The sequence below is a fragment of the Diabrotica undecimpunctata genome, chromosome 7 (genome assembly GCF_040954645.1).
Source record: "Diabrotica undecimpunctata isolate CICGRU chromosome 7, icDiaUnde3, whole genome shotgun sequence".
In the NCBI taxonomy this organism is placed as follows: Eukaryota; Metazoa; Arthropoda; class Insecta; order Coleoptera; family Chrysomelidae; genus Diabrotica; species Diabrotica undecimpunctata.
The window spans coordinates 59,948,373-60,092,551 of record NC_092809.1 but is presented as its reverse complement, the minus strand read 5'-3'; the positions used below and the strand labels follow the sequence as shown (position 1 = coordinate 60,092,551).

At 31.9% G+C, this 144,179-nt stretch overlaps 3 protein-coding genes, 1 long non-coding RNA gene and 1 pseudogene across 5 annotated transcripts in view; 2 read left to right on the top strand and 3 right to left on the bottom strand.

The window, feature by feature from the left end:
* PAN3 (Poly(A) specific ribonuclease subunit PAN3) overlaps window positions 1-54,965 on the top strand; it is a 57,625-nt gene extending 2,660 nt beyond the window's left edge. Inside the window, exons 4-8 of the mRNA XM_072537403.1 lie at window positions 31,231-31,537; window positions 31,630-32,031; window positions 35,482-35,723; window positions 40,355-40,574; window positions 45,314-54,965. Coding sequence (XP_072393504.1) covers window positions 31,231-31,537; window positions 31,630-32,031; window positions 35,482-35,723; window positions 40,355-40,574; window positions 45,314-45,572 — 1,430 coding nt within the window. The 3' untranslated portion in view covers window positions 45,573-54,965. The remainder of the gene's footprint in view (window positions 1-31,230; window positions 31,538-31,629; window positions 32,032-35,481; window positions 35,724-40,354; window positions 40,575-45,313) is intronic.
* Window positions 54,966-57,634: 2,669 nt separating this feature from the next.
* Window positions 57,635-59,545, bottom strand: LOC140446777 (uncharacterized). Its single transcript, XR_011951497.1, has 5 exons — window positions 59,458-59,545; window positions 59,196-59,416; window positions 58,814-59,139; window positions 58,572-58,727; window positions 57,635-58,514 (listed from the first exon to the last, which is right to left on the bottom strand). It is a non-coding gene; the product is annotated as an uncharacterized lncRNA (long non-coding RNA).
* A 16,420-nt stretch (window positions 59,546-75,965) lies between these two features.
* RpL7 (ribosomal protein L7) lies at window positions 75,966-78,398 on the bottom strand. Its single transcript, XM_072537399.1, has 4 exons — window positions 78,241-78,398; window positions 77,745-78,032; window positions 77,063-77,408; window positions 75,966-76,112 (listed from the first exon to the last, which is right to left on the bottom strand). Exons 1-4 carry the CDS (start codon window positions 78,249-78,251, stop codon window positions 76,002-76,004), a joined length of 756 nt encoding a protein of 251 aa, XP_072393500.1. The 5' UTR covers window positions 78,252-78,398; the 3' UTR covers window positions 75,966-76,001.
* A 1,081-nt stretch (window positions 78,399-79,479) lies between these two features.
* LOC140445398 (uncharacterized) lies at window positions 79,480-143,835 on the top strand. Of its 2 annotated transcripts, none has more exons than XM_072537398.1 (13): window positions 79,480-79,552; window positions 79,691-79,932; window positions 84,862-85,197; window positions 89,312-89,549; window positions 89,812-90,420; window positions 97,215-97,396; window positions 111,336-111,569; window positions 116,568-117,243; window positions 122,277-122,515; window positions 129,912-130,370; window positions 132,212-132,436; window positions 133,100-133,489; window positions 143,679-143,835. In XM_072537398.1, the coding sequence occupies exons 1-13, from the start codon at window positions 79,546-79,548 to the stop codon at window positions 143,832-143,834; spliced, it is 3,993 nt and encodes a 1,330-aa protein (XP_072393499.1). In that variant the 5' UTR covers window positions 79,480-79,545; the 3' UTR covers window position 143,835. The 2 variants fall into 2 exon arrangements, with proteins under 2 accessions (XP_072393499.1, XP_072393498.1); XM_072537397.1 differs by having other exon boundaries at window positions 79,493-79,643.
* Window positions 99,106-103,742, bottom strand: LOC140446114 (uncharacterized; annotated as a pseudogene).
* Window positions 143,836-144,179: the final 344 nt, after the last annotated feature.

The following is a 144,179-nucleotide window of genomic DNA, read 5'->3' as shown; positions in this document are numbered from 1 at the left end:
GAAACATTTTCTTATTGCACGTATTAAAACGGAGCCACCAAAGAGAGTCGTTGTAGTCCGTTGAAGTTTAAAAAACCACGTGCATTTTCCAAAAAGTGTTACTTTTCTTTGAATGGTCAAGACATACAGGTATGTGAGAAATTTCTTTGTAAGACACTTTGTATATCAGAGTCGTTAATACAAGATGTTATAAGAAAAACTGATATTCTAGGCTGTTATGCAGATACGGATAAAAGAGGCAAGCAGTAAAACCCGAAAAATCGTGAAGTCTTTTCCAACCATGGGCCCACATTATATTCACCAAAGTTCAAAGCATAGATATTTGGACAAAAATTTAAGTATAAGAAAAATGTACCAACTTTTTATAAATGACTATGTGCAGAAGAAACTAGAAGGTGTTAGCGAAATTACATACCGAAGAATATTTTCTAACAACTATAATTTAAGCTTTTTTGTTGCTAAAAAAGATCAATGTTTAGTTTGTAATAAATATGATAGGGCTAATCCAACTGACAAATCGGATTTAGAAGACAGTTACAGAGAACATCAGAAAAGAAAAGAAGTATGTAATCTTAAAAAACAAAATGATAAGAAAAGATCTAATGAACAACGGGATTTTGTTTTTGTTACTTTCGATCTACAGGCCGTACTACAGATTACAAGTGGATTGACTGGAAAACTATATTATTCTCGAAAATTATGTGTCTACAATTTGTGTGTATATGAAGCCGCATTACCAAATGCAGCTTACTGTTTTGACTGGTCAGAAATTAACGGTAGACAAGGAAGTTCTGAAATAGAAAGCATTATACTCCACTACTTATCAAAATGTGTTCCAGAATATGTAAGTGAAATAAGTTTATTTTCTGATGCCTGCAGAGGACAGAATCCGTTTAAATATTATTGAACACAAATTTTTAGATTCTGGACGTTCCTATATGGAAGTTGACTCTATGCAGAGTAGTAACGAAACCGCTAAAAAACACAGATCTATCTATGGGATGCCAGATCACTTGTCTGTTTTTCAAAATGCAAGAGGAAATAGAAATATCAAGGTTGACGATAAAAAAGTATGTATAGAACCATACAAATGTAAAGAATTTAAATACTACGACTTTTATGATTTAAAAAATGTGTCACACACTTTAATTAAAAACCGGACAAAAGACCAAAACGGCGAAAAAATAATGTGGTTGAAGATAAAAAGAATGAGATTCGTGAGAGGAGAGACAAACAGAATCTATTTTAATTATGACATGTCAACAAGCTTCAATTATTTCCTTACTGATACTGCACGGTAGTCAACAAGAAAAAAGCACGCCAAGTTATCAACTAATTCAAGCAATCTTGAAGAACTTAAGCGACTTTATGATGCACATTTGAAAATTAGCATAGCAAAAAAGAGAGATTTGGTACAGCTATAAGCTAGTAAGGGAGTGATACCGGAGGAATATCACGGGTGGTATCGTAATTTGAAAACGGGAAATGATATAACAAACATCTTGCCAGAGCCTGCTTTCAGTGACGAATCGGACGAGGAAGCCTCATAATAATAATATTGTTATTATTATATTCGAAATAAATTTGATTTTTTCTATAAAACTGCCTGTCATTCATATATACAATAACTATATCTACACACAGCTGTTAATAAAATTTTCAGGGAAAACCAGTTAAATGTCATAAATATCGACTAATACCTTAAAACATTGCTATTACCTAGTAAAAGCCTCATATCTCGATCACAAAACTGGACAATATTATACTTGGTTTATTATATTTATGTTAAATATGTTATTTGAAGAGTAATTGATTTATCTAGATTTACAGGTAAAACCAGTTAAGTGATAGCATTTCCAACTTAAATTTAGGATTAGTCAGATAGGTGTCTCAACTTTTTCAAACTAATGATAGAATATCATTTCAGATATATGCATCTTTCACTAGAATACCTAATGTCAAAAACAAGCTGACTGCTTAATTCACAATATAAAACTAAACTTTAAAAACGTTTTTTCTCGATTTCGGTATTCCGACATTTACCTGGTTTTCGCAGTATACCGACGATATATTTCTTATTTGTTCTGATATTTTCTCCCATTTAATTTATATTCCTTATATTCTAACTTACAATGGCCTTTAAAGTTTCACCTATTGTCATTCTGCCTTTTATCCTGCAAAGTTTTGTTTTGTAGATTTGGAAAATACAAATACTTAGTATCTTTGTAACATCAGACGATTTAATAAAATGTAGTACCTTAAAAATGCAGCAAAGATTCATGAATATATATTCACAAAATAAGGTTCCGTGGACCTCATTTTGTTTTTTTGTTTTTTACTTTATTAATGAAGGCGAATCTTCCGAATTTGGTGCTTGTATTACAATTCCTTAGACTTAGTATGTATACTTTTTTTACTTAAATGTATACATCTTTTAGCTGATTATGTATAGTGTGATTGATCTTGTTGCCGAATCTTATATAACTTAGTGTAGAATTCTTCTACTGACTTCAAAAGTCATATTTGATGTGATTTCTGCCTTTCAGTTTCCCAGTTTAGTTATTTTGTATTTTCATTTTCTTCTCAATACCTTCAGACTTGTATTATTGTTGATAGTTTTATATATTTCTTCGGTTTTAAAATTTTTAATGTCTTCTCATAGCTTTTCACACTGTCTTGTTATTTATGCACTTATTTTCCATCTTTATGTGGGCCAATTTTTTTTCACTATCTTTAATAGCTTTTCTTCATTGAGTTAATATATGTTTTTTTTAATATATTCTTATATTTGTACTAATATATTATTGATATTCCTAAATATTACTGGGATTTGCAAAAATTTGTTCATATTCTTTTTTTTTTTGTCAAATGATATATTTGTGACATACATAAATGTTTGGTTTTTTTTATCACTGATTCAATTAGTCAATCTCATTTTTTGTGTTTCCTTCTGGTCTTATCCAAGCTTATAACTAACTGTTCTGCATTCATCTCCATCTATTTCCCCATTACTCTATAGTACCTACACCAGGTACTTAAAACTTACTTTTCACAATCTGTTCACCATTTGAAGGTATGATTTTATTTGTAGTGGAACTCTCATGTTTAAATAAACATGCCAAATTTTCTGTTTTTGTTCCTAAATGATAACAGTGTAAAAATGCATGAACTATGTATTAGAATATATTTTTTATAATGTTCTGAAAGTCTTTTCTTGTGGCATGTTTAAGTAAAATACTATGTTTTTATGGGAATAAGCCAAAATTAGTTGTAATGACAATTACATTTTACCTAAAAAATTTCATGTTTTGTTTTCCACTCTGGAAATCGTTCTCAAAAAAGATTATTGAAAACAATAGTATTTTCTGCCTCTGTCTATAAACTAATAGAAATAAACTGATATAATAGAGTATTAACAGACTGAGCTGTTGGATCAAACCAATGACATTCATTGACCCACAAAGAAGGCCTTACAGGCCTTCCTCTCTGTGGATTCGATGCAGTTCCATGATATCAGGCATGTATTTTTGAAAATTATGTATCTGTTGGTCTCAAATTTGTCATAGCCTACATTTATGTCCTAAAGGAACTATACACCAAATATCAAGACTCTTTCCTCTCTATCGGGAGTTATCTGTAAATTTGGTAACCTTTAATGTATTGACCACACATTCGATAGGGTTTTAGCTAGATATATATATATATATATATATATATATATATATATATATATATATATATATATATATATATATATATATATATATATATATGTTGACCTTTGACTTGTGGAAACATAAAGAAACCATTAGGATTAAAGTCAGGACTGTATGCTGCAATCTGATCAGAAAGATCAATGAGCAGTTCTGTTCCGTCCTAAATTAATACTAATAAAGCTTAATACTATAGTTACATTTAATAATGTTTCTACAGGATATTTTTTACTTACATTAATTAAATCATTTATTTCAGAATCCCGTCAAGAGCAGTTTTTCATATTTTCGGCAAATGGAGAAAAACTGTTTATCTCACAAAACTGAAAATTGGTTCTTTAATTTTTTATGAATAATACCTAATACCTTTGTAAAACAATTTCCAATTAAATAAAAAAAATTAATAATTTTTTTCACTTGACGGGTTTCTGAAATAAAACTGGAAAAAAATATTTTCGAGGAAATTTCTTTTAATTTTAGAAGAGGACGTGCTTTTAAATAAAATAAATAATTTAATGAACTTATTATGATCAAGAAACAATAATATAAATGGAATACATTACATAGTTGAAGTAACATAGTTGAAGAAAAAGAAAGGTTTAATCAACATATTCCCAGTCAACCTTACACTCTGCTTCTGTTGGGGGCCACTATATGATGTTATTATAGAAATTCTCATATCCAAATGTGTATTTTGTTAACTTTTTTATGTCGTTAATTTTTTTAATGTTAATAGGAACTTTTCCAAACGGATGTGCAAATTCTTTAAATTAATCACAACTTTTCCTGGACTAGTGTTTTTATAACAAAATTCCTTATAGGTAGAAACTTTAAACGGTATTATTTGTTCCTTTGAAAAACCCCTCCCACATCTTTCATCAGAGTTCACAGTCTTCTTGGAATATTGGGTCCACCAAGCACTAAAAGAAAATATCATATCACTTTTTACCTTGTGGACAGTAAAGCGACCAGGTTTACTAGCTTTGAGGATCATTTCAGCATACTGATCTGGTGTGTACCTATACTCTATCAGCACGTCGCACAACACGTTTTATATTCCCAAAGTCACGGTCGCATGGTAAATACGAGTCTCCCGTGACCGGAAAATAATGGGTTACAGTCTCAAACAAATTCATAAGAAACCTCACAACACATTGATTTTTATTCTGGCCAGATGGGCCGTCACTAAAGAGTACAAGATGTTTCACTCCATTTGAAAAAACTTCTATTTGTAGATAATGCAAGAGCATAGAACAAACCTTATCAGCAGACTTAGTCGCTTCGCCTTTATGATATATATACATTTTGGCTTTATTTGTCTTCATATCATGAATGCAAAATATTTTATATTTAACCAAATCTGGCGCAGATAAAAAACTTCTTGAACAAGTATATGTGGTAATGGTAAGTTCTGCATATAACCAATACACAGAACTACCGTATCATTGTCCTTATTTTGGGCCATTTCTTTTTGCTTTAAATAAAACGTTTTGGCTCTGCGTTGGTGTACGATTTGTTCAGCGGCTACACTACGCTTTGCATTGTCACATAAATCTGGATCTATAAGATTTGATTTAAAGTTTTCACATTGGCTACATACGTCTACTTGTGGTCGTGCAAAGGATAAGTTAAAATTTTCCTTAAAATATTTGTAAAAAAATACTATACTTCACTTTTTCCCTTAATTCAGGGTATGCAGTTTGAAACATTTCGTACATTTTTGAAATATTTAGTGATGCATCTAAATATTCTTTTTTTCTTTGAACCATAATGAGTTTCTCTGACTTCAAATCGAGAGATGTGTTCATGTGTAGCTAGACAAGTATTACCATCAATCGCATTACCACTAGGCTTTTGCCTCATATCAACGGGTGTTGTGTTTTTGGCTAATAGGTTGGTTAACCTTGCAACACGATCACGAGATGCACCGTGAATTTGTATAAAAACATTTTTGCAAATTGGTGTAATAACACCATTTATTTTTATGTTATATACAAAAGACTTATTTTTTATTCGTGGGGTTGGAGTTTTATCTAGGCCTAAGCAAGGTCTATTCTCTTGATTTGAATTTTTGTTCAATCTACGCTTTATTTCAGTAGCTTCTATTAAGGTCTGTAAATATAAAGCTTGCTCGTTCTTGTTATTAATAGAATAAAAAGCTTTCCAGATCTGATTTTTAATCTCAATATCAATAGATAAATAACATTTCCGTGGACATTTGCATATTAGGTTATCGGGAACAGATTTAGATGGAACAACATAACCTTTATAGTTTGTGTATTCCTCACCTCTTAAGTCCGCTTTACATTTACGAGTACTCGGATCCGAGTTACTCTACTCGGAGTGCAACTCGGAAGTATAAACGTCTACTCGGAGCCTCTTGTCACTCGGATCCTCTTGTCACTCGGATCCGAGCTCGGATTGAAGTTGAACGCAAACCGAGTAGCAGTACGAGTTCCTGTCAGTTCCTGTACGAGTGAGCGTTAAAGTGGTGGAAATTCCAAATTAAAAATGGCGGAACTAAGATTTTCTGCAGATCAAATGGATCAATTTATCGATCTTTACCGTTCTTTGTCTATGGAATGTGAAACTGAAAGAGTATCAGGACATTATCAAAAGAAATAAGGCGTACGAGACTATTGCGGATATCATGACCATTACCACAGACCAAGTCAAGAAAAAGATCAACAACATAAGATCCACGTACTTACAAGAAAAGAAAAAAGTGGTATTTTTACAATATTATGGTATTGTTTAGCCACACAAGTGCCACTGCCAACAAAAAAATATTTACAAAGTGAATAAGGTGCATAATTCAGACGAATTATTATTTATATTTTGAAAACTGATACTTTTTCATGTTAATTTACTATTTTAGTTGGTAATGAGCCACAAAATTGACTTATATTGCACATTATAATAAATAGACAGGTAGACTGCATACTATAGTATCACCAGGAAAGGTATCTTCATTTTTTTTCCCTTTTAAATAATGATATATTTCCAGAATACTGTTAGTGCCTGCCAAGTATTCTGTTAAATGCAGACATTCCATTCCTAACTTCTCGTGTACGTCTTCATAATAGATTTCAGCAACTTCTTTGCAACTGTGTCTCATCTATTCGAAATTTGGAGATTTCAAGCCACAGCGTTGACTAATGTTCCTATATGAACTTAATTGCAATAATCGCTGTTTTAGATTAACACCCAGGATATCACTTATGGTTATGGGATAAAGGTTTTTATATTTCACATATATTTTCTCCGTGCCTATATAACCGATTCGGTTAACATTTAGTAATCAAGTAAAGACTAGGGGACCCCAATCGAGTCTCTGGGTACATGTACAGTGGAAAAGAAATGGTCGATTATATAAAACTTTACATATTTACAAAAAATACTTTACTTTCTCTTTCTTTCAAACTTATAACAAATAAACTTATTGTCGAAGATGACACTCTTGTTAAGTATTCAATGACTTATAGCTATCCCCAGTGGCAAGAAATCTCAAAGATACTGTAAGTTTTAACTCAGAACTTACACTACTTCGTAAGTCAGAATTTTGTTTATCGATGTATGGACGAACCTTAAATTAAAATAATTTTAAACATAAATACCTATTTTAAAGTCCTAAAACTTACCTTCTGTTGTAACATCATAAATACGTCGTATTCCATACGCATAAAAATTTTAAATTCCTTTCCATCTTGCGTTAGCAAAGTTGTGAGCAAACCTTCTTCAATCCCAAATATGTGACGCTCTTGTAAATGTTGTTTCACCCAAATGCTTCTCTTTTTCTTAATTTTTTTGTCTTTATTTTTCTCCTTTAAAATGTTTAATAACACTAATGCAACAGCAGCTCGTTTCTTTCTTGATAGCGCTATTTTTAAATTCTCTTTGAAACTACTCTGATCGCTCGGATTTAATGTAAACGATCGCAGTTCTACTCGTAACTCAAATCCGAGCTACTCGGATCCGAGTACTTGTAAATGTAAAGCGGACTTTACTCTTGATTTTCGTATTACATTACGTTTATATTTCACTTCATTAATAATACCACGTTTTCTTTTTACTTCAGGTTCATCGTCAGAACTTTCACTATGCATTTTTGTTAAGAAACAATTTTTTTATGTAACACAAAATATAAAGTAAGAATGCAAAACACCAACTCTAACCTCAAACTAAAAAACTAAATGTGCTGTAAAACAATTGATTGTTGCTGTCTGTTTAAATAAAAATAAACTCAATCTTGCTAGCTGTGGAAATAGATTTCTACAAATCAGTGCTATCAAAGTAGGAAACTGAAATTTACTGCAGTTAAGTGAGGTCGCTTGACAGGTTTCTGCACTAAACTCAATATTGTTATTGACATATGAACCACTTAGAGTCATACCGTTTGACGGGTTTCTGCAACAAAATATGTATTTATACTTGAAGAATCATAATCTGTATTACACTCATTTTTGATAAAAATGTCAATTGACGAGTTTCTGAAATAAATGATTCAATCATTTACACAAGCACTTGTGTACACTAAGCCGCACTATCCTCTGCTTTTTAACTAATCACTACAATAACTTGAAGGACTTCACCCTCTTCAGTTTTCTTACTAACTCTGTATTTTCAAGGAGTTCGAGGTGCAGAGCCTCGATATTCACATGTTGATGCAATCTTTGCTCACGATTGTTGGCACAATTCCTTATCTCTTCAACAGTCTCCATCTTCAAGTCTCGGTGAATGTAGCTGTTTTTAACATACCAAGATGCATCGACACTGTCCTTTAATATTTTGTTCTACAAGCGTTGTATCTTTAAAATATTATTCTAGTGGCACAACCCCAGAGCTGAGCACCTTATGACCATACTGGTCTGAGTATTTGTTTATAGATAAAAAGTTTATGTAGAGCTTTGAGTTTCTTCCAAGCAACCAGTACAAGATTTTGTATTTCAGTTTAAGTTGCTCTCGTTTTTTTCTTTATATCTACCTTCCAACAAAGTCTCGCATCAAGATGCATACCCAGCTAGGTACTTCGCAGTATCTGCAACAGGGATCTGGGTGTCATTTATTTCAATTGGCACATATTGTTTTTTCTTATTAGTGAAATTCTCATGCACTGATTTGGTTCCATTCAATTTTATCCTCCATTTTTTGGTCCAATAATCGATCTTGTTCACTGAAGATTGTAGATTTGTTGCAGCTTCTTCATGAAGCCATGTTTCCTACTGCCAGAACAGCTTTGTCATTCGCAAATGTTGCAATTGTTCCATGTTCGAGTTCAGGTGTATAGTGTAGTGTAGTGTATAACAAATAGAGAACTGTGCCGAGTACACTTCCCTGCTGCACTATTGCCTTGATTTTCTTTAACTCTGTGTAGGTTTCCTTTCTCCTGCTTTATTCTGAAGTGTCTTTCAGTTAACTACGACTCTAAAAATTGTGAATACTGCCTCTGTAGTGCTCAATTCAATTTATGGATAAGGCCTTCGTGTCATACCTTATCGAAGGCTTGGATCACATCCAGGAAGATAGCTGAGCAGATTTGTTTTCCCTCTAGCGCCTTTTCAATCATGTTAGTGATTCTATAGCCAAACTGATGTGGTGGGATTAATCTCCTTTCTTCGATGATGATCTTTAGTATTTTCATTAGGATCTTTTCATATCATTTTGAAAGTACAGGTAACAATGAAATAGGCCTGTGGGATGAAACCTCATTTGGCGGCTTTCCTGGTTTTTCAATCATTATGACTTCTGCCACTTTCCACATTTTGGGAACATACTTTAGTCTAAATGATGCAATAAATAGGTATGCAAGCTTAGTGATGGTTTTCTTTGGTAATTGTTTTAATATTTCGCCTGTTCGCCTGATCAAACTCTGGAGCTTTCTCTTTTATCTTTCTCAATTTCTTTCGTATTCTCTCTTTCTCTCTGCAATCCTGACCCCCGTAGGGAATGTAGTGGTCATCGTGATGTCGTGTACTGATGTCTTTCGTATTAGTGGGTTTAATTTCCAAGAGATTTGATTCAAAGCTATTCACGTTAACCAAGTCATTTCCTTTGTTTGGTTGAAACGTGTTTTCAGGATGTTGTGCAAAGCGGCTGGCTTTGAGCATTGGGTCGAGCACAGCTTCCATCAGCGTTTCTGATTGGTGGGTTATGTAGTATAGGTCTTTTGAGCCGTTTGGTAGCGTTCCAGAGAGAATATTCACTACTTTTTTTAGCTGTTAACTCGCTAAGATATGTTCCAATCGATTCATTCTTGATGCGTTGTATTTCTGGCTTGAGATGTTGCTACGTATTTTTTAAACTTGCCTTGTGCTTGGGAGATCTGGTTTGTTGCCATTTGCGACGTTATTTTCTTTTTTCAGAAATCAGAGTACTGATTTCTTTCGGATATTTTTTCCTTCTGTCCTAACAGGGATGATTGAAGTTCTGTTCCATGTTGCTTGCGGAACCTGGTAAGCAATTCAACTTCTGCATCTAATTAATTTTTAGTTTTCAAATGGACAGAAAGATTAACTAACTCTTCTAGTTAATTTCTGAAAAGTTCTACCAATCTTTCCTTGCATTTACCAGTCTAGGGGGTCTCTTTCCATATTATTTAATCACTACATGTGAGGAGAATTGGGGAATGTTCCGAATTCATATTTCAGGCCTCTTCAATGCTCAAGAACTTTGTTTTTAATAGTCTAAACAGTGTACTTGTTTGTGTACTAGTGGGAGCTTGCTGGGTTTTTCCGGATAGATAATGATTTGACGATTTTGTTTTATTTTCGCATTTCTACGATATAGTTATACGATCGTTCAATAGTGATCACATTAGTCAAAATCGACATAAAGCAGGTAATTTCTTAGAAAGATAATATTGCATGTCTTTTGCTGGTTTTGCTTCGTCTTTGAACACTTTGCTTTCGTTTTTTTTTGTAATTTTGTTTCCGAGTTGTATCCATAAATAAAACTTTTATCACCACTACAATGCGCTATACTAAATTTGCCGCCGGGTGCCGCTCATTTCTTTCAGTGGTGAGACCATATTTTCTGTCTTTGTTGACTTGCTCTCCTTTCTTGATTTGCACATATTGCGGTTAAAGTGAAATTGGGCCGTCTGTATATCCTTACGACACGAATTTCATGCGACACGACACGAATTTATTTTTGATCGTCAGCTAAATTGAGTGAATTCCAACGCGAAGATAATTTTGTTTGATACCTTACGTTGTCTAAGTAACTTAATTACTTAACTTAAAACTTTGGTAACTTAAGTAAGTGTTCATATCCTACGTAATCATGTTATTTTCTTTTTCATTCCATTTGTTGCATGTTTCCGCTTATATGCACCAATGAATATTGACCAAATTTATTACCGTTGTGTAAACGGTTTTTGGAAGCATGACTTTCTTATCGCAAGCTACGGACGGTGCGGTGGATGGCATTGAGGTATGAAAAAAATAAAACCGACACTAACGACTGTAACGACACATCGCGAGACTACACACTTTGCGCGACCATACACTACATAGAGTAGTAAACTCAGTGCTATGCGTTTTTATTAATAAATCGAATCGAATTTACTCAAATATCGAATCAAATATCGAATCGATTATCGAATCAAATATCGAATCGAATCGAATTAAATCGGTTATCGAATCAAATATTTTATCGAATCGATTATCGAATCTAATTGAATGGATTATCGAATCGAATCAAATATAGAATCAAATATCGACGCGAATCGATTATTAAATCGAATTGAAATCGAATCGTAGTGAATCGATTATTTAATCAAATCGAATCGATTATCGAATTATATTGAATCAAATCGAATTGATTATCGATGGTCGAATTGGAATCGAATTGATTAACGATTATCGAATCGAAATCGAATTGATTATCAGATTGGGAACTCTGATGTAGGAAACACATTTTCTGTTTCAGTTGCTCCTGTATTTTCGATTGTGCTTTCGCCTTATCGCCAAATCCTGAACGAGCAAAGAGTTCTGTAAACATTCTTCATATTATTAAAAATTAAATTACACATGCAGTAAAATATTTTTGAAAAACATTTTTTGCAGGTGCCACAATAGGCGGCGAGGTGCCAAACACTTAAAAATGGAATGTTACTTTGGTGCGAAATTTATATGCGGAATGTTAAATATTCGTAGACCAAAAAAGATGACTTTTTATTAAAATCAGTTAAAAGGAGACTGATTTTAAAATATTTGTAATGTATGTATGATTAAAGAAAACTAAAACAATGCAATAGGAAATAAAACAAAATATATTTAAATATATTATAAAAAATTTTAAATGTTTAAAATGTAATATTTATGCGAAATTCGATGTCCTTCGCCATGTTTAGTTGCATTTGTTCGATATCTTTAGGTGATCGCCCAAATGCTAATCTTTTTGATCCTCTAGTAACTCGCTAACTCCTAACTTTCTTCGGCTGATTGAAATTGATTGCACTCTTATATTGGTCTTGTATCCAAATCGCCTTGCCGAGGAACCTCCTGCCGTTTAAAAAACTTTCCCAAGTCCTTTTTGTATTAATATGGAATAATCTTTTGTGCAATAATTTTAACGTTGATGAATCAGTTCGAAATTTAACATTTTTATCTTGTAGCGTATTAATAAAATCGGCAAAAGAAAATTCTTGTTCAGCTGTTTCCTTTTTGTTTAAAATAATATATTCTCTAACACATTTTAAGGCTTTTCTTTCCGTGTCATCATCTGTAATACATATTATAGGATAACCCATTCCACCGAAGGCATTTGGTATCTACCCTTTGTACAGTTGGTATGTTGCAGCATAACTTTCAATTGTTTGACCTTATGTAATAATAACTGCCAAGGGCACTGCTCCTATTCTACAAGGGGTTAGCATAAACGAGACCGAATGGTTTAATCCATCGCAAAAAGCTGTGGTATTTGTAAAAATAACATATTTTTCAAATGGAAGATTGTGTGCTCGTTGCATAATAGGTGTTACAACAATGACTGCAACCGGGTTTTCATTATTTTTTATCAAAATTTAACTCTTTACCTCCAGAACTCCAGTTCCATCGCGAGGTCCCAAATTTTCAATTCTCCATATATTATTTCAATGCTGCACTGTACGATATTTTGGATTAAATTCTGAATTTTCTATAAGTTTACTGTCAAAGCCAATTTATTAACAATTTGACTCGTAATAACTAAAGACTCTTTAATTCCCATTCCATTATCAAAATAAGAAAAATATTTTTCTTTTGTATCAGCGGATAAACGAAAGTATGAAAGGCTTTCAGTTGATTCCAAGTTATGATTATGTTCTTCTATTAATTATTCGTCTATTTCGTTTTAGGGATATCGCTGTGCATTTGTCTGAGAGAAATAATCTGTACTTATCTGTGTATACTTTTTTAAGGAATATATTATAACCTTTCGAGACTGGCTGAATGACGAAAGTCAATGCCACAAAAAAAAAAAGTTATGATTATGCTCTCCAATTATACTTATAATACCTGGCAAACCGTCCTTAAATAAATTTGTTCTGATTATTTCCCATTATGTATAGAATACAGTATATATCTCTGTAAATAACAACTGTATACAAAAAAAAATTATATAAAAATTATTTAACAGTTGTTTTTATTACAAAAAATAAATGACTAACGAAAAACAATTGAATTTTTTTATAGCAATATGTAACCTTTCATTAGGTACTAAACATGGCGAAACACATTGAATTTCATATAAATATTACATTTTAAACATTTAAAATTTTTTATAATTTAATATATTTTGTTTTATTTCTTATTGCATTGTTTTAGTTTTCTTTAATCATACATTACAAATATTTTAAAATCAGTCTCCTTTTAATTGATTTTAATAAAAAATCTATCTAAACATTCCGCATAAAATATGAATTTCGCACCAAAGTAACATTATATATACGTGTTTGGCACCTCGCCGCCTATTGGTTGAAACAAGGCCGCGTGCCGCAAAGGACCAATAGAAAAATTCCAAGTGCTAAATACATATACGGAATGTTTAGATAGATTTAGCTATTTATATTTTTATGATATGTATGGTGTCTTAAACAAAGAAAAAATGTAATGTGGTCAAAAGCTTTGTTTATATCGAAAAATATGAAAATTACTTAGTGGTATATATCTCTTCTAAAGCCATTTTGGACGGAGGTCAATAGCTGGATGAAGTTAAAAGTTAATTGCTACAGTCAATCATGAATGGCTCTATTTCTTAATTATCGATTAATCTATATTTTTATCCAATTTAAAATTCTATTTCTGAAACGTTAAATAGTTTTTTATTTTTGTATTTATCGTATTATTTCCATATACATGTATTTGTAGCACCCTGTACACCTTTGAATTCAGAAAAACTAGCACACTTAAATATATTTTGATAATAAACGACCAATAATTTAGTTAAACTCTTTATAAGCATAATTATATACTTAGTTAAAAATAAAATACGCAATTACAAATATTTAAATATCTACTTTAAATACAATTTTGCTGGCATATTATTATTAATATTATTAATTTAGATAACAACAAAATGCAATGACCCGTATTAATATATTTGTCACAGTTTATAAACACCTCCAAAAAGTAAATATATATTATTGCAAAACGAAAACATTAATTGCAAAACTTATACTATAACAAGGACACTTGTTCAGTACGCCACGAGGAATTTTAATTGGAAATTAACCGCAATTTTAGTTTAAGATAGTTTATTTTGACTTTGATTTCCATTTGAGAAATCGTTCTCAAAATACCAAAAAAATTGGTGGCCAAAAAAGTTAATTTTTGAATTAAATTAATTTACAAGATGTGTGTAATTTATTTAATACAAAATATATTTTCCTGTTGTCATAAAACAGAAAAAAAAAATGTTTATTTATCAAAAAAATTGCTTTTCGCTTAAATAAAATGTTCAAATTGCCATCCACCTGTCTGCTGGCAGTAACTGAACCGACAACGGTAATCTTCTTGAACATTGTGGATCATTGTTGGAGTGGTATTGCGCATTTCTAATCTAATTCTATTTGTTAAATCTTGTAAATCGATCAGCAATCTACTATCAATCAAAAAAACCAAATTGACCACGTTGCTTAGTTTGGGAGATTCATCGGGTGTGGTTATGAATATATATATATATATATATATATATATATATATATATATATATATATATATATATATATATATGTTCGGATAAATTTCCGTGGTCAGATAAATGAAAATTACTGAGTTCTCGAGAAGAACCGCGTTGAGAATTTAAAGCTCGACTCTTCGGCACCCATTTTGGAGCCATTTTGAAGAAGGATATGGGTCCGTTCGAGTTCGGGGTCTCAATCTGCCTACTCCCCTCACTCGTGACGTACCAGTATCTTGTTCTGTATAAATACAAGAACCGTCAAACGGCACTGAGGTCTCAATCTGCCTACTCCTCAGTGTCGAGTGACAACCGGTCTTAGGTCTCACCCTGTGAGGCTGCTTTTATACCATCCGTATGCGCTACGTGGTCTGACCTGACGTGGCCTGAGCGGTGTGGGTTGGGGTGGGGGGTCGCTTAAGCAACGGTCGCCATGTTGTCGGCAGTCGTTTAGCGTCATCGCGCGTGTTTAAACTATTAGGCCGTTTTTCGATCTCGATGACTTCACGAATGATTCTCGATTTTAAGGAGCGGATGGGAGCGATGGTTTTTGCTTTTTCGAAATCTATTTTGTATCCTGTCTGAATATGGTGTTGGGCTAGGGCTGAAGTGGTATCGGAATGTTGGACTGATAGAGAATGTTCGTAAATACGGTTATGGATTCGTCGGTTTATCTGTCCTGCGTATGTACGTGGGCAACTGAAACAAGGTATCTCGTAGACACCATGGTCTTCATTGGGGATTTGGTCTTTTACGGATCTGACGAGATTGGACAATTTGGAGTGAGTAGTGAAAATGGTTTTGATATTTAGATTGATAAGAGTTCTACTGATCTTGTCAGTGACACCTTTAATGAAAGGTAGAAAGATTTTGGGTTGATCCGGCGGCAAGGTTTCTTTTTTGGATGGAATGGTGTTTAGAAGTTTTTGAATGCTTCTATTGATTTGGGTTTTGTGGTAGCCGTTTTGTAAGAGTGTTTGTCTTATTGAATTGATTTCGGATGACCTGTGATTATTGTCGCTAAGTCTTATGGAACGGGAAATAAGAGTGTTGATGACTGAACTATATACATACATATATATATATATATATATATATATATATATATATATATATATATATATATATATATATATATATTGTGACAATTGGGGTTTATAGAAAATAATTTATAAGTTATATACTACATAATATTAGATATAAAAAAGTATTTGATTATTTTAAGAAGTTATATATTAGAGAATTTAATAAAAATATATTTATGTGAGGACATTTTTAATAAATTAGCATATAATGTTAAAGAAAACCGTTGTAAGAAATTACAACCAATGTTTGAAGGTCCATATACAATTGAAAATCAGAATGGACTAAATAGTTATGTTAATAGATGCAGAGAACAGACTAAGAGGCATATTTCATATCAACGACATTTTTCAATATCATGAAGAGATTGAATAATGATTTCTATACCTTTAACACAAATATAATAACACTAATAACTTACTGATATATCCATTTTATTCAATAGACTTGATTTGTTAAATGGTAGATGGTAGATTTCATTATTTTGAATCAATTTGACATCATACTTGTTGAATTTTGTATATATGGAAATTAATTTGTACCCTAAAAATCATAATTTGGGGTTAGACACAAAATTGATACTATAATTGCTATAAAAATGTCTTTCTAATATAATAAAGTGAAAAACAAAAACTTACCAATTTATATTGATGAAAGTTATTTTGAATGGAAATAATTCCTAGATTTTGTCTATAAACAAACAGAACACCATATCGATTATATTTTTAATTAAGGTTATATTTTATTCTCTGATATCGCATCCATTGCCCCATTTGACATGACAGTTTGACCATAGAATAGAATAGCCGAACTGTGCTCCGTTGTTCTCTGCTTTGATATAGACAGCGAACAGGGATGTATTTAACACATTTTAAATAAAAAAAAAAATTGATTTATTAAATTTAATAAGGTATGAGAAAATTAATATTTAAAAAAATAATAAGTAAATTATTTATTTTAAATATTATTTTGGGGTATTGTGACAATTGGGGTTTATAGAAAATAATTTATATACTTATATACTAATTATATACTAATTTAGTTATATACTACATAATATTAGATATAAAAAAGTATTTGATTATTTTAAGAAGTTATATATTAGAGAATTTAATAAAAATATATTTATGTGAGGGCATTTTTAATAAATTAGCATATAATAAGTGTAAAAAGTTGTATTTTAATGTTGTAAATATAGTTAAGTGAGCCATGTGCCTAGGCAACCAACCATACAGTAAGTAATTGACAGATAGAAATTAAGAATTATAGGGAATATAAAGTGGGGTTATAATAATATATTGTTTGAATTGTGTATTTTATTAAATTAGAGTGTTAGTTACTAATTTGAATGTTTATTCTGATCTGAAAAGCCTAAATGTCAACAAAATTATCAATGGAACATTAACGAATTCTCCAGAGTGCAGAGTGTGACCATTGTTTACGGTCGAACATTCTGGAATAATGATTATGGCGGTGGATCGAACAGATATTTTTTTCGAGAACATCTATATAGAAGTTAATAGAACGAATGGAACATGATCTCTTACCAGATGGTTCTGGAATATCCAAAAGGATATAAATACCCGTGATTTGGATTCAAGATGGCAGTTTTTAGTCAGAAGTCAGGCCAGTTTATTATGAAAGTTAGTAGAAGACAGACACAATTAATTAGTGAAGTCAATTGTTCACAGTTTTAGTAAGTCAGTCAAGCAGTTTAATAAGAAATATGAAAGTTAGTTGGAGATAGTCCAATTGTTTAATATAGTGAGTTAAATGAAGATTAAAAATTATGCATACATTTAATGCACATTTATAATTATACACAAATAATTATTGAAGATTATAAAAGTATATTAGAAGAATATTGGATGGACATTGGAAGGAATTAAAATTATATTATGATTGGAGATTAGTATAAATCAACTTATAATAATTGGATATTGGTATATTGAAAAGAAGAATAAATATAAATGGTGTTTGCTGGTTTGCTTGGTGGTATATAAATGCTGGTGAAGAAAACTATATCTTAAATTGGTAGAAGCTGATAATTGGAAAAAGTAATTTCACAAAAACAAGGATAACCGAAGTACGAAGACATTCAGTGGTGATTAGAATATATATAGTGGAAAACAGTTCATTTAGGCATTCAGTGAAAGAAAGGTACAAAATTTTGTTAATATAATTTAGTTAGTGTCATAACAATTTCAATTTTGAAGATAGTTTGTTTAAATTTTACATTGTCTATAGAATTTAATTAGTTTTATAAGAATATCAATATAAAGATAGTTTATTTTAAATTTACATTGGCTAGGTTAGATATATATGTGTGTTTAATAATAGTTATAATAAAGATAATTTAAAAAAGTACTTACAAACTAATTCTTTGAGAACCGCGATAAAAACCCTATATTATTAAAATACTCATTGCTCATCATTCAAACAAAAAACACATCATAACAATTTGGCACCCAACGCGGTGGCTCTCTATTTAAAAGAATTAGTTTGGGAAGATAAGTGCTCTCATATAATTAAATTAATTATCAGTAGAAAGAAAAAATTATAGATTTTATTTTTAATTATATTTGAACAAGTAAAGTCTCAAAATGTCTCAAGGAAAGAAAGGTACAAGAAGCAAAAAGAATGAAGAAGATGTGGAAGTAGAAACACAACCTATACAAGAGGAGAGTTTAGTTCAAGTTCCACAAGATACTGCAGAAATGAATCCAGAAAGAGAGGAAAATGTCAATATGGCAGCTTTGATGTCATTAATGATGCAGATGAACAAGACGATGGAAGAGAATTCAAAAGAAATCAAAGAAGACATGAAAAAAATGGAACAGAAAATGGAAGAGAATTCAAAAGAAATCAAAGAAGACATAAAAAAATTGGAAGAGAATTCAAAAGAAGTCAAAGAAGACATGAAAAAAATGGAACAGAAATTGGAAGAGAATTATAGAAAATTAGAAAAGAAAATAGAAGATAATAATAATAAAATTGTAAAACAAATGGATAAAAAACTTGAAGCTGCAGAGAAAAAAGTAGCAAATGAAATAAAAAGTATACGGAATGACTACAAGAAAAGGATAGACAATGAGAGGACAGAAGTAAAGAGGATTATTCAAGATAATAAGATAGATATAGAACAGAAAATAGAGTTACAGAAATTTAACTTAGAAGTAAAAATTAACGAAGACAGGAGAAACACAGAAGAAAAATTAGACGATATACAACAAAATATCCAAATAAATTGTAATCAAATAAGAAATGTGGAACAGAGAATAGATGATATTTCACAAATGAGAGACATAGGGAGACCTTACTTAAATTTAACAAATGAGACTGGGATTAAATTCTCTGGTAATATAAAAAATTTGCATCCTAGAGTATACATAAATAGTTTAAAACATAAATTAAGATTTGTGAATAATATTAATGATATTAAAGATTATATTAGAATGACATTAAATGACAATGCAGCAACTTGGTTTGCTAGTATTGAGAATGATTTAGATAATTTTCAAACATTTGAAAATAAATTTTTAAATTATTATTATTGGGGTGAATTAGAGCAAGCCAAATTTAGAGAAATTCTATATTTTGGAAAGTATAATCAAAATTTAAAATCAAATATGGTAGATTATGCATTGAAATTGATAACAGTTGCAAAATATTTAGAACCACCACTTAGAGAGGATGAAACAGTCTTAAATGTATCTAGACATTTTGATGCTGATGTTGTCCAAACAGTAACTGTACAAAATATTCAAACAATAGATAGTTTTATTAATTTTATTCAAAGAATACAAAGAGGCAATATGACAAGTAATAATAACAACAGAAAAAACAATAATAACTTTCAATATAATAAAAATGATAATCAACAATATAGACAATCATATAACAATAATACTAGGTATGGTAATAATTTACAAAATTTTAATAATAATAACAGTAATCAAATTAGACAAAATTGTAATAACAATACTAATTATAATAGACAACATTTTAATAACAGTACTAATAATAATAGACAAGATTTTAACAATAGAAGAAATACAGAGCGACCTAACTATAACAGACAGGTAAATTGTGTTCGAAGGAATAGAAGCTGCGAAGACAGGGAACGAAATAGTACAAGGCAAGAAAATGTGAGTAGAAGTCATAGTAGGGAAAGACATAGGACATCAGATCCAAGTGGTCAGATACAATCTGACAATTCTAATAATCAAAATTTTGTGCAGTAAACTTTCTGAATTACAAGTTAGGCCATTGCTATTATGAAAAACCTTCTGAATTTATTTCTTTAGATGAAGAGAAAATTATTGAATCTATTAATTTAATTTATATAAATGCTTTGGCCAAAAATAAAATGATTAAGATTATGATAGATACTGGTTCAGAAAGTACTTTAGTCTCGGAGAATTTTATTTTTAATACATTAAAATTATCAGATATAATAAAGATTCCAAAAATTAAAATTGTTGGTGCAAATAATAAGAAGTTGGGTGAAATTGATAAACTAGCCAATTTTAAAATTAATATTCTTAATAAAGAAATTAATATGCAAGGATTTATTGTCAAGGATTTATATGTTGATATATTAATGGGAAATGATGAATTGGAAAAGAAGAAAGTAAAGATAGATTTTGAAAAAAAAATGGTAACTTTGGAAGGGCAAATAATTAAATTTATGCAGAAAGATGAGGTGGAAGAAGGAATAAGAGTTGATAGGATATTATTAAAAGAAAATAATGATGTTTATGAAGAAGAAATGTATTTTGATGATAGGGAAATGTCCCAAAAGAATGTAAAGAATAATTGTAGTGAATATTTAAGGAATGGAAATTTTAAGCAGATGGATGCCTACGAGGCGGAGTGCGTAAAATTGGAAGCAAGGAATAATGAGTACATAATGAAGAATAATTTTATTTGTAAAGAAGAAGATATGATAAAAGTTTTAAATTGCCCTGAAGAATATAAATCAATAGTCATTTCCATATTGCAGCAACACAAGGGACTTGTCAATAAAGAAAATAGAATTGCACAAAATTATATCCATAGTATAAAAGTTAAAGAAGAAAAAGATTTTAAAACAAAATCATACCCAATACCATATAAATACAGAGAAGAAGTAAACAAAACAATTAATAATATGTTAGAAGATGGGATCATTGAGAAGGCAGACACACGTTTTATTAACCCCATAGTAGTAGTACGAAAAAGATCAGGTGAAATCAGGTTATGTTTGGATGCAAGGAATATTAACAAGATTACTGAAAAGCAATTTGAAGCACCAATGAGTATAGATGGAATATTAGGAAGAATTACAGGAATGTCATTTTTCACTAAAATCGATTTACAACATAGTTTCTGGTTAATACCTCTAGAAAGAAAAAGTAGACAGTATACAGGATTTCAGATAGATGGAGTAGTATATCAATTCAAAGTAGTACCATTTGGACTTCAATCATCTTGCAGTGCTCTATGTAGATGTCTTCATGATATTTTGGATCAATATGAACATTTTGTAATTCACTACATTGATGATATATTAATTTTTTCTAAAACGGCTGAAGATCATGAGAAACACCTAAAAATTATAATAAATAGATTAGACAAAGTTGGACTAAAAATAAATCAAGAAAAATGTACATTTTTTCAAAAAGAAGTCATATATCTAGGTTATAAACTTAACACTAAGGGAATCGAAATGGATCCAGAACGGACACAAGTCATTCAGGAATATAAAACACCACACAATTTAAGAACTTTAAGAGGATTTATTGGAATAATTAATTATTATAAAAGGATGATACCAGATCTAAGTATAAAAGAAATTCCATTACTTGAACTACTGAGAAAAGGTGTAAAATGGAGATGGGATCAGAGAAGAGAACTAGCATTCCAAGAAATTAAAAACATTTTTCTGTCAAATTTGAAAATATACTATCCTGACCACACAGCCATTCATATTAAGAACAGATGCATCAATAGAGAGATTATCAGGGGTATTATTACAAATACATGATGGGGTTGAATACCCAATACAATTCATTTCAAGAATTACAAAGCCACATGAAAAGGGTTACTCAGTTTCAGAATTAGAACTAGCAAGTATAATACACTGTGTCACAAAATTAAGATTTTATTTGTTGGGTAATGAATTTACAATAGAAACAGATCACCAAGCTTTAACATCTATATTAAATAACAAATATGGAAACAGTAGAATACATCGGTGGAGTCTAATACTTAGTGAATACTGCTTTGAAATCAAATACATTTCTGGAAAATCCAATATAGTGGCAGATGCTCTATCAAGGTTAGAAAATACATCACAAAAAGGGCAGCGAACAATAAAAATTGGATTAAATCAATTAGTAGAAAGTACTGGATTATATTCTAAAGAAGAAATTATAAGAGATCAGATCAATTTGAGTGAAAAACAAAAAGTCCTTAGGAAAGATGGAGTATATTATAAAATAATAAATGGCATAGAAGTATATGTAATAACTAGAACTTTAGCAAAGAAAATATTGAAAAATTTACATAACAATTATATGCATATTGGTTCAAGAAAGCTATGGATGCTATTTAGGGACAATTATTTTGCAAAGAATGACATAAGTATAGCAAAAGAAATTACTACCCAATGCCCAATATGTCAACTAAACAAAGAAAAGAATTTCAAAAACCAGAACACATATAAATCTAATGTTGTATATGAAAAACTAAATACAGTTTCCATGGATTTTATTTCAAATTTAGTTCTCAGTCCAACAGGGAAAAAGCATATACTAGTGATAGTTGATTTATATACAAAATTTATTAAACTATATCCCTGCTCTAGAACAAATGTTAAAACATTAAAATTATATATTAATCAATTTTTCGAAGAAATAGGACCATTTAGAAATTGCATAATAGATAATGCTACATATTTTAACAACCAAAAATTTCGGACATTTTGTGAGAAAAAGGGAATCAACATTCATTTTACAAGTATCAGACATCCTCAGGCAAATCCTGCAGAAAGATATATTAAAGAAGTTATAAAATATTTAAGGATACTGTGCCAAAATCAACACGAAACTTGGCAGCAACATATACCACAAGTAGAGTATTTTTTAAATAATACACATAATTTGAATACAGAGGAAGTACCAGAATATTTAATGTTTGGCCATATAGGAAACAGAAAGTGGATTAGTGAATATAATCAGGATATGTTATAACAAGTAATGCAGAAAGTGAATAACCGAATTAAGAGGAAAGCTGAAAAATATATCAGAAGACAAAATCGAAATATAAAAAAACCAATCACATTTCAAAAACTAGTAAAAACTACTAAAACTAGGAGACCTAGTGTTAATTCGTTCACTTAGAAAAAGTAATGTTAAAGAAAACCGTTGTAAGAAATTACAACCAATGTTTGAAGGTCCATATACAATTGAAAATCAGAATGGACTAAATAGTTATGTGTTAATAGATGCAGAGAACAGACTAAGAGGCATATTTCATATCAACGACATTTTTCAATATCATGAAGAGATTGAATAATGATTTCTATACCTTTAACACAAATATAATAACACTAATAACTTACTGATATATCCATTTTATTCAATAGACTTGATTTGTTAAATGGTAGATGGTAGATTTCATTATTTTGAATCAATTTGACATCATACTTGTTGAATTTTGTATATATGGAAATTAATTTGTACCCTAAAAATCATAATTTGGGGTTAGACACAAAATTGATACTATAATTGCTATAAAAATGTCTTTCTAATATAATAAAGTGAAAAACAAAAACTTACCAATTTATATTGATGAAAGTTATTTTGAATGGAAATAATTCCTAGATTTTGTCTATAAACAAACAGAACACCATATCGATTATATTTTTAATTAAGGTTATATTTTATTCTCTGATATCGCATCCATTGCCCCATTTGACATGACAGTTTGACCATAGAATAGAATAGCCGAACTGTGCTCCGTTGTTCTCTGCTTTGATATAGACAGCGAACAGGGATGTATTTAACACATTTTAAATAAAAAAAAAAAAATTGATTTATTAAATTTAATAAGGTATGAGAAAATTAATATTTAAAAAAATAATAAGTAAATTATTTATTTTAAATATTATTTTGGGGTATTGTGACAATTGGGGTTTATAGAAAATAATTTATATACTTATATACTAATTATATACTAATTTAGTTATATACTACATAATATTAGATATAAAAAAGTATTTGATTATTTTAAGAAGTTATATATTAGAGAATTTAATAAAAATATATTTATGTGAGGGCATTTTTAATAAATTAGCATATAATAAGTGTAAAAAGTTGTATTTTAATGTTGTAAATATAGTTAAGTGAGCCATGTGCCTAGGCAACCAACCATACAGTAAGTAATTGACAGATAGAAATTAAGAATTATAGGGAATATAAAGTGGGGTTATAATAATATATTGTTTGAATTGTGTATTTTATTAAATTAGAGTGTTAGTTACTAATTTGAATGTTTATTCTGATCTGAAAAGCCTAAATGTCAACAAAATTATCAATGGAACATTAACGAATTCTCCAGAGTGCAGAGTGTGACCATTGTTTACGGTCGAACATTCTGGAATAATGATTATGGCGGTGGATCGAACAGATATTTTTTTCGAGAACATCTATATAGAAGTTAATAGAACGAATGGAACATGATCTCTTACCAGATGGTTCTGGAATATCCAAAAGGATATAAATACCCGTGATTTGGATTCAAGATGGCAGTTTTTAGTCAGAAGTCAGGCCAGTTTATTATGAAAGTTAGTAGAAGACAGACACAATTAATTAGTGAAGTCAATTGTTCACAGTTTTAGTAAGTCAGTCAAGCAGTTTAATAAGAAATATGAAAGTTAGTTGGAGATAGTCCAATTGTTTAATATAGTGAGTTAAATGAAGATTAAAAATTATGCATACATTTAATGCACATTTATAATTATACACAAATAATTATTGAAGATTATAAAAGTATATTAGAAGAATATTGGATGGACATTGGAAGGAATTAAAATTATATTATGATTGGAGATTAGTATAAATCAACTTATAATAATTGGATATTGGTATATTGAAAAGAAGAACAAATATAAATGGTGTTTGCTGGTTTGCTTGGTGGTATATAAATGCTGGTGAAGAAAACTATATCTTAAATTGGTAGAAGCTGATAATTGGAAAAAGTAATTTCACAAAAACAAGGATAACCGAAGTACGAAGACATTCAGTGGTGATTAGAATATATAGTGGAAAACAGTTCATTTAGGCATTCAGTGAAAGAAAGGTATAAAATTTTGTTAATATAATTTAGTTAGTGTCATAACAATTTCAATTTTGAAGATAGTTTGTTTAAATTTTACATTGTCTATAGAATTTAATTAGTTTTATAAGAATATCAATATAAAGATAGTTTATTTTAAATTTACATTGGCTAGGTTAGATATATATGTGTGTTTAATAATAGTTATAATAAAGATAATTTAAAAAAGTACTTACAAACTAATTCTTTGAGAACCGCGATAAAAACCCTATATTATTAAAATACTCATTGCTCATCATTCAAACAAAAAACACATCATAACAATATATATATATATATATATATATATATATATATATATATATATATACATTTGGATGGGTTGGAGTCAATAAAAAGGGGCTATTAGGGGTAACTATTCTTTATACTCAAGCTTTCAATTGTGTTTTCAATTATTTTCAGTCAAAAAAATACAAAATATTTTATAAAGTGGAACTAATAATTGCAAAAAATAGTAACTCACAAAATAAATTTAGGTTAGTTAATAAAATTATGCTTCTATACACATATTTAAAAAAACACTATTTTAAAAAATTAATTTGTCTAATAAATATAATTTTGCAAAAATTATTTAAACAGAAAACAATTGAATTTTGATAAATTATAAATAAATTACAATAGCAACCAAAAAAATTACAAATAACCCTTAATGTCATGAATGCCAACTTACAGTTTGTATTTTAATTTATTTTTGACACCAAAATTAAAATTTTGTTAAATATTCTTTTTTATTTAATAATAACAAAGAAGATTTATTTATTATTCACAGATACCTGAAAAAATGTAACAAATATATGGAAAATTAAATTTAAAATGTGATATTTTACTGGTTTTATAAATGAATTATAGAGAAATAATATAATTATAGATTTTGCTTAGATTTTGAATTTCTGATCTTTTGTTTAAATATTATCACTCCTGCTAATACAAACCATGTTTTAAAAAGTCCTTTTGAATTTATTACCTTCATTACATTCAGTTTGTGTAATGAAGGTAATAATCTTCTCATAAATAGTACTGTTGAGAACGCATCTCCTTACTCCATTTTTTATTTTTATTATTTCTGTTCTTTCTCTTCCGGTGTCTATTATTGCTTGGGAATCTCGCATTTTTATTTTTATCATTCTTATAATTATATTTGGTATATTACTCCCTTGTAAGTCTTGGATCATTTTTCTTCTGTGTAGTTTGTCAAGCGCCCGTTTAAAGTCTAGAAAAAGTATGTGTTTCTTCGTCGTACTCGTATGTTTTCTGTATCACTTGTTTTAGCATATGTATAGCGTCTATCGCGGATTACCTTTTTCTAAAACCGTACTGGTAATCCTCTATGCTTTGTTCTGTATATATTGTTTGTCTCTAATTATACCAGTTAATTATACGTTATATTCAGTAACTTAATTGCTCTGTAGTTTTTGCACATTCTATGGTCTCCTTGTTTTGGGATTGTCACTATAATTCCCCTCTTCCATTCTTCGGGCAATATTTCTTTGCTCCATATATTCTGTATTAGTTCATAAATATATAGTGCCTGCACATATTCCGTCTTCTCCCCTGCACTTGAGACTCCAACTACCCATTACTCCTCTTTTCCCTATTTCTCTCAAGTTACTGAAAAACTAATTAAACTGTACAAACATCATAATGTGCCTGTTAAAATTGCAGTTAAGAATTCCAAGACGGTCAGAAATTTGTTTTCTAAAACTAAAACACCCTTGTCCCTTTTGGAACAAGTCAATGTCATCTATCACATACCTTGTGCTGAGTGTGACTCGTGTTACATCGGTCAGACAGGGAGATCACTGAGAGGGCGTCTTACGACACACCGCAGTGATATCAACTTATCCAAGCATACTTGTGCTCTTGCTCAGCATACTATTAACACAAATCATAAAGTAGACTTTAATGAAGTTAAGATTCTTGGCAATGAACGCAATCTCGTGAAAAGGCAGTTTTTTGAAATGTGTTCGATACTTAAACACCCTAACGCTCTGAATAAGAGTTAATGGGTTTTTTTCACTATAGAATGAAGAAAGATTAAGAATATTCGAAAGGAAAATCCTCAGAAGAATTATGGGTCCAATAAGAATGGAAAACGGAGAAATGAGAGGAAGATTGAAGGAAATTGACTTACTGATTAAGAAGGTCAACAGATGGAAGCCAGAAACTGAAATACCAAGAAGAAAACGTAGAAAGAGATGGGAGGACCAAGTCATGAGAGATATCGAAGTCGTGAAAGTGAGAAACTGGAGGGACATATCGCTACCTTAATTAGCAGACCTTGTAACTTCAAAATAGTAAATTTTATAGGAGACAATAAAAACAGTAAAATTTTATTTATATTAGCAGTCATATTTTTGGTTTGAAATATATCAAATATATATTTGTATCCTTTACTCAGATAGCCAATTGTAATTTTTTTTATTCTATAGTTTTTTACGGAGTTAAGAGTTTTGCACACACACTATATCGGAGATACGTGATTTTACAACATTTATTTGTTACAATGCAAAAAAGAGTGATCCAGAAAATAAGTCTTTTTTAAAGTTTATTAATACAAAAATATATTTTTAACCCAACAAATTTTAATTAAAGTTATAATACTACTTGTAAATAAAAAACAAATTTTACAAACTACAGTAAAGTTTAACACAAACAAGGTGTTTAATCGTGAGGAATTGCAGCATAAAAGGGATGGAAATCTGGTTCCAAAGTGGATGTTAAGAATTGTAAATCAAGATAGTTCCTATATTTAATCGATAATCTTTTGGTGTAAAGACTTGGAAGATTGTGAAGTGTTGTTGGATTAATTAATTTGTCTTTTCTTTGGGGTATATTTTCCCATTCATCAGAAAAATTCAATTTGAATTGAATTGTTTGATTAGGTAAATACTTCAATGCACGTAAATCGACAACTCGGGGAGATCCACTAAGTTTGCCTGGCCTAATGCTATTATAAAATAAATGACTATCAAAATTTTTGAGATATTTGTAATCCAAATACTTCACTGTATATGGAGAAGGGAATTTCCTGGCATCTTTACAGATTGTTATATAATCTGCTGGTACACGAACTGTTGTATTTTTTAACTTCCGTTCAAGGAGTGCATTGAGTCGGCCTCCATTTGTGTGTGACCGACTTTTAAGAATTTTTGTTCAATTATTACATTGTTCGTAGATACAATATGAAGAAGCGCATTGGCTAGTGTACTGCAACGGTTCTGGTACGAACAGCCGTCGCTGTACAAAACAATTTTTTCCTTTTCCTCAGGTAAGGGCAGGTTTGATAAAACAAAATCTGAAATTATTGTTCAAATCTCATTGGAAGTCAAACCGCCCTCTGTCTCATTCCAGGTGAAACAGAATCCTTCCTTGGTGTTTATGTTATAAATTGTAAAATTGTGGACAGACAACTTCATTTTATAGTAGAGAGTAGATACTGAAGATTTAGGGCAAAGTAATAATGATTGTAAATCCATTGTGAATGTTACACAAGTTGAGTCTGCTTTATCTACATCTTTTTGTATCCTTGCTTCATATTTCTTAAGAAGAAGATATGCGTTTCATACTCGTCCTAGCTACAAAATATCGCAAGCATCTCTTTTGGATTGATAAATAGAAAGATTTTGATCATCAAAAATCTGTAAAAACCTACATTGTGACAACGGAGTTACATTTTGTTCTTTGCACCCATTATTTTTATAAAACGTGTACACACTTCTTTTTGATTGCCAGCCAGGCTCAAGATATAACTTCGATGTCCTCTTGCGGTAATAATGCGATTCAACTTTGGGTAACCCAACCAAAAATGTTTCAAGTGATTCCACTTCTTTGGGTTTTCTAGGTTTTTTTAAAGACAGAGTTCTCATCATCATTGAGTGTAATTTTATGATCATCTGTTGGATCATCTGGATTTCTACCTTTTGTTGCTGTTTGCCAGTTTAGAGCAGTCCGTTCACCGATAGCTAAGTTATTCAGGAACATGTTCTTGCACACACGAACTGCAGAACCATTCTGTTTAAGAAAATATTTGCAAGAGTTTTTTCTTTTACTCTCTCTCTGATTTTCGGACTCGAGCCCGAACAATGTTAGATTTCTGAGTCAAAAACCTCAGCAATAGCATTTTCTCTGGCCAATCCATTTTCCAAAACTCTTCAAAATTTTCTTTTCTATCATCTTCTGTGAGTCTTAGACACTGGATTACACAATTTTCTTTTCTGCTACATTTGCATCTTTGTTCCATTACTCTAGCAGCTTTTTTATATTATATACATACAGTCCATTTTTTGTTTTTCTTTTACCGCAATATTCCTTTCCTAATTTTTTGGCTGTTATATTTTTCCTAATGTTCCAAGTTTGCTGATTCACTTGGTGTCGTTTCCTGCGTTTGCTTTTACTTGATATTTTATTCGAATTCTGATCAAAGTCATTGTCAATTTTATGTTCACGTTTATTGGGCCTATACTCTTCATTGTTATCTGATTGCTCATCGCTAATAATATTATTAACAATATCATTATTATTAATAATATCAATACAAGGTTCACTTTGATTAGGTGTATTATATTCGTAATTCTCCAACTGCTCTACTATTTTGTTGCCAATATTTAGAGTTGGGTCTTCCAATTTATGTATGGTTTTATCCATTGCATATAAAAAAATTGTTTGTTTGAAGTGATTCGGGAACTGTTATATTTTCAAGATTCAACATTAAACTTATATCGTCTGAGGGCAAGGTGAATAAAAAACCATCATTGGGGTCAACAAACATCTCGCTTTCTTCTTCTTCCGGGGTACATTAATTATTATTGGTGCTAATGCGCCAATGTTTATGCACTTTGGGATATTAACAGTACACTCTACATCAGTAGAATCAACATTTTCTTGATCCGAACGACCTGTTATTCTTTCTGTAAGCTGTTCACTATTATTTTTTGGCTGAGTTTTAGGACTGCTTTGTTGTAGTGCCATATTTAGCAGTCTTTGACCTCTCAATCTTCTGAAAAAATACAAACTAAATTTAGTGCAATTGAGTTTGGGAAACCTCAACTGTACCTCCGAAATAAACTGTAGACATATGACTTTATGTAGGCTCCTTCGTATCTACAAATTTATTTATCCGCAATATTTCACTTAATTGAAATTATTTTACAAAATTTTGTGCAGTACGCCTACCTAGAATTAGTGCAAAACTCTTAACTCCAGTTACCTAACGAGCTGACATAACCTATAAAATTTTAGCAAATCTCGTATCTCCATGCTTTTATTAAATCATTATTATAAACTACTTTTGCATGGTACAGGTTAAGCTTAAAAATTCAATTGTTTTGTACTTACTTTTACATATTTAAAGTTCAAAAGGGCACTTAAATAACATCAAAATACAACAACAATAAAAGAACGATCAGCCTAGATGCTTCTCATAGAATAACAACATGGCAACTGGGAGTTAGAAGTTGTGCCAACATGAAAACGACAGACTGGAGTTAAGAGGTACCCTAATTCTTTAATATAACACAGAATAATTTTTTCTGTGGAGATTTGTCAGTCTGTAGAGAATTGATTTTCATTTGAGCTTGCTATTAAAAAGTGGTTGTCACCAAAATAGGAAGTTAAGAGGTTTGCTAATTAGGGTATTGATATGCACAGATCGAAATGAGTGGAAGAAAATTGCAACGAAAGCCAAATCAATAACAAACTTTGACAACACACAATACAAGAATGCGCAGTGATTCACCGCTATCAGCGAATCAAAGAGCTCTAAGTAAGAGCGTCAAACATTCGATCAGGAACGAAAAAAAAAAATCTCGTTGCGCTGTTTAATCTATCCTATCATTTTTCGTATAACAGTTTTTAAATTATTGCCATATAAATAACCTAAAAATATTTATTTCAGTAACTGTAGGTGGCTCCTTACCAACTGAATACAACGTCTACACGGGTAAAAAAGATCCATCTTTTTTTTTGTCCGAAGATCTCCGAAGCGATATTCTAAATAGAAATGTATTAACTTTGTTACAACCTGACCCACAGCAATATCCAGATCTTCCGCAAGAGGTAGATAGCTACCACGAGCTGTTTCCTTTAGAACCCATATCAAATACTTTGCATAAGGCTCATTTGGGCTATCAGGCGACCATGTACAAAGCAACTCACATCAAAACTGGTATGCACTACTGTTTAAGAAGAATCCATGGATTTAGGTATTGATTAATTTTTACTTAAGTATTTCTAGTTATTCTTTTCAAAGTATCTTTATAAAAAAAGTGTTGCAATTATAATATTTATGTTTTAGGTTATCTAACACTAAATGTATGGCATATGTCGAGCTGTGGAGAAAACTCACCCATTCCAATATAGTTCAGTTGAAAGAAGTATTTACCACGAAAGCTTTCGGTGATAACTCCATGATATTCGTGTACGACTATCATCCCGGTTCAGAAACACTACTGAACAAACATTTTTCACCGGACCAACCAGGTTATTGTGATCCGTTCTTAAATGATAGCTCTACACCGAGACCATATAGTTATCAGAAAAATAACCTGCTGCGGCACACTCAAAATAATAAACTTCCTGAACCATTGATTTGGAATTACATTATTCAGCTTACATCAGCTTTAAGAATCATTCACTCTTCAGCACTTGCGTGCAGAAGTTTAGATCCAACGAAGATTATTATTAATTCCCGAAATAGGTAAGTTTATTTTTTTGCTATTTATCATTTATTTGATCATACATTGAAGATAAGGTACATATTAAACAGAACTAGCAAGCTTTAAAATATATAATAAAAAACATAAAAAAATCTAGATTCGGAGAAAAATTTAATAAAATATAGGAGGTGGGAAATCATGGAGATTTATTCATGATATAAGATCAGACCAAAGAGAAAAGTACCATTAACCTTCCTAATATTATTGTTCAAATGATATAAAAGCGGTAATATTTTAAGATGTTATAATTTTGAAGGTTGGAAAAGATAATGCGAAGGCATGGGAGTACCGGTACGGAACGAATACCTATCTACGTTAAGCTTTGCAGACGATCAAGTAGTGATTGCACAAGACCAAGACGACCTCAGCTACATGATGAAGAAACTACAAGAAGAATATACCAAGGCTGGCCTAGATATTAACCTCGCGAAAACAGAGTACCTATCTACAAGTGAAGAAGACATAGAAGATCTACAGATTGATGACAACGTAACAATCAAAGGAAAGGATAAATGCAAATACTTGGGGTTTATAATCACGAAAAAGGCAACGACAGAGGAAGAAATTACTCAAAGATTAGGACAAACAAGAACAGCAATCCGACAACTTAACTCAGTATGCTGGGATAGACACCTAAATATTAAGACAAAAACACAGATTTATAAAACATTAGTGCGAAGTATTATGACATATTGGGCTGAAAATTGGATCATAAACAAGAAAAACAGCAATAAGATAGTAGCAACAGAGATGGAATGCCTGCGAAGATGCTGCAGACTAACAAGAATGGATAGGAGAAGTAATGACGAAATAAAGCAAAGAACATCAATAGAAACAGACATACTAACATACATAGAACAAAAAAGACTAAAGTGGTATGGACATATAAGAAGAACTAGTGACAGCAGATGGTTAAAGAGAATAACTGAATGGAGCCCCATAGGAAGGAGGAAAAGAGGACGACCCCGAGAAAATCCTGGAAGAACGAAGTAGACGACGCCATGAGTAAGAGAGGCCTAAACGATGGAGAATGGGACAACAGAGAGAGATGCAAACGGTTGAGCGAGGGAAGTCAGTGAATACTGTAGAATCCCTGAATATAACTGTTACTTACTTGAAGATGGCCTGGCGTGTGTTGGATTCAGGGTGGAAGGGTCCATCCGCATGCAGTCCTCCCAGAGGAGTTGTTCTCACAGATGCACACATAGCTCGGTAGGTTCTCTCCAGACCGGTGCATCACATGAATAGTCGGTCTTTTCTCTCTCTCTCCCGCTCTATCTCTCTTTCTCTCTCACACACCTTTGCTGCAGATTTCTCTCTAGTATTTCCTTCGTTCTGACGATTTGAGTTACTGCCTTCCGTATTGCCTATTCAGTTTTTCCGCTCATTGCTACCTGCAATATTATATTTGGGCTTACGCTTCCTATGTAATTTGTTTCTGTCGTCATTTAAAATTCTGCATTCGGAATATACAGTGCTCGGCCGTATCAGACACTCCATGCTCGTCTGTCCATTGGTTCTGCCACTCCGTTAGGCTGCTATTCCTAGCTACTATTTTCTTCCTCTTCCTCGCTTTCCTTCACCATCAGGCGGATGGGTAACACCCCTGCGATCACTTGTATCGCCACCGTTGATGTTGTTCTGTATGCACGTGCTACCCTTAGCAGTGCTTATCTTTGGGCTTTTTGTAGCACTCTCCTATATTTATTGATGTTAAGCACTTGTTGCCATACCGGTTTCGCATAGAGTGGACCACTTCCATTAAAATTCTCCTTTTGGCAGTCCCTGGTCCTCCCACATTGGGGGTAATCCTTGTCAATTCCTTTCTGCCATATGTTTTATTTTCTTGTATCCCTCTTCTAAGCTTCGGGCTCTTTATCCCTTGGATTTCCTTGAGTCTTCTACTGTCAAAATAGTTTGATCTGCCCCCTCTCTTGGTTTTGTTACGTTTCCACTAATTTCAAACAAAATGTACCAATGTGGTGAGTGAATATTTTTCCAAGACGTCCCACTCTGCCTGCCACCTTTCTATTTATCGGTATAGTTGCCATTGTAACGTCGATAACGTTCCTCCCCCCAGTTCAGACATTTGTCTACAAGTCCTTTCTTTGCACTTGTCCCTGGTATGCCGAAGTGTAGAAACGAATAGCAGCGTATTGGTTGATATCTGGGTGCCATTACCTTACAGTTGACCAGTCTTAGCAGCACCTTTCTCTGCCGCACCAGTGTGTCAGCCGCTGTTCTACCAGCTTTTACTACTACCGTATCTCCCCCAAACCGTCCCTCTTTACTATTCCAGATTTCAACTGATCATCCTCTCTGAATTTTGTCCCTGGGTCCTCAGCTGCAGACGTAGGTTTCATTGTGCTGTCCTTCTCATCTTTTTGATGTCGACCCCGCTGTTTTTTACGCCCACTTTCTGTTTGGCCTCTTTTATCATGGCCGCGTACAATTTCTTGTCCCCTTTGATGTTAATATTTCCTCTTTCTGTCCTTCTGAAATTTGGAATTACCGGTGTTATTTCCACTTCAGTACCCTGCAGGCTTTCTTCATTCTTTCTTAGTTCCACCCAAGCCGTGCTTTCTCCTACTAGACAGTAGATATGTTGCTCCCTCTTTGCCTTGTTCCTTACCTCCCTTATGGCCTCTACTAAATCCATGGCACTTTTCAAGCTGTTTGAGCCTCTTTGCTCGATCGTGATCGTATAAGCGGCATTTATAGTTTTTGGGCCACTTTCTCCCTCATTTCAGAGATTAACCGATTTAGGACATAGTTTGTTTGATCCCTGCCTTGTTCTCTGACTAGATGTTCCAGTCCTGTGTGACTTTGTACCTATTCCGCGATGTGGTTATCTGCTAGTTTACTTTTCTCTCTTTTATCCAGTGTTAATCTCCTCTCCATTCTTTTTTTCCTCCTCTCCATATCCATTTTTATATATTCTATTTCTGCTTGTACACTCTGTCGCTTTTCTCAACTCTATATTATTCGTTTTTTCTTTGTAGTTTTCCATGTTCGTCTGAAGAACAAAAGTCCAGCTGGACAGTGCTTCCTTATCCAGCTAAGGCATTTATCACCCCGGAATTTCTTATCGAGCTGTACTTCTCTTAATTTGCCACGGTTTTCACCGGTAGCAGTGACAGCAACGCTCGTATACCGCCTGGTGTTCCTCAGTGTAGCTGCTTACCCTACACTGTGAGAAGGTGAAAAGGATAAGGATTTTGTCAGTCAAAAATTGTCATGCCAGTGAAACTGACGCCATTTACTGGCATCATGTAAATCATACTTAAAGATTTGTTAGTTTGCATTTTACATCCGGTGTTTATTATTTTGGTAGCAGTTTTCCCAATCAGAGAACAAATAGTTCAACACATCTTATGTGTTGAGATTGGAATAAAGATACGCACAAACGTTATTAACTAGAAACTTTTTAGGTTAAGATTAAGTTGTTTAGGAGTAATGGATGTAGTGCTTCAAGAAACAAATTCAACCATCAACCACATAGCACTAGTTCAACATTATCAGCAGGAAGACTTAACTGCTTTAGGAAAATTGGTTCTAGCTCTGGCTTGCAAATCGACCATGGCTGTGCAAAGAGAAAACATATCTACAGCTTTAGATATTGTCAGTCGTTCCTACACCACTGATCTCCGCAATCTGATTATGTATTTATTAGGTAAGTAATTTCCTAAGGAAAAACAATTAACAAATATATTCATTTTAGAGTAATGATCTTGTTAGATTAGGGCAGAATAAGTAGATAATAGATAAAAGTCCTGTCCGAGAATAATGAGAGGTAACAAAAGGAAGGAACTTAGTCCTTAAAAAAATATATCAAATGGAAATATAAAAAGCATGGACCTTCTATTATTTCATAAAATGTCAGTTTCTATTTCATTATCTTCAAAGAATATTATTTTTTTCTTCTCCACTCTATTTGGAATACATTTCCCTCATTTTCATTGTTATTTAGATTATTCCATACAATACAACTGGCAACAGGAGAGAAAGTAATATCATTATGATTTAAAATACACTCATATAAGTAAAAATGATTATTTTTCGCCCAGAAGATTATCTTACTTAAAACTACTAACACAAAATTTAATATAATTATCACGAGAAACAAGTGAAATTTTAAACAATGTTTACATTTTTTTGTCCCCTTATTTGTGTCGACCTAGCTGACAACACGTGCATTAAACTGTAAAAATATGCTTCACTTATTGTCCTTCAGTTCTACAGGGGCGGCTCGTGATAGTACAAGATGGTGATGCACACTACACTTGAGGAATATTATTACTATGGTTAGCTGCTTCACTTGTAGGTCGATTTTGTGACGTCATTACGTGAAACCGTCGACGGACTGGGTATTTATTTTAATGCTTGTAAGCGATATTAAATAACAATTTTATTGGCAAAAGAATAGCAGCAAAAGCTCGGATACTATTTTACGTGGTAGGCTGATATATAGAGAGAGACAAATTGTTTCCTGGCTTCTAAGTTTGTGACAGGTTCATACTCATAATAGCTGTTTTTTAGCTGAAAATAATTACTAATACCACATATCAAGACGGTATGAATAAGATGTTTCGCCCTTCCTTCGTCTCATCAGCGTTGTACAGTCATATTAAGCAAAATTTAAATTACATACTAAATGACAACTGATTCTGTTAATATTAATCAGTTGCAAAATGAAATTATTGTACGCAAACAATATACCTAAAAACGCGTAATAAGTTCATTTTAGAACCAGTCTTATACTGTAAATGTATTGAATATAGAGAAATACAAACAAGCAAGTAAGCAAATTACTATTATAATAAAAGGTAAAAGAAATAATAAATTAGACTTACTCACAATCAATTTAATTTAACTATCCAGACGACCGGTTTCGCTCTCTACAATATGCAAAGCATCTTCAGGTCTCGATACAAAGTTAAATAAATGCTGAAATAATAAACCCATATTAGGGTGTTGTCTAATAAAGATAAACAAAGATAGATGATATAAATTACAGTAATTATGCCAATATTACATGTCTGTGGTTTTTCAAAATGAATAAAATGTTTAGGCAGACAAGGTAAGATCCACAAATTGGTAAAATAGTCTATTAAATTGTAATAAATTAATAAATGATCAAATAAATAAAACTTTACTTACATGCCGGTGCTCTATTAATTGATGGTTGAAAGAACATGGTTCAAACTATCCTGTATTGTTGAATGGAGAACTTAAGTATGCTATTGTAATTGTTTGACAGTAAACGGGGAAGTTCTTGAGGAGACAGATTTTATCCAATGAAGTAGAGATAGGTGTAATGTGATTATTTGTTAGATGAAAGTAATGTTCCATACCATTGAGTTATTTAAAAGTTATTTATATTTATTCTAGAGATATATTTATGAAATGTGTGTTATTTATTGAGATTTTATTTTATGAAGGTGACAGTTGTAAGACAATGAATGAGATTAGATGTACAAATTGTGTGGGTGTGCATTTCTTTCAACTTGTAATTATCAAATTTCTTTGATAAAGTTCTATTGTTATATATGGCAAATGATTGTAAAGTCAAGTATTTAAAATTAAAAATTAAGGACAATTTAAGACACACAGAAAACACTTTGTGTTGATACACAGAAAACTTAAACTCTTAAATTGTCCCTAATTTTTAATTTTGAATACTTGACTTTATAATCATTTGCCATTATAAGAGAGTTGAAAGCAAGTTGAAAGAATTGCACACCCACACAATTTGTACATCTAATCTCATTCATTGTCTTACAACTGTCAACTTCATAAAATAAAATCTCAATAAATTCACAAATTTCATAAATATATCTCTAGAATAAATATAAATAACTTTTAAATAACTCAATGGTATGGAACATTACTTTCATCTAACAAACAATCACATTACACCTATCTCATTGGATAAAATCTGTCTCCCCAAGAACTTCCCCGCTTACTGTCAAACAATTACAATAGCATACTTAAGTTCTCCATTCAACAATACAGGATAGTTTGAACCATGTTCTTTCAACCAATTTAATAGACTATTTTACCAATTTGTGGGTCTTACCTTGTCTGCTTAAACATTTTATTCATTTTGAAAAACCACAGACATGTAATATTGGCATAATTACTTTAATTTATATCATCTATCTTTGTTTATCTTTATTAGACAACACCCTAATATGGGTTTATTATTTCAGCATTTATTTAACTTTGTATCGAGACCTGAAGATGCTTTGCATATTGTAGAAAGCGAAACCAGTCGTCTGGATAGTTAAATTAAATTGATTGTGAGTAAGTCTAATTTATTATTTCTTTTACCTTTTGAAATGGACTCGCACAAGCAACACATTCATACTATTATAATATTGATTTTTATGTTAAATAAACTAAGGGTTAGACTTTGTTTTTTGGTTTTTTATTTTATGTTTTTTTTTCTTTATAAAAAGCGTGTTTAAAAGAAAATAAATTATTATGAAGGAAATCATGATTTCTGATTTCTAAAAATTAAAGTTATTTTAGTCAAAAACTTCATAAAATATTAATTCTAAAAAGAAAACTAAGAGTTCCAAAATTTGAAGTTTTTTATAAATTAAAGAAATTCTGTGAGACTTCTCTTCTGCAAGCGTTCTCATCCTGTGATTTTACAAATGATTTTTCAATTAAGATTTTTGCCATATTACTCAATCAAATGCAAATCTTAAAAACTTCTGGCATACAAAGTTTAAAATCATTATCGTGAAAAAAGTCAACATTTCATAAGGGCTTGCGCAATTTTCTATTATATCATTCCCGTACAGAACTGATAATTCAGATTTTAGTTGATTTATATCAAAAATATTATACTGAAATTCCTTTGCAAAAATCGGAAATTTTGAAATATTTAACAGATCAAAGAATTTAAAAAACAATTGCCTTAATTCTTGCGACGTTTCGAGTGTAACGTAGCGGTATCCAGTTTTTCATAAATTGTATCAAAATAAGTACTGTTATTCCTAAATTCACGTATTTTACTTAGGGTATTTTGCACTAAATTTCTGGTCTTAACAATGTCCGTTTGTCTATTTTGTAGAATAGAAAAAACAGTATCAGTTTGATGAAAAATCAATGAAAATATTTCTAAAAAAAATATGTTCTGGGGATTTTCTAAAAAAGCTTTTAAACCTACTGCTTCTCTCATTGTTTTTTCATCAAAAATGATAAAATGAACGATCTCAAGTAATTTATCCTTATTATTATCAACTGTTAGAACTTCGCGTGAAATAAAATTCCAGCGAGTTGCTACATTAGAAGGTATACGATTTCGTCCAATTTGTTCTAACATTTGGGGACGCTTTGTAGATTTAGAAAAATACGAAGAAAACCGGATAATGGGAGAAACAACTTTAACCTGTTGAATTGAGCTGCACGCGTTACTTAAAAGTAAATCAAATACATGTGCATAGCCATAAATGAACATTGCTTGTAGCGCTATAGATTTAATTTTTGTCTGTAGACCATTCACTTCTCCCGACATCACAGAAGCCCCATCGTATGTTTGAGCCACTACCTAATTTACAATGCAAATTAAACTTTATGAATTTTGTAAATAAAAACTCAAATAAATCTTGGGCAGAACGCCCGGAACTTACATCGAAAAATCCCATGAATTGTTCGACTGCTTTATCGTTTATTACGTTGGGGGCATTATAACCAAGCATGCCTCAAAAGGATAGTTGAATCCTAGTTTCGAGAGGTTTTTTGAGGTTGAATTTTATCACTTCCTGCCCATCTGTGACAGATCTATCTTGTTCCTTTTACGAAACGGTAATATGCTGGACAAGGAAGCGCGAGGCATGCCTTAACTATAATAATTTGAGAGAATGAGATGAAGAGTATCCGGTCGGTAGATTATGAAGAACGCTTAATTACAAAGATAAGGCGTCAGGGCGGTACCATATTTTTATTTTTGTGTCACAAAAATAAAGTTATTTAGCAAAATTCAAAAATTTAATAAAGAATTGATGATGCAATAACGAAATAATGTAAATAATCGATTGATATACTGGTCACCTGCCTCATAGAACCAGCTGTCACTGTTCTACATTTAGTTTATTATTACTATATCTATGATTCTTACAATGGTTACCGTTTTTGGCGTGAATGTCTAGGCCGACAATTGATGCAGTGCAATTTATGTGCTAATTAAAAGTCATGAATCTTAGAGGGGAGAAAAAGTTGAAATATCGACAAATTTCGTACAGAACACAACTAATTTTATACTTTCTAATAGTTTTTTAAACAATATTTTAGGTACACAACAAAGAAGAAGCGTTACTGATCTTATGCCCATGATTGGTGCTAGATTTTACAATCAATTGGATACATTACACAACCACATCGAGACACTCGATCACGAACTGTCGAAAGAAGTACAAAACGGCCGCCTTTTTAGAATTATGACCAAATTGGCTACTATTAACGAACGACCAGATTTCAATTTGGAAAGTACATGGGCAGAAACTGGAGATAGGTAACTATTCACACTAATAAAAGTGATTCAACTAAAACTTTCTAACGTGTTTATGTGTTTTTTAACATTATTCTACATAATATTTGTTGAATTTGTTCAGATATAAATATACTGATGGCAAAAAATGCAAAAAATTTATTTAGATCAAAAGTATTTCTTTGTAAGTCTTACTAAAAATATTTATGACCTAGCTATATTATCTTTAACTAAGTTTTTTTCTTTTTTTTTTTTCGCGAAAACTCAAAAGATAAGAAAGTTTATTGTGTATTACTGTGTATTTAACTTTAGTTTATTTGTAATTTTTAGTCACTTTGGATTGCTTTTGGTCTATCCAAAAAATTTAAAATGACAAGAGTTCGCGGTCGTCGGCAATTTCGTCATTTAAGCAACTTCGAAAACGGAGGCATTGTAGGCTTGAAAGATGCCAATGTTGGTTTACGAGAAATTTCACGAAGAATTGAAGCTAATCTATCAACGGTGTTAAGAATTTGGAGGAGGTGATACACATGAGAATTATCGGCGTCTGGACGTCCTAGATTATTGCAAAGCCGTGATTTCCTCCATCTTCGACTTCTTGCTCTCAGAAATAGATGGGACAGTATATATAAGTAAGAGATGATTTAGTTACAGCTACTGAGAGCTTACCCTCCGCTTTTGGTGTTATCTTTGACACCACAGCATAAGACTCGACGCCTAGAATGGTGCTGAGCTTGGCAAAACTGGAATGGCCAATGGAATTTGGTCTGCTTCGGTGATGAATCTGAGTTTTGTTTATGGTAAGGGGTGCTATATGTTTGGGAAGCAGATCAGTTCTTGTTAACGAAACTCTGACAGCTTGACGATATATTGGTGAAGTACTGCAACCGGTTTAACATCCCTATCTACAAGCCATTCTAAATGCGGTCTTTCAACAGGATAACGCAAGACATATTGCCCGTGAAACTGTAGAGTTCATACAAGAATCTGGTATAGAGACTTTGTAGTGGCCATAATGATCAGCTGATTTGTCACCCATCGAAAATCCTCCAATCATAGAGTAACTGAGTGTATAGAAAATTAAGCAGGAGCTACTCATTCTTAATTTTTTGATGAAAATTTATGTTCTAAAAACCAAGTTTATAATGTCATCAAATAATAAGAATATTATCCTTCCATACATAAATAAATATTTAAAAAAATATTTGTCCTATGTGTTGCATTTTTTTAGCCATCAGTATTATAAATGTAATAACCAAGCAAATAATGTTTAAAATATATATATATATATATATATATATATATATATATATATATATATATATATATATATATATATATATATATATATATATATATATATATATACATGTATTACAGTGTATTCAATTAGGTCGGCATCATATGGAAAACTTTTTTATTATTAATTTTACGGAAAAAAGTTATTCTTTATAAAAAGTTGTACATGGTCTAAAACCTAAGATGCAACCAAAGAATATAGTCCATCTAATTTACTTACCGTTGCACGTCATTATCATTGACATAGATCTAAGTTGACATAGTTGCCAAAGTAATAATATCCTGAATCCATTTTAAATCAAATAGGTCACATAATTATTATTATACTCTTTACAACGACTATTTAAATTCTTATGTGACATTTTTTAAATAAAACACACTAATTTTGTTCTAAAAAGAACAGATTTTATTAAATCGGTAAAAATATAAAACAAGAGGTATTCACTTTAGAATTCAAAATAATAAAGTACAAAAAGTGTCAACACCGCAACTGTCAAATAAGTGTTACCAATTTATGCCAAAATATCACCTTCGTTCGATTACAATTACAGTGTGTTCCGAACAAATGTTTTTCATAAAAACGCTTTATAATGCATTTATACAAATTAAATGAAATATATTATTGTGTATTTCTTTAAGTTAATATTAATAGAAATCTTTAAATATTATTTCTACGCGTATATAATAAAATATGTCTAGTGGCTGTAATGCCTGTGTACTCGGCAAAGTGATTCTAAAAAAGAACACACCTACCGCCTAAATATTTCGTGTTGGTATCATGTGACGTCACGGGCTATGACGCGGATGACGTGCAACGGTAAGTAAATTAGATGAAGTATAGACGCATATAGAAGGACGATTCAAATGGGCGATTTGGTTACAGTTATTATATTTCAAAACACTCCTTATGAGGGCGACTGCATAAAAACCATCATGAAAGATATAGTTAGGGGAAAGTGGAAGAGGAGTACGCACGGAGCTATTTATTTAACTTATGCATCCACGCTTAATCAAATTTCGTTGCCATTGATTTGCAAACTGTCTTTTTTTGTTTTTTCACAATAAAATCTTTATTTTTAATATATTAAATTGTTAAATTTTTAATTTTAAAACTTTATTTTTTTATTACATTTAAATAAAATTTTATAACTTGAATTAAAAATAGATTTGTTCCAACACTACGAAATACTGTCACGTAACGTTTTATTATACTGTTTTTCTTCCTAAAAATTTACGAAACATTTTTAAAAAATTTCAAAATATATTCAATCAAAAATTTCATTTTCTCAGGACCTCATTTAAGGCATGCCATTTTTTAACAGTTTGTTGTTTGTACTGCCCCAGGTCAGAAGGTAGGCATTCGTATCATAGTCAATGATTAATTGCAGTTCATTTTTCATGCTATCTCTCACTAGCTGTTCCAACTCCCTTGATGGTTGTTCGGGATCATCATATAGAAGGTATGCTGATCTGAGAACTATCTCCTTCATAACTCCTCCCTCTATGACCTTTATCTTTACTCTCGTTCAGTCTGTGGAACACATATCACAACCAGTCTACTGTGTTAAGGTCTTGATTTTGCCTCTTTAGATGCGCCCTGATGGTTTCTTCATGAAAGCTTTTTCTCGGGGTGGGGACCATGGGGCGCTTGTGCATATTATTTGGATCAATTATATTTAAGTTGGCCCTCAATAGTCTTTACCACTTCAGTCGTCCATTTTTTTGTATACTCGTTAACACAGTTTACCCACAAGGTCCCATCGCGAAACGTTTTATGGACTGCAGGAGTTCATTTTGACCTCCGATAGGAGCCTCATCGAGTGCTTGCTCCAGTTTGTTAATGATCAGATTTGCTTGACCCCGATCTAGTTGAGTATCAGGATGGTGTCTGTGTGCTACTATCATTATGAATACTTTTGTCACGGTACTTTATGACCTAGTTTGCTCGTTAGGGCCCCTTGGTTTTTTAGCAAATCTGTTACGAGAGGGTGGTGGTATTCTTCCGAAGTCTCGTTTTATCCTCGGGTATTACTGATTTGGTTTTCTTAGAATTTGCTATGGTCCATGTCCCAGCAGCCATTTTTGCCTTTTTCTCATCTTCCTATGTTGAGCTCTAGAGAGGCGTTATTTGAGACTTTTATTTATTTTTTTTTATTTAAAAATCCGAAATTATACTTCAACAATTTCTAATTTTCAAATTGTAAAAAATAATTCTTTGGTGTATGTGCTAAAAAGCAATTCTAGCGTACTAACAAGATTAGGAATTGTTTTTTGATCGAAACACCTTACAATTTTTTGGGCTTTCTCTCCCGGTGATTGACTTTTACTTAATTTTATTTATAGTTTATAAGAAGAGAGTTTTAATTATATTATTTGTAGATTTGTACATATTTAAATTAAAAATTTAAATCATAATATTTTTTCTAAAACAATTTATTTATTAAAAGTTAAAATAATATTTTATTTTCTTCAAAAATTTTTATAAAACGCAAAAATTGAATGCTATTCTACGACCACGCGGCATCATCTCCATATAAAAATATCTAAAGTTGCATTTGTTACCCCACTCTTTCATATTTAAGAAGTAGTAATAGCGCTGACATGACCGCTCCCTAGTGGTACAAATAAGGAACGAAAATCTTGATCAACCTCTGGTTCTTTTTTTATAACATGTGTATAACCTTTGCCGACGCTAAAAAATGACAGTGAAAGATCCTTCTATATGCGTCTATATTCTTTGATGCACCTATCAGATATCAAATTTTATTAATCTTATACGAGGTATGTCAAAAAATATGAATTTAGCACAAGATTAAAATACCTTTATATTCCACAATATCGAAAATTCTTATGAAAAATTTTTGAAATTAAAAACTATGTTTTTGTACTCAATAACATTGTATGAAAAAAAATTCAAATTTTTCTCAAATCACCGATACCCATCTTTTTTATTTTTTAGAAATATGGTAACTATTCCGTTCCGATCAAAAATAATAACCAAATTTTCAAAAAACAAAATACATTAAAAGTACAATGAACATTGAAGAATTAATAACTTTTTCTATCGAAACCGAAGAGTTATCATATTTTTGTAATAAATAAAAATTATGGTCAGTATCGGTAATTTGAGAAACATTAGAAGGATGTAATTACATATTAAAACATATTGTGAAATATACAGGTATTTTACTCTTGAGCGCAATTCATATTTTTTGACATACCTCGTATAAGAATGATACAATTTGATATTTGATAGTTGCAACTTAGGTTTTAGACCATGCACAACTTTTATAAAGAATAACTTTTTTCGTAAGATTAATAATAAAAAAGTTTCCCATATGATGTATCTCTTTTTACCGTTATGAAGGATTATTTATGAATCCCTATGAGGTACATATATTTTTAATCGTCGTGCTGTTTATTTTCCCAACTTTGTCTAATTAATAATATAAATCTCTTTTAAGGTATATGTTAAAACTATTCCGAGATTATGTATTCCATCAAGTGACCGAAGACGGCAACCCTTGGCTCGACATGGCGCACATCGTTCAATGTCTCAACAAACTGGACGTGGGCGTTCCTGAAAAGATAAGTCTGGTGTCACGCGACGAACAAAGCGTCCTCGTGGTCTCGTACGCCGAACTAAAACATTGTTTAGAACAGTCTTTCAGCGAACTAACCAGTTCATCCTCAGGCCTCCAAGAATTAAATAGAATATCATAATATTGATATGTGGGATAAACTTCATCTTTTTAGGAAATGTCTCATTTAGCAAGATTCGGCAGGGAACCTTTTTACTCATTGTATATATATGATAAAAATCTATATAATTGACAAGATTGCTAAGTTATATCTGTTACATAGGAAGGGAAAATATTGTTTGTTTTTATTTTAGGACTTGATACATCAAAACCAGTGGTTTTTTAACATTTATACCAAATTGTTATTTTTTTACCGTTTAACCATTTCTCAACTTTGAAAAATATGCTTTGTGCGTCATGTTATTAATATGCGCTCTTTGGCTTATTTTCCTGATTTTATCGGTGACTTTAGGCAACGAAATCCTTGTAGTTTACCTTAATCCAATAATATCGTCCAAGAAATCTTTACAATTAATTATTAGATTAAAAGACTTATTTTTTTTTAACCAATAATTTTTCAGATTATATTTTTAAGAAACATACAGAGCACATACATGCACAAACTATACTTTGCGGAAGAATATTTTTCATTCGTTGTAAAATGAATATTTTTTAAAATGTTTAAGATTAGACTTTAAAACGAAGTGTAGACTATTTTCTGACGTCGCGATCGTTTCGTGTTTCGCTAATTTGACACAAGTGTCGGTGCTATATTGTACGATAACACTCATACTTTTATGCCAAAGGCACACTTTTTTTTTTCAAAGTGATTTGAAGAATCATAACATTTTATTCGTTATGAATGTCTCTATTTAAGGTATTTGTTGTTTCATCCTTTAAATAAAATAATCCGGTAAGTTTCGATGTTTTAATTATATGAAATTAAATAATTATTTTCATTATCTCTTAAATTAACCACTTTTTATTCTGCCACTTGAATTGAACCAACTTATTGTATCCAAAAATTCTTTCTTATACTATACTATACTTGCATTAAACATAATCGTTACGTAAGGTCAAGGTATGTGTCAAATGAAGGCCTTAAATTGGCGAATAAAATTCTCTATATTCTCTATTTTCTACCATTCAATTAATTTAATATTTAGATCTCAATTTGCTTAAGGAAAACAATCTTAAATACAATTTTATTTAAAAATCCTTTATGAAGGTATATAATTAAAATTACCCTTTTGGGCTACATCACAGACCGCTTTCGGACTGAAAATCCATCATCAGTGTAATATTACCAGGTATACATGAATCAAGCCACTAAATATCTGAGTAAAAACCCTTAAGAACTTACAAAATTTGTTGTGTTACATTATTGTTAAAAATGTGTTGTGACATCACATTTAACATAACTTTAATTGGGTTAGGTAAATATATTTAATGGAATAAAGTTTCAATAAAAAAGTTAATGAAGTCTCAATAGTAAAGTGTGAATATGAAATATGAAAATACTCAATACAATTAATTTTTTGTAAGTACATAAATTTTGAAGGGAGGATGGTGCCCGTAGCCCTCCCACACCATCTGCCACTGAGAGCAAGTAAACAAGTCAATACAAAATTAATATTACTATTAATTGCGCAATTGATTACACAATTTGACCTATATAAAATGGTAAAGTTATCATGATGACAATCTTAAGAAAATCAATTATATTTGTGGTAAGTTACTTGAGAAACTTTACATAGTAAATTGACATTGATACCGTGCGCGCTACTAGCTTCCACATACCGGTTACACTCAACAAGAATGTGGTGTAGAAAAAAATTCTTTGAGAGTTTTCTTTTCCTTAGCTGTTTTGGTACCAAAAACATTTGCTTGGTTAGAGTTACGTTTAGTTTACATCTGTTCTAGTGATTTTGCTACATTGATGTTGCCAGCTTTTTTCTTTTTTAATTAGGGATAAGAACTTGAAATATTTGTATATGATTTCGGCTGGAAAGTCCAAATAATAGAAATATAAAAGTTTGAATTCTCATGATTGTTGTACCTTTTATGAGTTTTTGTATAAATATTTTTAACAAAGGATTGATGACAGTGAGTACGTGCATATCGCTTAATTTTCACTACCTTATGTTGGAGTCTCCAATGCTTTACATATTGTATAAAGTTCTGCTGTGTAGATGCTGCTGTCTACGGGTACTCTATTATTGTATTATTCACATCGGCACATGACTTTTTCGTTATTTGTTGCATCGGTGTAAATAATTTTCTCATACTGTTCACTATGAAATTGAAAGTTTGTTTCGTGATGATTACGAAATCTTAACTTAAATAGAATTTCATTATTCCTCTAATTGAATTCTACGGATCTTTCAGACCTCTGAAAGATTGTACGGATCTTTCAGACCTCTTGAAAGTCAGTCTTAGTCAGGTATCTTTCGTTCATGGGTTTCTAGAATGTAGCAGAATCCAAGTTTTTTTTGAACTGGTAAGACTCTTCAGGACTCGCATGTTCTTAATATCTGCGTTTGAGATGTCTTCAGACTCAGTGCCAGTTTCCATTGATTGAAGCGGAGCACTCAAGGGTGGTTTCGGTTGCGAAGAGTTTTTGGATGTCTACGAGTATGCACATGTCTATACGTGTATTAACTGACGAGTGATCTGTATCATAAGATAAGTGGAAGCTCTTCATATTTAGAGTCATAGTCTTGATTGGGAGATTCATCTGGCCTTCATCATCATGGAAAAATCTTAGAAATCATCCGTTTCTCTTCTAAACAATTTTGAAGACATGTTGCTTGGTAGTTATGTTCAACGTCCGATGTATCCTTTAAATTTGCTTTAATAAAGCCTTTCAGATAACAGGACCGAAGGTCATTTTGAAGACATACCGCTTGGTAGTTATGTTCAACGTCCGATGTATCCTTTAAATTTGCCTGAATAAAACCTTTCAGATAACACGACCGATCTCACTCCCCGGTATTCATTGAGAATTATGTTGCTCCTTTCAATTAATGTACATACACAAGTCAGTTCCTTCACCAAAGCTCCAAAACCACTCTTAACCACAGTTAAGATGTCCAAGAACGTTTTGTACTCTGTTGCAAGTTCAGATTTGAGCTGCATTTTTGCAGCTCATGAGAAATTAGGTGAAGAAAGTTGCTATGTTGATTATTTAAATTAGATTTCGAAGGGATTTTGTGATACAAAGAAAATAGAATTGGATTTGTAATATGAAAGGACAAATTATTTATGTTTGTAACTACTCTTTGACTTAAGGTTTTACCAGAATCAATCAGTTATTTGATTATTGTCCAAGTTGTGCCCAGAGATTTTGAATTTTTTATCAGTGTCCCAAGTATGGTGGATCATAACCTGTCTTGAAGAATACGTTCTGTTATAGCTATTAAAACAAATAGTTTAAGAGCAGCGTACTCTAAAGTTACATCTTAGCCTATTCATTATTACACTTTGAACATAATAAAAGACTAATCGTTCATGATACACTGTATATAGGAATTCTTTAATTATTCCACTTTAGTGGTCTTGCGCTTTAGAATACCAGAAAAATAAATAAAAAATCTTGTATTCAGCAGGCTTGTCCTTCTATTCCTTGGGCACTTCAAAAGGATTTGTTTTATCAAGCATTTGTTTTATTAAGGACAAGCCTTACAACAAACTATAGAGTTAAAAAAAATGATTATAATAATTAATTAGGAAAAATGATTGATACGCTTGATAATGAATTAGTTGATTCCCAGGTATTTTCTTTTTTATCATTTTTGATAATAATTAGAGTTTCACTTGAAATAAATTGACGGCATATACTTTTGATAATTAAAGTATCATTATAGAGTATATTAAAATAAGGGCCTTGCTTTTTCCGAACCGTTCCAAAATTGACGAATGCACATGTGCTGTTCCACTAATTGAGGTCTTTCATTTAGCACATACTTAGCCCTTGATATGATGCTGAAACGATGTCCTTGTGGAATACTTTACATTTAATACTACATATTTTCGGAATAAAACTGCCAATTGGCGATTCACAAGAAATTTTATAAACGAAGTCCTTCCTTCCCTCTTGTTCAATGTTGGGTTTGCTTTTGTTGTTTTGAATTTCAAAGGCATACATGTTTATTTCCCATATAAATATAGTCTAATTTCCTCACAAATTACTTTTTCTTGGCGTTCACTTGGAGCCATCCGCTGCACCAATTACTACAGTCTTCGCAATAACAATTGGCAAACTCTAACAATACGAGGATGACACATTTCCACAGCGCCATCTAGTAATCGTTTGTGAAATCATCTTTGAATATAAGATATTTTATTGTTTCTCTTAATACAAATTTGACGGTTAGTGCCAACATGAAATATTTATTGAGACATTATTTGTGGTTACCATTTTTAAATGTATTAACGTTCTATACAATTAATTGAGAAGAGTTTGTCTGCGGAAAGTTCTTAGTAAATATCTAAATCCTTTTTATTTAGGAAAATAATATTTTTCGCATCCCAATTGTTAAACTACTTTTTGGCAACATTCCGTCCATACACTCTATAAAATCGAAAATTGTTCGTCTAAATATTAAGGTACAACATTGTCTTTCTGGCATTCTCTCAACACCTTTGATCAATTTTATATAATATAGTCCCTTGTTATTATTAATGGAATATGTGATACGTTTACACCAATTCTAACATAGATAAATATTTTTTTGCTTATTATTGTCTCGAGACCTATATAAGAATCTGATATGTAATTAATAATATGTAATTTTATATTTGACAAACAACAGCTTTTTTTAGTATCTTTCGTTAAACGTTTTTATTTATTTTATTAGACAAAGACTATTTAAAATGTTGTTTTATTTTAGTTTTTAAATATATAAGTATATATATATATATATATATATATATATATATATATATATATATATATATATATATATGGTTTAAAGTCCAAGAAATGAAGATACAAGCAATTCATATTGAAACGCGGCAAAACACTAAACTAAACTACTTAAACATTTTTAACAATTTATATATCATCGAGAATTGATTGAAAAATTTTCAGAAAAATTGTAAAAATCATTTTTAATATTGCCTAAATACAAAATCGAAGATCTGTCAGAAGGTTAATAAGCCTTTGTCAATCAACCCTTGCAATTTATAACTGATTATTTATTTTGTAAGGAATTTTGAAATATTAATTTTTTAAGTTCATTTATTTACACTTTTGTTTAAATCTTGTTTAATTGCTTTATTATATTCAAGAAAATGCAGCCTGGAATAAAAACACGTAACGGAAAACGGTCTTTTATACCTGTAATCAAATTCAAGATAACTGGGGCAAACAGTCGAAATCTATTCGAAGCAGGTGATCTGCCTAGGCTGACTAGAATGTTGGTGCAACGTTGAATTAACTAGAAACTAGACTAGTTTTTGACTTCTTGAAAAAGTTTTTTTTTATATAAATATATATATATATATATATATATATATATATATATATATATATATATATATATATATATATATATATATATATATATATATATATTCAATTAACACAATACAATTTTGAAATCTGGATAAATCTTAGACCCTATAAAATTATGGGGATTGTTTTTTATTTTATCGAATATTGTCGTAAGATTTTAAACATTGCAACAGAAAAACTTTCATTAAATTCAAGAGTTGATAAAACCCCTTTAGTCTTCAGTCAGGTGTCCGATTTTTAATACAGACAATGCCAAAAATGGTTTACAAAAATGTTCATGAAATACTATTCAGGATTATTGTTTCTTCATCATCGACGGAACTATAACTGTACTAAATAATGTACTGTAGCGCGGTTGCCGATAGATAATATACTGTTTAACTTTCTCTCTCTCATTTAAATGCATAGTATTGAATCCAAGGTTAAATATTAAAGGTACAGTTTCTGGGCTTCCAAGCTCTATATATATATATATATATATATATATATATATATATATATATATATATATATATATATATATATATATATATATATATATAAGGTTTAATATATTTATAATGAGTAAAAAGTCATTTGAGAACTTCAGCTAGTAGAAGATGTTTACCTAACGAAACGCCATGATGAATGTTTAAATCAGAAACATCTCTTGGAATTGAGGATAAGCTGTAATATGTCTGTGTTACTTATTAGACCAGTGTCCAGATGATGTCAAACTTATCGAAACACCTTTGATCAAATGACAAATTATTTTTATATCACTTATAAAAACAACTTAATTATTTTAAAACGGGTAATAAAGAAATAAAATACAACAATACTTTAATTGTACATGATACCAGTTTTTGAACAAAAGTTTACGTTTTTTTTTTTAAATCAATGAATTTTTTAAATAAAATTTGTATTAACTCGACGGTAAAAATTCGATATCTTTTGATCAGAGCGTCCTATTGACGGTTGATGAACAACAATTTTCAATTAAAAAAGAATAGGTTCAAATTGCGATGTTTAGTAAAAATATTGTTTTAGTTATTTACCTGTATAATAATTATTACACAGTAATTCTGTGTAACTCAATATCCAGCAGAAACACATACAATTCTGAATTAACAGAAGATGCATCAGTAGTAGTTGGAGGTGTACATATTTAATTAATATTTTAGTTTTCTCTAAGAGTTGTTAATCATATTGTAAATTGGTCGTGGTTTTGATTTGATTACTTTCTACTTGACTGACTACCCATTGATAATAATAATTTAAATTTTCTAGAAGATTTACCAATATTAATGTTGTTCACGGACAGAGCTCGTAATTGTTTTCCACTTGGTCTTCTTTGGCTTTTCTCTCTGACGATTTTTTTGAGGTCTGTAGATACCACGCCTGATATAGTATATTTATTTTGTAATCATGTTTATTTTTCACTTTAGTGCCATGTCTAAATATTCTGATCTATGCAAAATGCGTATCCTGTTCCTCTTTACCACATAACTTCACTTGACAAATATATAAACAATAACACAAATACTGACCCGACTTGCTGACTGATACAATGATTGATTCACCGATATGTGTATGCATCGTAACGAAAACGATAATACCTCCTTTTTTGGTAGTCTGTATTTATATCTAATTATATTAAACTAACCGTGATTTGTACAATATCAACTTACGTATATTTATGTGCGCAGTCAATGCAGATGGCCAATGACCAGTTCAACTAAGTTTATTAATATTTAAGAATTTATATTATAAGATTTTAGATAATACTTACAGTAATTAATCAAGAATGGAAAGTAATCCTGAAACAGGCCAAGGTTAGAGCTATGATATTGATGAAGATAAAAATAATAATAAAAATAAAATTCTTGGCAATGCAATTGTTCGCATACGAAAATAGTTACTTTAAAATTATTATTTTTCTAAGGAAGATGGCAGACGCCTGGCGCCAGAGAACCTAGTTTTCGATCTTTGATTTGGATCAGTCAAGACCCATTTGCTGTTAAATTTTCAAATACCACTCATTAACTTGTTCAAAACTGGATGATATATTTATCTATAATATGTATATCATTTGTGTAAAAAAATTATTGTTGCATTTATTTCAGTTCATCTCGTCTCTATTTAAATAATCATTTTGGTTCGACTCGGGAAGTCTATTTACTAAATTTGCTTTTACGTTAAATAGTAATACGGGCTTAACTATTCAACTGTTCCATTTTATTCAGAGATATAGAGACAACTTTTTTCATGTATATTTTGTGTCCGCCATGGGCAACTTCTAGCACAAGTTTGTGTTCAAAACTGGATGGAAAGAACTGCACAATGATTTAAACGAATTTTATTCATGTAAGGGAGGTACTTAACATCATTTGATACAATAGGAATCATTCTCGGATGATATTCAAAGAAAAATTTATAACAACTATTTTACATTCAAAATATTGATGTATTCTAAAAATGTTGATGTATGTACAGTATTTATTGTTCTAATAGACTTGATCTACATACACACACCAACGGTAATTGAAAGTAGGTTAAGCGATACGGATCAAGGTATGAAAATTCTAATTATGTAGCTGTTACAATTTAACCATTGTCAAAGTATCCAAAAAAATCCAAGGAAAATGACGCAAACGATTGGAAAACTATGAATATAGCTTATGTAGTGTGATTGTTTTAAAAATAAGGTCTAGTCATATCTACCCTCTTTCATTTGGGATATAAATAAATAAATATAAATATATATATATATATATATATATATATATATATATATATATATATATATATATATATATATATATATATTCGCAGATTTCATCCAATTCGGAATTGTTTCCCAATATTATTGATCCAACATTCATAGAACAGTTTACTCTTGTTTTTCGTAGCAGAACTCACTATTAACAGGCCAGAGTTTAATAAATACAGTTAAGTCTATTAAGTCTGTATGTTCTGGTTAAAAGTGCTAAACTGTGTCCTTACTATTCTTAACAGTTCGAGCTATTGTAAAGATGCTGCCTGGTCCAAGTTTACCTATTTCTTTATAACACTTACTTAAGGTGTTAATAATGTTTATTATTTTTACCTAATTTATCTACACTAACTTTTAAAATTAACATGAACTCCAACGACCAGAGACAATTATCAACTATCCTTTTCCGAGATTAGGTTGTATCTTCTTTTGATGACGCATCTGTATATTTATCTCGACCTTTCGCTGCAATTATATGACAACCCTCTTCGGGAGAACGATATGGTGTTGGTCATGGAAACTCACGTTTCCAACTCACATAGAGGTTACGGAATGTAAATCCACTGAAGCGACATGAAATGACCCTTATATAGTTTGTCTTTCAAGTAATCGACCATTTTCGTGGCTCTTCGGCGGTGGAGATTACTGTTACCGCATTTTGAGTCTCTATTATATTCACAATCGGTGATAAAACGTAGCTTAACTCCATTGTTTATATTCTCTGGTTGTTTTGGATTTCAACTGCTTCACTATTTTTCTAGATCAGAATTAGGGATTTTTGTAAAAATGTTGTTTTTAAATATATTTAACCGCTTGTCTTAAAGTAAAGCCAGTGTCTTATTATTTAATGTAAAAGCCACAAATTAGCAGAATAGACCCCACATACCACGTTGTAAGTACAAATTTCTCTAATTAATCGTCGTAAAACTGTAAATACGTACGCCATTTTAAGTATTTCCTTCTATTCTGGGGACTGGTCTCAATTACGTACTTTAAGATAGTGTTGTGAATTGAGAATGAATGTGGTTTAACAATAGTGATTGTTTACCAAAAATATTTTTGTTTTCAATAATATTTGGGTACATCACGCGCCACTGAGAACTCAATTTTATTTTTTTTTGTTGTATCAAAATGAAATATTATTGAAAACATATTTCCATTTTTGATTACTAAATAGATATTTTTTGCATAAGTTATATTTTTCTTTATAAAAAGATGTATCAAAGCCGATTAATAAAAAGCAATAAAAATTATAATTTAAATTTTATTGTTTTAATCCACCTCACACCCTATGACGTTTTTATTGCCAATTCAGTTCCTGATTGTATTAGATACGTGAAAAGATACGCAGGAGACTTAAATATTAAGCAAACAATTGATAATATAGTTTTGCTATTTTTTTGGCTATCTAAATATCTGATTATTAAAATGAATATAGGTATAAAATATTTAGAATTCTTGATAACCGATAGAGAAATTATATTAATATTATACTCTTTACTGGCAGAATGGAGGTTTACATAAAAAACGGCACTATGCTCAGGCTTCATTCAGTCTTCAGAGGTATCTTGGTCGGGGTTCTTTGGAGCTCAAGCATAAAGAATTAGCTATAGTGTATTTTTATGTATGAGAGAGTAATAAAACAATAAATTATGTATGCAAATCCCTAAACTGTTGATACGGGTGACTCAATGAAAAACAGATATTTGTCAACAAGTTTACAGAAGTATATAGGAAAACAATTTTAAATTGAGTATGACCACCAGGTATAAAGGTTGGAGCAGAATAGAATACAATAGTTGTGAGAGTTACTAATCCCTAAATAAGGTTGCCAGTGTCGGAGTGATGGAGGTTAACAGGTACTAATGAATTTGCAAGAAATGTAAGATGTTTATTTTATTGGTTATATATAACCAATAAAAGTTTAATAAGTACCTACCTATTTGCAAAATAAAGTTTAATTCTTTAGATAAAATAAAACGTTTTATTTTATCTATTTGCAAAATAAAGTTTAATTCTTTGCCTATTTGCAAAATAAAGTTTAATTCTTTAGATAAAATAAAACGTTTTATTTTATCTGAAATGAGTGCATTCCACGAAGTAAGGGTTTCAACAATCAAACATTTAATTCTGTAATTCCAGGAATCTACGACAGTAATTGACTAGATAATTACCTTCTAAACTTATTCCACAGAAAATGTGATAGTGGATTTTTCCATTTTGTATATAGGAAGGTCCAAGTGGCGTATTCAAAATTCTTAACAGTTCACTAAAAGTAGGTACTTCAGTTGCAAGGTGCAGTTTATTGTGTATACTAGTGTTATGGAAAATTTGGAAGTGCCGTGTAAACGGCGAAAAATTGGTCCTCTAACAGTTAATGAAAAAACATTAATATTTAATTGTTTTAAATCATTTACAGACAAACGTTTATGTGAAAGTGTTGATGAGACCGTTGAGTTAGTTAGCAGTACACTTGGTGTTGGGAAATCTACGATTTACAGAGTTATTAAAGAAGAGAAATGTGGTAGTTTTCAAATGCCACGTAATGCTCCAGGGAAACCAAAATTTCAAATAGAATATCATTTTAAAGAAGGACTTCGACGGAAAGTGCATGAATTCTTCTTTAGACAAGAATTTCCAACATTGGATAAAGTTCTTGTCTCAGTTCGAGATGATAAGGATTACCCAGAAATGAGTCGAAGTACGTTATGGAAACTTTTAAAAGAAATAGGCTTCCGCTGGAAAAAGAATCCCAGAAAGTCTATTTTATTAGAAAGAAGCGATATTGTCATATGGAGAAGACATTTTCTAAGAACCATAAAGGAAATGAGAAACCAAAAAAGAAAAATATTTTATCTTGATGAAACATGGATCAACGAGGGTCATACACCAAATAAATTTTGGCAGGATGAAACTGTTACAAGTCAAAGGCACGCTTTTGTAAATAACTTATCTACTGGTTTAAACCCACCATCAGGAAAGGGACGCAGGCTGATAATAGTACACATTGGCAGTTCAGACGGTTTTGTTGAAGGTGGTTTATTAACTTTTGAATCAACTCGTACCGGTGACTACCATGAAGACATGAACGCTGATGTCTTTCAAGAATGGTTCGAACAAATGATAGATCTTCTTCCTAAGAACTGTGTAATAGTAATGGATAATGCAAGTTATCACTCCAGACTTATAGAAGGACTGCCCACAACCAAGTGGTTAAAAAAAGACTTGCAGAATTGGCCGAGTTCAAAAAATATTACGTACCATCCCGGATCTATAAGAAAGGAACTTTATTCGTTGTGTGCCCTTCATAAAGAAAAATTTAAAAAATACGAAATTGATGAAATTGCCAAAAATCGTGGAATGACAGTACTTAGATCCCCACCATATCATTGTGAATTAAACCCGATTGAACTGGTATGGGCACAGATAAAGAGTGAAGTTTCAAGAAAAAATACCACTTTTAAAATTCATGATGTTAAACAGTTGTTTTTGGAGGCCGTAAATAATGTAAAACCTGAAAACTGGGAAAAGGCAGTAAATCACACTATTAAAGAAGAGGAAAAAATGTGGAAGCTGGACAATATTACTGATAAAATGATCGAGCCAGTTATTATAAATCTTGGTTCTGAAAGTTCATCTTCTGAATCTGATTTGGATTTGTAACAAGTAGCTGTAAGTTTTATATTAATATTTTTATTCATCTATTTAACATACCTTAGACGGTTTTAAAAACTCTTTTTCTCTTTTGTAATTTTTAAAAATTAAAAAAAAATGTGAATTTTTTAAAACCCTTTTTAATGTAGGCCAGTCAGTTCTAATATAGTGTGTGATAAAAGAGGTCACTTTTGTTTACATATACATAACACTTTATATAGTGGCTAATTGGCTATGCCAAAGCCATTATACAATAAAAAAAAAAACACTGAAATAATTCATTTATTTTTTACAATTATTCAAAGTAATTTTTCAATTAATCTTGAGCACGCCCATGGAGTGGTCGGAGCTACCAGTTAAAATTATGCTAATTACTCTCTCGTTCATAAAAATAAACTATAGAGAGCTCTTAAAGATAATTTTCAGTCGGGTTTCTAGTAGTCCTTGTAAGATTTCTGTTCTTTATGACATGATTGAGAGTCAACTTCGTGCACTTGAGACCTTAGACAAGTTTTCGGCGATATTGTATCCTCTTATTGAGTCACGTTTGCCAAAACATACGATCGACTATTACATCTTGTTTCCGTGTCCATGGAAAATATCGGAGAAACTGCAGAAGTTACATCTTTAGAAACAAGATTGAGTGGGCTAATAAGCTTTTTACAGAGTGAATTTCAAAATAAAGAAGAAATTGATTTAGCAAAGGAAGGTTTTGGTTTACCGACTGAAAATAAATATAAATTCAATAGCCTTGTTGCCAAGAAAAATGTAAAATTACCTAAGCAAGGAACTGATCGGCCCTTAGCGACCGCTGCTGGGTTAATAAATTATGAGGTTTACGGAAAGTAGCTGCGGGACGTTCCACACGTATCAATAAATACACTTTTTAGTGTTTACATCTATTTTCAATACTTAGAAATATTAAAAAAAAAATAGAGCATATCAGAAATTTAATGATTTTTATTCAGACATTTTTTGTTTCTGTCGACCGTTTTCGGTAAAAAACAATTATAAAAAAAACTATTGAGCCTTTCTATCATTCGAGCCCAAAGTTCTTCATCTCGCTCAATATTTTCAATAAACAGGGGCTCTGTATCATTAACATATACTACAAAGTAGCAATAATCTTTTCGGGCAATATTAAGCTGGCCTTGAATCTAAAATAATAAATATATTTTCTAAAAATATGTAAAAAATTGTAAGTAGGTATGTACCTGATACATGTAATAATGGTTCTTTTTTAACTGTAATGTTCCATTTTTATTTTCCAATGTTTTTTAGCGTCTCTACTGCCTCCAACAGGGACTTGCCACTTTTATGCACCTTCAGAAGGCATTTAACTTCCAACAAACTATTATAATCTACAATTCCTGAAATAGTAACTAATGTACCTAATTTGTTTCAAAATAGAAATTCACGAAAACGTGTAATGTGTAATGAAATTGAATGTGTATACATATTACCATCTGGAGTAGCAGCAAGATGATTGTAAATATTATCAATAAATATTCCACACTTCTGTACTCTCTTTTCAGGATTCAATTCAATAAATCTTTGTCTTGCGACATCTTTTTTATCTTTCCCATAAAGGGTATATTCGTTATCCCAAGAGGGTGCAATCATTGTTTTTATTAAATTTCTACAGCTTGTATTAGGCCTTCTTTTGCAAATTAATCCAAAGTAAGAAGCCGTAAACCTATTTCTTTTAATATGCCTTTAGAAAGCATTGTTCCATTGACCAACGGTTTGTTTTTCGATCACCGGGATCTCTTCTCGTTGCACCTAAAATAATGATTAAATTTATTTTCATTAAAAAAAATTTAAAATCTGAAATTTACTTGTATGGTTTTTAGAATCCTAGAATATTCCGACTAATATTCATCTTCGGTTAATGAAGGCTGTAAAGCGTGAGGACCATATTCAGTATTCGTATGTATACTCTGTCTACTTCTTTTTTTTTTCGGTAAGGTGAAACAAAATCCAGTTTTCGCTTAGATTTTAATTCCACAGCCCGTTGGTTTTCCTGTATATTTTGTTTAAAATACTTTCCTGGTGACCTCTTTAATATACTTCTCCACTCTTTTTCCTGCCATTCTACACCTTCGTTGTAACGCAGCCCTGACATTGCTGAGCGACATTTGAAACTACCCCTCCCGGAGAGGTTTAGCCTCTTGCCCGCATTCTTTTTTAACGTTGGTAGGTCTTAAATATTTTTAGGTTAGTTGTAAGTTTGACTAGATTAGCATGAATAAAAGTTTAATAATGAAATGACACCTGTTTTTTATTTTAAAAAAATCTGTCTTTATGAGCAAGCAGAGAGGGCCTCGCAAAATGTATCTCGCCCACATAAAATTATATGATCTTGCTCCGCTACTGCTCATGAGTTCAATAAAATTTATCGCTTTATTACAGATCACTATGGAATTTCCATTGTCAAAGCTTAATCTTCAAAACTTATAGCATGGAATTTCGATTGGACTTCTAGCAACAAATATGAGGTATTTGAGATATGCCTAAAAACGCTAAATTTTTCTTTCACATTACAAACTATCTAAAACTTAAAATTCCTTCTTTTTGACTGTACAAGTACGTTTTTTAAAACTACACAAATTCCACCTAATGCCGTCTTCGTGGAATTATTCCCGTGAAGTAGTGGAATCGTTTGTAATGTAAAAGTTTAAATTCAGGCTTTTTTAGGCATAATTCAAATGCCTTATATTTGTTACCAAAACTCAAAATCGAAACTAAATGTTACAGGTTTTGAAGATTAGGCTCTAACAATGAAAATTCTACGGCGACCGGTCAATGGAAGTAATAAATTTTATTGATCTCAGGAGAATCGTAAAAAACTGCATACGAAATCTGCACTCTTCACCTTTAAAACCCATTTTAATTTTTGTCGATAGGACACTCTGATTAAAAGATATCGAATTTTTACCGGCCAGTTAATACAAATTGTATTTAAAAAATTGATTTCGCTCATAACTGGAGGTGTTTCTATACAAAAAGTGCTAATCAACAACTTTGTTCAAAATTATTTCAGCTACATTTCTTGTTTGAAACATTCTTTTGTACGGCATGCAGATTCTTGGTAAATCGATGTTTTCCATTCCTCCCCCTACTAGAGAGTTTTAGGGATAAGCCCGGGGGTAGGAGTGGCAAAATTGTTTGTATCTTTTTTAGGGTTCCAAAATTGAAATTCCTTCCCAAAATTCAGGTTGTTCGTAAGATTTTTTCTGACTACTGGACTATATTATCTGTGTTAGAGATAAATGTCCAACCTGATCGAGTCACAAGAAAATGGGCAAAAAATATGCTATATTATAATCAAATAAAAGGCAGATATCGAGCACAGTTTTTATTATTAATTCTTGCCCAACTACTTTCTTAGAAAAAATAAAAGGTGAATAGTTCATCAACAGTGTTAAATTGAGGTATAGTTAAAGTACATGCTCATACAAATTTGATTGGACAGTTGAATAGCAAGAAATAAGATACTGCGCAATTTATTATTAAACCACAACGAATAATATTTTGTGAAAAGTAATTATAAGTAATCTAGTATCCTCAAGAATAAGAAAAAGGCAAGGAATATTAGTTGTATCTACGTCAATATTTGATATAACATAACTTGAAATTAAAGAAATGAGTGATTTTTACGCCTTGAGAATACGTCAACATGATGTTACAGAAATGTTTGATTGTGATCACCTCAAATATGTGTATAAAATCTATAATAAATATAAACTACATATAAAACAAATCTGATCATATATCGTATGTATATAAATACCGTAAATTTGTGCTATTAATAGTTCGTTCGGTTTGATTCAAAATAAACAAACCATAAATAAATTGAAGGCACTGAACTTGAGTCAACAAATCCTTTCCTAACGGTTTAGGTAGCGCCGGAGAAAAGATGATCTTTGAATCATAAAAATCTCGGCTACTCACGATATTGTACTTACAGTCGGCGGCAGTTGGTCATAGGTAGTAACGTTCTTTCATAGAACGGTTCGTCGACAAAGGCACTTGACAGGTTGCGCCTCCATCAGATGTATTGGGACGTCTCTAGCAGCGAAGATGATATCAATAAGATACTTCGGCGACAGGTAAACGTATAGGCGATAACGGCAGCGGAAGACGGGATGAAAGGAATCGAATTAGGGGTTAATTCGACGTGGATTCAATCAGCACATCAATTATCAAATCAATGTAGGTACAGCTAATACATCAAATCAATACTCACAATAGAACAGAATAGACTGAATGGACGACAAACAGAATAGACTCAGTGTCTGTAAAGACAAGAGAAAATATATTGTAGAGAAAAAATACATTAGAAAATACAAAGACAGGAAAGTGAAATTCTTCTTCTTCTTCTTAGCCTTCTGTAGTCCATGTTTGGACATAGGCCTCTCCCAACTCCTTCCATCGGTCTCTATCATGAGCAACATATTTTCAATTTTTTCCAGCTATTCTTTTAATATCATCAACCCATCTCATCTGTGGTCTTCCTCTTGGTCGTATACTTTCGTAAGGTCTCCAATGTTGTATTGTAGTATTCCAACGTTGGTCTTTTTGTCTAGCAGTGTGGCCCGCGAAGCTCCATTTAAGTTTGGCAATTTTTGTTGCTATGTCCTCGGCTTTTGTTTTGGATCTTACCCAGTCGTTCCTCTTTTTATCTGACAGTCGTATACCTAACATTGCTCTTTCCATTGTTCTTTCTGTTGTGGCTAGTTTATTCATGTTTGCCTTGGTTAGGGTCCAGGTTTGCCATCCATATGTCATGATAGGAAGGATGCATTGGTTGAACACTTTGCTCCTCAAGTATTGGGGTATTTTGCGGTTCTTAAGTATCCAGCTAAGTTTTCCAAATCCTGCCCATGCTAGTCTTGCTCTTCTAGTAATTTCCGCACTTTGGTTCTCTTTGTCAAGTCTCAGGATTTGGTCTAGGTAGATATATTCCTGGATTTGTTCTATCTCAATGCCATTTATAGTTATATGTCTGGGGTCATCTGTGTTTGTCATTATTTTTGTTTTTTTCATATTCATTTTTAGGTCGACGTATTGGGAGCTGGCTGCTAGTTCCCCTATCATAATTTGCAGTTCCTCGAATGTGCTCGCTATAATCACCATGTCGTCAACGAATCTGAGGTGGTTTAACTTGTTGCCATTAACGTTAATGCCATAGGTTAGGTGAAAGTGAAATTAGAAATTATAATTACTCACCGCCGAATTGGAGGACGTCTGCACTACACAAGATGGTACAAGGAAATGAATAATCCTTTTAGATATAAACGAAAGTTGGATTATATTCGGGAGGTATGGATAGGCTGGCGTTTGATAAGCGAAAAGAGGCTTAAATGCTAATGCCGCAACGGTCTTATTTTGAAACTAGCTTACTTTCCAGTCTTATTTTGTAACTAGCCTACTTTCTCTCGACTAGGAAATTACTGTGTAGATCGCATATCGTTTCTCTAGTTCCTTGAAAATATCCTGTGTGCTCAACAAACGACGAAAAATTCTTTGTTACGACGAAAGAAGTATAACGTAGCTAAACGAAAGATAATGCACTAAAAAACGCACATAACAGGCAGTGTATTACTACAGCGAATCGAGCAACGAAGCACAACAGATCGCCCGCTGTTGTCAGGGGTGTAAACGGGAAACGGATATTTGGAAACGGAAAATGTAAATCGTAATCTTCGAGCATATACTAACTAAAGACCTTTCAATGCTTTGAGTACGAGACATATACCGACAGAGAAAGTGAATAAAACTACGTGCTGTCTCTTTCGCACCTAGTGCCCAGTGCTTCCTCTTTTGTACAGGAAAGTATAGGGGTTTTATAGTTAGGATTAGGTTTGTTTGCTACTCTAGTGCGATCTCGTCTCAGATCGTGACGGCTGCCTTAGTAAGAATATGTTAGAAGGTAATAGTTCTAATAGAATTTAAATAATGCAAAAGTTCGTTGAAGATAAATTAATGATCAAAACAGATAGAAGAATGGTTCAGTGGGTTTTAAAATGACCGCACGTCCGTTATAATTGTCCCAGTTTACGGTTATGATCCCAAATCAAAACAACGGTCTTCACAATAAATTGAAGGTTCCATGCGAGTGCCCATACTGTTTTTTTTTAATTATAAATCATAACAACTATTGTTATGATTTATAACCGGAATATTAGTATAAGCTGTTATGGTGTACATCCATTAGCACGCTAGAATATCAAAAAGTGGTGAAAAGTAAACGGTGCCATCTTGGTGCAGCGAGGAATGGTTTTTCCAGCGCAATAATGCGCCAGCACATTGATCGAAATTTCTAGAACAGTTTTTGGCTAAATACAAGGTTACACGACCCCGCCAGTCTCCTTACAGGTTTATAATAATCTGTATTACGATAGAATCTTTAAACTCTAAATAACTAAGTATAATCAGATGCGCAGATGATAGAATTTTAATGAGTGATGAATTAAATGGACTGTAACGCCTCTTAAATGCCTTAGAAAAGGTGGAGCTAAACATTAACTGTTCTAAAACAATTATAATGGTAACTAGTCGCTTGACATATCAAGATATACAATTACAGGTGGGTGGACAACAAATACAAAGAACAACTCCCATTTCAAATATATTGGTTGCTGTATTACCCAACAACTAGATCAAGACAATGAGATAAAATGTGGAATTAAATTATACTTTTCTGTAACAATAACTTGAAATCCGTAAACTAATTTTCGAAATCAAATTGGGATTTTTGCTTTAATTTGTGCCTTCTAAGAATTACAAGGCAAAAGAGACGTTAATAAAGATGTTATTAGAGAAATGGGGAATATAAAAATTGCATTCCACAACATATCTCCTCAACTAAGCAAAAATTCTTAGCGAATTGGTTTCTAGTACTCGTGCAGAGTATATCGGAATAAAAAGAAAAGGACAGCTAAGATTTGATTTCACGTATAGTCCGTCTGTGTATCCGCTTATACGTATTTCGCCCTAAAAGGTCTCTTCAGAACGGCTATTCACAGTCGCTCTGAACGTGAAAATAAATCTTTTCTGTCTTAGGAAGCAACTCTAACATGACTTCGTATGGACGCAAATAGCGACATCTGATATTAAAATCCGTAAACTAATTTTCGAAACCAAATTGGGATTTTTGCTTTAATATGTGCCTTCTAAGAATTGCAAGGCAAAACAGACGTTGATAAAGATGTTATTAGAGAAATGGGGAATCTAAAAACTGCATTCCACAACATATCTCCTCAACTAAGCAAAAATCCTTAGTGAAGTGCGTCTGTATCCGCTTATACGTATTTCGCCCTAAAAGGGCTCTTCAAAACGGATATTCACAGTCCTTTTCTTAATAACTTGAAACTTCAACTATTAGCAGGAAGCACGGACCTTGAAAATAGTCGCTATTCATTGTTTAAAGGCTTTTGAGATGTGGTAATATATACGAACACTAAAAATACAGTGAAAGGCTATACAAAAAATATACGAAGCAGTTCCTAACAGAGCAGACGCGGCTCCTGAGTTCGTCAAATCTAGAAAAATAGCATATGTTGGACACATCCTACGGGAAAGTCGCCATAATATTTCCTAACTGATTCTGATGGGAAAAATAGAAGGATGAAGAGGAATTTGTAGAAAGCAAGATTCTTAGAACCAGGATAAGGAGAGTAGACTAACTGTTTAAAATCTCAATATAGAGGAGATTTTTCTATTTTAATCGCCAACGTCAAGGAGACAAGATAAAGTAAACAAAGAAGAGTACATAGCATAAGTGCAATAGGTTTATAATGAGTCGCATAGGTGTGGGTGTTTGCGTTCATAAATTTTCCATTAACCATTATATAAGTCCTCGGGACTTCGCAGACCTACTATTATATAAATTTTCCTGCTACAAGTGATGATATTTTAGTTGGTCCACTCTCTTTTATTTTGGTATATTCAATGCGACATCAAACCATTCCTTAGCAATAGAAACGTCTGCAGAAACTGTATTACTGTGCTGAAGGTTCGCGTGTAGGATCCCAATTGGACCAGATACAGAGTCCGCAATCGTGATCGGCTCTCTGCTCGCTCTTTCTACATTTTTGTTTATGGATTCACAAGTTATTTATTTCTGAGTCCTGTTCTTATCTTGTGTTCATTTTATTTCCACGAGTTGCTACGAAATATTGTTAAAATATCAAATATATTGTATATCCCCTATAATGAGTCACAAGTCATCACCAAAGAGTTTTAGACTAGCCTTCTGTGCGTCGATCCGTACCTCATCTAAAAACTATTTGGTGAATTACTACTGGATTGATCGATAAGACCAGTTGTTATGAAATATTATTCTTAAGTTGTATTTTAGAGAATGCGCTAAAGCGATTTTACAAGTGGTAAGTAAATTGAACTGTGAACGTAATGTCTGTTATCCCGTAAGCCGTAATATTATCTGCAATTATAGCATATTATTTTTTTATCTATATTTATTTCATGTGCATGGTGTATCTCTTTCAGACATTGTTATTGAGTGATATTATGATTTGATTTATTATATAAATAATGTATATGTGGCGAAATATTAAGTGGGTACCGCGTAACCATAATAACTTTTCTCCCACGGTTTATTTCATTCTTGCGTGGTTATCCTCACCGTACCTTATCTTTCTCGTTATCTTACCTTATCGTTCATATACGTATTAGGTTTCTCTGTTCCTTTAAAAGTAGGGTGGCACCAAATTAACTTTCCTTCTCTTTATTTTCAGTACTCCACTATAGTTTATTTTTATGAACGAGAGAGTAATTAGCATAATTACTTTGAATAATTGTAAAAAATAAATGAATTATTTCAGTGTTATGTGTATGTAAACAAAAGTGACCTCTTTTATCACACACTATATTAGAACTGACTGGCCTACATTAAAAAGGGTTTTAAAAATTCACATTTTTTTTAATTTTTAAAAATTACAAAAGAGAAAAAGAGTTTTTAAAACCGTCTAAGGTATGTTAAATAGATGAATAAAAATATTAATATAAAACTTACAGCTACTTGTTACAAATCCAAATCAGATTCAGAAGATGAACTTTCAGAACCAAGATTTATAATAACTGGCTCGATCATTCTATCAGTAATATTGTCCAGCTTCCACATTTTTTCCTCTTCTTTAATAGTGTGATTTACTGCCTTTTCCCAGTTTTCAGGTTTTACATTATTTACGGCCTCCAAAAACAACTGTTTAACATCATGAATTTTAAAAGTGGTATTTTTTCTTGAAACTTCACTCTTTATCTGTGCCCATACCAGTTCAATTGGGTTTAATTCACAATGATATGGTGGGGATCTAAGTACTGTCATTCCACGATTTTTGGCAATTTCATCAATTTCGTATTTTTTAAATTTTTCTTTATGAAGGGCACACAACGAATAAAGTTCCTTTCTTATAGATCCGGGATGGTACGTAATATTTTTTGAACTCGGCCAATTCTGCAAGTCTTTTTTTAACCACTTGGTTGTGGGCAGTCCTTCTATAAGTCTGGAGTGATAACTTGCATTATCCATTACTATTACACAGTTCTTAGGAAGAAGATCTATCATTTGTTCGAACCATTCTTGAAAGACATCAGCGTTCATGTCTTCATGGTAGTCACCGGTACGAGTTGATTCAAAAGTTAATAAACCACCTTCAACAAAACCGTCTGAACTGCCAATGTGTACTATTATCAGCCTGCGTCCCTTTCCTGATGGTGGATTTAAACCAGTAGATAAGTTATTTACAAAAGCGTGCCTTTGACTTGTAACAGTTTCATCCTGCCAAAATTTATTTGGTGTATGACCCTCGTTGATCCATGTTTCATCAAGATAAAATATTTTTCTTTTTTGGTTTCTCATTTCCTTTATGGTTCTTAGAAAATGTCTTCTCCATATGACAATATCGCTTCTTTCTAATAAAATAGACTTTCTGGGATTCTTTTTCCAGCGGAAGCCTATTTCTTTTAAAAGTTTCCATAACGTACTTCGACTCATTTCTGGGTAATCCTTATCATCTCGAACTGAGACAAGAACTTTATCCAATGTTGGAAATTCTTGTCTAAAGAAGAATTCATGCACTTTCCGTCGAAGTCCTTCTTTAAAATGATATTCTATTTGAAATTTTGGTTTCCCTGGAGCATTACGTGGCATTTGAAAACTACCACATTTCTCTTCTTTAATAACTCTGTAAATCGTAGATTTCCCAACACCAAGTGTACTGCTAACTAACTCAACGGTCTCATCAACACTTTCACATAAACGTTTGTCTGTAAATGATTTAAAACAATTAAATATTAATGTTTTTTCATTAACTGTTAGAGGACCAATTTTTCGCCGTTTACACGGCACTTCCAAATTTTCCATAACACTAGTATACACAATAAACTGCACCTTGCAACTGAAGTACCTACTTTTAGTGAACTGTTAAGAATTTTGAATACGCCACTTGGACCTTCCTATATACAAAATGGAAAAATCCACTATCACATTTTCTGTGGAATAAGTTTAGAAGGTAATTATCTAGTCAATTACTGTCGTAGATTCCTGGAATTACAGAATTAAATGTTTGATTGTTGAAACCCTTACTTCGTGGAATGCACTCATTTCAGATAAAATAAAACGTTTTATTTTATCTAAAGAATTAAACTTTATTTTGCAAATAGGCAAAGAATTAAACTTTATTTTGCAAATAGATAAAATAAAACGTTTTATTTTATCTAAAGAATTAAACTTTATTTTGCAAATAGGTAGGTACTTATTAAACTTTTATTGGTTATATATAACCAATAAAATAAACATCTTACATTTCTTGCAAATTCATTAGTACCTGTTAACCTCCATCACTCCGACACTGGCAACCTTATTTAGGGATTAGTAACTCTCACAACTATTGTATTCTATTCTGCTCCAACCTTTATACCTGGTGGTCATACTCAATTTAAAATTGTTTTCCTATATACTTCTGTAAACTTGTTGACAAATATCTGTTTTTCATTGAGTCACCCGTATCAACAGTTTAGGGATTTGCATACATAATTTATTGTTTTATTACTCTCTCATACATAAAAATACACTATAATATAAACTTCAATCTGGAGATCCTTTCTGCCAAACCTAGGCTACAAACTCTTAATAATTTTTCAACTCGATTGGAGGTAATTTAAATTTGCGCTTACCTTTTACACTTGATGACTCAAAGCACCTTGCACTGTATTTATCCGTTGCCTCCATCTCACTGATTATCTCTTCTTCGGAAGCTTCTTCGAATATGCTTTTAAGTACCGCACTTTCCACTTCACAAAGCTCATTGTACTTTACTTGTAAGACTTACAAGTAAAGGTAACAAACTGTCCAAAACATTGACAATTTTCGTAAATGTAATTTCGTAAATTTCGTAAATACGAAGTACCGTTCTGCGTTTTCTATCTGATTTTATTTTCCGAGGTTAACTTTGGCCGACCCTTACGGCAAAAACAAAATTATTTGCCAGAAAAAAAGTTTGCACTAAAATAAGCGAAAACAACTAACTTCCCGTATATAAGTCCTTTCACGTCCCGCAGTTATTTTTCGCGAAAGATGCGGAAAATGCGGATGTTCGAAATAATACAAAATTAAATTTTAAACAAAAAACTTGCTTTTGTATTAGATTACACAAGTGTGGTTTTATTACAGCTTGCTCTGGTGGTAAAAATTCGACTAACTATTGTATGCAATTCTAATACATAATATTAACAGTTATTAATATGATACATGATACTCAATACATTCTCAGACGAAAAAGGTCGTAAAATTTAATTATCTTACACCAGCACTTAGCCGGATGTGCTGATTGGGAATTTTTTTAGTAAACATATTAATTACTCGATATGTTTTATAATACTACATATACACAAAACGTTCATTCATTTGGAAATATTTACGACAATTCTGAATTCTTTATCTGCCCAAAAATATTTATTCCAAACTGAAAAGAAACTTGGAATTGTTTGAAAGGCAGGTAAATAATGATCAAAAAGGGATTATGGTACGTAATTAGACCATTTATTTATAAGAACAGTATTTCTAAGAAATCTAAAATATGTTAGTCAGTTGAAAAACAGCGTCACTACAATAACAATTTTTTTCATATCAAATGTTAACAGTGGAAGTTTTTTCCTCAGAAAATTTCAGATTTTCATCTGATTTCTAATTAAGTAAATTTCTTGATAATTGAAAGTCAAACGAAGCCAAAATATTAACTGGGAGGGGCCGCTTTGCTAAACAAAACCACGTGGTTTGATTCGTATTACCATGGTTACTGCATAACAAATAGACAATTTGCATAACCACAAAACTAGGTTTCATTGTTTTGCAGATTTTTCTTAAATTCGGCAAACACGCATTTGTCGCTATTTAATACATCACTGCTGCCTTCTACTAAATGACACGTGAACTTATTTTCCCATCTATTAAGTGATAGCCGAACTAATTTCTCACTATCAAAATGCCAACTTATAATGGTAACATCAACAAAATCCCTAGTTTGCAGCTTTTAATTGTAATTTTATCTTTACTTGTACAGTTAATTTAAAAATTAGGGCAATATGGATAACGAACATTTGCTTAAAATAAAGGTTTTTGGATAGTTAATCATTTAACGTAGTTATTTTGTACCTAAGTTCAAAAATTATTACACAATACCAATTTTTAGGCACGTTACCACGTAAGTTATGACATGGATTCATTTAAGTACAGTTATAAAAAAATTACTGCTTTCTTTGGAAATTTTAACTAGATATCATTAAAATAGAAGGTGTACAGTTTACGTACATAATCATAAGTTGAAGATTTGTTTTGAAATAGCGACGATAACTGTACCTAAAAAGTATATAAATTTTAACATTGTGACATACCACCTTAATTCAAATATTACAGGAAATTTTTTACACTGCTGAATTGTTTAATTACGTGCTCTTAATCTAGTTTGGATGATATATCAGCCTCGATAGACAAAATTGCGACCGCAGAAAATCTTTTCTGTGACATCCACAAACCATACATAGGGGAGAGTGTTCCACAGTGGATCTTTTTTTTTTTCAAATGACATTTTTTTTTTAGAAAAATTAGATTTTTGTATAATTTGTTTGTAATATCGCAAATATTAGACATTACTTGTCATTATAGCAGCGATTGGTTTGAATTACCTAATAATATTACCTATCTTTTATTATTTTTTTATTACCATGTCATTTGTTTCAGTGTGCCCCAAATATGGGGCACACTGAAACTATCGATGGGGTACAATGAAACACTTTCTAAACAAAAATATGTTTAATGTAAAATAATATGTGTCGGTAAAAAACATTTTACCGAACGTCATGATTGTTAAAATTTATTTCAAAATTCATGTAGGCATTTTGTCTTGACGTTGAGCAAGAAAGAATCGGTTGAGGTAAAAGCATTTTAATATCTTCTAACCGAACAACTGAAATATCTGGATTTGTAGGAAAGAAGAATTTGCCAATTACTTTTGCGCTTTTCCTCATAAAGGAAATTTCAAATTCATCTTTTTCCAAAACGTTCAATATTTTCCCAACAAAGTAAATCAAATTCTTGGTCGTAAACTGTACCAAAACGAAGTTATTTTTAGTTGGAGGTCTGGTTAATTCCTGCCATTCTTGTTCTTCGTCATCATCATCATCTGTAATTTTTCTTGTCACCTTTTTAACAGCTGTTTGGTTTACTTTTTTTCTACCCAATTCCCTTTTAGCTAGTTCGACCTTTTCAGGAGTGTCAGTCGCAATAATTGTTTTTCCTTGCCTTCTAGATTTCTGAATCTTTCTTTTTTGTGCCTTTGGAAATCCTCGAAAGATTTGTGGAGAAACAAAAGAAGATTTATTATTGGTTTTATTTTCTGCTGGCGTTTCATCAGTTCCCTCGATGCCTTGCTGTTTTTTTGTTTCTTGCTCAGGCTGTTGAATAACTGTTGGTTCAGAATGATTTTCTGGTCTGTCTGTTACAGCCGACATGAGGAAATCGTCATCTGAAAATATTTCTGGATCATAAGGGAAGATGCCAGTTTTCTTAAATCCTGAACTGATGTTCGTAGGTGTCATTGATCTTTCATGAGCAACTTTAACAAAACTTCCGACATTAAAAATATTTACTGGAATACCAGGGTGATTAAGAAGCCAACCTTGCATGGCATTGTTATAATGCGCCTTGAACGATGAAAATACTGCTACATCTAAGGGCTGCATTTTGTTTGAGCAGTGTGGAGGTAGTGTCAATATTGTAACTCCATTCGACTTTGCAAGATCCAAGGTTTCCATTGACAAATGGCTCTCGTAATTATACATGATGAGAAGGCTGGGGTTGTTACAAGAACTAGAAGAATATTTCATAAAATGTTCCATTACTTGCGGAAATAATTCCCTGTTCATCCATCCAGAAGAAGCAGCCAATCCCAACGTACCAGCTGGAGCATCTTGTATCATCATTTCCTTGAAATGAACTCTGGGAAATACCATGGCCGGAGGTAAGGCATAACCACCAGCACAAATGATACTGCAGGTCGTTACAAGAACCCCTCTATCCCCACTAGTACATTGAGATACCTGTTTCATACCTTTTTTGGCAAGAATTTTACACAAGTCAATCCAAGTAGGTATCTATACGTTTTGCTTTGACGGCCAACGGCATGAAATATGAAAACAAAATCGTCAAAAAGTTGCGGTTCGCGGCGAGAGGCTGTTGTTTAACGAACGGGGAATATCCTATTTTATTTTTGGCGGAGACGTGCAGCGAAAATTCTTCGCTAGCGATAGGAACGCAATTTTAGGCTAGCGGTGACGTGCATTTCAGCGGGGATTGTTCGCGAGCGATAGCGACGTTTTTCTCGGATTTTTCGGAGCGTTCATGGCTTAGGTTTAAGTAATAATACATAAATCTCCATGACGCAAGGCCGTGAGCTGTGGCCCACGTCCTACGCCGCTTCTGCTCATAAGAAATGTAAAAAGTGACAAAAATAACGCAAAGTTTATTTATTTATCAGCTTAAATACAAAAATTGCGTACGAAAGCTGCACTCTTCACCGTTAAAATACATTTCGATTTTTGTCGATAAAACGACACTCTGATCAAAAGATATCGAATTTTTACCGTCGAGTTAAAACAAATTTTATTAAAAAAATATGATACAAGTAGACTAACGCGAAGATTCACACAATGTTTTCTGCATTTTTAAAATTAAATTAAGTAACTTTATTATTTATATTTTAAACAAATTATATTAAAATATTTCAATAAATTATTATGTTTGCTTTTAACGCCACCCTCTAACCCTAACGTATTACTAAAGCATGGGTTGTTTACTTCCGACAGACCGTCAAATTCAGACGAGATATTAAAATAATAAAATATAAATTGATAGTAAATTTAATTAGTATATAAATTAAATAAGATGTTAAAAATAATTATATGAACCTATTTTAAAACGAGAAGAGTCATAAAAATTTAAACAGATAATTCAATATTATTGAATATTGTATTGTATTATATAGTAATATTGTATTATATAATAATTCAATATTATTATTGAATATTAATACAATATAATTCAATATTGTTATTAATTGGATAGCATTTACGACTTTTTAAATTTTGACATCATTATGAATCGAATCTTTCATTGATAGATATTCTTTTTTAGAGATTTTTTAATTCTCGTTTAATGTCTGTATTTTGTTAGTTATTTTGAATGCAGTTTTTAATTTAAAGCTACTTAGAATAAATATGATTATAGAAACGAATTTATCGAGACTAGTGAATTGATGTGAAGAACCGCTATTTTGTGGCGCCTCCTCGTGGCCCTAGTCTTAGCATTTTACTAGAGAGAAAAGTAATACAACGCCAGTACAGAAACTTTGCTTCCAAAATTGATTTGGTAGTAGACATTTAAAATCGCCGTTCGCTTCAAGCATTGCTTCTGAAAGAACAGTTTATTCTACACAAAAAGTGCTAATAAACATTTTTGTTCAAAATTATCTCGGCTACATTTCTTGTTTGAAACATTTTTTTCTACAGCTGAAAGATTCTTAGTAAATCAATACACCCCATAAGGAGGTTTAGGCGGAAACCCAGGGTAGGAGTGGCAATTTTTTTGCATGCTGTTTGGGTCCTAAAATTGACATTATTCAGTGTTATTTTTGTCTCTGATAACTGAAGTAATAGACTATTCATTAATATCCTGTTTCTTTTTGGACTAAACCACATATGGTATACAAAAAAAGAGCTAGAGATCACAATATGTAGAGGTTTATAAGAATGACTGCTTTTGGTAATCTTGAGATATAATACTAGTTGGTGAGCTAGTGTTTTTTAAATATCTACATATAAATCCTTTAAATTGATATGAAGATATTAAATACGTAATTTTTCAAATCATGTATACCTACAAATACACAAAACAGGATAAACAAGCACATTAGCATTGGACAAGAGATCTTTATATAAGTGGTTTACAGTTGATAATTTTTTTAACATAATGAATACTTCACTGTGTCCTATTATAAGTATGCTTAGAGTGTTATCATTCATCCCCTCCGGGATCATATCACCTTCCTATACAGCTCATAACCAACTCTTGTGGAATATATAATTTGATGCTTTAGCTTTCAGACCAAAATCAGTTCTCAAAACATGGTTTTAATATTTCTTACCTTGGAAACAAAATAAGTTCCCATTTTATTTGCTCATCTGCCCTATCACCTATAATTATGACAGTAACAAAAAAAAGATGTTCGACCAAAGAATGTACACATTTTGAAAATACTGATCTGAACATTAACCCATTAAGGGCCGAGACAATAAACAAAGAGAAATTTGACAATTGATTTATTAGATTGGATTAAAAACACATAAATTAAGACTAATTTACAACCAAAAAGAATTTTTTTTTCTCATGAAAGGAAAAACAGGTGGGTGCGTATACGCACCTTTGGCCGAATACGCATACAATTTTTAAAAAAGGAACATATTGTATCTTAACTGTAAATTAAATTTTAAGATGAAAATTTTCGAAACATTCGGGGTGTAGATGCACTGTACACTTTTTACATAAATAAATAGTATTACTTTTGCACATCCGACATTTTCTTCTTGCACTATTATCGTCTCTTTTTATAATGTGGCCAATATTGTCGAATCTAGTTTCATCTGGTAAAGCAAATTTAGATGGACGTCCATATACTGAGTTTGACAATGATGTAGCGGATTCTTCACTATTCTATGCATGTCCACTATATTTTAGTAAGTTAAGAACCAATCTCAAACGAAACTCCAGTTGGGAAATTTTAGAATCATTCGCAATTTTAAAAATATTCCAACTATTGACCACCATACTGTCAATCATGTTAGTAAACAACGGCACCACCACTTTTTTCCTCTTATTTTAATACGGTAATTCGCAATGCCATTATCATGCAGATCCACTCCACCCATGTATTGGTTATATTGGTGAATTACATTAGGCTGAGGGATAAGAATTTTTTTGTGTTCTTTACGGTTATAACGTTTAGTTTGCATAAGGGGTAAAACGTCACATGTATTTGTCATTACAGTCACTACTGAATTATCGTTTTATCTTGTCATCAAAACTTCTAAATTGAAATCGAATGCACATGTATATGAACCTCTTTCCTTTTTTTTTCATAATTTTGTTTTCTTCTAGAGGACACTTAGCAGTGCAATTTTCCCTTACTCTTCCTGTTGCAAAGAATCCTTTTTCTTTCAATAGTCCAAAAAGAGCATATGACGTAAAGAAGTTGTCGAAAAAAGCCTTATGTTGCTGTGGGTTTTTAACTATCGAAAGTAATTTCAAAACAACTGCCGTTCCTAAGCTAAAACTATTATGTTTTCTCAGTTTTTCCGCCATATGGAATAAATTTGAACAAATAACCAGTATCAGAACATAAACACCATAGTTTAAAACCAAATTTAACGCAATGAAGTGTATTGACTATTGACGAGATCGTAATTTTAGATTGTTTAGTCTACAAAAAAAATATAATATGGTTTCGGCCAAAGGTGCGTATACGAATCCATCGTATAAACATGCAATTATAGACCTTATTTTTAAAGTATGAATGAATAAGTTTTTAGAATAATCTATTGAGATGTTACTTCAATAAAAAGAAAACATTAAAAAAATTATATTTGGGCCAAAAAAAAATTAACAATAAAGGTTGCGTTTACGCACCTTTGGCCGTAAATGGGTTAAGTCAAATAAATTAGCAGTTGTGAATTATTTAGATGTAAAAAAATATGACTGAAGAAGTCTTCTCTTTTTATATCTGCATTTTAACTTGACTTGATGAAATATTGTCAACTACAGAAGTAAATTTCTGTATTCTTTCTCTATAACTTTGATATCCAAAGGCTTATGGTCAAATAAGCCAGAAGACAATAAATAAGCTTATTTTTTCTTTTCTGTTGTACCAATGAAATAAATTTTCAAACATTGAATCTGTTGTTCATTGAAACATGAAATATGGGAATATTGGGATGTTAAGGTATTTAGTAAATTTAAAGTAAAAACAAGTTGGTGTTTTATACATAATTTATTTTATAAACAAAATGGTTTAAACCATCCTTCTGAGAAGTTCATTGATTCTATCTTCTCTATTACCAAAGTCACCTCCTTCAACATAGTGGTTAGTCTTCTTACGCCATCCACCAGTGGGTGTGTTTAGCTAAAAAGAAAAATTAATATACAATCAATATTTTCTATGATTATGCTGTAAACCATAAAATGAATAAATAAAATACATGAAATCTTAACTTCTTATTACCTATCTTACTACCTAAATTTTATAATCTAAAGAAAATAATGATTTTAAAAAATGTAAAAATCACTTGAAGTGACTCAAACCAAAAAGGAATGCTAATAGTCAAATAATGGTTAGAATTGTGGGTTGAGTTTACCAAAAGTACAAGCTGATTATAGCTGCAAATGTCAAACATAGAACAAAAATTTCGGCATAGCAGTGTTAGCATGTTTTTTTAATGTAGATGCTGTATGCTTCAAATATAAAAAGATAAAGCTTTAGAAAAGTACATTTTGTTTCTTTGGAGATTAATTGCAGTTAATTATTAGAAATTTTGTTAGCAACTACCCTTTGATACATTAGGGGATAGATTTGGCAATCGTCAAATCAGCAGTTACCAGATTACAACCGATGTTTGCAATTAATCTCGAAAGAGACAAATATTTACTAGTTATTGCTTCATATAAATTAAAAATTGCAGAATTCATAAAATAGTATAATTAAAATATACTTTTTAAAAGCTTTATCTCTTTATATTTGAAGCATACCACATATACATTATAAAAACATGCCAACACTGCCAAACCGAAATATTTTTGACATTTGCGGCTATATTCAGCTTGTACTTTCGGTAAACTCAACCGAATTGGGTTAATATAAGAATAAAAAAGGAAGCAAACACAATAATGCAAGGATAAACTTAACCAATCTGCAAAAAACAGCTAGAATTAAGTACTATACTTTCAACAAGTTGTAGTTTAAATGGTAAGAATCCTGACAAAACAAGAAGAATCCAACTTCTAAGTGCATTCAAATGATCTTGACTTTGCACCACTACATTAAGATTTTAACACAAAAGTTTAGCAGAGACTTACCTTGAAGGGCCACAAGAAGTTGGAGGCATATTTAAACTTAGGTCCAACAGTGAAAATTTCATGGATTAAATCTTCAACACAAATGATACCAGATTTTCCCAATCTGTCTTCAACGATTTGATTGCTGGTAATTGCTACACGTTGTCCATTAACTTTAGCAAATCCTCTTTTGTAAATTAATTCTCTGACTGACTTTAAGTTAGGATATCCCCATGTAATGTAAGGTTCGCATATCCTGAGCATGTTAATAGTAGCCTTGTTCAACTTTACAAAAACTCCATTGTTAATTTGCAGTAAGCGGAATAGTTGAAGTACTTTGCGTACTTTAGGTGCTACTTTATTTATACTGAAATAAAAATTAGAAATATGAAGATACTATATATTTATACATAAGCTAATTCAAAAGTAATAAAATTTTTAATTTTACTGTTTTTGTTCATTGATCATTAATTAGATAGTATGTCAGTTGCTTTAGAATATATTTATTTACTCAATAAATATCTTACTTAAGACAACAAGGATGATTTCAGACAGCATGGAAAGTGTTAACTTATGTTTACAACCAACACTATGAATCTGTCTAACAAAACATGACTTTCAATTCTGTTTACTATCTAGTACAAAGAAAATTCACTATTTTGTAATTCTTATACACATCTTATACATATACACAAAGACTTACCCCTTAATACGAACAACAAAAGCCAATTTTGCCTCTGCAGGAACATAGAAATTTCCTCTTGTTTTGGCTTGACGAATTAGCCTAACTTCGTCTCTTTCTTTTAAACGGTATTCCTTAACATACTGTTCGGCTCTTTTAAAAATATCTTTCCTCTTTTTGATGTGTTCTGCCTTCTTTTTAATTACAGACTGGAGTTGTTTTGCACGGGATGCCTCACGTCTTTTACGGTGCTTTAACACAGATTCGGGGACTGCGGGGAGCCCTTTAACTGTTTTAGTTTTGTCAGCTCTAAAAAAACCAAAAAACATTCATATTACCATTCGGTATCAACAATAGTCATGCAACACTAAAAGGTTAGGATTTTTATTAAAAATGAAAATAATACTCATCTACAATAATCGGCAATTACAAATACTTGCAAAATATCACGTTTTTAAATAAATTCAAACATTTAATAAACGGATGATTAGAGATTTTATTAAAATTTTATACTTACGTTGGTGCCATTTTGGACTTAACCACAGAAAGAAGACATACACCAAGTTCAGATTGTCAAATGTCAAAATAAAAATTTGCTTAGGCATATTTTCATGCTATGTATTATTCGTAGATGTCACTACCACAAAAACATGGCTGATTCCGTCTGCGCGAACGAGATGCGCGTACTGATTGGGCATTCTGACTTGTTTATTATTCTGTGACCACAGAATAAATAACAATCAGAATGCCCACTCTCAGATGCCGCCTTTGAAGTGTATCAGCACGCGATCGCCATATTTTAAACGGAAACACAGACTCGGATTGAGAAATTTGTGACAAGCTACGACAGAACTGTAATTTAAATTTTTAGAGATTAATAATTTAGTAAGTTTGAAATAATTTAATCTATTCTTAAACTAAAAGTACGAATAAAATATTGCATATTATGTCTATAGTTGCCGTAAATAAATTAAACCGGGTTCATTTTTCTATGCACACCAGATAAAATATTATTGAACAGCACTGGTTCCGTTTAAAACATGACTGATTCCGTCTGCGCGTACATATCTTAACAAACAGAGTGGGCATTCTGATTGTTTATTATTCTGTGTCACTAGTATGTATTACTTTACGTATAAAAAATTTTATTACCTCAAAAGGAAATAAATATAGCCCAATTCACTTAAATTCTATACAATATAATACAATAATAAGATTAATTTTAAAATAGTTCAGTATTTTGACTATTGACTTTAATCATACCACAGACACAGGTACTTGTCAAGATAAGTACGCGCATCTCGTTCGCGCAGACGGAATCAGCTATGTTTTAAACGGAACTGAACTGTTCGATGAAATTTTATCTGGTGTGCATGACATAATATGCAATATTTTATGTTGTACTTTTAGTTGAAGAATAGATTAAATTATTTCAAATTTACTAAATTATTAATCTCTAAAAATTTAAATTATGGTTCTGTCGTAGCTTATCACAAATTTATCAATCCGAGTCTGTGTTTCCGTTTAAAATATGGAGATCGCGTGCTGACAAATTTCAAAGGCGGCATCCTTATAAAGAACTATAGAGTAGGGAATTCTGACAAGTAAAATTCCCTACTCAAGGTGGCATCTGAGAGTGAGCATCTGAGCATTCTGATTGTTATATATTCTGTGCCACAGAATAAATAACATCATACATGAATGTCATGGTGCAATGAATACACATGAATATAACTGGTAAAATTCCAATCCAAATAAAAAGGTGTGTTCACTAAAAAATGCCTCTGCACATGGTAAATTTAAATGAAGTTAGCTGAAATTAATGTTAGGTTAGTTAGAACATATCAAATCAAAACAAAGCATGTTTTTTTATTAATATTTCTATTTCTGACCGCTTTATTAAAATGGACTTTAAAAAAGGTTGTATTGAATTATTATTCATTCCAAAACTTATATCTCTTTTTTAGAACTACTATTACACCTAAAGAAAGACGATGACTTTACTAAACAAATAAATTTTGCTAGTGGTGCATTTAAATCTGCTCAATTACCTGGACATTGTAAGATTACCCTTTTAGAATGGATTTTAAACTTAAATGTACAAGATAAAATTATTTGGCATACAGTTCATGGGTGGATTAATTCAAATTATTTTAAAGAACTTACTAGACATGAAATCGACAGTAAAGATATTAAATTGATTGTTGAGGTAAGTCAAATATAATTTAATACAGCCAAAACTTATGACAATTATATGATACATTTGTGAGGTCTATACTCCGATTTGTTATCAAAATTTGATTCTATACAAAAAAATCAGAAAGATATATGATTATAGGTATGAAATAAGTAGTAAAATATTTTATTTATTGCTTAAAAATTGCACATTTTTTGTTAACAAGAAAGGCGATCAAATAGGCAAACAAAAGAAATAATAAACACTTAAGTAACTAGTCATCTGTTATTCATGTTAATTGTAAGATTTTAGAAGTTATGTTTCTAAAATGATCATACACAGATAATGGATATAGGTATTACTCATAGATAAATAATATAGTAAAGTATACTCATTTAGCAAATTTCCATCTGTAAACATACGCATGTGTTGATATTCACCCTCTCATTCGTCAAGAGGCTATTAAATATAATGTATTGCCTAAGCCAGAAGAATTCTCATGTTACAGATCCAAACTTGCCAGTCTGCTGAAATTCAAATTGTAGTGTGTTGCTTTTTAAGTTAATATATTATGTGTTATATGTTATAGTTATTGTTAAGTTATTTACTGGTTGTGTCATTTTTTAGAGTTTAGTTTAAGTGTGATTTAATGATTACATTTGAAGAAATTCTTACACTAATAGTTCAAAAGTGAATATTTTTAAAAATCATATGATACATCTTATTACGACCCTGTTTGGCTTTCACGTGCGTCTGTTGACAATTGGGAATATGTAAATTGAATGTAGTTTATATAGAAATAGATAGGCAACTCAATGTATAAATTTCGTTCATTAGCACCACTTGGGACTGGGGTCATTACTAATCATCTTTTGGCGGGAAATTCAAATGGACACCCCTTACATACATACTCTTTAGTGCCTCTTGCGGGCTATTTCGTTACTAATTAAAATTTACTGGAAAATATCTTATTATTTTCTGATGAAATAATCTCACATGTATTATTAAAAAATAAAAGGATATGTAAAAAAATAACAATTTTTTCTAGATATACATATATTTATTTGTTGTTTAAGATAAAACGGTTATAAACTAATTACATAATATTTATTACTAGACTTCGGCAAATATGCAAATAAAAATGTAGAAAATATGCGCATAAATATGCACGTGTTTACCCGAAAATATGCAAATATTTTACAAAATATGCATACAAATAAATAAAAAAATCGTAAAATAACAATTTTATTAAAAAAAAAAAGTGTACATAACTAAATATTTCCTACTATTCATTAAGATTTACATTTATTTTAAGTAACTACATCATTTTTAAGTATGAATAAACTTATTTAGAATTATGGTAACAATAAATGACCAAGTGGTGTTCAAAATTTTCTAACAAAAACTTGTGGCTTCTGTCTGAGTACATATATTTATATATGGAAAAACTTCGTTCAACATCAACTGATGTAACGGGAGCATTTTTCAAACTAACCAAAACATTTGGTTCTAAATTAATTGTTTCCGAAATATTTCCAGCTAGAACACTGACTACTTCAGAAAGAATATGGTAACCTTTATTTTTTTCCATAGTAGCTTCAAATTTTTTTAAAATATCTTTTCCAATATTACCTCTAACGTTCCGACAACATGACGCAAATTCTTTTATTAATGCTGTACTTTCGAACAATGACAGTTTTGGTGATTCTAACTGAGTAATTGTTTTTTGAACAAAACTAAAATTTGATTTTATAAATGAAAGTTCTTGTTGAAGCAAGTTACTCTGAAAAGTTTGTTTAGAATCCAAAAGAGATTGGGAACTTTCATCTGTTAACGTATCAATTATGTTCTTTATTTTAACAAAATGATCTGCATAAAAATTAGCTGCTTCTAACCATGTTCCCCTTTCGTTAAAATAGGTTGTGGTGGAAGAGGAATGTTAGGTAGCATTTCTTTATAAAGTTGAATTCTTATAGGAGATTTAAGAAATACTTTTTTGACACTGGATATCATGGTATTTACAAGAGGAAACTTTTTTCGTATTTCCTCTGCAACTCTGTTTAATCCATGCACTACACAAGTAACATGTATTAAATCTGGGAAAAATATTTTTAAATTTTGTCCTGCTTTCACCATATAAGGAGCAGCATCCGATAAAATAAGCAGTAATTTATTAGAAGGAATAGTTGTCGGAAGAAAAAAAGTTGCTAATGTTTCTTGTATAAAACGCGAAATTGTTAAAGCATTTGTTTTCTCAAGTTGCTGGCATGAAATAAGATGAGATTTTGGTAAGGTATCTTCTTTAAGAACACCAATCAATAAATGAGCAATATACTTTCCTGAGGAATCAGTGGTTTCGTCTACAGATAGGTAAAAATAATTATCTGCAATTTCTTCCTTAATATTAATTAACACCGACGAGTATAGCCCGTTCACATTATTTCTTCTTAGAGACCGATCACTTGGAACATTAAGTTTGCAATATTTTTTTAGAAACGAACTAAAATTTACATTTGCTAATTTTGAAAGCGGTATGTTTGCAGACACTAATGCGCGACACAAGTCTTCATTAAAAGTTTCTTGCTCATCTAATTTTTTTGAAGTAGATTGGAAACATTTAGCCATTGAAGTTTGATGTTTTCCTCCTATTTTTCCTTTTTTTGCAATGTGTGAAGCAGTTCTCACATGTTGGTCTATCTGAAATTTTTTCTCACATGCTATCTATAAATAAAAATAAAAACCTTTATTTTAACCCAACCTTTAAAATATAAAAATATACAAGGTGTTTTTGGTTAATCAAATAACTGGTTTGAAAAAAAAAAAAAACACTCGCTAAGTGTTTTAAATGCAGTATTAATCCACAAATTAGTTTTTGTTACTAACCATTAGTACATCATATAACTTATTTTAAAATTCAACAAAAGTTTTTTTTTTGTTAATTCAATTACAATAAAAATAATTGTGTTTTAGAATAGCTGACTTCATAAAAAAAAGTAAAGGTGAAAAATTTTTCTAAATACACACCATTGTATTGTACCATGGACAATTTTTTCTCACTAAAGGAAGCTATTTTTCATTTAAAAACAACCTACGAGTACTAAATTTCAAGTAAATACGTTTATTGGTTTTAAAGTTATTGTTGTTATTAACTAAAAGAATTTATTTTTTTTTAATTTTAACACCCTGTATCTCGAAAAGTAAATAAGTTTGACCCCTCATTAACTATATCGTTTTGTTCAATTTTTCGAGAAGTATCTACAGTCAAACGTTGTAAGTGTCATTTGGAAACACCCTGTATGTATGAAATATTAGATATTTAATAGAAAATATTAGATACAATTTTGCCACAGACTGAACAGTAGATTTTTCCCATATCCATAGACAGCTCTTTATAAGGTTTAATCCAAGTTGAAGCACTGGTTGTTTTAGGCATTATAAAATCACAATCTTCCTTTTTGTTACGCACAACGAGTGTTTACGCTTTGAATATCAAAACAAAAATGATTTACAAATCTGAGCATCAAATTAGAAATGTTTAGGTACCTAATTCAATAAACTGGGAGATTTTGGAAAATCCCTAAATTAGGAACAAAACTATTAGCCGTTTACCTGCTGTTAAGATACAATAAATTGTAGATAGATTTGGGGATTAGATCATAAAATGCAAATGAGCGAACCCTTAGCGATTATCCAATAACTGAATGCCTCAGTGACCGAGACTTTCTAAGAATGTTGAGGGCTACTTAAATTGATCTTCTTTGAAATTGTAAATGTTTTGTACCTGTAGAGATTACGTACTTAGATCATTTCTTGATTAAAATGACTACAAAATTTTATACAAGAATTGAAATAAATTGGTATGTTTAAAAATTTTCAAATACAGTATAAAAATCTGAACTTTTATGCACTTTATGCAAACTTTTATACAAATATGCCAAAATATGAAATATTTGCATAAAATATGCACAATATGCAAAATATGCAATATGCATATTTGCCGAAGTCTATTTATTACACTGATATTTTCGGAAACAAATGTTCAATACTATTATTGTTTGCTTCCTGACAACTTACTATTTGACAACACTTACTATCATCATCCTTTTTGTAACTTTTCCATAATTTGAACACAATGGAACAATATAATAATTTACTATGTTTAGTTTTTTTACTAGCACAACACAAAAATTATTTGCTACAATAGGTAACTAAAACTAAACTTTAAAAACTAAGTAACCAACTCAAATTAAAATTACTAAGAATAAATGCAAACGAAAGTTAAAGATAATAAAATAAAATTGAAAGCTTGTAAACAAACAGAATTGTTACTTTTGACAGAATTGACATTGTGGAATTAAGCTTTTGATTATTTTATTTGTGACACCCCGAGATTGTGTTAAAATAAATGATTGGTTAAAGTCTCCCTGAGAGAGATAGGCTGTCATTTCTCTTTATTAACTGGCTGGGGTCAAAGTGATGGGAGAATGTTCCAAGGTCATGCATATAAGTTTCCGGGGCATGAGTATTACTTAAAACAAACCTTATGGGCATAAAGCTCTGCAAAAGATGAGAGACAATGTGGAAATTGACATTGCAAGAAAGTTCAAATAAATGATGATGCAAAAGATTATATCAAAGTAATAGCAACAAGAATGAACAAAGGAGGTAAAAATATAGACAAATGATGTTAGCTAGCTGGCATTGAAGAAAGCCTTAAAGAATTCTTGAAAAAAAAAATAAAGTTTTTGCCCTGTTTGATTTAAAAATATCTTCACATGTTATAATTATTACACAAAAATTTTTGGTTTATCTTATTTTTCCTTTAATAATAATTTTCAATTTATCAAGTTTTTATGTTCCAAAGCTTGAATTTGCTGTTTTTTTATTAAGGATTTTTTTATAAAAATTGTTTTGATAAATACAGTTTTTTTGGATACTGTTACATATCTTTTTTCCTTTTAGGTAGTCATTTTGAAGATATCACAGGAGGAAGATTTTTCAAATACAGAAATTATTTCTAACACATTACTGTCACTTTTAAATAACAGATTATTTGAGCAGTACTTTTGCACTGATGTGAAACTCTTCTTGAAATTAATAGATGCAGTTTTATCAAGATTTTCTTGTCCAAACAATTTTGTGAAGTTTTTGAATAAATATATATTTTATAAAAGTCTATTAGCGACAGAAGGTTTCCTTTACAGTTTTCTACACATAATTTTTCCAACCCTTGTTAAATGTGTAGTTAAATTTAATGACAAACAAGTATTTGCTCAAGTTTCTAGAGTTATCCAAAAAGTAAGTATTTAAATATGTTTAATTGATGCATTATTTAGTACCTCATGAATATTTTTTATAATAAATTAGAAGAATTATTTTAAGCTGTTTTCTCCAAAGTTTTATGTGCCTTGGTATTTGTATTTGTTCCAAATAGCTTCTCTTTTGTCTAGAATCAAAGGTTGCTGTGCAGATCCACAAATGCTGGGTATATTTCGTGTACCATTTCTATTTTTTTCTTTATCATGTTCCTTATCAAGAAAATATTATCTGTTGCTTTCTTGCTTTTCCGAGTGCTCTTCTTCCATTTTGTACCACACATTTTTTCAGTTTATTTTCTATGACTTTTAGGATGGAGAGATAGTTCTACAATTTTTGCATTCAGTATTATCCCTTGGTTTATGGATCATTAGGACCACACATTTTTCTTTTTTACCACGCTTCTTCAAATATATTTAATAGCCATTTTTCCCTTCCACTACAATGTACTTTACCATCTCCAGATCAAAATTATCTCTTCTGCTGGCTTTCTTTGCCTTTATCTTCTTTATTTCTTTAAAATCTAAACTAATTCTTAATAGATTCTTTATCCACATCCACTTCTCCTCCATTTATATTTCTGCCATATTTCTCTATTAGTTCAATTTTTTGTGTGAAATATTTATCCCAAATTTTCATACTGGTATGAAGGTTATTTAGTTTATAGTTGAGTGCTCATAGTTGTTTTGTTTTCTTTCGTCTTAATGATTTGATTTTGTTCCCAAGTATTTCTGGTAAGTATATTTATATGACAGGGAACTCTATTATAGCAAATATTACAATAAAAAAATGCTAATACAAGTAAGTAAATATAATTAGAAAGAAAAAATAACTTCAGTGCCAGTAACCTATCAATTACTGATGACACACAATTTTGTTATTTTCCTTGTATTTTGAGTTTAATTTCTCTCCAAATATTGGAAAACTTTCCTTATTTACCTTCTGTATCAATTCTTTAACTTTGTCCCTAATTTCATATGTTGTTTTTTATTGCTCGTTATTTGTGTACATATATTTTTTCTTTTCTTAGTTTTTATCTTAATATCTGCTTTTATATGCTTGTTCCTTCATCTCGCTTTCTTTCTCCTTGTAGTAAAATAGCTTTTTGCAGAATTAGTTTTATTCCCATAAAACTTGACATTAGGATGACAAAACAACATTGTCACAACATTAAGAATACTATTTTTATTACTAAATATTAAATTCACTGTTGTCTATTTTTGAACAAAATCTTGCAAATATCTAGGTTTATTTTTAATTCTAGCTTCCTATCAGATAATGTCTCCATTTGTTTAATTCTTCAATGCAAGCATATTCTTCTTTTTCAATTGCAGAATGTTTTTGTTAAGAATCTGTGAGGCTACATGAGAAAAAAGCAACAGGTCTTCCCGATTGACTCAGCAGCAATAGCAAATTCAGATGCATCTGTTCATAATGAGAATTTCTTTTTCATCAATTGTCCATAGAAGTGCATTAGCTATACCAGTTCTCAACTCCTCAAAAGCAAATACCTAAGTCTGGACCTAATGGAAATTTTATGACAGTTTTGGCAAGTCGCAGTCCTTGCTGGACATAAAGATTAAGGATGTCTTGGATGTCCACAAAAATAACAAGTCTGACCAGTTTTTGTTTGAACAGAAGCTGAAGTAGTTTGTTCTAAATTTTGATGACTACAAGATGCTGTATTATTTAATGCTGCATTATAAGTATCAGATTGTTTTTGAGAATCTTTTAAAGATCTAGATTTAGATAATGCGTCATTCAAAGACAAAGAACTAAGCTCAAGTAATCTTTGACATATATTAGATTGAATGAGACTGTTAATAAAAGCATCACGAATATAGTCATTTTTATTTTTTTCTGAAGAAACTGATTTAAAATTACAATTTTTAGCCAAAAGCTGTAACTGTTGTGCGTATTGATCTATAGATTCGTTTATTTGTTGTTTTCTTGTACCTAAAATATGTCTTGCATAAATCTGATTTGTATGTTGAACATATAATTTTTCCAAAATTTTTATAGCAGAAATGTATGTTTTTGTTTCGCTTAAATAATCATATGACTGTATGCGAGACAAACTTTATTAAAAACATGTAGTTATCTTTATCTTCTAGTGATTTATCTTCATATTCATTGCTTTAGAAAAAATACTTGAATGTTTCATACCAATGTTTGAATTCTTTGACGGCAGTTTGAGAGTTTGGATCAGCCTCGTATTTATCTGGTCTAAAGTACTTACTAAAGTAAAATACCTTTTTGCAGAACTAGGCTTTTATTTGCATAAAACTTGACATTAGAATGAAAAAACAATTATTTGAGTACTGACAACTGCCACAACATTAAGAACACTAAATTATACTGCACTCCTCTTCTTCATTGTAGTCATTCCACATATTCCCTGTGCCATTTACAATTGCATTCTTTTGAATTCTGTCCAGTTAGTTTCTTGTTTCCATTCGTTTCCTGGTAGCTATACATATTCTTTCATATTGTTTTATTTCTTTTTTGTTTTTATTATCTAGTAATATTTCTGTCTTCGCTAATCTATGGTTTGTTTCTAATTGTCTGCACATTTATCCTTGTTTATATTTTTCATTAGTTTCATCTCTTCTGTGTAAAACAATGTAGTGGATAATATTGTTGTATTCCTTGCTTTTGACACATATGTATATTTAACTTTCTTCATATTCTATCATCTCTTCTACATTTCTGATGATTATCTCTTTTCTGTCACTTCCTATTTGCTTCCCATTGCTTCTATTTTGTCCATTCATATTCTCGAATTCCAACCCTCCATTATAATTAAGTGCGGATTTATTTCTCTCATCCAGTATCAATTGTACCCTTTCTTTTTGTCCCTTCAATAGCTTGAACTCCAGAATAGTACATCATGTATTGTCCATTTAGGATCATTCTGGTTTGTCCAGCCTTCTTCGTTTCTGCCACTTCCAATATTTTGTACACCATATTCATTAATTTTTTCTACAATTTCCATTTCTTTTTTCCACCAAAATATAGTCCCTTTTAAATGTTTTCCATTATTTTTATTTTTATATGAAGGTTCTATTTAGGTATAAATATAAGTTTTAATACTATTTTTTATATCTACATTATTCACTATTAGTTTTTTGTATGCTTTTTTCCTTACATTTGGACTAGTAAAAATGTAATAATTTCTACTTTATGGTTTTCCCCTTTCCATTCCATTTACTCTTCCATTATGGAGCTTTATGGAGCCTACCTTTGCCATATTTCTTCCCCCTCTTGTCTTTGTTTATTTTGCTGAGTTTCGAATGTAAATTTTATGATATTTATGTAACATCTGTGAGTTTATATTTATTATATCTGGCATGATATATCTTCCATTTTCGCTAAAACTGTATTATCACATACTTTTTCAGCTCCTTCAAGTTTAAAGCCCAATTCAAAGTTTTCTTTATATAAATTATTCTAGTCTTTCTTAAATGGTTTACTTTTTCTACTTTTTATGATAAAACTTTTAATAACCATATTATTTTTTGTGGCTCTATCTAATTGTTTGATTCTTGTATTTACTTCCTTCAGTCCTTTCAGTTCCTCAACATATTTTAGATCCCTATTTATTATTTTTGTATGTTTTGTGATTTTTCTCCAGCACATCATCATTCTTAGCCATAATTTCTTGCATCATTTTAATCACATCTTCATTATATTTTTGTTACATGATCTTCTTGTTAGCTTAATCCTCTCAAATATTTCCTCATCTCTGATTCTCTTTTTACAGGTATATGTTTCCCACTGCTGTGTTATCAGTAATTTGATCTCGTTTTCTTGTATGATCCACCATTGGTCATACATAATATAGTTATCTTTTTATCATATTACTCACATTTGCACAGTTTTTGCGTTTATTTCAATACTATACTTATATTAGTTTATTGTCCTGGTTTCTGTTATAATTGGTAATTTATTTACTATTTTACTTATAAATTGAGGAAAAAAGCTGAAACTTACAAACTTTCACAAAACAGTGTTTAGAGTTTTACATATAAAATGACATAATTTATTATTGACTGCCTCATTTCCTTCTAATTCTGCAAAAAAACTATATTTTTAGTGTATATTCTATAATAACCACAAGAAATATGGAAATGCTATAAATATTTTATTTGAAAATCAAGAAGAGGATGAATCGGGGCTGGAAGTTTTACTCAAACATTTAATCAAGATTTGTAATTCAAATAAAAAATTCCCCGAGGTTCAATTCAAGCTAATATTTCATGCACTGGCAGTAGCTTATGAAAATGATCCATTGCTGATGTTCAAGTTTTTCGTTATTTTACTACGCATAACAGGTAAATTGTTTAGTACCAAAAAGACTTATTTGTTATTTTATATTTTTATTTTGAACTGTCTATTTTTATAACGTGTGTTTAAATATCATTATCTTGATTCTCGTGTGCATGATTCCAATTGGTTTTTGACAAACCATGAAATATACCTTGCTATGCAGATTTAGTATTTTGACCATCTTTCATTTATCAATTTTAGTGCACTTCACTTATTTTTATTTTGTATATTTTCTAATTTTCATTTAGTTAAATGCTTTTTTTTAAGGATTTAACTTCAAAGATGTATTGTCGCTCACAGGAGTTCTGTTCGAATCATCAGAGATGGTGGTTACCGAAAGATGTCAGAGAATCTTTCTCGAACTATTGGACGTCTTGGAAGAAACTAAATTGGATCTAAGGTCTAAAATAGAAGAAGTTACTGTAACAGATCTCTTAAAATCTATCATGACTAATTCTATTTTGTGTAATACATCTTCTGCTTTAAATTACCAATTGTTGAAAAAAATTGTGATATTAGATCCAACTCTCACTCAAACATTAACAGAAGAAATACTACAGTATATTTTATTGGCTAATAATGAAGATCAAGCTGAGGATTACGAACTTCTGATGCTAGAAATCTTCGACACATTCTCCAAACTACATAGAATCGAGAATTTGGTTTCAAAAATAATATCTGTTTTAAATCATTATTTCGATGCTAAAACTGAGGAAAGTTTTGATTTAAAAACTGAAAATGTATTAACCAAGAAGATTTTAGATTCTTTTTCAAGAAATATTGAAAGTTTAGCGAGTTGGCAAGTCATAAATGTTTTTAAAACATTTTTATTCTCTCTTAAGAAGTTAGTAGGTAACACAAATGGATTCCAAAGTGGTAAGTAATTTTAAAAAATTATAACAAAACTTTTTCCATTCCAATAGTATAATCCCGTTAGTTATCTCTTCATTTATGCGTTAAGTTTTTTACGAAGGACATTAAATAGTGTTAAGTTGGGTAAAATGGTCCTCTAATATTTTTCTCATAATTTATATCAAACCGGCGTTTAGCTTTCTTTACTATATTCAGTATTACTAGCGCCACCTATGTACGAAGATGTGCGAAGCAGAACAGGCTAGTTTTAATATGACCTATAAAAACACAGACAATATTGTTAATTTCGTTATCACAAAAGTTGTGTTTTTTGGCGTTTTAATTAAAGTAAATAGAATTTTTTTTATGTAGTTTTTTAAAAGCTATTTTTTCCGTTTATTTCATATCTGTTGCAATTTCTCTAATATGATCAGAAATCACCCATAAAAATTTGTTTTTATGTTTGAATAGATTTTGAGGTAAAATGGTCCCTCCATATTGAGGCAAAATGACTCCGGGGACCATTTTACCCTTGCTTAGCCTACCAAATAAAGTTTTGAGTTGTACCGGAATATTTTTTATACTAATCAAATGTTACATCAATGATGGTTACAACTTGTTCGGAAGATGACAAGACAGCAACGGGACTAAAATTCAATGAGACTTGCCATGGAAAAGCTAAGCTGCTAGTATTTATAATCTGCCCTTGAGTAAGTAAACTAAAAGTAGACTACTTTATTCATAAGGGAACATTATCGGTACTTTCTTTTAGGCAACAGGTTATTCGAAAAGCCTTGGTCGATTCACTAAAACATTGCTAAAAGAATTGGAAACTTACTTAAAGGAGTATGTTTTAGAGATGGAAGACCAACTATTCGGAATGACGAAGAACGCGGAGAGGTACGTTATTAAACACAGGCTTTCTAAAAACAAAGCGTCAGCTGAAGAGATTTCTTTTAGCACTCCTGAAGCTACCTCAGCTGCCAGAGCAAGTGACTTCAATAAAAAGGCAGTTGCTATGTTTTTTCCCTTTTAGACGAAATACAAAATAAAAATAACATCAATTCTATGAGAAAATATAATGTGGACGAGTCTGGTATCCAGATGGTCCCAAAATTTTAGCACAGAAAGGATGGAAACAGGTTGGGTTTCTAACCAGCGATGAAAAAGAACAAAATGTTACTGTTGTACCGCCCCATATGGAACACTTTCTCTTTAAAACGAATCTGGATACATGAAATCTGGCACATTCATTCTGCTTTTAAAGTATTTTCAACAACATACAGTGCTGAGTTGAATATACGGTCCTATTTATTGATTTGTGGTCATTTAAGCCACAAGTCTGCCAAAGCTATAGAATACTGTAGAGAAAATGGCATTATAATGCAGTAACATATTCCCAGTCAGATAACATTAGCCTTTTTGGAAACAGTCCGGGGATTATTGTCCCAATCCCAATTTCCCAAGTTAGCACTTTAGAACAGAAAGTTAGCATTAAAAGGAATGAATTTAAATCATCGTGGAATTATACTTTTGTAACTCCTTATGATATATCTCCACCACATCAGGCACCTCCTCGGGCAAGGAGTTCAAGACCTTCGCAAGGATGAACTGTTTTCAATCATCAAATTATCTTTTTAAAATCAAAAAACAATAAAGCCACAAGTACACAACCACAAACTTCACAAGCAGCTAGAAAAGCTGTAAACAGAAAGATGTTTATGATGAAGACGACGCCGCATTATATTTTGCTTAGAATTATTCAGTAAATCGCAGAAGAAAGAGGTTTGGATTAAGTGCAATTTGTGCAATAGATGATCTCATTTATTGTGTGCGGGTGTAACTGGAAAGCAAAAATTGTTTATTTGCCACTTTTTTTAACATATATGTTTTATTACTTTTTCTGTACAAAAGAACTATAGGGACTATTTTACCTCATGACTGAGGTCATTTTACCCTAACCGTTGTATAAACCGATCTCTTTAAAGCTTTTTAAAAATAATGTTATTTTCTATTTTAACTGCATTCTTAATATATAATATAATATATATATATATATATATATATATATATATATATATATATATATATATATAGTTAAAAAAATGTGTACTGCTATACCTCTCTTATTTTTTGAGTTAAGTGTAATTAATTATTTCGGTTGTTATTTTTAGCCTAAAAAAATGTTACAGGGACCATTTTGCCCTAATTTCCCCTATACCTATCAGATTTTCACTTGATCACTTGAAGCCGATAAAAATTGTTGACTGAACACTCAATTTTATGAAACAGTGAACAAATGAAACAAAACAGTGAAAACTTTTGTTTTCACTGTTTTGTGAAACACTTCCACAAAATTTATTATCAATACAGCTCTTTCGACAGAGTGTAGTGACAAGTTGAGGAGGAGAGAACTGTTCTTCTCAAGTTGGTCATTCAGAATTATATTTGTATTTTTTAATTTGTTAATTTCCATAGATTCTGATAAAGATAGCTTAAGGCCTTTATTTTGAATGTGAAGAATTTGATTTGAAATTGGTAATTAAAATAATGATTATGGTCTAGGAAGTGCGTAAGTAGAATATGTTTTTCTATTATTGATATATATATATATATATATATATATATATATATATATATATATATATACAGTAGACTCCCTCTATAACGAGAACTGAAATGGCAGACTAATTACCTCGTTATAAGCGGATCTCGTTATATCCAACAACAATAATATTGTTCATACATATGAATATGTAGTTTTCTAAAACATTGACTTTCTATAGTGAAGCCATTCGGAGCAATATAAGATGCTAATAAATATTGTTTGAATGGCGTTTTTAAAACAAAGTTGTTTACTTTTATTGTCAATGAAATGCATTAAAACAAAAAAGAGTTGTTTACTTTTACTGTCAATGATATATGTTAAAACAAAAAATCTGTATTCTGTAAATATCTATAAAGCGTATAAAGTTATTTTGTCATTTTTGACTGCTTTAAATTGTCCAGTATTCTATCTATCATATTTATTTTCTAAAGATGTGAAACAGTTTTATGCTTCTTCATTTGCGTTTTGTCCTTGGATAAAGTTTCTGACAACCTTTAAAACACTTTCCACATCTTGTCTATTAGGACCCATATTATTAGGTGTGAATGGTCAACCCAATACAATGACACTTGTGAATCATAAATTTTACATTTCCGACTAAGAATCATAAATTGTAAGAAGTTTATTGCGGGCGGCCCGCAGTTAAAAAGGGTATTTATTTATAGCTACGGCCGGGCCAAAACGTAAAAAACACGTTTTGCAATCTTATTTTCTCTCGTTATAAGCAAATTTACCTCGCTATAAAGGGGTATCGTTTAATAGAAATTTCACGGGACATCTAATGTACCTCGTTATAAGCGAAACCTCGTAATAACCGTGTTCGTTATAAAGGGAGTATACTGTATATATATATATATATATATATATATATATATATATATATATATATATATATATATATTATCTAAGTCCTTTTGTGTTCTGCTATACGTTTTTTAAAAGTTCTACCAGTTTGACTGGTGTAAGTGTAAGTTTTTTGACAGTCGCCACATTTAAGCTTGTATACACCACTGTGTAAGTGCATTTTCTTTTGGCTCTTGTTGTTCTTAATATATTTGCTTAAGTTGTTTATTCTGAAAGCTGGTGTCATTCCTTTTTTTATGTTAAAATTTTGTTTGTTCGTTATACCCATTGTTTATTGCTATTTGCTTAATGATATTCAATTCTATCTCGAAGTTGTTTTTTGACATTGGAATTATCTATTAATCTATGTAACATGCTATGGTAGACTGCCAATTTATGTTGTATAGGATGGAATGATGAATTGTGCATGATCGTGTCAGTATGGGTAGGTTTATGAAATACGGAGAACTAATATTCATTGCTTTAGAAAAAATACTTGAATGTTTCATACCAATGTTTGAATTCTTTGATGCCAGTTTGAGAGTTTGGATCAGCCTCTAATTTATCTGGTCCAAAGTACTTACTAAAGTAAAATACCTTTTTGCAAAATTAGGCTTTTATTCGCATAAAACTTGGCATTAGAATGAAAAAACTATTATTTGAGTACTGACAACTGTCACAACATTAAAAGAACACTAAATTATATTTCACTCCTCTTCTTCATTGTAGTCATTCCACATATTCCCTGTGCCATTTACAATTGCATTCTTTTGAATTCTGTCCAGTTAGTTTCTTGTTTCATTCGTTTCCTGGTAGCTATACATATTCTTTCATATTGTTTTATTTCTGTTTTGTTTTTATTATCTAGTAATATTTATGTCTTCGCAAATCTATGGTTTGTTTCTAATTGTCTGCACATTTATCCTTGTTTATATTTTTCATTAGTTTCATCTCTTCTGTGTAAAACAATGTAGTGGATAATATTGTTGTATTCCTTGCTTTTGACACATATGAATATTTAACTTTCTTCATATTCTATCATCTCTTCCACATTTCTGATGATTATCTCTTTTCTGTCACTTCCTATACATTCATTGCTTCTATTTTGTCCATTCATATTCTCGAATTCCAACCCTCCATTATAATTAAGTGCGGATTTATTTCTCTCATGCAGTATAAATTGTACCCTTTCTTTTTGTCCCTTCAATAGCTTGAACTCCAGAATAGTACATCATGTATTGTCCATTTAGGATCACTCTGGTTTGTCCAGCCTTCTTCGTTTCTGCCACTCTCAATATTTTGTACACCGTATTTATTAATTTTTTCTACAATTTCCATTTCTTTTTTCCACCAAAATATAGTCCCTGTTATATGTTTTCCATTATTTTTATTTTTGTATGAAGTTTCTATTTAGGTACAAATTAGGAATTTCTATTAATCTATGTAACATGCTATCAAAGAATATAGACGCTTAGTAGCGTCTATATTCTTTGATGCTATGGTAGACTGCCAATTTATATTGTATAGGATGGAATGATGAATTGTGCATGGTCGTGTCAGTATGGGTAGGTTTATGAAATACGGAGAACTCATTTTTGTTTTTAGGTCTGATAATTTTTAAATCTAGAAAAATTCATGGATTGATTCTGTTCTGTTTGTATTGTAAATTCAATATGACCATGAAGTGAATTAATATACGATAAGAATTGGTCAAGTGGCCTGTTAGTTACTATAAAGCATACCAGTACATAGTCCACGTATCTCCACCAATATAAAAACTATTTGAATACTATTTGTTTCTAGATGATCCATAAAACTATCTGATAGCAATGGACCCATTATAAGTCCTGCACTGTTATTTGTATATATTTGATTATTAAATTCTAAAAGTCTAAAAGGTTTTTTACGTCACATGAAATTAATCTGGAGTTGTTAGGTAACTGAAAATGTTGAATTTTATTAACTAGTTTTATTGTGTTTTTACAGTAAATTTGGTTGAAAATTTAGTGTGTTCTAAAATAATCTTTTAATATATTTTTTTAAATTGTATATGGTAGAGCTGTATAAAAAGAATCTACAGGTCTTATTGAGTGATCAGGTTTGTGTAGTTTAATAAAAGAGTATAATTTAAGGGGCTGTGGGTTCATAATATTGAGGTATTTCTTTTCTATTGAATTTAATATTGATTTTGAATTTTCTAATACCAGTTTAATTTGTTTTTGATACTTTTCCATCGGATATTTGTTTATTGTTTAATATTTTGATTATTTAATAATTCTATTGTTTTGTTATTATATTCTAACTATAACAATAGTAATGTTACCTTTGCCTGCTTTTGTAAGCACTATGTTGTTTTCTATTGATTTATTTTTAATTGAAATGGCTGGTTGGTTCTCTTTTCAACAGGACTTTTTAGTTTCACTACACATATCAGTAATCGATTTTGCAATGATACTTTTTTTCTATCAAACACAAAGGGCTTTCAATAATAGACGAAACAGGTTCTTCGTACGAACTTCACCTTCTAGACCATAATTATTCTTTTAATGACCAGTTTATAGAAGAAGAATCAATTTAATTCCTAGAAGTTCCAATGCAATTTCCCAGTTGCATTTGATAAAAAGGTACAGTTCCCGTCATATAAAACTGGTACACTTTTTTTTCCTAATGTAAACCTGTGTTTAGACTTATTCGTGAATCAATTCGTTGTTGCCATCACATATAACGGAATTGCACTAGATCTAAATAAAAAAGAAACGTTCAAAAATGTTTTCAAAAACCACTATCTAATATAAAGGATCAAAGTCAAAGGATCTTTAAACGTAGCGTATTGGCACAGGGAACATTGGAATGCATCTACGGTATTTTTATATGTGACTGTCGCACAGCCCTCCTTTTAGCTGATTTAATACAATATTTCATTGAACTGGCAACGTTGCCCTAGAAATTAAAATGACATATGTGACAAGATCAACTTACACAACTTGAAAAACGCGATTTTTGGTTATAAGAGTTGTACCAGTTTTTTATGACGCGAACGGTACAAAACAACTTACAGTCTATTAAAATATTTTGATACTATAGACAATATTTGCGCTATTTAGAAACAAACAAGTTGCAAACAAACGATTATAGTCTTGTTCGCGGAACATGTTATATTTTAATGACATTTTTAAAGTGAATCTTGAAACAGTAACTAATACCTCTTAAGTACACCACTGAATGAATGCCGAGATTCCGATCGTTTCGCTGGTCGGAGTAGTCGAATGACGTTTTCTGTGGATTAATGTAGAGCTTTAATTTAATAGTGACTTGTTCAATTTATAATTTGAAAACGACATTTAAATAATTATATTTAAAATTTTAGGAAATATTCAGTACTGTTTCCATATGGAATTTCTCAGTGAATTGATAGGAAACTTTCTATCTAGTATAAGAGTAGCAGAGCATACGGTGGCCGTAAATGTCGTTGAAAAAACAAAGAAATGTTTGAGTGAATTAGAAGAAGTACTTAAAAATTTCGGAAACGGCCTTTTGAACAGAAAACATGTAAGTTTACTAAATGTAGCATGAATTTTTTTTATTATCTTAAAACCACTTTTGTGTTATTAGATGTTTGCTTTGAGTTTTTGCAAATCATAAACTAAATGTCATTAACTGTATGTTGAATGAATATGACACACCAACACATGCGTATTTACACAATCAGCTAATTACCAGATAGACGCACCACAACTGACTCATCATAGGGGGGAGTTGTTCTGTGATTACCGTGCTTTCTAATCCAGATCTGTAATACCATCATGCCCAGAGGGAGCATGGCAAAGGGGTACAAATGTTGAATAAGCGACGCTCCAAAGAGTTGGGAAACTCTGGGGGATTATAGCCTTGGGACGGTATGGACGCACTGTCGTAAATGATAGCATGTTGTTTCGACTCGTAAGAATAAAATGGATATGCGACAAAAGGAGAACGCCACTCTCGAAAGCCCACGAAAGCCACTCTTCTAAGTCCTATTGCAGAGTGTCTCTGTTCCAAATACATCTTAATGATCCCAATCAGGGGCCTACAGACGCAGAACAGTAAGGTCTTTTGTTCATATAAAGGCATCCTAAAAAAATTAAACTAAATTAGTGTATTAAATAACAAATTGGGGAATTTGGTTACATATAGGTGTTAAGTAACCCCCTTTTTATAATATCTTGCTTCATCAGTATGTAGTATTCAACATTACCTTAAGTTAAAACGGTATACGTGAAAATATCAAAACCTTACAATTAACTGGCCAAAAAGATTGGTTGAACTTTGCACAACAAATAGAAATTAGTCCACGAATACTCCCATTTCGGTCTGAACGATGCAAAAATATATACAACTGATCGGTAAAATGTAGCGTTTACATCGGTGTCAATTTATACAGACATTAACAGGTTTCTCTGCCTGGGGGTTATGAGCGCGATGACTGGGTGGATTGAGCTCAGAAGCCGCGTTCATGCCCACAGCCGGTCCCAAGCCCGGATAAAAGAGAACTATCCTACCCATTGCAAAAGAAAACAAGGCTCAAAGAACCAATATAAAGCCTTGTAACCAGACAGAACGTAAGATGACGAACCACGCAACGAAAAGGAAAACGAGAAGGAAAAATAAGCCCACAATCAGATTAGCAACATGAAACATTACTTCTTTCAACAATAAAGACCAAGAGATAATAGAAGAATTGATAAATAAAACATAGACATTTGTGCAAACCAAGAAACCAAGAAGAAAGGTAAAGGCTAAAGAGACTATAACCAATATTTTCTAGCATATAGTGGAGTGAAGAAAGAAGAACAAGCACGAGCAGGCGTATGTATACTTGTCCATAAAAATTTTAAAGACAACATAAATAACTGCCGTTATATCTCCGAAAGAATAATACATATTAACATCACAACGGACTACCAAGAATTAAATGTCATATCTATCTATATCGGAAATGAAATAGTTCCAGAAGTAAAACAAAGATTTAATGAAAACCATGTCAACACAAATGGAGAACTCATGGCTAATCCCTGTGCTTTTAACGAACGGAGAATCAATAATACATTTTTCGACCATAAGCTCCAGTATAAATATACATTTGAAAACTCCAAGGGGCACAAATCTATGATTGATTTTATAGTCACTAATATAAAAATCCACCCAAAGCAAATTCTAGATATTCGAACTTTAAACTCAGCAGACGCAGGCAGTGAACACAAACTAGTACTAGCAAAGATAAGAATGAATATAACACCAAAACATTTTCTACAGGAAATCACCGAGGAAAAATTCAATGTAGAATCACTGTGGAACGACTCTACAAGAGAAATGTACCAAAGGAGGCTAGCACAGAAGATATAGCTGAAACAAATAGACGACATCGAAGATATAAACGCGAGCTGGGAGAAAATTAAAAACAACATTGAAGAAACCGCAACAGAAGCTCTAGGAAAAGGCAAAGTCATACTGAACAAAAGAAACAACAACAATACACCATTGTTCAGAAAAGAAATAAAAGAGAAATGTAAAGAGAAACGAGAGGCCTACACGAAGTACAAAACATCAAATACCCCAGAATCCCGAGACACCTATAGAAGAATACGAAATGAAACAAAGCAGTTGGTAAGAAGAACAAAAAATGAACACTGGGAACAGTTTACAAAAATGATGGAAAACGACTTCTACGGTACACAAAAACAAATATGGAGATTCATAAGAAACCAACGGAAAGAAATGGCAGAATTGAACAAATACACTAACATACCAGCAAACGAATGGGAAAGATACCTGACGGAACTGTTTAAAGGAAAGGAAAATAATAATCAACACAATAACGTACCTGAATTAAGACACGAAATAGAAATCAGTTTTCAGGAAGTAGAAATAGCCATACATTCACTCAAAAATAGAAAGTCACCAGGACCAGACGGAATAACCAACGAGCTTCTAAAACACGGAGGAGAAAGTATAACCCTAGAGATGACAAAACTAATATTGCACTGCAAGATACCAGACGCATGGAGAAACAGCATAATGATACCAGTGTTCAAGAAAGGAGATAAAGAAGACCCCAACAATTGGCGGGTGTTGGAGAAGAGTGGTATAAGTCTAAATTTTAAGTTTCGAGAAAAACGCAATTATAGTTTTTTCAAATTTAATGTTGTTGTTACGGATACAAATAAGGTATTTTCGTTAAACAATTTTTGGAAATGGCTTTGAATTTGTTGGATTAAAATAGATCTACTAGTAAAAAGGACCTAGTTGTACAATTTTTTAAAAAAAATATGACTTATATCACTTTTCACAATCATTAACAAAAAAAATGTGAAACTGAAAAGTTTTATATTTACTTAAGGGGGTACATTTATGGTCAAATACAACGTAAAAGTTTATTTAATTATTAAAAATTTCAATTTCTGTGTGTACAGTCTCCTCGTCACTACTATTTTCATCCTCGGGTAACATATTTGGTATATCCTCCTTCGTAGTTAAATTTCTATAAAAATCATGAAATGTTTCTGAAATATAAGGCAATAGCTCTACCAAGTTCTTTTTTTTATCGATGTTTATTGGATTGGGACCTTTATATGACAGAGGAATTTTTATGTTTTTAGGCCACGTATTACCTTTTCTTAAAAAACATACGCTTTTAAATGGTTCGTCTACATTTAAGCTACTTTTGTATTCAAGGACACCAGGATTCTGTGAAAATCTCAACCATTTCATTTGTTTCCACATGACTTTTTCTCCTAAGTTGTAAATTTTTCTTTGTTGAAGGACATTCTTATACAAAGAAGAAAACTCAAGAAAATCCGATCTGCACATTTCAGTAACTAAAAAAGTTCGCTTATTTCCACATAATCTTACCAAATTCATCCAGTCTCTTGGGTGTTCTATCGAACATGGATATCTTTTCTTTTTTTTTTCTCTATGATTGCGTGATCTGAATCACACTCCATGTGGGTGTGACCAGGAACGAGAAATTTGTGGTTAATGTATGATAGATTGGGATTCTCTTTTAAAACCATCATGAACATTGCAGGTAGAAAAGAGTTCTTGTTTTGTCCTGCACACGTATCAGAATATAAGGTGATCTCTTTTATTTCAGGTGAAATATGTGAAATCTGCTTGTATAAGCATGACGCAATCTGATTTGCACCCCGTCCAGCTACGCCCTCATGCCACATAAAACACATTGCTTGATTATCATTAAATCTATGTAATGTTAAATTAAAGGTCCACAACTGCCTTTTATAGAATACTATTGAAGTCTAAAGATCAGGTGTGGGGAGACACTGTTGCAAATCAAACGTATAAATGATTTTTGATTCATTTTCTAACGCAGTATTTTTATCTATACGCTTAGCCTCATAAGCGTTTGATGCTTCTTGTTGGTGATTATCAAGAAGATTTTGAATTTATTGCATTTTTTGTGCATCTTTAGTTGTTTTCAGGAGCATATGATATTTATCGCATGTAGCGCAGGTATCCTTTTTAGGCTGTTTGATTTTTATTTCCATGGAATGGAATACTTCTTGATATTTGAATTTCGATACTGGGGTTTTCTCTGGAGGTAGCCATTTTTTGTATTCTTCAGAAGCCTATTTTTATGTTTTTTGTTTTCTAATTTACGTTTTGTGGTTTTCTTTCCGTCTGTTGTTATAAGCCTAGCTATAAAAGACACGCGTTTGTTAAAGCTCGCTAAAGACCAATATTCTTTGAAAATTTCCTGTCGTTTTTCTTCAGTTATCCTGTCTTTGCATTTTAAGCGGCAAATTAATAGCTCCTGACATGTCCGTGCTTTTATAACCTTCCCACTGTTCGTGGTGTACGATAACCCAAGGTTTCTGTTCTGCTTTCGTTCCTCACGAATTAGCCTAGTTTTATTTTTTAGCGATTTTCGTCAAGGTTTATTTTTTAAGATTTCTCTTCCTGACTCATGTGCAATAAGTGCTGTTGTATTTTTTGCAGCTTTTTCTTTGGGATGTCATTATCGGAGTCGGTATCACTTTCTTGTATATAATCTGGGTCCGCGTCACTATCATCAAACGCCTCCTCATTACCTGGATATTCCAAATAACCTTTGTCGTCGTCATCAATCCCACATACTTGATCAATAACTTCTTCCAAAGTCTTTCGAACATTCGGTTCACAGAAGGACAGTGAAGGTGCAGGACTTGATATATTATCTTCATCTGCTAAGACAGGTTCTTCAAGGAAAACACCCGCATTGCCCATCATGGAATTTTCATCTAAAAACCCAGATTAATATCAAATTTTTGAAAAACTAATAAATTTTGTCAATTTTTTTTCCAGAAAAATGAAATTGTCACGCCAAAATTGGTTTTTACTTTTTATGGAAATTCGGTCCCCTCTAGAGAAAACCGAAAATATATTATTTTATGTATAAAATGATAAGAAATCTGAAATTGGAATTGAGTATGTAAGCTAAGCATCAACTTTTACATACATTAATTTTTAAAATTTTTAGAGATACAAATTAAAGTAACGCCACTGGTTAAAGTTAACCAAAAACAATAGGCATATTCACCAAGTTATAGTTGGGTTGCATCTAGAAAACTTTTACGCAAAAATAAATGTTGTTAATCTAGTATGTCGTATAAAAAATAATGATATTACTGTTTTAATTATTATTGTACAGATAAATAAACAATTATTACCTTGGAGGTCTCCAGTATTTACATTATCTTCTTCCAACAGTTTGAAAATCAATTTGCTTCTTTGAGATGCCATAACCTCTAATTCTCTATTCACCAAGTTATAGTTGAGTTGCATCTAGAAAACTTTTACGCAAAAATAAATGTTGTTAATCTAGTATGTCGTATAAAATATAATGATATTACTGTTTTAATTATTATTGTACAGATAAATAAACAATTATTACCTTGGAGGTCTCCAGTATTTACATTATCTTCTTCCAACAGTTTGAAAATCAATTTGCTTCTTTGAGATGCCATAACCTCTATTTTTTATTTCTCACAGCTATTACTAAATAATCTCGAACAGGAATTGATGTTATATTACAACTAGGTGAGGTATACTATCACTACACTACTTATTACATTTCTCTCGAATACTTAAAGCGTCTTAAAGCTCATTTAAAAGGTCAAAACAAAAGTGGATAAAACCAACAGTAACACACGTGTAGTACTAAACCACAAATGACAGACAAGTCGATTGAGCGGGAACAAAGCGGTCATTATTTTAATAGGGAAAAGCGAGGTAAGTCGACCTAAAACTGCACAGTTTAAATTTCTATTGCCGTAACTTCTAGTATATCTCAACATATATCATCAGTTTTCAATTTTGGAGTTAAAACATTTGTGATATGTCAACATATAATGTGTTTCCCTATATTTTTTAATGAGAATAGTGATATATTTTTACATATACCTTTATTCACAATCATATTTTACCAATAACTTTTGATATATTTGCACTTGTATCACTATTCACAAATATTAATCATAAAATTATATAGGGAAGACTATTATAACTAGACTTATTTCAGTTTTCTCTATAATTTTTTTTCCTGTCTGGCAGATGGAGGCAAAACAAATAGTACTAGAATAATTATAACATTTTTCACTATATTAAATGATATTAAAAATACTTATATCACTTCACCCTATCAAAGATACATGCATTTGAAAGTGGTATCTATGTTTAACTCATTTTTTACATTTTTCGACTTATATCACTTTTCCCCAACACCCGCCAATTATAGAGGTATAAATCTACTTAACACCGCACTTAAGCTTACCACAAAAGTCCTAACCAACAAAATCAATAAACTAACCACTTTATCAGATGAACAAGGGTTCAGATCCGGGAGATCCTGCGTAGACGCCATATTTGTACTAAGACAAATCTCAGAAAATGCCATCGAGTACAATAAACCAGCATATCTATGTTTTATAGACCTGACAAATCAATATTATATAAACCATCGAAAACATCTACTTCCATAATCGAAAACAGGCAAAGATAAATGGAAAACTAAGACAGTGTATACCAGTACAAAGCGGAGTCAGACAGGGTGACCCGTTAGGCCCACTTCTCTTTATTATAATAATGGACGAAATAATACAAGCAGTACGTAAAGATCATGGCTACAGAATGGGAAACAAAGGAATCCAAATATTATGTTATGCAGACGACGCCGCATTAATCGCCGAGACAGAAGACGAGCTCCAAGGATTAACAAACATCTTCAATACAACAGCCAAGAAATACAATATGATAAATCAGCAGAAAAACCAAATGTATGACAACATCTAAATGCCCACTACGATGTAAAATCAAAATTGATGGGAACATAATAAAGCAGGAAGCAAGGTTTAGATATCTGGGAATAGATATAACTAGTTACGGAGATGTTGGTGACGAAGTACGACAACAAAGCTTAAAAGCAAGTAAAGCGACGGGATCTCTTAATGACACAATCTGGAAGAACAAACACCTAAGACAAGACAAAAAAACAAGAATTTATAAAGCAGCAATTAAACCTAAATTAACATACACGACGGAGACAAGACCTGGCACATATAAAACGAGACGACTACTAGAAACAACAGAGATGAAAATACTCCGACGAATATTGGGAAAAAGTCTGTTGGATAGGGGGAGAAGCGAAAACATAAGAAGAACATGCAATATAGAAGACCTAAATGGATGGGTGACAAAACGGAAACAGGAGTGGAACGAACACATTAGTAGAATGTAGTAATGCGAAAAAAGTAAGTAATCGTTACAAAGTAACAGTTACTTTTAGAATATCTAAGTAACGATGATTAAATTGAAAAAAGACTCGTTACTAGTTACTTCATGGTTTCGTTACATTGTTCTGTAGTATATCCTGAGTCAGTGACGTCAGTGTGTAACTGAACGGTCAGCGGAACGGAAACTATAACCAAAGTAACTAAAATAACTTTACTACCTCGTACCACGCCCATAGTGCACAGTGCACTTCCCCCGCTTCGACAATCGACAGATGAGTTCGTTGATGTTCATTCGGTGCAATTTTGTTTAGATACTGGTCCGTTAATTTTGTGAAAGTTATTTTATAGTAGTTAGCACAATAATTGTCTAATTATGGATTTATTAAGTCAAAAAAGAAGCGCTATCTGGATACACTTTGCTATCACTTCTAATGATAAGGCGAAATGCAATTTTTGCAACGGTATGTACTCTTATAAAGGCGGAAATGTATCAAATTTAAGAAAACATCTTAAAAATAAACATCCAACAATGGCTCTAGAGGAACCACTCGAAAAAAGAAGCAGTCATCTTGAAAGCACTAATCCTTTGAACATGGAAGTAATGCAAGCAGGTAATTTTTATTTTAGGTGCACAATTTATTTTAATACATACGTATATTTTTAATTTAGGTCCATCTATATCAATTGCAACTTCAAGGTTGGAACAAAATAAAGTAACACCGACGATTTACACTGAAGAGGAGAAACATACAAGACCTGTAAGTGTTGAAAAAAATTCGATTTTTAAAAAACAAAAACAGTCAAGTCTGCAAGGATATGTATCACGACCAATTTCATTATCACGTCAACAAAAAATTAGTGATTTAATATTAAATATGATAGTAAACGATCTCCAACCTTTTTCAGTTGTCGAGGATCGGGGTTTTCGTAAGCTTTTAAATGAACTTGAACCTTCTTATGTTGTACCACACAGATCAACATTTAGCAAATCTTTAATGCCAGCTAAATATGAAAGAAAAGTTCTCAAAGTTAAAGCTCTCCTCAAAACTGCTGAATATATCACATTAAGTACCGACAGTTGGACTTCTATTAATACAGAAGGATATGTAGCAGTTACAGCACATTTTATAGCAACTGATTGGCAGTACTATGGGTGTTTACTGTCATGTTTTAAATATGATGGGAGGCATACTGCTGAAAATATAGCTCGTGAATTACGGCGAGTTGCAGATGAATGGAGTATTTCTGACAAAGTATACGCTATAACTACCGACAATGCGGCAAATATGATAGCGGCAGTAAAAATAACTGGTTGGGTGCATATTCCTTGTTTTGCACACACTATCAATCTAATCGTTAGGAATGGATTGGTGCACATAGAGGAGCTGCAAAAAAAAGTTAAAAAAATAGTCGAACATTTTCATAGGAGTTCTCAAGCCACCGCTAAATTTTTTGAAACTCAGTCTCAAATGAATCCCACTGCTACTCCTTTAAAACTAATTAATGATGTACAAACAAGGTGGAATTCAACATATTATATGTTAGAAAGGGTAGTTAAATTATGTAACCCATTAGCTGCCACAGTTGCTGTTTTGCATAATCCAGTAAGTTTACCGACGGAAGAAGAATGGTTACTATTACAGGAATTCTGTAAAATATTAAAACCATTTGAGGTTATTACTGTAGAAATGAGTTCCGAAAAACAAATAACTCTGTCCAAAGTAATTCTTATTATTAAGGGGGTAATATCATCTTTAGAGCGAATAAGAGTTCAAATTAAAAGTCAATTAGGAAGAGAGTTAATAGATTCATTGTTAGCCTCAATAACTACACGTTTTGGGAACCCTGAAAATAATATAATAATGGGAAAATCCTCTTTTCTGGATCCAAGATTTAAAACTAAGGGATTCAATAACGATGACTGTTTAAAAAAGGTTAAAGAGAGACTTCAAGAAGAATTAGTTGGGCTAATTAAAAAAAGTCAACAAGACGATACGGCCCCAGAGCCTTCCAATGATACATATCAGTTACCGTTGACGGAGACGTCAAGTACAGAAATTGACGACATCATTTGGCAAGATTTTGACAACTTAATCAAATCTTCAAACACTGTAACAAGCCCAACGGCAGTGGCTATTGCTGAACTAAAAATGTTTTCAGAAGAGGCGAATTTAGAAAGAAAACAAAATCCTCTGCTCTGGTGGAAGGAGAGAGAAAAGATATATCCATGGCTTGCCGTATTAGCAAAGAAATATTTGTCAGTTCTTGCTACATCCGTTCCATGTGAGCGTGTTTTTTCTAAGGCAGGCCAAGTCATTACGGAACGAAGGAACCGCTTGAAATCAAAAAATGTTGAAACTATTTTATTTTTAAACTGCAATGAAAACCTATAAATAAGTGAAGTACATTTTAAAAGTTTTTTATTTTTTTTTTCATTGTTATTGTTAATTATTTTATTTTTTATATTTAGAATATACTTTTTGATAATTAAAAATTTCTGGTCTTTTTGTTTATAATCCTCTACATAAAACAGGCTATCGTGTCTTATCTTAAACTTTATAGTTATGAGCTTACTTCTATTTTTTTAAAACATATATACCTAATTACCTAATACTTTAACAAAAGTAACTATATAGAAGTAACCGTTACAAAGTAACGAGTCCTAACACACAAAGTAACTAATCGTTACCAGTACTGAAAAGTAACTAAAGTTCACATCACTAGTAGAATGGCAGAGGATAGGATAGTACGAATAGAGATCAAGAAAAAATGGTGAGATAATTTTAAACAATTTAGGAGGCTAATATTGAAGAAGAACCAAGATTTATAGCCTACATACAAGAAGGAAGAAGAAGATTAACGGATTTCTGCGGCATTTTCAAAAAGTATCAAGTTCTACAACAGATCGCCAGAAACCAAACAGAATGTCGACGAATCTTGGAGAGAGCCGGGATCCACAAAGGATTGTCGAGTCAAATACGATGATGATGATTACGTTCTACAGAGCACCAAGCCACCAAATCTTCTCTAATGTTGAAAAGCACGAACGGATACAAAAACATCGAGCAAGATATGCCCAGAAAAGTTAATTTATTTTACTTTTGTACTCCTAGGTATCAAAAAATAAGTATTCAAAATTTATTTGAAAACAAATAACTAATTGTTAATTTAATTGTTTTTTATGCAATCCTTTATATTAAAGAAAGTCCAGTAAAGCACGATAAAGAGATAACAGATATATAGATAGGTGGATAAGGTTATACATTCCTTCTGGAATGCGAGTCACCCATATCTGGGTTCTTGGGATTCTGTCATGGTAAACCTGTCATCCATATATTCTTCGTTCAACTTCTCATAGTCTGATAGGCTATTCCCACGTTATTTTAAACCTTTCTTTATGTCGATTGACGGCTGGTGTCCAATTATATATAATCTTTGCGTCTTCTTTTCTTTTATATTTATATACGTTGTAATGCTATATTATCGTGTTTGTATTCAACCATTTTAATTGTGTCTTTTTTCTCTTTATTATTACACACATTTTTCATTAAACTTAATTTTATCTCTTCTATATCCCTTTCTATTCCCTTGTTTTCTGGATCCTTATAATAACGTTTTAATTGTTTTTTAATTTTTCAGCGTATTATTTTCTGATTCCAATGCCTTTTCCTTCCATCATCGTTGTGAATTATACTTACTACCAGTATTTTACATCTTGAGGAGCCTTTTGTACCATTACATTCACACACAATTTTCACGAATTCTCGCACTTTCTCACTACGACTGAATCCTTCTCTCCCCCTGTTCCTCCATGTATATGTTCCATCTCGCTCCTTCTCGTTCTGCATTATCTTCTTGCTTACTCCTGGGCACCCTGCCTCCCTTCGGGTTGCCTTTCTTCTTATTCCTTTCTCTCCAACGTTCTCTTCACATACCTGTGAACTTCTCTTAACTGATCTGACGACCTAAGCACCTCCACTAGTTCCGTGACTGATTGCCCCTTACTTCCTAGATCTCTCTCAAGCAGGCTCCTCTCGTCTATCCATCTATCGCATACCAATAGAGTATGTGAGACAGTGTCCGATATTTCACAGTACTAGGATTTGCCATTTTCTGTCTTTCCAAACCTGTAAAAATATGCCCTGAAACAACCATGTCTTTAGAGCATCTGCATCAGGAAGTAATCCAAACGCCGATGCCCGCAGTCCATCCATCTTCTCAGATTAGGAATCAGTGACTTCGTCCACTGCGCCACCCTTCTCATCTCTTCCCATTCCTCTTGTTACACCATAATGGATCTCTCTCTTTTTTTTTAACGTTCTGTTGCTGTCTTCATTTCTGCTCTCGTATTCTCTTCTTTTTTGCTTCACTAGCACGTGAATCGAAATACACCCGGTGATAACTCCCAGCTCCTCGGCAGAGTCTGTTCTGTATGCACATGTGAGCTGCCTTCTGTACGCCTTTGTTAAAATTGCAGTACCCCAGACAGGCGCCGCGTAGAGGACGATCGATTGCACAACAGAATGAAGGACACTCCTCTGTTTTGGGCTCTAGATGTTGGGCATGCTCTCTGAGTCACCGCCTTCAAATGCTCCCTCACATTCCGTTTTGAGTCACACCTAGATATCTCACGCATTTTTTGGGAACCATTCTCTTTCTGCATATTCGAATGCTATTCATTGTTCTTTTTCCTTGGTCCCTTGAGAACTATAGCTTCGGTCTTACCCGCAGCCAGTTCAAGCCATGCATTTTCATCCACTCCTCGATTTCGTCGAATGTACGCTGTGCATCAAAGATAAAGTCCTCTTTGTCCCGCGCCACTATCAGCATAGCGAGTTCATCCGCAAATGCGAATAGGGTTACATCCTGTCCGTATTGTTGACTCAGAACCCCGGCATATGCCAGGTTCCACAGCGTGGGTCCTAGGACCGACCTCTGCGGCACTCCAGCCATCACGTCAACCAGCACTCCTTTTTCTACCACAATTTTCTTCTCTGACAGATAGTCCAAATTCATTAAATACCTTGGAGACCTTCTCTCCTGTAAAGCATTCATTATCTCTTTCCATTTTAATGTGTTAAAAGCAATTTGGACGTCAAACAACAATAGGATCGCCCACCTCTGGTTAACCTCCACCCCGCGCAACTCTCGGAAGACTTCCATCGCCGCATCCTCCGTGCTCCCGTTTTTTCTGAAACCTTACCGTCTGGGTGACAGTCCGCCTGACTCTTCAATGACTGTGTCGATTCGTTCTCTTAGAAACCTTTCGTATAATTTACCTATGTACGTCAGAAGGCAAACAGGTCGATACTTGTCTTCCCTCTTTGGGAGTAGCACGAGCCTCAAGATCTTTTAATTTGCGGAAAATAGCTGAGTTTCAAGCAGTGCATTCATGTGTTTCAAAAACCACATCTGCTCCAGACTGCCAATGCGTTTCATCGCTTTTGCTGGTATCCCATCGAGTCCTGGAGCCTTTCGTGTCTTTAGGCTTTTAACGCTTCGTTGAGTTCGTCTATGGTAAAAGTTACAGCTCGTTCGGCTTTGGTGTCCCACTGCACTCCATGTCAATGGCCGGGTACAAATAGCTCTTGGGTAACCTCAAGCTTCCTGTCCAGTGGCATCTCATACAGAGAGTATAGCTTGTAGTGGTTTATTATGATTTTGTATCCCTGACCCCAAACGTTGTCACACAGTTCTCTTCAGTTCCTTTTTTTCTCGACTCGGATCTTCCTATTCACTTCCTTCTTTCGCGCATTACTAATTTCGATTACTTCTCCTCTTGCCCTCGTAGCCTGTCTTGTGATGGCAATCCATTCCTTCCTCTTATTGGCGATCTCTTCGCACCACCAATGAGGCAGTTTTCTTTTTTCATCTACCGTGATGGCGGTTGGCATCTTCTCTCTATCATCCATCTAGAGTAGTCATCAAACGCTAGACAGTCCGTTCTATCTGCACCTCTGCTTCCTGTTTGGTTCGCTGATGACTCCACGTTGGTAGTCCCTACTCCCACCATCGAAAAGCCAATGTAGCGGTGTTCTGTAGCAGTGTCATTCGGCAACAAGGCCTAGTCGCCAATTTTTCTTGCCGCATTCTGTGTGGCAAAGGTGACATCAATATATGAACGCGAATTTCCTCTCACGAACGTTGATTCCCGACCATTATTTAAGACAACTAGGTCCAGAATTAATCCATTCCATAAGCATTTTGACAACGAGCGTCCGTTGTCGGAGGACCCTACTCCGCTGCTTTTACGTTGAAGTCCCCCAGCACTACACTCTCTCTTCCTAATAATATTACCTTATTCATAATCTCATCAAGTATACTTTCATAATTCTTCGCTGTACAATTCGGTACTACATTTACTCCCTCCAAGAAAGAATAACCTACAATTTAGGCTTGACTCATAACATCAAACACGTACGATACGTCTCAACTTCACTTGAAAATTCCAGATCGCAGAATTCTCTGGAATTTATTACTTACCTATGTAAAGACTGGTTACTGTGTTGGATTTTTTAGTTTCTACACAATATTTTGTAGAATATCATAACAATTGTACAACATATAAATAAATAAGTGAAATACTTCGAACCGAGAGTTTAATTCTAGTTATAATATTAAATAAAGTCCTATAAAACACGATAAAGAGATGATACTTTATTCAATTTGACACTTGCAATTAAATTTTTCTGTAAAGTTCTTTAATATGTTAATATTGTTTTCAGAACTGCAGCTTGATGAGATCATTTTTGAACATAGCATATTATTGGGCCGAAGTAACACTTGTTTTAAAATATTACTCTTTTAACCAAGATGACAATGAAGTAAAATCGGTAGCAGATTATAATTTTGCTGCTTGTAATATTACATATGTTCATCCTTATCTAACCGTAGACGAATGGTGCTTAATATCAGAAAGAATTAGCAATTTTGGAGAACTATCGTGTAAACAATTATTAGTAAGTATTAATATATATTGTCCATATGTTAAACACGGTATCCTTATGTTATAGTTTCTAAAAACTTGACCTTAAATATCAGTTGCACAAGAAATTTAAGCCACTATTGATATTTTTCTGTGTACAAGTTACAATGTAGCTCATAGTTGTATAGTATGTGTAAGAGTTTCTTTTTCACATCCGAGAATACTTCACGCGAAGAGTCAGTGTAAAGTTTCACGTCAAAAAGTCAAACCAAAATTGCAAATAAAATTTAAAAAAAATGTCAACCGAGATTGTGAAAATTAAAAAGTAAGATTCGATAGAATGGAGACACTCTGGTTCTCTAACAAGGAACAGACATTTCTTGTTAAAAAATTTGCTGGAAAACTTCTGTTTTGGAAGTGTTTTGAAATAGCCAATGAGTAACCATGACTTATTTTTTGGATAACGCTAGAACAGTAACTGTTGAATTACTATTCGACATTACTGACTACTTTACAATCAAAAATTAGGAAGAATACGGGGAAAGTTATCCAAAGGTATGCAGTTCTATGCAAAGATTATAATAAAGATCATCTATCAGAGCTCGAGATCTGTTAAAGAACGCTTTGCCCTCCACAGCAGTGATATAAGGCTCAAACTTCAAAGACGTACTTTGAATATTAAAATCCTAACAAATCTTCAGTTTCCTATTATATCTTGATCAACAACATAGTAACACTCCATTCTAAGACCCTTCTGAATCTGTATAATTCAATATTTTTGAATCGAAGCTTCTATACTGGTGCTGTATTACTTCTTTCTTATAATAAAATGCTGATGTGAGCGTCTCAGAAGTATCGCCACGAATATACGCTTACAACAGCATATATTAAATATGGTTTTTTTACGAAATAGTCGTCACAGTAAACATTTGGAAGAGTCCATTCACGAAGAGCGGCCGTTATACAAAATGCAAACTTTATCAATTTTATTAAAATTAGTCTGCATAAAATCTCTATAAAATTTATAAATAAATAATAAAATTACTTTATTTTTTCAAATGGATTAAGTTCCGGATGATATGGTGGTAAACGCAAAACCGTGTGACCGTATTCTGCTAGTAATTGGTCTACAGCATACGCAGATTTTTTAGGTTTAGCAATTATTATACAGCTCCAATTTACTCGAAAAATATATTTCGAGGATTAACTTACGCAAACTCGTATCTAAAAAGTAGCATGTTTTCAGAAAACGATAAAAACGTTTTATTACATATCGGGTTATATTGAAATTTATTGGACCGTTATACAATTATAGACATTATTATATGTTGTAATTTAACAGTAATCATTTTTTTGTACTTACTCTGTTGTTTAAATACTGTGAATATTATGAGATACGAGAAATGTACATTCATAATTTGTAACTGGATACTCAGATACGAATATGTGCAACTTACAGAAAACTTTCAGAAATAATACAAAAAACATAATAAAAACCAATTACATTTATTAAATAAACTTTTACATATTACTGTGATATTACAAAAAAAATATATTAACTCAATTTACATATTGTTGTCATTTTACAAAAAAAAAGCAGTTTTTAAAATATCTAATGATTAGAGCTTGTATTGGTTGATAGTATGTTGAACTGAACCTGGTTGTATTCTGCGAGGTATTTTAGGTGTTTTCAAGCATGGTTAAAATCTGTTACAAACTGAGTACCTGCTTTAGAACCTAAGTCCTCTTAGGTTCGTAAGATCCCAGGTTGATTACCAGGACGAATGGTGCTGATATAGTTCAGTGAAGAATAATTTTTGAAAAATGTGTGATCAACATAACAAACTTTGTATGGTTTATGAAGCCTTGCTTCCTCAATTACGTGGACAAAATCTGCCGGAACATACAGTTCCCATACATATATTTTTTTGTCCTTTTTTCAATAGTTGCGTGCACAGAATCGCACTCCATTTGACTGTACCCTTTAATCAAATACTTTTGGTAAATTGTTATGTTAAGTTTTAGTGCACACTTGTATTACTAACAACTTCCTCGGTTGTATGCAAAATCTCGAACGCATTACTTTGTTTTAACCACCCTAAAACTGTCCATTCACCAAGGCCGAGCGTAGATATGAATATTTTCTTACATACGGGAAACATTTGATTATGTATTTTGAGTGAATATTGAAGACTGCTGTTTCTTCTGTTGCACCCCGTCGTTGTTTTTTGTTTTTTATCTAATACTGTAGCTAAAGCACACACACTTTTCTCTGATCCTAATACATATGAGACAAGAATGTTTTAAACAAAGCGCTTCTGCCATCTTCATTAATTTCACTACATTTTCTTTTCTTGCTCTTCATACATACAGTTGACTCATATGGTAATCCTAGTACTCTTGTTGGTCGCCTCTTATAAACAATGACACCCTTGTTTTTTCTCGCTGTTTACTACAATATGATGAACTCTTTTCTCTTGCCATCATAGCCTTGTTCCTAGTCCACTCTTTTTGATTGAGTTGTTTTCTTCGTGAACGTTTAGTAGAAGATATGTCTGAAGTTTCATCTAGATGTCGAACTGGAATTCCAGGAGGATTATGGGCTTCTAAGTCACTATCATTTTGGGATATATCTGATGATGAACTACTTTTTTCTCCAGTGGAATCACGCTCTGGTTGTTCAATAAACAAGCCTGATTTTTCGTCAAGAATGTAATTATCTGGATGACATATAACATCTACGTTGTCGGTAGAGTCGTTTTATTTAAAAACTTTCCAGTCTGATCATCTAAGTAATATAAATTTGCAGGTTCTTGTACTACTTGACAAAATTAAAATTTTTTTCCCTGATTATGGGCTTCTAAGTCACTATAATTTTGGGATATATCTGATGATGAACTACTTCTTTCTCCAGAATCACGCTCTGATTGTTCGATAAACAAACCTGATTTTTCGTCAAGAATGTAATTATCTGGATAACATATAACATCTACGTTGTCGGTAGAGTCGTTTTGTTTAAAAAGTTTCCAGTCTGATCATCTAAGTAATATAAATTTGCAGGTTCTTGTACTACTTGACAAAATTAAATTTTTTTCCCTGATGACGCACATTTCCAGTATGTATTTTTTACTTCTGCATCTTTAGCATTCGCCAGACTTGATATTGCTAAATTTATGATTCTTCAGTGTGACTTCTGTTCATATCTAAAACCAACAAATAATCATTAACGTAAAATTACTTATAACGCTGTAAAATTAAGTTGAATACAAAAACACGAAATCAAAATTAATACATTATCCTTATAAAATAAAATTTGTTAATCTTATTACTAATCATTGAATTTTTTCTATTCGGTAGGCACCCTCTAAAACCAAATAAATTGAACATTACAAATAATAGGAATTCATTGAAATAAATTAATCCTTCCCCACTTAAATATTTTACTAAGACCTTAGAAACTGTGTACCATAACGGCAACATGGCATAGTTTAACGAATTTAAACGGCGATTCAAACATAACCTTAACATTATGTAGAAGATGAGAATAATTTTATTACACATAAAAAGTACATACCTGTAACTGTAATAAAACTCCCAATATGATAATACACCGCTAATACTTTAAAACAAAATTAAATGTTCGGATACTTTAGCGTTTGCAGCTTTATTGCACTGTTAGTAAATTAAAACCGTTAAAACAATATTTTATTAAATGCGACTGATGCGAGGTTGTGAGTTTTTTTCAGGGGATGTTCTGCTAGTATCCCGTTGGCTGTGATACGAGGGTGCGTAAGTTAAATTATGCTGTCGCTGAGATACGAGAATTTCAAAAAGAGATTTACAACAAAACTAAAAAAAAATGTTGACTTACGAGAAAGGAGATCGTATGCAGTTTTGCCTAAAGATAAAGTATAAAAGTTTGAGATACGATCTTCATCTTGGACTATCAATATTGCGTCTCTGCGTAACAGAGTATTGTTACTTCTTTGTTCCAATTCTGTAGTATCTTTTTTTGTTGACACTTTTGATGATTTTATCCATAATTACATTGAACAGCATAGGACTCATTGAGGCCCCCGCCTTATTCCGCTGCCTATGTCTATAGTTTCTGTTTGTCCATCTATTTTGACTTCCACTTTGTTGTTTTGGTAGAGGTTTTCAACAGTTTTTATGATATTTAGAGGAACTTCCCTATTATACAGAAGATGGATTACATTTTTAAGTCTTACTCTGTCAAATGCTTTCTTTAAGTCAGTTAGACACAGAAATGCTGGTCTATTATACTCTAGTAGAAAAACCCTGTTGTTCATCTGCTAAACTTATCCTCTGATTCATTAGTTCTTTTAAAAGGAAGTTTGAGGGTAGTATTTAACAAATGTATATCTTTGTAGTTTTCTGGCTGTTTTATCCCCTTTTCTGAATAGTACAATTGTGTTTTCATTTCATCTGTTAGAGATGAAATGAATGACGGAAAAAAGATTTGGTGCAATATCCCAAATCTTTTTTCCGTTTTATAAATAAGTAAACGTTAAAAATAATTTGCTTTCCTTGGCTATGTACTTACTCCTTTTATTTTTTTATTGTTTTTTTTTTCTGTAAAACCACTTGATTTTAGATAAGAGATTAGATATTAAATATCAGTTGTGTTTAAGAAAAAAAGTTTACAAATATTAAAATAAACATAATTTAACTTACATGTTTAGTAATTTTGCTTACAAACGATGGCAGAAAAATAATAAACCAACCAATAATACTCCAACAATAATTGTACTAATGCAAAAATTAATTCGACTCTGTCTTGCTATGAGAACGCACTGCAGGCAATTCAATATTTTCAGTAATGTCGGATTTCATCGTTTCGTTGGTAAATTGTAGTACCCGAAACTAGTTGACCAAGTTAAAATAAAGCCAATTGTGAGTCTTTCTTTCCTTTTTGTTTTTATACATCTTAAAAAGGGCTCAAATTTACAAACATTTTAATTGTAATATAAATTTTATTAACTGTAATTCAGATAACGTTTTTCTTTTTCAGTACAAATTATTCATTCAAAAAGTGCGTGCCTTGTGCATATTTGAACAAAAAGTAAATGAAGAAATTTTGCAAGATCTGTCGAGGTACATAAGTAGGAATTTAGAAGAAAATTGGAAATACATATTACAAAACAAATTCTTAACAAATAATGTAGTACCACTAATGGATTCTTCCTCAATCAACTTAATAGCTGACAAATTGGTAGCCAATATGATGGATATGGATGACATACAACTAAACCAGCACATTTTTAATAATTCTTGTGTTTTAAATGCCGTAGTTTATTCTATAATAGTTAAATGTGATAAAATTATTTCGAAAAGGAAAAGGAAACACGATGAAGATTTGGTTGATACAAAGAAATTAAGCACAAAAGTAAGTAATATGGTAACAGCAGATACATTTTGTAATGATGATCATAACGAAGATTTAATAACAAAACTCAAGAAAGTATATGAGTCCTACAAGGTTGATCTCAATGTAGAAATAAAGTTTAGTGAAGCGAAACTATTAGAGCTATTTGAGGTACTAATAAAGTTTCCTGTCGTATTTTGTAAAGAATCCGCCCAGAAATGTTTTCTGGTGTACTTATTTTCTTTACACAAGGATCTGCGTCATGATTTTTCCAAAGGACATTATTCAGATGTACAAAGCCGTTTAGAGACTCTTATATTAGGTAAGTCACTTAAATATTTTTTAAAATTTAGGTTACAGTTCAAACATAGCTTGACATTTCATGGAAAGCATTTTTTGTTTTGGCATTCTAAGAAAGTAGGTATCCTGGTCCCTAGACGACCAAGATTTATGTACAGCAGTTAAATTTTATGAAATGGAAAGTACGATATGGTTTGACATTAACCTAGCCTTCGACAGATGGCTTTACATGAGAACGAATAGGCCTTTTATCACATTTTTTTGGGGCATTCAACAGCATCAGCCTTTTTTTTCGTACTGTTTTTTGTAAACAATCTTGTTAAAGTACCTGTGAACACATAAAATCAACAGATAAAAGATACTAAAGAAAGTGTAGTTATTGAAAAAAATAAATACGAATATAAAGAAGAAAATGACTCAATTAGCAAATAATTTTTGTAATCAATTATTATTTATGATATCTATCCGAAAAGAAACAACGAAGCGGTGTCGTTATGGAATATGTATGAGTCATAGACATATATAAGATAGACTCAGCAAGTCAGAAGTTTCCAATGTCAACTAGATCTCTCTTAACTAATTACCTCTATCTCTCTCTAGCTCGTTATTTTATTTTACCCTCTCTCTCGTATTGACAAACCCTCTCTCACCTTCTGTACAAAAAGACAGGGACAGAGGAAAAAAGTTTAAGAAAGATGGCTCCTTTACTTTGCCTGATGAAAAATGAATTTCTTTATAAACAATCTCGTGCTATACCTACAATATTTTATTGGTATTAAAAGCTATTATAATAATATTGTTGTCAATTAATATATTTTGTCAAGTAATGAAAATCGATTAAAATCATTAATTAGAATAAAATTTTTTTGATATTATTTGTAATAAACAAATAATGATGCCTAACCTCTCAATCAACTCACTTCTTTTTTCTTTTTAATTGCGTATAATTATGAACTTCAAAGAAATTATAATTAAGTGAAGCACCATCAATGATTTTTTTCTAACGATTGATTCACTAATTGTGGAAATAATGAGTGTGCGTTCTAGCCATGGTTGATCAAAACAGTACGAAACTATTGAATTACCGCTATTTCAACATGGCAGCTGCGTTTGCGCTCCTCACATAATGAAAAGACCTATTACCCACTCTTTTGATATCAGTCAACCATGACGTCTGTTAAAATTTTAAGTGAAACGTGAAACGTCGAATATCCTTAAGGAAGTACCTTCAATTGAAAGGGAAAAGCAAAGCACAATACAAAGCCGAATTGGATACTGTTAATGACGAGTCTATGTTGAACTTATTCATTGTCGTAATAGTGTGACATTTTGACTTCTGTCATTTTTAACGATGAAACTTACTGTCTTTGATAAAATATATTCTGTTGGATTTACCAACTGCATTCTTTTCAACTGACTAGAGAACTCCGGCCATGTATCCCAGTCTGCTACCTAAAAATCGACGGCGTAAGCAAAGCAAAATGACAAGTGTTGCAGAAAATTGTACACCTTAGGACATTGATCTGAAGCAATATAGAAAATGATTTGCTGCTTTCTGCATCTAATGAAAACAATAAACACGATGTGGTCATCAAAATCGAAGGGATTACCGTGGTTAACATATAAAAACCCCCAGCCACTAAATGGAAACCAGAAGAGATAAAGACTCATCCACACCCTACTATATACATCGGCGACTTCAACAGCCCTCACGAAATGTGTAAATATATCACATATGATGAAAATGGGGAGGAACTGGTCGAATGGTCCGAACAGCAAAACACATATCTAGTTTTTGATGCCAAAGACAGACGAACATTTAAATCAGCTCATCTATGCTTTGTCTCAAAAAACTGATAAACCACTAAAAGCTGCCAGAAGTATCCTTGTAGAGTTTTCACATATTCAACATCGTCCTGTACTTATCACCATTGACATATTCCAATAATCAGATCATAGCCTCGACCTAGGTGGAATCTTGGAAAGGCGAACTGAAAGAAGTTCTCTGAACAACTAGACTACATCTTGAGCCGGATCCCACCAACTAGGAAAAATTACGACAGATTTGAGGGTGCAGTAATAATCGCTACAAAGGTAATCACCCCTAGAGTGTTTCTCACAGCATATGGGCTCGGGTGGACTGACAAATGCGAAGACTCATACACGCGCAGTTTCTCAAAAGTGGTGACCGAAAAATAACCGATGAGCTTACACAATATCAATACAGCTAGACGTCAAAAAGTGGATGGAGATTGTCGAAAACCTTGAATTTAGCAAGAATTTGTATTTGTGAAATCACACATGCGCTGAAAGAAATAAAATTAGGTGAAGCACCTGGGTTTGATGGTATCTATATGTAACTTTCTGATACACAGTGGTGTATACACGAATCACTGGCTTACAATGTTCTATACTGCTATACTTCACTCGGGCAACATTTCTTCCTTACTTAAGCGAGCAAAGATCATTTCAATTCAAAAACCGGGCAAACCAAATGATAAGCTAATAAACTACCGGACCATAGATCTTAGTGTAGTATATAAACTTGGAGTCTTCACTAACAACTTTTATAGAAGCTAGTTTTCAAAAGAAACAAAAACTAGCCGCAGCATTCATAGATCTAACAGCAGAATACGATACTGTTTGGAGACAGGGATTAATATATAAAGTGGCTCGTGTTATCTCCTGCAGAAAAATAATCAACCTCGTCGATAACATGCTGATAGACATAACCTTCCAGATAATAATGGGAAAGAATATAAGCAAATAGAGGAAACTTAATAATGGGTTCTGTGCTTGTGCCTTTACTTTTTACCCTCTATATTACTAATATGTCTGCAACTCAATCTCGCACGTTTGAATATGCTGACGATTGAACACTTGCAACAAGCCACAATTCCTTAAAAACTGCCGAAAACACTCTCACGAGTGATCTATCCTTAGTGAATACTTTAGGAAATGGAGATATTACAACGAAGTATTATAAAAACTGAAGTATCAACTTTTCATCTCAACAAAAAGCTAGCAAACAGACAAATACGAGTATAGCTTAATAACAGACTATTGAAACACAATAAATACCCTAGATACCTTGGCATTTTTGGGCGGAGTATCCCCTTAATCGGATCAAAACAAACTGTGGACTATGCGCCGACTCCCTCTACAGATGGGGTTAACTTTCCTCGGCTTCCTGTGATTTTGACGCTTAGAGACAGACGATCAAGCACAGAGTACAATACTGCCCATGCAGAGCATACAGAGGTGACCTTAAATACTTCTTAATGGCAACCGAAGAGTTGATAGAATATATGAAAAAACTGGACATTTGTTTGTAACTTAAATAATTTATATAATGTATGAATGTAAATTGAATTATCATACCATACCCTAAATAAATAAAGCATTTTGAAAATAATTTCCTTCCTACGAGCCAAAATGTCAAATAAAAGAAAAAAGGATTTATAATTGTAGACTATTCCCAATGGGATGTTCTTCTTTGGGTGCCGTAGGCTATGCAGCGTGTAGGCGTTCATACTGGTTGGATTACGCGTAAGGATCCTTCTTCTGCTCTTCTGATTATTGTACTGCTATCAGGTATGCCGCACTAGTTTCTTATGTCTCTGAACCATGAATATTGCTTTCGGTCACTACCTCTTCGACCCTTCAACTTTATCCATCAAGGTGACATTCAGGAAATTATATTTGTTACTTCATAGAATATGGCCCAAGAATGAAACATTTCGCTGCTTAAAGAGATCTAACAGTTCTTTTTGAACATTAGCTAGTAGGTTAGGCTCTCGTCATTTGTTACGTGGTCCACCGATGTAAGTCTAATCAGGTATTGAGACACCACATTTCGAAAGGCTTTACACGATTAAGAGATCTCACTTTAAGTGACCAGATCTGACTTCCGTACACATGGATGGGCCAAATGTAACATTTCAAGACCCGGATTCCTTCTTCTTCTTAACATGCCATACACCAAAGTGCGTAGGCGACTATCTCATTACTAGAATTCTGTTCTTGGCGGCGTGACACAGCTCGCCTGTATTGTGTATTCCTGTCCATTCTTTAATATTCCTTAACCAGGATAATTGTTTGCGGCCGGCTCCTCTCCTACCTTCGATATTCGCTTGTAGGATTAAATGTGGTATTTCATATTTTGCACCTCTCAATATGTGCCCAAGGTAACCAATCTTGCGTTTTTTAATTAATTCAAAGAGTTCTCTTTCCACGCCGGCTCTCTTAAGGACGTCATCGTTTCGAACTCTATCCACCCAAGGTATGCGCATCATTCTTCTCAATGACCACATTTCAAATGCTTCAAGTTTGTTGATAGATGTTTTTTTCAAAGTCCACGTTTCCATGCCATAAAGCAAGATGGACCATATGTAGCACGGATTCCAAGGGAATAGAAATTTCGCTTATTCAAGAGGATAATAAAACCTAATACGCACAAGGAAATAGTTTGAGAACAAATCTTATTTTGATTATTCCTCTTTATTGTTTTAAAATAATATTTTGAAACTGATAACGAACAAAGAATTAGCGAAAACTGGAAACAGTCGCTTATGTTTAGCAGTGTACTATTCAATAACGAAATTAAACCTGCATATTAACACTCATAAATGCTCCATATTTTCAATATTGCTTTAGTGTTGTGTTAACGCTTGCCCCTTATATGACTAAACTTAAGTGCCCCCTTAAGTGGAAATATTTGAAACATGGTATTGCTGATGTATACTGGAAGAAAAATAAAGATACTGTAAGGTACAACTTTGGGAACTTGAACAGGAAAGGAGACCACAAAATTTTCTAAAATCACGACAGCTACAAAATTTAAAATCAGTTCAGTCCTCTTAATAGTAATCTTAGTCGATCAAATAAAGTAGGTTAAAATATTTTCTATAGTGGGCATATTTTTATAGATCAAATGTAAGTATATTTACAGGAAGAACACTGTTAAAGAGTTTTTTTTTTTCATTTATTTTCTATTTATATATTCAGGTATAAATAGAATTTCGCACAACATTACTAATTAATACTTATTTTTAGGTATGCTGCAACAGCATAAATTTAGGTTAGATGACATTTTTAATATGGAAACCATATGTCAAGAAATAATGACAAGTTTTAATGAATGGAGGGATATTTTTGTTCTAATTATAGAAAGCGTTTTTAAAAATAAAGATGCCATAGCGAATTATGAATCATTGATTTCACATATTGCCGATAAATTACACATTCCGACGTATATGCATTGTGGGATTATTATTTTAAATACTCTTAATAAGGTAACAGTGTTTTTTAAGAAGATTAATCTATAATGTTAAGTATGTATTATGTTAGTGACAGTATTTGCAAAGCAAATATTTTGATTATTGTCTACATTACAAGGTGTAATGCCTTTTTTGAAGTGAATACTTTTTATCGCCCGTTATGATGTTTTTGCACGGGCTCGAAATCATATTTAGCGTGACTCGAAAAATCGGGACGTGTGCAGTAATATACGTTAGCAGAAATTAGTAGAAATCCGAAGATTTCTTACTTGGCGAAACTAAAATGCGAATATTTGTCCACTGAGCTTTATACAATATATAAAGCTGACAAATTGATGAATTAAGCGACAAGGGGAATCTACAATCTGCATTCCACGACCTGTCGTCCACCACGGTTATTTATTTACTCATGTTCGGAGCATCAAAAACTATTTCGCGAAGGATATTTGCCGTGGTGGACGACAGGTCGTGGAATGCAGATTCCGATGCAGAATTATAGATTCCTCTAGTCGGTTAATTCATCAATCGTTTTGCTTTATATATTGTCAAAAGCGCAGTAGACAAATATTCGATATTTAGTTTCGCCAAGTAAGAAATCTTCGGATTTCTACTAATTTTGTTAAAAAAAAAATAAATAAATAAAATTAGATAAAATTGACGCGTTTCTCGGAAAAACCTCCAAAAAGTCCAATTTCTCTAAAATTAAAATATTTGTTTCTGAACCCCCACACGCTTTCAAATACTTATTTCTCGTAAAAATATTATAGTTTCTATAATATCTACAGATAAAATTTGGTATGTTCTTCTAAAAACATTACAAGTGCGCTCTGCAGATAATATCTGCCTTGCAAAAAATTCTGGATTGGACGGTATATGTGGCAGTGGTAAAATTTGCATAAAATCCAAGGTAATGCAAGTAATTCCGCCTGCTCTTGCCTGTTCCTTGTAGCTGCGTTTTTTGGCATGGAATGGATTAGCTTTTCTTAGATGAAGTTTTTTTTTTGTATTTTACAAGAAGCTGCATGGGCCTCAGCGATATCCTTGTTGCTTAAGGGATGTTCAAATTTGTCACATTCCGCACATGTGTTGGTACGGGGAAATCCAGATTTAATATTAAATTTTGTTTTAAATACTTTCCAATAAATTTTGTAGGGGCCGTTAAGGCAGTATTTCTGCTGGCCTTGTGCATATCTCTTACTCTTAACTCTGATTGTAGGTACATTTTGGGATCCATGATTTGGAGAGTAATCAGGCAATACTGTAGACTTATACAGAAAATGAAGCAATAAAGAGATCAATCGATGTTTATATCAATAATTTATGTAGAAATTTGGTTTTAATTAGTGATGGCTGTCCAGGCCCGAACAAGAACTATACCATCTTACAGTTTTTATATGTATTAGTTCATTTGTTTGAAATGTTTGATACCATAACTTACCTATTTCGTATACGAGAACATTCCTATCTGACCAACGACCTGGATTTTTCTCTTATCTCAAGAAAAAATCAGAAAACCGAACTTATTGAAAATCCAGGTTGGGATAACCTCATTTTACAAGAAAGAGCTAAACCGTCTCCTTGTAGACTTATCAAAGTAGATGGTTCAATGATTTTGGATATAAAAAGTGCAACTGACAAATTTTTCTTAAAATATCTAAAACCAGCTATTATCACAAAAAATGTGAGAATGTTAAAAATCGAAAATACCAACAGATAGCAAATTCTTCTTAAAGATAGCTATAGTGAAATAAACTGGCAGCATGCATATGCTCTACCAGTACTCATTAGGAAAACAAAACTGGATCCTCTAGAAAAGCTTCTCCCTCTTTTACTTGACTACAGCAATAGAACATTTTATGAAGATTTGATACAAAATGCATTTGCATTTGCGTTTGCGATTTCATTTAGGACACTTGTTCGTTTTTCTTTTAAAAACCTCACATGTGTATGCATTTTTTAATTTCCTTTATATTCTTGCGATAAAAATCATCAGTGATATAATACAAACTATCTTGTACAACAAACAAATATATCAATAAAAGAATCTACTCAAAAATGGTAATGCCAGAGAATTTTTTCATTTTCCCAAATATGCTAATTTTTGACTTATGAGGTTTTTCCGAGAACCGCCTCAATTAAATAAAATTAATTAAAACTAAATCAAATTATAAAAAATTATGTAAAATTAAGTAAAATTAATAACACTCCATACGAATCGAATAAAATAAATTAAATTAAAAACTAATAAGTAAAATAATAAGTAATTAAATATAAATACAAGATAATAATGAAAATGTAAATGATGAATAACTTCTATATTATATTTAACAAATTTTGAAAGTTACTATAATCATTAAACACAATTTTTAAAGAAAAAAATTAAGACTTAAATTTTAAAGAACTTAAATGTGTAATAAGCTGACATAACATTTCATTGACCCACAAATAGTAATAACGCGCTATAAGAAATATTCACTTCTGTCGACACTCCCCAAGCACCACGGGAATTTTTTTAGTTTTTCGTCTTCTTTCGCTCTTTTTCGACGTCAAATTTTTCTTCATAGAAACTACTTCGATTTTATTAAAATACAAACCATATATTTATTAAATCGAGTTTCCACTGCCCGTGGTCATTTCTTGCGCTAAATAATTTGCGGAGTATTTTACGCTCGAATATTCCCAAAAGTCTTTCATTCTTATGCGGTGGGGTCCATGTTTCTGCCCCATATCATCGGCAGTGTTTTGTATATAATAATTTTAGTTCTTTGAATGTTTCTCGAGTGGAATTGTTTTTGGTTTTGTTCTCGAGCATACTATGGACTAATGAGTCCATAGTATGCTCTATTTGTAAGGTTTATTCGTCTTTTAATTTGCTTCACTTGTTTTTTTGTAGTAGTCACCAGCGAGTGTTAAAGTTATATTAACACGTTTAAAGATATGACTTCCAAAAAGGAAGTTTGTTATATGATTCTTAATAATCACCATGTATTTAGTATTTTCTTCAGATCCTCTCTTCATTTTTCCACCTTTTTCTGGGCTGTTACAGCTCTTCTGCCGTCTGGTCTTTTCCAAAACACATTGTTTGTAACTCAGGTGTCGTTACTTCGTATTGCACGTTCTTACCATCTTGATCTAATATATCCCACTAGATTTTAATTAGCCGTTGTATCTGCGCCTCCATTTATTTGTCATGTTCTTTGCATGGACCATACATAACTTGAAGGATTTTGCGTTCGCACTCCAGTAATTTATTAATTTCTTTTTTTGCTAGTATCTATGTTTTGCTACTATACGTGACTGTTGGTCGTATTATGGCCTTGTAGATTTTGCTTCTGGTATCTCATTTGATGTTAAATTGTAAAGAAAGATGTATTTCTCGCATTTCAACTTTCCGTCTTTGTTGTCGTTAGTATTTGTTGCTCCTAAGTATTGGAATTCTTTGATCACTTCAAAATTATGGTCGTTGATAGTAATATTTTGCTGTATTCGTTATTGTGGCTTCTTTGAAACGACCATGTATTGTGTTTTGTTTCATTTATATTTAAACCGATATTTACTGATCCCCTTCAAAACTTTCTTTTGTTCCCCAAACGGTCCCAAAACGATATTTGTTCCCCAAACAGCTATGTTGGGTTTAATCTTGGGGTGTCTTAGTCCAGAGTTCATGCAGAAAGCATTTAATCTTTTCCCTCCTATTCTTGTCCAAAGAAGTTATTTACGCACATTCTCGTTACCGAAGTTTCTTAAATACGCCCATCTCAACCATTGCGTTCCATAGTTTCAGAGGATTGAATAAACGATAAACTCATAAATGGTTCACCAAAGGTTCTTCCTTAGATGAATAGATATGTTGTGGAATGCAATTTTAGATTCCCCATGTCGTTCCTTTCATAGTTTGTTTGGCCTTGTAATTTATAGAAAGCACAGATTTAACAATTCAACATATGTGAACAAAACAACCTGAGAATACTTAACGGCTTTTTCTCGTACTGAGAAATACATAAATTCACTTGGGTCCAACAATCAAGAAATTTGAAATCCGTTATAGACTACCTGATCGCAAAATACGCAACTCAATATACGTTTAGAGGAAGCACATGTGCAAGCGACCAATACCTAGTAAAAGCTAAAATAATGCCCATACGACTAGCCAAGAAAAAAGAACACAACGAGGAACAAAAGCAAAAACAATAGAAACCAAATACAACTTGGATAGCCCCAACCATGAAAGCACAAAGGCACTGTACAAAAGGCGACTCGATGAAAAGCTTTGACAAGAAAACTTTAATAGTGTCAAACACCATTACAATTACATAAAACAATGTCTCAAAAGTGCAGCAGAAGAAGCCCTGGGTAAATATGAAAAAACCGAACGAAGGAAGCCATATTAGTGGGATGAAAGAATTGAAGAAAAAATAGAGATTAAACTAGATAAATACCACAAACACTTAAATATAAATACTGATCAAAGAAAAAACGAATATCGAACAGCTCAAAGAAACGTACGAGATGCGATAATTAAGAAGAAAAGCGAAAGCTGGGAAAGAAACTGCTCCAGAATAAACACTTGGGGGGTAGCAGAAGCACCGAAATCTGGAAGATACTTCGATCTCTTCGGCAACATAAGACTAAAGACATCATCTCACTTATCAGCCTAGATAAATGGGACGAATACTTCGCAAATCTACAGGCGAAAGAAAGGGCAGAATATTTGCAAACACCTCAAACACAATCAGAGGTGCAAGTACATACAATAGCTTCCCCAATTAGGATTGACGACAAAGAAGTAGCACGAGTATGTCAAGCATTAAAGAATAGAAAATCACCAGGCCATGGCAATATCCCACCTGAGCTACTCAAGTATGGTACAAGCAAATTATACTCGTATAAGCAGCTAGCCAGCCTTTACCAAAAATGTATTCACGGAGATAGTATGGAAGTAAAGATGTATGTGACAATTATCGAGGAATCGCAGTTCTTAGCACCATCTCGAGAGTTTACGGGAAACTCATCAAAAAGAGAATGGAAGATGAATTCTGTGATATGGAGGCCGAAGTACATTCCGGCTTTAGAGCAGGTAGATCAACTATTGACCATCTGTTTACTGTTACCCAGCTAATCGAAAAAAAAGTACTACGAAATAAACCAATACATCTCGTCTACGTGGACCTTATGATAGTATACCAAAACAAAAACTCTGGGAAGCTCTCGAGAAAACAAATATTAGTGTAACCTTAATCAAGGCTGTTCAAGACCTCTACAAGAACAACACAAGTAAAATAAAGAAAGTTCAGGAGGTATCCAAGGGTTTCACTATCAGCAAAGGACTCAAACAAGGATGCTGCGTGTCTCCTACTTTGTTTAAGATCTACTCGGAGCAAGCGATCGAGACGTGGAAAAGAAAATGCAGAAACATGAGAATTCCTCTAAACGACGCAATATTGTACACATTGAGTTTTGCAGACGACCAGATAGTGATGGCCCAAGACTATGAAGACCTCGAATATATGACCCGTTTACTTATCGAAGAATACGAACTATGGAGGCTAGAAGTAAATATCAAGAAAACTGAATACATGTGTATTGGGGGAATTCAACAAAATCTAATCTTGGAAGAAATATCGCGAGAAATAAATCACTGTCAAAAATACAAATATTTAGGCATGCAAATAACCAACAGCCGTTAGGCAATTAAACAGTGTACTGTGGGACAAAACAATCTCTGAAGAAAACAAACACAAAATCTATAACAGCATTATAAAAAGCATTGTTACATATGGAAGTGAGATATGGCCACTGAAAGGAATAAATTAAAAGCATTAGAAGCAACAGAAATGGACTTCTGGAGAAGAGCGACTGGAAAATCAAGATTAGACAGAGTTAGAAACGAAAGACTACGAGAAATTATGGGTGTTAAGCACAATATAACAGAGGACATCAGAATAAATAAACTAAGATGGTATAGACACGTCCAAAGAATGGATGAACACAGAATACCAAAGAAAGTATTGAACTGGACACTGCATGGAAGAAGAAAACAAGGTAGACCGCGATTAAGTTGGAGAGAAGGAATCGATAAAGACTTAAGGGAGAGGGGACTTGAAGAAAACCTTTGGAACGACCGAGATAAATGTAGACTGGAAATCAGCAGACGGCGTAGAACGTTATAAACTGATTGATTGATTTGATTGACAGATTTAAGCAAAAATCTGAAGTTTGCCTTCGTCAACCAAGAAATCTTCGGATTTCTACTTTCTGGTTTTATTCTCAGATGTCGTTGTAGCGTGTTTATTCATTGTAGTCGTTATAAGTAATTTTATTATTACTTTTCTTGACGCAAAAGATTTCACTTTTAGAACTTCTGTACCAGTCGCTCTGATGAATCCTGGTTGGATGAAATACATATAAGCGAATATACAGAGGCACTATACGTGAAATAAAATCTTAACTGTTTTTCCGTATGTGGGTAATTTAAAAGATAGGAAGATTTCGCTGCCCCCTTTGACTATGGGTACCCTGTACTGATATAGCTACAAGTAGATTACGCATATGTTTGTACTTAAAATACTGTATAACCTCCATTATGTATAACATTAAAAAATATATTTACAAGATAATAATAAGCTTTGAGTGCGCAAAATGTCACTACCTTGGCATGACCTAACCGAAAATTTTAACATTATATCAGTTGTGATGGCCAAATTCCCTCCGAAAATATTTTAACTGTTTGCATGTAATAAGCCATGCATCCTTAACTCATTCGTCATTGGTTTGCATATTGCCAGTACTAATAGAACCAATTTATTGAACATTAAAAATTGTCCATAATTTTCAATAAAAATAAATGTTTCAAGTTTTAATGGGCAAAAGTAATGCTTAATAATCGCGTAATCTGCTCTTTTCTCATAAATATAATAGCAAGTACTTTTCTCAAAATCATCTTATTTGAGTATACTCTATGTCATTACCGTGGCAGAGAAATTATATCATTTGAATAATAATTCAATCCTCTATTCAGTGCTTATTGGTAGCTATTCATGTACATATGCTACGATGAATCGGTGATTTTTTTTCAACGAGCAATGCTTTAGGAAATTAAAAAAATACAGAATTGTAGGTACGATGGATGTCACTACCGTATCCAATAAATGTAATAATATGTTATAATTAGTAGACACAATTTTTAGTATTTTCATGATATTATGCATCCTAAAAAATAATTACGTTCAGGGCTGATCAAGAAAAGCAAAAAAAAATTGCGTCGAGCAAGGTTTAAAAAAAGAGATTATTATTTCAGAACAAAAATCAAAAAAATCTCCCCAGCTTTTAAATTACCCATAATTAAAAATTAATTTATATGTTGTCCATATCGAGGCTTATAATGAAAATTTAATAATATGTATTATTTTAGTTTAAAAAAGTAAAAGCGACGAAGGAAGCAAAGGATGTAGCGGACAATTACAAACTTATACTCTGCAATAAGATGTACGATCTCGTTGTGACAAACGATCCTCAAGATTACCTAATACCTGCATACGCCTATACTTTAAAAACGTTTTTGGTGCAGAATGAAAAAGAAAAGATATCTAAGTTAGTTAGTATTTTGGAAGCTTACACGAGCTTCGTTCTTCAGCGGCACGAAGAGTACGACAAGAACGGTTATTTGCAGCTTTTTAATATAGTACTACACAACAAAACGAAACTTAGTAATGCCAGCGAGGATCTTCCAATGCAGATCTGGAAAGTATGTAAAAACAATTATAAAGTTTATTCTAGAATTGAGGAGTATTCTCAGTTGATAATGCTGATAGTTGGTTACGTTTCTAACGACGATTTTTGTACCATGACTCAAGATCTTCTAGAAATATCGGTAAGTATGGCATTTTTTCTGAACAACGACTTTGGTTTTTTTGTCAATTCCTAAATATGTCGCACAAAAGACTTGTATAAAAAGCTTTCTTATTCATTACAAATTTTCTATTCTAGATCATATAGAGAGTCTGAATCTCTTTTATCAAGTGTCTAGAGAAGATACTGTGTGTCTATTTTGAGCTGCCACACTTTGTATTTATCATACTTTTTTATTTTGTGATTCTTGTACTTTTACCTAAGAGAAAAACGCCAGGAATAGCTATTACTATTGAAATTGTTACTGAAGCGTTTCTGAATTCCATATGGTGTTTTGTTGTTTACCTTCTTCAATCTTAAGGAAAAAACAAAACACCAGAAACGCCCACATGAAGGGATTCAAACATGACAACAATACCATATGTAAAGGGCTTATCCGAAAAATTAAAAAAAGATTTAAATAAGTACAAAATTACAACATTCAAAATAACCAACACACTGAGATCTATCCTGTACAAAACTAAACCTAATAACACACAGGAGAGATCAAATAATTACATAAAATACTCTGTGAATTCAACAATTTTTATATGGGAGAAGCCGCAAGACCACTAAGTGTCAGGATAAACGAGCATGAAACATACATCTATAACAGAGACTTAGACAATATGCAGACATGTCTGAGACAATGAGCACAGAGTACAATGGAAAGATGTATCAATAATCATAAAAGAAACAGACATTAAAAAGAGAAAAATCAAAGAAGCAGCTCGCATCCTACTCAATGAAGAAAAATGTGTAGTAAATCCATCAGCAGAATGTGGCAAGCTCTGGTTCCCAATACTAAAAGTAGAAGTCAGCAACAAGAACATACGGACATTAGCGGATTAATAGGAAGCCAGAGACACAATTATTCTACATCTATATCAATTATTTTACATAATACATAAATCATCTACAATTATACATAATATGTACACACAACATGCATAAACCCATAATGGATAAACACACTAAACAATCAGAATTTGATATCATTCTGAGGATCAACCTCAGAATTGTCAACTACAGTAAAACCTCTGTAAGTCGAACCTCGATAGGTCTAAAACCTCTAAAACTAGAAAAAATGTTTTGTTCGCTTGCCTTCAAGCCCCAAAACCTCCGTTACTCGAAATCTCAACACATCGGACCGATAGCGACCTGCGATTTCAATAGTATAAATAAGACAGTTGTAAATATAGTCACGATCCGACGAACTATTCTACCCCCCCACCCCTCCCCACAAAAAGCTAAAAAAAAATTATTCATTTCTTCATTTTAACTTGATTAAATTTTATTTAATTCTATTTTTTATCTTTATTTAATTTTATTTAATCTTAATTAGTTTTTATTTTATTTTATTTTTATAGTAAGTGTATGTTTATCTTACCCAGTGACATATATAATAAATATATATTATACGTCATTGATCTTACCTTATAATTACAGTAACCTATATTTTTAGTAATTTTCGAAAAAATTAAATAATTCAGATTTCTTTGTTCAGATGGCATTAGGATTTTATATCTAAACTAACATAAAGCTTTAAATTATTTTGTATTAAATTCTGCCTTAAAAATATTATTAAAATTAATTATTAATTATATTAATATGTAATTAATACAGTATTATTAATTAAACTTATCGTTTCAAGAAAAAAATATGATTTAAATATGGTAGTTCTTATTTCTTTACTAGATGGCGTCGTTACATTACTGGACAACCTGTAATGTAATGTGTGACCTGTCATACTTTATAAAAATTTTGTTTTACCGAATTAGGTATTGATAATTTACAACGAGCATAACGTGTATTGAATTTTAGGAAAATCTAATTAAAAAAAGTAAACACCAACAACTTACAAATTTGTTGAAGACCTGGGAGTCAGTTATAGCGTCCAATATTAATCCAGTTAAAACGAAAAACCTCCAAGAATCGATCGTATTGCTGTTATCTCAACTTATTCAACTCCTTGAAAATTGTACATATGATAAAGAATTATTTGAAAGTGTTATAAATTTTGGAATAGTAGTAGTAAAAACAAACCATGTAAGTACACCCCATTGTTTGAGTTTTATGCTTTTTAAGTTATTATTCAGCTTTCAATGAAAACCGATATTGCCAGTAGCTCTTCACAATTTGTCGTTTACTTTTAATATTTTATCCTCAATTCAATTTTTTTCCTCAATTCAATATCTATATCCGTTTCTATTTGAAGTTAATGCTTCTACATACAAAAAGCGTATGGAATGTTTTATGGAATACACTTTATCTATATTTAATATTACCTTTGATTTAGGTCCTTTTTATTCCGTTACCATCAAAGAAGAGTGTGTGATTTGTGCGCAACTCCTTCTTGAGGTGTCTTCAATTTCTGCATAGACATCTATCGTTTAACTTCGTTTTCGAAATTCATCAAATGACTAAATTATTATATTCCTCTCTACATTCTTAAACTCTTTTTAAGTATGCATTCATATCCATTGGAGAATGTTACATAGCGATAATAAGTTTTTGCATCCTCGGTTTCTTAACCTGTATCTTTTCTTTTAGTATTCGTGGGTGAAAAATGTAGCTATCTCAACGTAATATCACTCAAAAAGTGATAAAAATTCAATTCGCACAGTCATTTTTACTCTTGGGCCCCCCGGTTTAAGTAAATAATTATTTTGGGAAAATTTGATTGATACTTAAATTTTGTATCCTTTTTAGTTTCATCTTACCCCTGCTATGGCCGACATTCTAATTTTAACTGTAACAGTATTGTTAAACAAGGAAAATATAGACTTCCAACAATCCTGTACATTATCAATTTCACTATTGTCGAATTTACTGAAATACCGAAAATCTCTTATAATGGATAGACTCCCGCCGTACTTACAAGAGTACCGAGGTTTACTGAAGAAAATATGTTCTGAGAGCAATGCAGATATTCCTAAAGAAGAAGACGTTGTTAGACAGTTAGCAGACTGTGCTTTTCAACTTGAAAAGTTAACCAAAAGTTTGGTAGTTTATCAAAAAGATATGTCTAGGATTGCGATGTATTTGATTGCGGATGTTTTGGACCAGTATGAAAAAGTTACTATCCTGCCAAATGTTAAGGTATGTGTTTTCTTCGATTTTATTCTTTATAATTTCTCATATTTATAAAAAACGATATTATGTCATATATTTGGAAAAGTATTTAATGCTTGCTTAAATATTTTATTTCATTTTTATCTTCATTATCAATTTTATTATCTTCTTTAAATTCCCCACGTTAAAATTGGCCTACGGCACTCTATTCATATTTTATAAAAGCTGCAAACTGAGAACCACATGTCTGAAGGAAAATCATTAATTTTAATCCCAAAACATTAATTAACTCGAACATAATTAAATCGAGAAGTATTATTTTTATTGCCTTAAATAACTGTGCGAGCAGGATTTCTGTAAATTTTATACGATCGATCTACGTAAATAGTGTCTCATCCTCAGCGAAAGGACAGAACAGAAGTCGCGATGCGAACATCTTCTGCTTAGAACGCACAGAAATCTTTAAACCAGCAGTACAACAGTCTTCTGCTTTATTTCTTTACTTTCTGCTACGACGACTAGACAGACGATTCTTCTCACCTACTCAATAATTTATGAGTTGTGCCAATTGATTGTTTTTGTATTTACAACCATATGCATTTCATTTTTTACTGCTTTAATTAATTAAATAGCTAATTTTATATTTCCTACATAAACATCATAATATGATGATATTATAATCTCTATTTTTTGAATATATTGTCTTCATGCTAAGTTAGGCATCTAATACGTATTACTTACATTTTCATTAAGTTTATTAGACGTGTTTATATCGCTATGTTAATATCTTTTTTCCTTATTAGATAGATAGATAGATTCAATTCTTTTGGCCTAGTCCACTGCGACCTTTTTTAATATCTGTTGTGATGCTCTAGCCCTTTGCCGGAGAGAAGTACATTCTCTCTGAACCTTCAATGTAGCCCTTTGCCGGAGTCTTTTCTTCGCCTAATACAAAGAACCGCACATTAGCCAAGCTGTTCCACTGGCATAAAATGTACTCTGCTGTTTCTTCTTCTAGGTGACAGAATCTGCATAGATCATTATCTCAATCCCGTCAGCTTCAACGGCCTGTTCAACTTACAGTGCCGTGTTAGCAGACCTACGCTGACTGTTTTCCTGTCTTTGAAGGTACTTTGATGTTTTAGGTTAGGTTATAACTTTTTAACAACATTGAGATCGTCATTAATTTTGTTCCAAAGTACTGAACAAAGTTCCAGTTCTGTGAGAAGAGAGTTTGCACCTTGTTTTGCCAATTTGTTAGTTTCTTCGGTTTTCATTATCCATGTATGTTAAGGCATCCACATCAAGATTATCTGCAGCTGCGCGGAAAAGCTGCACAGATGTTGTATTGAACCAGGTTCTGAGGTACTTTTCTGCAATTTTTTTAACCGATAACTCCATGAGTTTGGCATATTTTGTTACATTTTCTCATATATGCGAGATTAGACATATTATATATCCAATCGTTATGATAGATCTTTATGTCGAATATCGAATCATCAGTAGATACATTTTTGTTGAATTAGCGTAAGTTGAAAATCAAAACATTTTTGCGCAAACGATTTCACTATATATGTCACAGTCACTCTCAAATTTAAAATATCAAAACTCACGATGCTACGAAGTTACGTTAAACGTTTCTACAACCATGTTGCCATATGTATCCCCTTACCATTAGCTCTAGCTTTTGCATCAGTTGCGTCATCAACTGTCTCTTCAATGGCTTCTATAATTGCTCTAAGCTGATCTTTGACCACAGCAACTGCCTCAGCACGAAAAGCCCAAAGTGTTACAGATAAAAATTTCAAAGTTTTTGACTCATTATTTGTGACCTACACAATCTCTTTAAAAACAGAGTGCCTTTTTGTACTGCCTTCAATATACGAATAAACTAATTGTGTTACACCAAAAAAATCCAAAATCTGTGGATTTTCAATATGATTGGCGGAAGCGGTTACCAAGCTAAATTAAGACAATATGCATAGAAATGAATATACACAATTTTAATACTTTTCTCTCTACATATTTTCTGTACACCAGTAAATTTTACTTACGTCGCTGACACTCCGTCAAAGCATACAACTTAAACATCCTCCCACGAAACATTCATATCATGCAAGGTAGAATTTATTGTTTCTGCATCAGTTAAATTTAGACGTTTCAATAATACTATCCTGTCAACTGGAAACGTACTATCTTAAGGAATATATTTAAAAATATTAGCAATCTGTTCGTGGCGAGTGACATTAGAAGTCTCGTGTGCAATCACATAAATTAACCACTTCCTTCTAAATATCCTTACATTTTTGACAGAATTTAAAACATCATTTTAAATGTAATTGCTAAGATAAGTGCTTCCTACATTTGGTAGATAAAAAATAAATAAAACCTCGAAGGACCAGCGACCAATAGGTCGCAAAAATTCGGATTAGTAATAATGTAGTGAGTAGTAAAATTAAAAATAGAATAATTAAAATAAGAATTAAGCTAGAAATATTTTTATTATATTATTTACAGAAATAAATAGAAGTAGCGGAATCGCCAACAAATCACTCCTTTATAATAATAAAACATAAATGTTCATATAAAATGTTCTTAAAACGTAAAACTGTTTATATTAATTGTTCTTAAAGCTAAATATATGCGATTTATAAAACAAAAAGGTTTATTGTTTGTTGTATATCCGGCAACCCTGTAATTTGTCGGACCGGCATTTATGAAATGTCACAAAACTGTAGGTTGTGTGTGTGTGTGTGTGTAGATAGTGGATGGCATTAGAACTTGTCTATTTGCCACAGAATAAAACTGTAGGTTCTCTTCTGTATAAAAGAATAATTTCAGGTACTTACATATTCGATGCACAGACACTGAATTTAATATATTTAATTAACTATTTAATAAAATAAGTTATTTGAAAATTGCTTCTATTTGAAAAGCGTGAGAACTATAACTTGCTTCTATTTGAGAAGCTGAAAAATAAGTCTGACTTGCGTGCTTCTATTTGAGAAGACAAAAACGAAGTGTCGTTAAGGGTAGTTGGGTTTGAATATTTTGAATCTGAAGAACTGACAGGTGCAGAAGATACAATGCAGCAGAAAGAAGGGATTTCGTGCTGATTGTATGTCTTTAAATTAGTGAGATATATTAGTGAGAATAATAATAATTATTAGAATAATAAACAAACTATTGTAGAAAATATAATTAATTTTCTACAAGTGCAGTTTTAAGAGGCCTATTCCAAGTATGTCTTAAATATTCTATAAGGACATATTTTTTAAGAAGTTGTACAATTTCGGGAAACAATCCTGTTTCAATCCTTTGTTAAGTTTCATCATGACCACGAAGAGATTTTTCACCTTTTACTAGAACTATAATTATATCAATTAGTTTCTTCATATAATCCAAATATTTTTTTTACGGACTAATTCACGTTATAATTCTTCCAAGTTTCTATGCTAAATTCATGGGAAGTATTTTTTAATTTATTTTAAATCGTTCTGTAGCTTTAGTCCATGATGAAAATCCACTAGAAATAAACGCAGTCTCTACCAATCCAGGCTTAGTACGGCCGTTCATGCCAAAACATCTGCACGAAAAACAGAAAGCTGCATCTTTTGTTCGACTCTATTCCAAACATTTGAAGTTGGAATACTAAGTGGGTGAAAACGACCGACCGCCTTATTCTGACTGAAAACTGTTCTGGTTTTGGTTAGTAACGAGCCCTTACTATTCTAGAAGATCGTTCTAATCTTTCTTCTGGTAATTCTAAGCAAGAGTCATCGGGCACAGTATTATGGTTTTTTCTATCATGTTTAAAGAATGTTTCCTAACCTTTTATAACTTATATACGCGTATCCAATAGAGATATCTGATTCTAAAACAGTAAAACAATAAATAAATCCACAATAAAAACATTTAAAATTATAAATATTCGAGATGGCTAAGTTTTACTTTTTATTTTAATATCTTATTTATTTAATATTACTCAAAATGTTTACTGATTAGTTGTTTCAAGAATTAACTGATTCCAATTTTTGCGTCCCTCGAAAGTCAGTGTGAGTTCCACGACACCCGCGAACCCTTTGTGGTTACGCCTATGTAAATATTAACATTAAATTAATTTTGTTGAAAGTTAGCCAGAAAGTTTTCGCGTATTTTCCCAAATGTAAAATCGATTTTTGGCAGATTCCAATGATATATTTTTCTGGAATATGTAACTGATCTAATAATATCCTCATATAATAAATTTTCATGTTGAAAATTCAGTGGTAAGTAGTTGTAAACTTAAACATTTCGTTATGCAATATTATGAGTTGTGAGGATTCCAGAAAAAAGTATACATTAAATTTAATGGATGATTTTTTGAAATATTTTTGTTTGAATAACAGTGGAGTATTCCGCTTGAGTTCCAGTCATCTGCTTGTAGATCCCTATTTTCCATTGCACTAATTACCTCTTCTCTCCACGATCTTGGTCATAACATTTCAGGATGTCGATTTATATGCCCATACGCTCTCTGATTTCGGTATTCCTTACTCTATCTCTTCTAGTGATTTAGCAACATCTACGCCAATAATTAATTTCAAAGCAATTTTAGCAATTTTAATGCAAATCACGCATGTACCCGGCATTAATAAGTGTTATGTTTTTGGGATGTCATGCGGTCTCTAACTCAAAATTTTCGTATGTCCCAACTATTTGAATGTGAACCAACTTACTGCATTAGTGAGCATCGGTTTCCGGCGTTTGACGCCCCCGTCCAATTTTATGCATTAGGCATTTTTTGAATAACATTTCTGAATCACATTCTTAGGACAATAATTTAAAATTTAAAAGCAATAAATAAGGCATTAGGCACGCACGCACACACACCACACTATAACACACACAATATAAAAATATTGTATAAATTAAAATAATATTAGTAAATAAATATGACACACAATAGTTTGACATAAATACAAACAATAAGTCGATTTAAAAATCGACCTCACTTTGAGTGAATCCTTTTTTAGACCCTTTTTGAGAGAGTTTTGGAATATTAACTGAAACTTGTCAATTTATATGTGTGTTTTGTTGACTTACTTAATAAAATATAAGCAACACATACAATGCAATTGGGCTGCATTTCTATAATAATATTATAAGGACTAACTATATAATCATAACACCAAGGCCATGCAATCACCACTCCCTTGAGAGAAGACTTTGATTCAAACATAGATCATAGATCAGTATGGCGGGAGAAATGCACATAACCTCCTAAACACCACAGCAACATAAGATCACCCTTGTGTTAAATGGATTTTTTAAAATTGTATTTGTAAATTAAATGTATGTGATGTCCTTATAATTAAAAAAATTATAATTTCTCAGTTCTTAATATTTTGTGACACCCTTTTCTTTATCAGTATACTTACACCTGCTGCTGCTCCTCTGTTCCTTTCCCTTTTTTGTATCTGTAAGGACTGTTATATCTAATTTAAATCAAATTTAACACAACCTCCAATCATGGTGGACCGGGATGATTTCTGTAGGGGCCTTCTATCCTTAGCCGAGTGGCCCCAGTTTTTGGGCGCTGGAGACTCGCTCTCGCCCTTCTCATTAGTTTGTAGATTCGGCTAAAAATACAAATGTCTTGAACTTTAACATTCCTAAAACCAACGAATATAGACACTCATACATAGAAGGTTAACGCTTATGGAGACTATGTCCTCTGTTTTAACTGTAAATAAAACAGTTTTGTAATTAGTAATCGGGTTCTCGAATAGTTCTGAATCTGAAAGTTCTCGAGATGTCTCGAGAACTTAAACCGAAGAATTCGAATACTAGCTGACGAAGTGCTCGCTATTTTATTATTAGTTTAGTTTGTAAAGCAAAATTATGTCTGTTCTGGGCTTTAAAATTTAACAGCAAACCACCTACTATCTTTTAAAAAGTGCTTCGTAGAACATAAATAACCGAAATGAGTACACAAATTAGCTTCTCCCGGAATTCTATATGGAAAAATCTAAAAAAAATATAATTTTTCGTCTTCTTTGTGGATAATCTTAATGTAATAGTAATTTAATCGCAATACTGTCAATGGGACGTCTATAGATAATAAAAAAAAAACAAACAATTTTTTTTATATAACCTTATCGGTGCAGAAATAAAAAACCGCTAAAATCTACTTTCTTTAAAAAATTCATATGTTGAGTCCTTTTAAAGCCGGAAAGCTAATTCTCGGGATAATGTTTATTTATAAAATGCTGTATATTGTAATGTAAGGGAAACAAAATCTTAAGAAATCTAATAACTTTTATTAACTCAAAGCAAATTGTTTTACATGTGTTTTAATTGAAAGTATGTCAATACCGAACGTGATATTGGCGAAACAATTATTAATAAACAAATAAGTGGGAAATGTTATTGTAAATAATCAAATATTTATTCTAACTGGCCTTGTAAGCTACATATTTAAAAGCGACGAATGCAAACACAAAGCGTTCACATTTCAATCTAGTGAGTAGGTACATTTGCTGACCGTCATAATGTAAGTTGCAACCGAGCCCTGTGTCAATTGTGAGCAAGTTGAAGTTTGTAATAAAGTAAAAAAGTACCGTATGTCTTTCTTTTGGGGAAAATGTCAACCTAACTTAAGTTGGACCATTAAGTGGAAGCCCAACGCCACGTGGCGATCATGACAACCACATATTCTTAAAATTCAAAATTTATTCTCCAACCTGTATATCTTCGATTTTCAGTCCCTATTTTGGAAGATGCCCGTTCGGAGCAATGTTCGGGGCTGTTTTTTTACACTTTTCGCCATACTTAAATGAAAATCGAAGATATACAGGTTGGAGAATAAATTCTCATTTTAATATTGTGTTTGCTAAATTAAAATCGGATAGCCTCACTTAATATACTTAGTGTACCATTCAAAATATCGGTGCAAAATATTCTAACTAAGATTTTGAAAAATACTATTTGTTGTGTAGTATCCACGTTGCGCAGTTTTAAATACCATATTTATAAATAAACATTAAACAGAGAATAATGAATAAACTGAGAATGGCACAGAGAAAAATGGAAAATCAATATTAGGAATTAAACTTAAAGACTGCGTTAAAAACGAAGAGATTCGCAGAAGAAGGGGAATATAGAAATCATCTAGTATCATAGAAAACATCAAGGAGATTTGTAGGACATGTAGCACGGCTCAGCGATGATAGATGGACATGGACTAAGAGATGCATTGGAGTGGAGTCCCCGTGAAGATAAGGGAAGCCGAGGAAGACCACCGACGCGATGGACAGATGACATTCTCATGTCATGTTTTATGAATCAGCCATGTTTTAAACGGAACCAGTGCTGCTGTTCAGTGACATTTTATCTGGTTTGCATAGAAAAATTAACCCGGTTTAATTGATTTACGCAACCATAGACATAATATGCAATATTTTATGTGGTACTTTTAGTTGAAGAATAGATTAAATTATTTTAAATTTACTAAATTATTAATCTCTAAAATTTAAATTCTGGTTCTGTCGTAGCTTGTCACAAATTTCTCAATCCGAGTCTGTGTTTCCGTTTAAAATATGGCGATCGCGTGCTGACATACTTCAAAGGCGGCATTTGAGAGTGGGCATTCTGATTGTTATTTATTCTGTGGCATAACTAAAAGCAACTTGCGCAAAATAGAATTTCCTGGAGGCGTATGGAGGAGGTTTATGTCCAGTACTGGACGCAAGAAACTGGATGATTATATAGTTCAATAAAATGCAAAAGAGGAGGTGCAAGGGATGGAGATTCTTGGGAAAGACTAACATAGAAAATTTATTTTTTTACAACGTAGAACCATTTATAAAGGTATTTAAACCGGAAAGGATACGAAAAAATTAAATATACCATCTATAGGATCTATCACCATATATTGTTGTATAGTGTTCGTTTATATTAAACTTTTGATAAAATTGTTCGAATTTCTGAAAATTCAATTTCCCGAAATAAAATATTACTACGCCTCTGAGATTGGAGTATTGAATTTTAAAATGATGTTCGTCCATCACTTTGTTTCCATTAACATATTAATGTCAGGGAATGATTATTTTATGTGAGTTGCTGCCACGTAATATTTTATTATTATGGAATGAGAAATGTAATTGTTTACTTACATAGTAGTATATACACTCAGAGATAGTATGCACAGATTTTTTAAACATTTACGGCGCCGGCGTTTATGCTATTTTATTGTCCCAGTTAACTTCTCATTTAAAAGAAGGCTGTTCTAAAGGCAAAATATATTATTGATGGTAAACGTGATCTTTAAATAAGATCGTGATCACGGTTCTTTTATGTACAGTAGTATGTAGTTATATACAGTAATGGTAAACTAAACAACCGTGATCACGATCACTCTGTATTAGGCAGTGTAGCGTTCTTTTTTCCCAAAGTTTAAAACTTTTGACAGTACTGTACCAAGTCACGGCGTTTTTCAAGTTCACATAACGTAATTCCCAGCGAAAAAAACTAGGGTTATGTCGCTGCCAAGTCTCGCCATCTCTGTAGTATCATAATATCGACAGCGCTGGCTTCTTTTTACTTCTCGGCGTATTTTTTAGCTTCAAAAATTTTTATTCCTTTTTTGTGTGAAACTTTGTGGAGCTCAACAGTCTCTGGTTTTTCGATGTCCTCGCCACCTTCACTATTAATAAGAGTAACAATTTCTTCATCGGTTATTTCATACTGGTCATCCCTTGAAATCCACTCTCCTACATCACCCAAAGATGCATCCTCGCATCCAAGGATAAGTTTCACTAAGGGCAAAATATTTTCCTGAACTTTTTTCATGACAGATGAAATTTTTATTTATTTTTTTTTATGAAAGAAAAAAAATATATTCAATACGTTTAATGACATTATTTTAAATTTATTATTTTAAAAAGAGAAATATGAGTACATAAACCACATAACCACATAAAATACCTGACCACCTAATGGAAATTCGTTTCGTTAAAGACAGCCTACTTACTGCACAACCTATAACCTTTTAATTCTCAGTCAGTTATACAACCACTACTATTTACTTTATCGCTCCTAAAATTCACCGTTGTTAAATCACCAAATATTAGTCACCCTTCCCCGAGAATATCATAATATTTAATATAACCACGTTTTGTGAGTCGGCGAGGAAACTAGTAACTGATATATCTGGTCACTGGTCATGGTTATCGAAGTTAGTAAGGAACGATAGTTCCCGGTGATTTCTAAATGAACGTGATTAAATCACCAGTAGTGAAATCACGTCCCATCACTACAATATATATATATATATATATATATATATATATATATATATATATATATATATATATATATATATATATATATATATATATATATATATATATATATACATATATACAGTAAAATAATTAATGAATATTAAAATCATTCTGCTTCAAGAGAAAAGTGTAATTGTAGAAAAGATTTTCAAAATTTTTGTCACCTACTATAATTGACATGATGTTTTCAGATTTTGTAAAAAGTGTAGAAATCCGAACATCCATTATGAGTCCATTATTAAACGATCAAAATTTCAATAGGATTGCCACAAGTTACAGGGTAAATCAATTAAGAATATGTTGATGCATCTCAATTGAATAAATTGGACCTTACTGGCAATTTCCAGAAAAGAAAGTCTGGCTTCTCTTAGGCCAATTATCCGCCTCTATCAAATCGCTGAGATGATGGAAATTTGTACGATTTCGTACTATAGGCATTGTAAATGACATTAAAAATAAACAAGAACCCACACCGATAAGCTTTGATCGGTACTAAATTTAAAAGTTAAAATTTTTATTGTTTAGCAAATTTAAAAAAAAATTAATGAAAATCGAAAATCTAAATTGATGTGGCTGAAATTCTAATCATTTATTGTTTTTTCCAAGATAAGCCTGTATACCACATTTTATTAACATAAAATAATTTATAACGGGAGATTTGATTTCTATGTCACAGTATATTTTTAAGACCCATGTAAGACATTATTAAATTTTTACATTTTTTTCTTAAAAATCTTAAATTTTACAGCATTCTGATCCGGTATATCACATATAACACACAAATTCTATTAAAACTATTAAAATCTAAATATTGTTAAAACGTTTCGACCAAAAAACTTCTTTACATAGCAATATCAAAATTATTTAAAATTTTTTGTTTTTATTTTCAGATGCATTTAAATAACTGTGTCTACAGTTTGATAACCATATGTGATCAACACGCAGTCTCTTATTTGATGAGGGTGCTCTCCAGTGCTTCCACAGAAATATTTAAAGTTATGTATGATCATTATAAGAAATATTACAGATTTACTGGTAAAGCTTAAACATTTGTTTTATTTATACCTTTATATGTTATATTTATTCCAAAGCAGTAATTTTTTATCCTATTTGGCCGTCCATCGTATATCGATGGAAGGCAACCGTAAATACGTATTTCTGACTATGTGGTCGTCATCAGTATGGTGCAACCAAGCATCAAAAAACATTTTGCACTTGTCTGGTTTTGGCTATACAAAGTTAGTTATCTTTAAGGTCACTTTAAACATCACTGTCCTCAATATCAATCTCAGGTATACTGTACTCGATAACCTTCGAGAACGGTAACGATTTATAATACTGATGAAACTCATCGGGGATGATTAATGATTGGCAGAGCCTTAATAGATCCT

Bases quoted from the DNA above. Each gene is read 5' to 3' on its own strand.
- RpL7 (XM_072537399.1), bottom strand. The intron at 77,409-77,744 runs GTAAGTCTTTGT...TTTTTATTTCAG, and splicing joins TTTGTTGTTCGTATTAAGGG to TATAAATAAAGTAGCACCTA. The intron at 76,113-77,062 runs GTAAGTCTCTGC...TTTTCTTTTTAG, and splicing joins ACTTCTTGTGGCCCTTCAAG to CTAAACACACCCACTGGTGG.
- LOC140445398 (XM_072537397.1), top strand. The intron at 85,198-89,311 runs GTAAGTATTTAA...CTATATTTTTAG, and splicing joins TTTCTAGAGTTATCCAAAAA to TGTATATTCTATAATAACCA. The intron at 130,371-132,211 runs GTAAGTATGGCA...ATTGAATTTTAG, and splicing joins AAGATCTTCTAGAAATATCG to GAAAATCTAATTAAAAAAAG.